The sequence below is a fragment of the Mixophyes fleayi genome, chromosome 12 (genome assembly GCF_038048845.1).
Source record: "Mixophyes fleayi isolate aMixFle1 chromosome 12, aMixFle1.hap1, whole genome shotgun sequence".
Taxonomy (NCBI): Eukaryota; Metazoa; Chordata; class Amphibia; order Anura; family Limnodynastidae; genus Mixophyes; species Mixophyes fleayi.
The window spans coordinates 23,705,557-23,849,735 of record NC_134413.1 but is presented as its reverse complement, the minus strand read 5'-3'; the positions used below and the strand labels follow the sequence as shown (position 1 = coordinate 23,849,735).

The following is a 144,179-nucleotide window of genomic DNA, read 5'->3' as shown; positions in this document are numbered from 1 at the left end:
GCATGTTGAATATAGATAAGAATTAGTTTAATCTTATTTATATTTTAAGCTACTGGCAGCACTTAAAAGGACAACTATATCCCTGAAATTGAACATTTCATATATAAAGCATGAAGGTAAAGTGAACTGTTTACGCAAATGCTGAATTTTAGCCACATGTCTATTAAAATGTAAAGAGGGATTGAGCAAGTCATTCCCTCTACATTACAGATAGCTGAAGCCACTTCCCGCACCTTGGGGGTTAGATTCATTAAAAGCTTCTAAAAAGGAAAAATTAAGGTGCTACTTCACTCTTTGATAGCAACTAATCAGATTCTAGCTATCATTTAGAACATTCTAGAACATTTAAGCTTGTATTTGATTGGTTGCTATAGGCAACACCTCCACTTCTCCTTTTTAGAATTTGATAAATATACCCCATGATCAGATATAAGACCAAAGCTCAACATAATTGCTGTTCTAGCGTTGGCTCTACGTATAAATCCATCTGCAGCCTACACAGAACAATTAGGTCACCTAAGAGACTATTTAGGCAATCATCATCACCATTATTTTATATAGCGCCCCTAATTCCGCAGCGCTGTACAGAGAACTCCCTCACAGTCCCTGCCCCATTGGAGCTTACAAACTAAATTCCCGAAACACACAGACACGTGCACAGAGACAGATAGACACACAGACTAGGGTCAATTTGTTAGCTGCCAATTAACCTACCCGTATGTTTTTGGAGTGTGGGAGGAAACCGGAGCACCCGGAGGAAATCCACGCAAACACGGGGAGAACATACAAACTCCTCACAGATAAGGTCATGGTTGGGAATTTAACTCATGACCCCAGTGCTGTGATGCAGAAGTGCTAACCACTACACCAACGTGCTGCCCCAAAGCTTAATTCAGGAGAAGGCAAATATAACCAAACTGATTTAGGTCAGTTTGACACCTCTACTGTTTGTGATGGAGGGGTAGGAGATACTACATTCCATTTGACTTTTTAACAAAATATCAGGCTAAGTCATGTTAAGATGAAAAATGCACGTTGCTATCATGTTTGAATATATAAAATTACTTTGTTGGGTTTAGATACCATTTAAAGAAAAATTAAATGTTCTTTTATTCTGTTTCCAAAGGATTTCATAAATACTAAATTTTCATATGTGGAAATCTGGTGTGCATTTCGTGACTCATGCTAAGGATTTTGCTTAACATCCTTAAAGGTCATGTCAAGGTCACACACCCAACTGAAACCCACACTCCTTTTCTTTAGTTCTTGGTTCCATGTTCGCTTTGGGAAATCATTTCAAATGCTGGGTTCTCTGTTGTTTTTTGGATAAAGTCATTAACTGCCTGGAATTTTCATTTTTCATATTCCATTTACTTTACAGAAATAGAGCAAAAAGCTGAACTCTGGCCAATTTTTGAATTAACATTAAATACAATATGAATTTGAGATAATAAGCACAATGCTGCAGTTGGGTCTCATTACATCTACAACACACCCTTCTGGTCTCCATTCGGATCACAGGAAAGCCAACCAATCTCAAACCCTCTGTACTGCTGCCAGACTCTCGACTTTGTTCTTACTTAAAAATCTAAATTGTCTCAGTTTCTGGAATTGATCAATGCTTTCCTGCAAAATTGTTTAAAAGACCAAAACGTATTTATTTTTTGTAAGAGCTATTTCATATACTGAGTGTAAAACAAATGCTAGGGGCATGGCAGATAACAGTACTCTGTGCCATCTTATGTCTCTCCCAATGCCAGGGCTGTCTAATTGATACATACTGTATATCCCAAAGTTCCTGATTAATAAATCATTGTAAATGCAGACCTGTAGAAACACGCATATACACTTTGGGGTAGAACGGTGGCTTAGTGGTTAGCACCTCTACCTCACAGCACTGGGGTCATGAGTTCATTTCTCAACCATGGTCTTATCTGTGTGGAGTTTGTATGTACCCCCCCCCCCTCTCCCGAGTTTGAATGGGTTTCCTCCAACACTCCAAAAACGAACTAGTAGGTTAATTGGCTGCTATCAAATTGAACTTAGTTTCTCTTGGTTTATGTGAGTGTATGTTAGAGAATTTATATTGTATGCTCTACTGGGGCAGGGACTGATGTGAGTGAGTTCTATATAAATAGATGATGATGATGATGATGTATCTCCCAAACTTCCTGATTATACATGTACATGTAATGCCTCACCCATATCCAAACTGAACCCATCCCCAGATACACGTCTTTTGCCCGCAGTACAAACAGAAAGTTAGGACTATTGGTGGTATAGTTGTGTAAAGTTTGCATTGGTCCCTTCATGTACAGCAAATTAATTTTGATTAGTGCACTCTTGTATAATCTTTGCTGGGTGTCAGTGAATTTGAACTCAAATGCACAAATAGCTTTTCACCAAGTTATTTACTTGGTGAATTCAGATAATAGCTTAGATTCCAGAGAAGAGGTCCCCTCTGGTCAAATATTGATAAAATAAATAGTTTTTACTAAAAAATAATGTCTCATTGTGATAGCCTTTTAACTCGTTGCAGATTTTCTCTACTTACACTGTCATCTTCACCTAGAGTACCTAGTATTTTGTTCTTCACATAAGTTAATCTTATATTTGCTGTTATTGGAACAGGTATATATTTGTTTGGTACGATAGTTTAGTAAATATCTTTTACATTTATAGGCATTATAGGGGGAAAACAGGCAAAAAAATACACTCTTCCATGACTCCATCATTTGCAAAATTACTTCAACTCACAAAACAAACCTATGTTACATTCTGTAACTTGCAATAATATGGATACATATGTGTAGATAATAAAAAGAAAGAATATAAATATAGCATGTTACTTTGAGTATATACTATTTATGTACAAGAAGTGCTTTGGATCCACCTGCTAACTTGGAAGAAGAAAAAGAGAGATTTCTCTTGAGAGCAAAAAATGGGGAAGGGGGGGGGATGTAATGGGACTTCAGAAGTACTGTATATTAAAGAAAGGAGATTCTGAGAGGTCTCAGAAATAAAAAGAATTCCATTATTGGTTCATAGAAAGGTATAGGGTATTGGATGAGTACTCCGAGTTCCTTGGCTAAGTGAGTCGGATTATTTTTGAAACATTTCTAAAATATATAGAGAAGGATCTCACTACTACTGAAATCCACTTTATGAGCCAGCAAGCATACAAGAAATCAGGTTGAAATGGTTGAGGAAATTATTGAAATTATAAAGTATGCAGTTGGTAGGATGTTGGGTTGACCAAATCTCCATCTAATGGGCGAATACAGAATTATCAGGACTATTGAGGAGTAATCAGTCATCAAGAGATCAGATGAATGGTTGGAAGCAAGTTTGGAAACAGAGAGGGGTGAATTTAGTATCCTCTACTACACTATTTAAATGTTCTGTAGATCCATATGCAATCAAGACTCCATAACAACCAGTTTTGCCACTTTAGAACCTCCCAAATCTCAATTTAATAGGAAAAAAAGCTCCATTTTTAGACAGGGACTGGACCTATTTACCCCTAGATCAGAAAACTGATCACATCAGAGGAAATATACAAATAGCACTTATATTAGCTTAAAAACTAGAGTGCACAGAAAAAGTCAAAATAAAAGATGCTCCTCCTGCTTGTGGTCCCATCAACTTTAATCTGTGTATGGATTTAAATTGCTTTGTATATAACTCAACCCTGAAGAGCATTGTTTTAAAACAGAGTAGTTATTCGTTGGAATAACATACAGTCTTCATCTATTTCAGCTACTGGCTCGAAGATCTACCTTGTACCCTTTGTAGCCAAACTATTATTATGTGGATTTTTTTCAGAACTCAAAAAGTAATGAATCACTGGCTAAGCCCTACTACACACCAAATTCAATCTAACGAAAGAGAAGATTTAAAACGACTAACAGAAAATAAAACTATTATAATTAAACATGGACAAAGGGGTGGAGTGGTTGTATTAGATGCTATGCATTATGTAGCAGAGACAAAAAAATTACTAGAAGATCAAATCATTTTTCATAAACAAATTATAGATCCTACAACTAGTTTTGCTGCCTAATTAAAAAAGTGTTCATGTGGAGAAGCTTGAAGGAGGGGGTCCTGGAGGATTTAAATATTTTATGATTAAAGATCCCCTCGTCTACCATCTCAGAGTATGTTGAAATCTTTATTAAAGCATATGCTGTAAGCCTAGAGTCTTATATAAAGGACGCTACTTATAATTTACAACATTTAAAGGATTTAAAATGGGAGAAACAGGTTCACAGTGAATATTCCCTATGGGCAGCACGGTGGCTTAGTGGTTAGCACTTCATGCTAAACCATGGCTTTATCTGTGTGGAGTTTGTATGTTCTCCCCGTGTTTGCGTGGGTTTCCTCTGGGTGCTCTGGTTTCCTCCCACACTCCAAAAACATACTGGTAGGTTAATTGGCTGCTATCAAATTGACCCGTGTGTGTGTGTGTGTGTGTGTTAGTCTGTAAGCTCCATTGGGGCAGGGACTGATGTGAGTGAGTTATCTGTGCAGCACTGCGGAATTAGTGGCGCTATATAAATAAATGGTGATGATGATGATGGTATGTGTATAAAGCTATATAAGTGTTTGGGGAGGAACTGAAGGAGAATATGAGGTTTTTAAGTCTCTAATTAATGACATTTATTGAAACCTGAAGTTCACTGATGAATGTGATGAAATAGGACATTTACATTTTTAGATCTCATTTTGGAAATATATAAATACGAAGAATTGCAAAGAGTTAATATTTAGATGAAATTTATCATAATGTAGATCCACCTTTTTTTCTAGACTGTTGGAAAAACAAAATTTCCTACTTCAAATTTGCTATGATACAATGGAACGTTAATACCAGGAAACTATTTGAGGAACAATCAATTTTCTATAGGACTAGATTTGAGGAACACATTTATTCAAAACAGCTTTTAGTGGGCAACTTAAAATGGTGAGGTATTTGGATCGCAAAATTCTTTTAATCCATAGAGACAAAGGAGGGTCCTAACTCTGGAACATCTCGAGGATGAACCCAGTTTTACATGAGTATATTCTTAATAGGCCCTGTACTGTATTGAATTGGAAAATTTCAAAAAATGATTTCTTAGAGAACAGAACGACACTAACACACTGGTTAAATAAAGTTTGTGAAAGTTATCCAACCAACCAATTAAATGTCTGCAAGTTCTGCCATAACAGGAACAAAGTTTTAAATTTGACAACACTAAAAGGTAAATCCTGAGGTATATAAACTGTCAAAGTTAATTTGTTATATATCTATTGGAATGTGGTTGCAATAAGAGGTACATTGGAAAAACTAATTGACCACTTAAACCTAGGATCCTGGAAACATTCGTAAAAACTGTATTCCTAGACATTACCAAAGCATCCCGCTTTAGATCTCCAGTGTCTTAAGTTGGGTACACACTACAGAAATTTCGTCCAACTGTTTATGCCGAGCGATTTTACATGCGATCGATGGTCCGATCGCTCGGTCCATGGACTGCATACACACTAGCCTTGTTTAGGACGATAAAGGGAAAAGCGGACGTCCCTTTAGCGACTTTTTACAGCCATGTTGTCGTGAGCAATGACTGTAATTTTGTACTCACTGTTGTGGATCGGTCGGAAGTTTATACACACTACACAACGGAAACGAGATTGGAACGAAAATATTAAACTGTACGACCAACCAAATAAGGCGACAATCGTCCATTTGGGCAGACTTTCGACCATCTTGTCACTGCACACACTGACCCGACTTTTGAATGAGCGGTCGTATGTCGGCTGTTTGAGCCGATTATTGGACGAAAACCGTGTAGTGTGTACCCAGCTTTATATTTAATTCTTTAGCACATAGATAAAAATAGAAGAGGTGGAGATAGGATGTTAAACTAGTCCCAGAGGGATACCTTTAGACAACTTAAGCATGCATCCTGCACCCTAAGCCATGTACCTAATGAAGTCCTTATTATGAAATGCATTTCAATATGGCTTGGTGTGAGATTCCAGTGTTGGACTATGAGAAAAGTGAAAGCTAAGATCCCATGTTTCAAGTCTGTTGACTTGCAGCACAAGGACTATATCACGGGTGGTAGTGGGTGGATTCTCACGGCTGATTTGGGTTGTTCCATCTCACCGAAATAGGAGCCTCCTGAATACTCCCTCCATCACTTAGGTCCATGCACAGATCACTTGCCATTTGATGTTACTTTTGTATGTGTCATATGTTACCTCTGTAAGGGACTAAGGGGTAGATTTATCAAGCTGCAGACCTGAACAAGTAGAGATACTGCTTATAGCAACCAATCAGATTCTAGCTATCATTTATTTAGTACATTCTACAAAATAACAGCTAGAATCTGATAAGTTGCTATAGGCAACATCTCCACTTTTTCAAACCCACAGCTTGATAAATTTACCCCTAAGTTGAAAAAACATTTTACAATATTTGCAACCCATCTTGGTTTCTATAGATTTCTAGGCTAGCAAACTATGGGCGTTGGATGGGCTATTGCAGAGCCTACTAGAGATTTGGGACGTTGAAGTCTTTTGGCCGTGTGATTCTGCTGAATTTCCCTTTACTGAATGACTTTGCTCCAATGGATTCCATTTATTTGGGAAAGTGCACTCTATTGGTTAGTGACTTTCTAATTTATTTTTAATTTTTGTACTTTTCACATATATTTGGGTGGAAGTTTTGGAGCGCATCATAACCGCAGTAGATTTAGTTTTTTATATTCACTGTCTGAGATTTTTCAAATGGAGTAGCAGTATCCATTGGTCTGATTGTATATAGCTTTATGTATTAAATAAAATTATATTTTACTAACTGTTCAATAATGGTATTGAAATAGTTGTGCTTAGTGCTTTTTTTGTAAGATAAAAGGTGCTGGAGCTCACATCACGTACACACACCCACACAAGTCAGTTGTGTAACGAAACACAGGGCCATCTTTTCCATTGGGCACGATGGGCAGCTGCCCGGGGGCCCCACGGGCAAGGGGGCCCCATAGGCACGGCTCTTAGTGAGAATAAATAATCCTGCAAAAGAAAAAAACCTGCAAAAAAACCTTCAAGGGTCACTGAGCAAGTAAATCTATCCATCTCTATCTCTATATCTGTATACATCTATATATCTATATCTATATCTATATCTAGGGGCCCCGATGCACTGCTTTGCCCGGGGGCCCAATATGTTGTTAAGATGGCCCTGACGAAACATAACGGTCGCCACCCGCAGTAAGCTCTCAGCGCTCGACCACACGACCAATCGCAAGCTGAGCAGCGCCACAAGCCGAGCAGTGCCATCACAACCAGTGAGGACGATGTACGCATGCATCGGACTCGACACACAAGCAGCCCGCATGCACCCGTTTAATTATTTTGCTGCCAACCTGCTACGCTGGACAGAGCGATTCAAGTCCACGTGGACCAAACTTTAAATGTTCAAAAGTTACTTTTGAAACTTGGAAAATCTGACGAAAAAAGGTCCCGGAACGCAGTCCCGGTGAGTTCTATGACAAAAAAAAAAGCACTGGTTGTGCTCATAAGTGTGCTCATAAGAATGTTTAGCATATACATAAAAAAACAGTCAGTATTTAACTTATGTGCAAAACAGAATACCAATTTGCACCCCTTGCATTGTAACATGGTTTTGTCCAGGAGACTGAAATAAGAAGTTTCTTAAGTTAAGATGCTTAATGAATCAGGCCCTATGTCATTTCTAATAATTAAGCCACCAGGTGGCACATTTAATGTATCATACTAAAAAACATATATAAACATAAATAAAAACATTCTCAATGTAGAATGACTCATGTAAATCATTTATAAAAAAAAAAACAAAAAACTTGACTTTGTGGTCACTTTCTCTAGTCTTTCTTTAGGTTTGCCTGTTTAATTTATATGTCACTAAATACCAAAAAATGATAATAGTATTCATACAACTAGCCTCCGGTATGGTTAGCATAAAAACTTGTGAACCATTCCTATTGTTCCACAGTGTATGTAGGCCTGTTGGAGTATTGTATGCTCTATTCAATGTATATTGCAACTGTAAAAAGAAAAACAGCAAGAAAGTAAAAGTAGTTTCTCATGTTCGGGAACAAACTAATTGCGGCGATGACAGTCAATGTCCAAACAAAGGTAGAAAACACATTCATCTCTTGCATCTGTTAAAGACATGTCAACAAGGGCTAGGAGTCTGCTCAGGTCAGCTGATTGCTTTGTTTTGCTAAAGTCATGATGGTTCTACCAGGCTCTGGTTCTGCAAGGTTTTATTGTATAACAGTGGGACATATTTTTCTACCCTTGGCAGAGAGTAGCTACAGCTGTCTTCTGAGTTATAGCCGGGTGAACCTTAACATTAAAATCCGGTTATTAAAGCCTCTGTGGCACTAGAAGCCATGGGAGATCTTGGGAAACTTTCACTTTAGAGTTACCTAGTGGCGTGCATTAGTATTCTCATGGACATTATTGTAAGTGAAAAAATATTCTGTAGGAGAGCAATCACCACAATTTGTAATTTTTCCTATGCTTTTTTTGTCATTAGGTAAACGTGAACTGTTTAAACACATGTTATGCCTATCATAGGTTGACTAGCCAAAGTGCTATAGAGGAAACCCATAGCAAAACAAGAAATATACTAAAATTTGAAAGTATTTTTCTAATAAAATACATTAAATAGTTTGGTTTCATTTATTTTTACACAGCGTATTTAAAAAGTATTTTGTTAACAGTTTTCATTGTTTTGAGATCATGTTTGATCACACCTGATTGAAAGGTTGACTATACAAAACTGTATTTATCACAAAGTGTGGGTTACCTGTTTTACAGTATCATTTACTAATAATTGAAATATATTATTTATGGTAAAAAAAAACTTGTATAAATAACTTTATGAAATTATTTCTGGCAATCTGAAAATGTGGGTGGCCCAATTGATTAAGGATTGTGCCAAATAGCTTGAACCCTTCCAGATGACACATTATAGTACGAATCATTATTGCTCAAGTACCTACTGCATTTTTCAACATGCATTATAATGATCCCATTCCCGATTACAGGACTTTTTTCGGGCTGCACCCACTCTATGGAATTCTCTCCCTCGCACAATAAGACTCTCCTCTAGTCTACAAGCTTTCAAGCGTTCTCTGAAAACACACCTCTTCAGACAAGCTTATAATATTCCTCAACCACCCTCTTAACCTCAGTACATTACCCTATTACCCCCTGTTATACAACTACCCCTTGATCACCATTGTTGTGTGACAGGATCATTTAGCTTATGAGTCATTTTTACCTTTGCAGTCTGGCTGGGCTGACTGCAAATGTAGACTTAACCTCATGTGTTAAACTCCCATTGTCCAATAGATTGTAAGTTTGCGAGCAGGGCCTTGTCACCTCTTTGTCCGTTTTACCCAGTTTGTTTATTAGTTTACTGTGTTTGTCCCCAATTGTAAAGCGCTGCGGAATATGTTGGCGCTATATAAATAAATTATGATGATGATGAAATTGATTTAAATCAAATTGTGATCAACCATAAGACTTGTTTTGGGACTACATATTCTTTGGTATTGGTCCAATTGCTCAATATTGCAAACTGTGTGGACAGCTTTAATTGGCTGCCAGATGTTGATTGGAACAGATACTGACAGTTAAGGAGATCTCGGCCTTCTCTGTATTGTGGAATTATAGTGTATTGTTTTGCGTGGAAGGAGAGACTTGGGACACATTATTCATACATAAAGCATACTTGCCAACTATGGCAAGATTGCCTCCAGGAGATTGGAGGTGATTTGGGCATGTGGGGGCGGAGCTAGAGGAGTCATGTCATTTGGCCCCACCTCCTAAAGTCATAACATGTTCTAGCCTGTTACAGCAGTGGGTCGGGGCACGATAATGCCCCGCCCATTCCGCTTAATTTAACAAATGACCGGGAAACGGGAGGTTGCTCTGCTATCCCGGGAGACCGGGAGGACTCCCAGATATTCGGGACTCTCCCAGACATTCCGGGAGACTAGGCAACTATGACATAAAGTAGTAGATCAAAACATCACAAGTGAACAAGATACAAAGTCTTTTGTCTCCCTTTTGTCTGCATTGCTAGTCCATACATCTAAAGGTCTAGGACAGGGGTCAGGGAACTTTTTTATCTTTTACCCCAAAATATATTTAGATACGCCGATGATACCCCCTGGATTTGAAAGGAAGGAAATCATAAATTATTAATTATTGGAATTCAAAATTTTATTGAATCTATTCAAAATTTCTTTGAAAGCTTCAACTTCAAAACTTCAGGTTTTGGAGAAATGATGTTGCTTCATTTTTGATACGAGAGCATCAATATTGGGGCATTTTGATGTCAGAGCAATTTGGATACAGTCTTCAACGGCCAATCGATTTCTCTGCTTTGTTTTTATGTTCGTTAGAGTGGAAAATCCTTGTTCGCAAAGGTAGGTTGTTGCAAAAGGCAGCAACTTTTTGACTGCCTCCTCATGTGCAATTTTGATGCCTTTGCAGCTGTTGACATCCAAAAATATGACAGATCTGCTTTGTTTTCAAATGCAATACGTGCTTCATTATTGCATCGAAGCTCAAGAAGTGCCTCTGCCAACCCTTGAGGCTCTTCTGGTGCAACAGCAATTTCACTTTTAAAGGGGTCTACAATCCAACTGACAGCATGTGAATCAGCAGCATTACCCCCAGGAATTTCATTTTTACCCCATATGGGGTAATTTACCCCTGTTCCCTGATCACTGGTGTAGGAGGCTTTCGAAATTTGGAAATAGTAGATAAAGCATCCGGTTTAATATTTTGTGCTACCTTTATCTCTACAGGAAATTGTGTGACACTGACAGAAAGTAATTCATTATTTGCTGTGCATAAAGTTTATAAAGTTTCAAAAGTATAAAATAAATTACAAAACAGTTCTTATTCCTTGTTAATACTAAAAGAGACAAATAGGTTAATACTGATAGTTTCTAGAACGCAATGAATAAAGTAGTTACATAATTCCTACAAGAATTTGAAGAAGATACAATAGATAGTCTTGGGTATTGTGTCAAAGCTAAATAATAAAATCATTCATGATAGTTCTGTTTCTCTGTTTGAACAATACACAGATTATTAATACCCGTAAACTGACAATGTTTACATGTAAACGATTTACAGAAGGCTTGGTATTCCAAAATATAATTTATCAACAGAGACTTAAGGCACAGTGTGGTTGTAGGAAAGATATTTTGAATGTAAATGTTCTTTTTTAGGAATTAACTTTTATGAATTGTACAATTAGGTGAATTTGAGATCAGATACCAATATCACACGTTTAAACTAACGATTCTTTAGTTACAGTAACAAGCTGTGTCCATGGTCTGTCCGGTGTTTGTAAAAGCTGCCATTAATATTAATCAATCATCAATATTTTCACAAGAGCTGACCTTATGTTCACCTACTGATAAATACAGTACAGCGTAGCAGCACCTGTGAGCACAACTCATTAAGTTTATTTGGTTTCCTATTATTTGCACATCTTTCTCTCACAAGTTATCAAGTAAAAACTGTTCCAAATCTTCCTTAAAGACCTTTTACATTCAAATTCACAGCCACACCCCTTATTCCAATATGGTTTTGGCTCCATTCACTGTCAATAACACCACCATTTCCTCAGTCTCCCAAGCCCGCTGCCTTGGTGTCACACTTGACTCCGCCCTCTGCTTTATTTCTCACATCCAGACTCTCTCCCAGTCCTGTCAATTCCACCTTAAAAACATTGCCAGAATACGCCCTTTTCTTACCCAACATGCTACCAAAACTCTTATCCATTCTCTTATCATCTCCCGTCTTGACTATTGCAACCTCCTGCTATCTGGCATTCCTGACACCCATATATCCACACTTAAATCCATCCTTAATGCTGCTGCAAGACTGATCCTCCTCTCTCAATGCTCCACATCTGCTGCATCACTTTGCAAACCTCTACACTGACTTCCTATGTCCTCCAGAATCAAATTGAAATTACTCACCCTTACCTACAAAGTCCTCAACAACACTACACCTGTATACATCTCAAATCTTATATCAAATATCAATATCAAAATACTCTCCCTCCCGCCCTCTTAGATCTACCTCTGATCTGCGCCTTGTCTCGTCTCTGGTGACCACCTCACTCCCGCCTACAAGACTTCTCCCGCGCTGCTCCCCACTTATGGAATTCCCTACCACCCTCAATCAGACTTTCCCGCAGCCTTCAAACCTTTAGATGCTCTTTGAAAACCCATCTCTTTTTCAGATGTGACCTTATCCTCAATAACACTATTCACACTAATGTACCCTCACAACTATCCCAGTCTCCACTCTGAAATACATTTACTCCTCTTGTTTCAGCTGTGCCCTCTTCCACTTAGAATGTAAGCTCTCTATAGAGCAGGGTCCTTCATACCCTTTGTTTTCATGTCTGCATTTATCTTGTCTACCTTTTATTATGCCCCTGTTTTATGTATGTACTGTTTTCCCTACTGTACGGCGCTGCAGAGCACTGTGGCGCCTTACAAATATATGATCATAATAATAATAATAATAATAATAATAATAATAATAATAATAATAATAATAATAACAACATTCAAAGAACTCACAAAATAGCCTCTCAGATGGTTTGTGCCAGCTGGTATGAATCATGGATGGATACAGTTGTTGGTGAAAGTTTTCATAAATATGCATATAAATATTTTTCTTTTTACAAAGTAAAATTTGCTGTAGCAAAATATGAAAAAGTGGGATGTATGAACTTTGTTTCAAATAAAGGTACATTTAATATCACAATCCTCATACATCAGTTTGACTGTAGTCTGTAACCTGTACATGCTTCGATTGGTTACATGTTAGCCTGGCCGCTAACTTGCCAACATATGGACACGAAGCAGTTATTTGCACTGAAAAGCTCCCTGCTACTTTTTGACATATAAATTTAATTCAGATTCACAGTAATTCATATGGGAAAAGCTTGTAAAGAACATATAACATACCACCCTTAACTGCTTGAATTTATAAATATAAGCTATTTTGTTTGCCTCATAAGAAAAAAGGCAAAATATCCATAGGCAGCAACAAAAATGTTCACAAATGAAAAAAAAACAAAAAAAATCTACAATTTTTTTAGTACAAACTTTAGAAAACATTTGAATTGTTCTATAACGGGAAACTCGCAATACAAAATATTTAATAGTAATTGAGATTTAATTTGTTATTTTTTTTGTAACCAGGTTGTCTGGAGGAGTAAAAATAATAGTTAAAAAATTGGGAATTTCATGTAGATGTTTTAAATGTAAAGATTTTAAAATAAATAAAAAGTTGAAAAAAAAAAATTGTGATTTTTCACTTATTAAAAGATGTTTCCACAAATGTAATGACAGTGGAGGGGAAAGTAGCCCAACAAATAGGTGGATCTTTGTAATCATTATCTAAGGACAACTGAAGTATCCTGATCTATGCAAATATCTGTGTCTGTACAGAATGATAGAGTGATAGTACATCCATCAGGCAACTTCAGAGGATCTCCACAGATCAACATCTGTGGGAACTTCCACTCCCAGCTTCTTCCTTCCTGTCCCAAAGCCGTAAACCTGCCAAGATCACTCTTTGTTCTAGGATGTGGCACTTTTTCCAGTCCACGGAGGAACAGTGACAATCTTAATGCATCATGTGAGCAGGCTTTTGTAGCTGCTGGGCCCAAATGAAAGAGATTGTGACATGTTTAAAGGGGCAGTATTAATATCACAGGGCATTATGATAAATGTACATAAGTGCAGCCGTTACCCTAAGATTATTAAAAGCTTGGGGGGGGGGGGGTGCAATTTATTTTCTTTTTTAGAATGTCATTCTTTTTATGACCATACGGGATGGGTGCTATTTTTATGGCTGTATATGTAGTTTTGCTTTGTGATGGTGGATTTCTCCATTACTGAACATGGGGTACCTGCAACACAATTCATTTAAGAAGAGTTTTTTTTTTAAAGTGTGAGAAATTCATGGGAGGACATTAACAATCCTCATCAGTTATTTATATAGCGCCACTAATTCCGCAGCGCTGTACAGAGAACTCACTCACATCAGTCCCTGCCCTTTGGAGCTTACAGTCTAAATTCCCTAACACAATACACAAAATCTACACTGGACAATACAAAACCCGCTTAGGACCCACATGTGCCTGGATTTCTGGTAAGGGTCGTTGGTTGTGCTGAATTTGTGGAGGAGTAGAAGTTTATACATATTTAATAATAGTGTACACAGGGCACATTTTTCCAGGGGTGTTCCTTGCCGTTTGGAGGGTCACATGGCCATCAGCGCACTTCGGCAGGGAAGCACATTTGTAGATGTTCTCCGATCCATGTAATAAAAAGCTTCACACACACAAAAGTACCATATTATACAAAAATAATCACAATGTCCCCTTAGGCTCATGATTCATCCAAGTTATAAATGACGCTAAATCAAGCAGTACTTTAGGAGAAAAACATTAATGAAAAGGGGTAGGAAAGTGTTAGAGCTCGGACTTTGATGTGATGTTTATAAATTTGTGCATTGCAGCTCTGGGAAATTTCAGAATTCTCCCGTCTCCTCCGAACACCTAGATTCATTTTTGGGTGTGAGAAGCATCTTGTGAAGGCAGTTTGATGCGCGCCGTGTGAAACAACCCAGTCCAAGGGTGCAAAACTGTTTACAATGCGTATTGATCGCACTTTGTAAATGATCAACCATGTGTTCAGTATATTGCCTATCATATGCACTTTAATATATTATCATCATCATCATCATCATCATTTATTTATATAGCGCCACTAATTCCGCAGCGCTGTACAGAGAACTCACTCACATCAGTCCCTGCCCCATTGGGGCTTACAGTCTAAATTCCCCCCCCACCCCACACACACATACAGACACAGACTAGGGTCTTGATAGCAGCCAATTAACCTACCAGTATTGGGTTTTTTTGGAATGTGGGAGGAAGCCGGAGCACCCGGAGAAAACCCACGCAAACACGGGGAGAACATACAAACTCCACACAGATAAGGCCATGGTCAGGAATTGAACTCATGACCCCAGTGCTGTAAGGCAGAAGTGCTAACCACTGAGCCACCGTGCTGCCCGGATCTGTATTCTCTGGTGGGAGATTTCTATGGGTCATGTTTTAATATATATTATATTGGACCCCAAACTCTCATTCTTAGGGATGTAAAATACTGACTATCAAATCACCCACCCCTCCTCCAAAAAAGTTGCCATGTTGAAAATGCATTATTATTATTATTATTATTAGCTATAAAATAATTGTATTCAAATGTAAACTAATATACAAATAAATTAAAATTTGCACCATTCAGCATTGTATAAGAAATAGTTTTATGTTAATATAAGTTACCTATTCTGAGAGTAACAAACACCAACATTTGTCAATGTAAAGAACTGCTGTTAATGCATGGTTAATAATTGGTAGAATAAGGTAGTCAGATAAGAGGTAAGCCAAGGGTGGCATTTTTTAATGATTGTAAGGATACAATATTTATCTGAAGACTTTTCTGCCGACACATAATTTAGAACATAACCACCAGCTACACATAGACTGTTCTTACAGATATCTAGGTTGAACGTCCTGCAGTGATTGGAATAATTGTATTGATGAATGGTGTAACAATGGCTTCCAGGTAATATTTACAGCACAGGGTTTAAATGTTCTGAACAGTATTTAGCCAGTGGCATAAAATACTCAGACACATCACCATCCCCTTGTACTATGAGTGTTCACAAAACATATAATGAGCACCTGTAAGAACCAACACCAACCAGACACCTGACTCCCCTCCAGTTTACTTTCAGCGAGGACAGTGTCATAAAACCTTGTTCAGTCCTGTTTTTCCATTTTTCATACAACTGACAGATCATTATTAACGTCTAGGTTTAGAACACACAGAGGGATGAAGAAGCTGCAACACCAGGAACGTCTGTCAGAAAACATCTTCTGCTTATGTGTCTTCGGGGTAACGGGCAGGGGAAAGGGTAACAATACATATCTACCTCTGCATGAACAATATGCGTAACCTCGCCAATGCCAGTCTTATACAGGATGGCAACGCCTTTGCCATCTCAATCTGTGTGGAATGCACACAATAGGTAAAATGACATGGCTAACCACATGCATCAAGAGGACCTAAGAGTACGCCCTGCTGTCCAGTGTCTTCACACGCCAGGCAGTAAAGTTACATTCAGTGAGGGTCACTGGTCTCAGCGTATCAGCTCCTGCACAGGGCTCAATATTGAACGTTGCGCATGGGGCGTGATGTTACGCCCTTCTACCTGCATCATAAACCTTGGATGAAGCCATCACTGGTTTCCAAAGTGGTGGCCGTTTACACACCACCCCTAACTTTATAACATGTGTCAATATGCTTTTACATTAGTGTAGTTGTCATGACATTCATTCTATGAAAAGAACATACTATACATACTATATTATATTATTAAAGGGGTGTACAATTTTTTTTTGTTAGGAAGAGGTCAGATAATTTATTACATTTCTCTACAGTGTCTGTCAGTACCAGTACTTGTGGGAGTGTACGCCATACTTTTATGGCGCTTACATTAAAGAACCCTTTTCATAGCTGGAGACTAAATGTATTTTATCCCAGCCGCAAGGGTTGTTTTCATGTCCTCTGTAGGGACCTTAACCCGATGAGGCTGCCACATCATTTTCGGCATGGGCCATTGATAATTTTATACACAGTGATCACATCCCCGCTTTATCTTCTCCAGTATAAGCAAATTTAACTCAGATGCTCCTACCTGAAATCCTCCTCAAGACTTATTTAGTTGCACTTCTTGGCATTCTCTCCAGTTCTAGGGCATTCCTTTTGTAAATTAGTGCCAAATATTGAATATATTCAAGACGAGGGTTCACCAGTGCATTATAAAGGGTGAACATTATACTTCTCTCAGTATTCTATGCCTCTTTTATTACATGATAATATCCTTCTGGCTCTGGAGACATCAGATTAGCATTGCATATTAGGGCTAGAGAATTATACATAGATCCTTCTCCATGATAGATTCCCCCAATAGTGTTCTACCTAAGGTGTAAGCTGAATGTATATTTTTCACCTTCTTACATGTATCCATACTGAACTTCATCTGCAGTGCTCCACAATACAAGCTTGTGAGCAGGACCTTCTCACCTCTGTCTGTTTTACCCAGTTTGTTTATTAGTTTACTGTGTTTGTCCCCAATTGTAAAGCACTGCGGAATATGTTGGCGCTATATAAATAAATGATGATGAAGGAACATCCTCACTCCACCATACTCTTCCCATCAATGAGTTCAAACCTCTCCGTAAATGCTACCCTCATGCTCTGCAAACCAACACACTATGGTGATCTAGAGGCACCCATATAAATCACCAAAATAGGAGGTCATAGGTGTTTTAGAGCCTGTGCACATGGACATTAATACCCATCCCATTCCATTTCCCATCAATTACATTTTCCCTCCATTTTAGGTGACTAGAAGAGAGATAGAATCTCACATGGAGAGCATTGATTTCTATTGAGTTCTAGTGCTGCAGCGGCCTTTCCAAATTGTATGACAGAGCATAGTTGGAGGAAAGTCATTCTATTCCCTGTTCCTGTTCTGACATCGAACAGCTGTGTGCACTGCACCAGCGTCTCCACATAGACATCAATGTCCTCCTTGTGAGATTCCGTCTCTTCCATACAGCTGTCTAAAAGGGGACGGAGGAAAGATGGAAATGACTAACAGCCTATGCCATGTATTTCTTTCATTAAGCAGAGTTGTTTATTTTCATTGCCTTGGGATACCACATAAATCTGCTGTCTGGATATAATTGAATCCAATGCAGAAAGTAGAGCATAGCTGTGTCGTATGCCAGGCCAAAAAAAAAATAATATAAACAACTCAGTCTCTGTATTCTTATGGCCATTAATGAAATTACTGGGGGTGATTTACGAGGAAGAGTGCAAGTGCACCGCTAAGAATAGTGTGACTGTGATGTGTGTCATTCAATGTATTTTTTATACCAGTTCTACATCATTCAGTGATCTCACATACACAGTATTCTAAGCTGTGCGCTCCTTTGTGCTTTCACCCCCATTAATTTCACCAGTGCCCTTAGGGATTAAGAGCGACAATAACAGCCACAACTGCTGCTCCACTCCAAAAAGTTTTTTGTTTTTCTTTAAAGCAGTTAGCTAGATACATCATTTTTTATAATTACCAAACCATTATGTAATATATAACTGCTACAAAAAAAAAAAAAAGTTTAAAGTTGACCCTTGACCTACACACAGTGACAGTCATTTTGTTGCTGAACCAATATTCATTAGTGTATATCTGTGTCTTCATTAGGAACCAGTGCCTGGTGATTAATTGTCCAGAATTGTCCCAAATGAACTGAGCTGAATTGTTCAACACAGAAAATAGCAGCCGCACTGAAAGGTGCAATTTAAACAAAATTGGCCATCTCAAAATATTAACAAAATGATGGTGATAGATGGTGCACTTTATACTGATATCATTTTTTTTTTATGTAGCTACTTCACTAGATATATTTATGCTTGTCACAGGCTAGATGTCATCTTCATGTAGCCAACTCCATCGCTTTAAACCTTTTAGCATTGTAGTAATGTTATTTGTTTATAGGTACTAATCAGGTGCATTCCCATTTCACAGATCCCCAGATCATTTTATGCTTGTTATACTTAATGGCTGGTTTTCTGTTGAAAATAATAGACTAGTATATTATATATATATATATATATATATATATAAATAAATCAGAGAATTCACATTTCATCATCATCCTCATCACCATTTATATAGCGCCACTGATTCCGCAGCGCTGTATAGAGAACCCACTCACATCAGTCCCTGCCCCATTGGGGCTTACAGTCTAAATTCCCTAACATACACACACACACACAGACAGAGAGAGAGACTAGGGTCAATTTTTGATAGCAGCCAATTAACCTACCAGTATGCTTTTGGAGTGTGGGAGGAAACCGGGGCACCCGGAGGAAACCCACGCAAACACGGTGAGAACATACAAACTCCACACAGTTAAGGCCATGATTGGGAATAGAACTCATGACCCCAGTGCTGTGAGGCAGAAATGCTATCCACTGAGCCACCGTGTTTGTTAGGGAAAATATCAGGTAGTGGGACGTTTTATAATCTTCTACAAGAGCTTATAATAAGTACCACTTGGCACCATCTATGTAATGGCTCTATAGATCAATAAAGTACTTCATCAATGTATCCCTCCTTATCTAGCACCTTCCCTCTATTATAACTAGTATATGCATAGCGTTAACTTCAAAAAATATGCTCTCTACTTTGATAAATTCATCAATCAATGGAATGTTCTCCAGGGCAGGAAAGTATCAGACCATTATTACACAAACACCCAGATCCAAAAAGGGTTTATTTAATTCAATGATATTGGAGAGGACTATATTATTTACTGAGTGGCTCACAATTGTGTCTGCTTGTTGGGGCTACCCACTACTATACAGTAGTGGGGGAAAAATGGAGAGTACGTATTGGCTGGGGCCTGTTACAATTTTGTTAAAAGAAGGGCGAGGGGGCTGACTGAGGCTGAGCAGACTATTACATAACAAGTTTGGGAATTCAGACTAGCCTCTTAACACTTTCAGGCACATGGACCCTGTCTGGCAAAAGCTAATTATATTTGGGGATCTATTTACCAAGACCCCTCAGGTAGCAAAACGTTCTATCGCTGCTTATTGCAACGATAGAAAATATTTTATCGGGCAATTTAACATAAAGATATCTCTGGGGCAGTTGAGTGATGCTCAGCTCCCGAGTGACAGTGTCTGGCAGCGGTTAGAGGAGTCTTACCACTTGGCAGGCCAGTGGAGGGTGCTTCTGCCCCACGTGTGAGTCAGCATGCCAGTTCTTGTAGCCAAAACTTGGGCTTCCAGTTCCAGATTTGAAAAGAAATAAAAAATAAAAATGAATAGTTTAGTTTTTTTTGTATTTTTAAAAAACGAAAAAAGATACATAAAAAATAAAATAACTTAAACTTAAAGAACAGAAAAAAATGCTTTATTTTTATAATTTTTTTTTTTCCTTTGGGCACCCCCTGCTAAAGCCATTTTAGAAGACGTTAGCAATCGGAGGACAATGGTGAACAACAGTGGTGCTTGTCCTGTCACTGTCCTTGGTAAGTAGGCTTTGTAGAAGGCCCTCAGCAATGGCTATCACTGGCAAATTGGTAAATAGGGAATAACCCTAATTCATAGTTATCTCCTTTTGATAAATAGGAGAGAGAAGACAGACAGTTTTTTTTGTATACATAAAGGACGTTATATTGCCACATAGCTAATGCCTTGGAAAATACAAGTTAAGTTGAGTGCTGGCTTATTTCTTTACTACTTTACTTGCAGGACAAAGACCTTATGCAAACAAGATGGGGGGGGGGTAGATTTATGAAGGTAAAAAGGAAAAGTGGAGGTGTTGCCCATAGCTCAGTTTCAGTTGGGGCAACATAGGGGGTCATTTATAACCTATTTTATATAAATACTATATTATTTATGTATGACACCAGTCAAACTGTTTTACTTCATGCGCTGATTACACTGTGAATTCACAATAAACATAGTAGTAACAGACATAATAACTGTAATGAAAACCAATTAAGAGTCGAATAATGTCTTTGCCAAATACTCTTTTTACTGCTTTAAATACAGCCAAAATGCTACTGTTCTAAACACATTTATACAATAGTAGGGACCTCACCCTAAAAATAAACTTTGAAAAGGTCCCAGTGGAGACTGAAATATCAGATTATACATAGAAGAAATCTATCCATCTATCTATCTATCTACACACATACATACATACATACATACATTTAGAATAAACAGATATCTATTTTCCCATTGACTGTATGGTCTTTGCCAGGTCAGACTTTGTGACACGTTTTACTGCATAAATTATCAAAGTTGCTTTTCAAAAATGATTTTGGCAAAGTGAACTTATTAATAAACAGACAACGTCTGCTACATTTTTATTTTAGAAACACTGAGTCATTTTGTTTAGATAAGTCACCAACATGTAATTGCGAAATTGTACTGGACAGAAAAGTTATTGTTCTGGACCAATATAATGGCTCTGTAAAAGAATGTAATCTTATTTGTGAAGAAAACAGCTTGGAGCAACTAGGCCCATGGTGTATAAGCAGGGGGGATTCACATCACTACACAACAACCAAACCCTTATTATCCTAGAAAGTTGTGTACAGAGTCGTAAAACACATTGGCAGCATGTCGTAAAAAATGCATTACCAAGCAGTTAATTATTTCTTAAGGGCCTGAAGCTTCAAGGTAATAAAATGTGGGCTTTGTGTTTTTGCCTTATATATGAATAGTGATTTTGTTACTTACACATGGCTTATTAATCATGTTCCAATGACTTACAAATCATGCGCCTTAGAGTCCTGGTAATTAATTGTCCCTGCTGAACATCTCAAAGTCACCTTTCATTATGTATAATATAATATGTACATTGCGGTGCAATGCTAGAGATGCTGAATATTTATTACAAGGGAATCAGATGTTTTATGGAAATGTTACACATAATACTTTGTCACTGCGGTATAATACTTTGCCAAATGAATCTTTTCAAATAATTATTAATTAACAATTCCTATAAATGTTTTACATTTTAGTTAGAAAGAAATAATGTTCTGGCTTTATTGTTAATTAGCAATTTGTAGCAGGAAGTAGAATTGCAAGAAAGAAAAGATAGATTTTTTTTTTTCACACAATTTCAAGAAGAATGTATGTTGACACTTTATGATTCCACTGGATCTACTGGATCCCCCAGGATTAGCATAAAGTCTCTATAAGTGTCACTAAACAGAGAAGTGCTTTGTTGGGTGTATGAAATTTGTTTCATATACAGATACAATTTGAACGTATATTTTGTTGCTGTTGATAGTACAATGTTTTCTGTTAAGGGGTAATTATCATTAATCATTTTTTCCCTTCCCATTGTCTCTACAGTTCATTATTGCTATAGAACTAACTGTGCCCTCTTTTTTACTTATCAACGCTATTCAGTGGTAAGGGTCAGTAGAAAACAGACCCTTTTTTGTATGTTAGCAAAGGAATATGTGTGTGTGAGTGAATACGACATAGAAAGGTCTCAGCTTATAGTTTAGCGATGAGTCTCATTTCAGAAAATGTTTTTTTTATATTAAGTGCCTCATTTGGACGAAGCAAACGTATAAGTCTGTATGCAGAATTGTGCATATCAGACACTTGTACTTCAAGAGCGTAGGGTAAGTAAGCTTAGTGATTAGTACTTCTGCCTCACAACACTGGGGTCATGAGTTTGATTCCCGACCATGACCTTATCTGTGTGGAGTTTGTATGTTCTCCCCGTGTTTGCGTGGGTTTCCTCCGGGTGCTCTGGTTTCCTCCCACACTCCAACAACATACTAGTAAGTTAATTGGCTGCTATCAGATTGATATTAGTCTCTATCTCTCTGTCTGTGTGTGTATGTTAGGGAATTTAGACTGCAAACTCTATTGGGGGTAAGGATTGATGTGCGTTTTCTGTACAGCGCTGCAGAATTAGTGGCGCCATATAAATAGATGATGATGAAGTACAGTAAAGGCATTTTGCGCAACTTACGTACTATGTAGTGGTTCACTGGTACGGTGGCGAGGGAACACTGTACTCGGCCTTGTCTAAAACTTAAGCTCACCCTTGTGGTTTATCCTTAACCGGGGCATCAAGTGGCCCATCATACCTCCGGGGCTAAACCAGCACACCCGTACCATACCTTGACCTGCGCACCAAGTGGCCCATCATAATGTCAGGGCTGAACCAGCACACCTGTACAAAACCACGGCCCTTGCACCATGTGGCCCAAGATACCTCCGGGCCTGTACCAGTACCTGTACATAGAGAAGCGGGCCTGCAGACCAAGTGGCCCATCCAAGACTTGAGAAGTGCCACTCTTACCACAAGGCACATCAGCAGGAAGGTGGACACCACAACCAGCTAGTGAACACCGGATCCAGGAGTCAGGAATGGTTTCCTGGAACCAAGACAGCTATATGACTCCTCTCTGCTCTTTTAAAACCTGTTCTCTTCTTCCTGTCCCCTTATGACACTTGCCTAGGCATCACCAAACCATACCTGCTTTGTTAACCCTTAGTGATCCAAATAGTTATGTATACAAACCTCAGCTTTTAATCTCCCTCAGGCTTAGGCCAGCCCTCAGTTCTAATTTCCAAGGAGGGAGGGGGGGCGTGCATTTCTTTTGTGGGCCCTATTTCCTTAGGAAATTCAGACCTGCTGAATGAGCTATAGCTGGTTGTCATTATGGCAGGGAGACCCTACAAGGAAGATTTCTCTGCTTTAGTGGCACCAATCCTGTCTGCTATAGTCAACATTTTTAGGGGACTGCACACTTTTTGTACAGCAATGTAGCAATCAGGACTGACAAGTGAATAAGGCTAAATGACTTACTCGCTAGGTTTGTGAGCTTCCATTACACTGCATGGGTTAAATTTCAACCTCATGTTTGGATTTGCATATTAGTCTCCCACTTTGAGTAGCCCAAACAAGCTTATATAACACATAGAGTTAGGAAGTTCTCTCTTTAGTCAAACAAAATCTGTCCCTCCCTGCCGTGACATGTCTGAATGAATAATGTGTTATGGTTTGTGTTCTTAACCTGGTTTTTTTCCTTATTCAGACGAGGCACGGTCGGTGGAAAAGCAGCACATTCAGCAGTTAATACCTTGTGCAGGAAGTTCATGTTGGGCCGTAGGATTTTCCAACCTTCGCTCTATGGGCCTATCAGTCATTAAAGATATCAAAGCAAAAAAAAAAAAAAAAGAGTAACTTTGCAGGTTGGCTAAACCATGTTGCATTGGATGGGGAGGTAAATTTAAAATGTGGGTACAGATTTATAGTTGGGGTAGGGCAAGTTCTAGATCAACTTATCAACTTTAAATTTCAATGTAAGCATAAAGCTATCAAGCATTTGTGTGCTACATGAAAAAGCAGCCAGTATTTTCTTACATGCAAGATAATAAACTTATTTGCACCCCTTGGTTTGTAACATGGTTTGTCCAGGATCAAATTTACTCCTCTTTTGCCTTGCTCACCTTAATGACTCAGGCCCTATGTCTCTGGAAGGGTCCCTTCTGCAAAGGCCCTTGGCATTGTTTCAGTGAACATACCATTTCGGACCAGAGGGAGTGTAGTCTCTCTGATGCCGTGATAACCGCACAGGATTCTGGGCAGGCTCACCATCCCTGCATTTGAATTTCGGTATGAGCTTTGTAGTTGAACTTCTATTGCTTTCTTGGCCACCACCAGTTAATACAATTAAAACTGTGACCTTAGTTCGCCAAAATTGAAAAATGGTGTCCGTGTCTTATTTCAGATTACAATTATGTATATTAATTTAATGTGTTTTAATTTTAATAATAACTTATCCCTGTTGCAACGACTCAGGATTCAAACACAATACCCCCGGACCATTTTATAACTGATTTTTATTTTTTTAATAGATATTTGCAATGTTATTTTATTGATTTCAACTGTTGCATGACAGCAGCACCACAATACCAATACTATAAAAAAAAATCTCCTTTATTTATTAGTGTCACTTACAATGTGGTGAGTTTGGATGTGAGACCGGGCCTCTGGTCTTTTGAGAACCTACTTGATTAAGGAATACATAGCACAAAAAGACTAAAGCAGAATGTATTGAACAATTATTTTGTAAACAATGTTTTAAATTGTTTAAACAAGTGTGTCCACGGTTTTGCTCAAACTTACAATTTTTTTGGTATTTAAATTGTTTAGTTAATAGGAAATGACCTTAATTATCTTTAGGTAAAATATCTGCTTACACTTATCAAAAATAATGTGGATTTTTGTTTTTTACTGAGCTCAACCCACAGCATTTAAAGTAAAGAGAAAATAATTATTTAATTAACTTATTGAGGGCCATCTGGGGCTATCTACCAAGTCCCCCATACAGTAGTAAATTGAACTACTGCAGTTGTTTAGCTAGATTGTTAAGTGAAGCAAAACTCTACATGCAGATGTTAAGCTGTCTCAGGAGATAAATGATCATACTTCAGCGATAGAATATCAAGCAAGTTCTCAGCTTCCCTGTACTGGTATTTTGATGTTAAGCATCAGATAAAGCTATTAATGCAAGTGTGGGAACGAGCTTCTATGCATCAATTGGAGCAAATGTCAGTGACTTCAAAACGCGGAAATATTCTGGTGATCTCTCAATTATTCTGCATGAAATGAAAGACGCATGAGAGAACAGGACTTGGACCATCTATTCGCTGTCTCTTGACTTGCATAAGGTTTAAAAAATGCTGCATAGTTTGCGGTCATTTACGATGCGCAATAAAAAGCATGTTGTAATGCTAAAGCCGCTTCTGTGCATTTGCGGTATTAGTATGTTTACATTTGTTCTTTACTGTTTCTTTATACATAGAAACCAGCTTCTGGCAGTCAGCTGATCAGGACAAACAATATATGTTACAAAGCACTCACATTTTCTGAGCCAAATACAGTGTAAAGCAATCACATATCAGACCAGCATCATCATCATCATCATCATCATTTACTTGAATGGAACCACAGATTCCATAGTGCTGGACTATCATCGTACAAATATGACATAACGAACACAATAAACATAATAACAGATATATGAATACCATTAAGTATCCTAACACAAACATATAGTCATGAGTTAACAGTTACAGCTAGCACAGATAGGAGGTACAAATTACTTGCATTTCAGTAAACAAACAAAAAAAGTCAGCATAAGACCTGACATCATTGAAAAAAGTCGACATACATGGGTCATAGGGTAGAGAGGACACTGTCTGTGAGAGCTTACATTCTACTGGGAGGGGCTAATGAGAAATGGAGCAAAAGGACACAAACGTATGTGGTGGACGGAGGAAGAAGAGGGAGTGGCCATAAGGCTCTAGTGTAGGCAGCATGAAGAGGTTTGAGGGAATGTGGGTAGGCTGAAACTCTGGTAGGATGAGGCAATGAGTTCCAATGGTGGAGTGCAGCACATGAGAAGTTTTGGAGAGACAAAAAAAGGCAACATTTATGCAACTTGTGGACATGCACACAGCTCACAACCTGGCATAGGAATGCAAATAAGATGCAACTTGTTGTGATGTATTTGCACAACTTGTGATGTATTTGCTTGTCATGAATTTTACTTATTAAATCAACCCACTGACTATTTGTAAGAAAACTTGATAGACTTTCATGATAGTTATCTGATTACTAAACGGGAATAAAAAAAATTACATTTTAATGACAAACTAGAAAAATTGGGGTTGCTTACCTTGAAAAAAAGTTTGTAATGGTGATCAAACAAGGACTAGTCCTGCCCAAAATGAGTCTGATACCTGATATTAATGTTATTGAAACCAGTTGGAATATTATCAGGCAAATTGATATACACAGTTATTGTCTGCATTAACAGGCTCCGGTGCAGTTAGAAGTGACCACTCAGCTTGAGCACCGGACAGCAGAATTACTGTGCAATTCAGTCCCAGGCATTAAACAAGACCAGGCCATTGGGCGTAGGCCAAGTGACTGGATTACTTCCAGCTTCACTGGGGCCTATATGTCCCATTGGAAGACCTCATTTACGAAAATAACCAAATGGTTTAAAAACTATACGTGCTGCCATGTAAGCCTTATATTCACAACACCTTCAGTGTTATAGGAAGCTTGTCTAATGTCTACAAGTGCCTCCAAGGTCAAAGATTTTTCTGACAGACTGTGCTGAAGACAAGAGCACATCTACTGCAACTGGAAAATAGATGCTATCACCATGAATATAGAAAGGGGTTCCCTTACCAGGGAAGATGGTGATAAGCGATTTACTAATGGATTGAAAATTATAATGGATGCTTTTCATATAAAAAATAATAGTTAGAACTAGTAAAATACAAACCCAGGGTGATGATCCAGGGAATTAATCTGGTTGCCATGAATAAGGAGAGAAAGGATGGGGGTTTTCCTATTAGGTTACATTTTTGGAAGTCCTTACTGGTTTTGTTTCCCTTTATTCTGGATGAACACAACACAGCTACAAATTAGAAAAGTTTGAAGTTCATGGACTTTTGTCCGTTTCTTTCAAACTTACTATGTAACTAGATACACCCAAGATAGCTTCCTAGATGATAACTCATTCAAGCTATCAAGTCAATGTAAAAACTATGAGAGGCTTCACAATGTTGGTGGTCTGTTTCTTGTCAGTAACGCCATCACATTGTGTGTAAATCTATGTATTTCACTTATAACCATCCATTATTTCGTCATCTCTCATTTGGTGGTGAGACAAGGTAAGGAGAGGAGGGAGGCGTTTTTTGCGGTGGGAGGGCGGCTATTTTTGCGGGGGGGGGGGGGGGAGGGGGCGGCCGCTTTTTTAAAAATGCCTAGGGCGCCGTGGACCCTAGCCTCGGCCCTGTCTGTAACCATACTGCATGTATTAGTAGGTAAATGGATATCTTACCTTGTGACACACAAATATTTTCATAAAGGCTAAGGCTAGGTACACACTGGAGAATTTTACGACCAATCTGTTATCTACAACAATTGTACCTATGACTGAAGGTCCGACCGGTCGGGCGATTCATGCACACACTAGACATGATTTATCTTCAGATCTGTGCTCTTCATCTGGTCCTATAGTCATTGAGAGAATGACAGCACAATAGTCACGCATTCATTCTTTCCTGTCACACTGATTAACCACCTTGTTATAGCTATCTACACGTCATAACGAATTTCATTAGCTTCAGTGACTCTGAAACGAAATATTCAGTCTCAGAACGAACAAATTATTCCATCCACAGCACTCTCTACATTTAGTCACCGGGATATGTTCATTGCCGGCATCGGCTGAAGAGACCATGACTCTGTAAACGCTATGGAGATTGTGATCGTGAGTGCATACACGCCACATGATCAGAAGGTGATTGGAATGAGACTAACAGTACGACCAACCAAATTAAATGACAATCAGCACTTTGGAACGATTTTCGTTCATCGTGTAAGTATACACACTAATGCGATATGTGACCGAGGGGTCGTTTTTTTAGGTGATTGGCCCGATAATTGGCTGACAAACCTCCAGTATGTACCTAGCCTAAGGCTGGGTACATACTACAGTGTATTCAGCAGATTATCAGGCCAATCAGACGATAAAGGACTGATTGGCCCGATATCTCAGTAGTGTCTACACTGCAAGGAGGAACGGTTATCGTTCCAATGCACATAATATTGTTGAATGAGATTGTTAAACTAAAAATCTCGTTCAACGATGGAACAATGTCGTTCCAATTCTGCAGTGTGTATGCACTCTGCAGAATTGAAACAATAATTTAGCTAAGCAACTGTTTAGTTGTCCTACCTCCCTCAGCAGATGGTTATGACAGATGTAGAGCACAGATGAAGGTAAATAGGTATAGTGTACATATGAATCGGCATGCTGATCGGGATTTTTTTTTTGTCTCTGTAGTTAGTAAAATCGCTAGACTTTTTCCTGTAGAGTGTACCTAGCCTAGCTCCACTTTATTTGTCTCTTGCTTGAATTTATGTTTGCCAACAGACATCTATCTAGGAGTAACAGCTTGTATGGGGAGAGCCTAACATCTACCCTGGGGGAAGGACACCTAAATAAGGAATGACCCTAGCTATATTTTACCATTAACTTGACATTTTACTTTTGTAAAATTGATTGCAGAGTTCCATTGTACAATTATAAGCATAGACCTTAAAAAAGTGAATTTCTAAACTAGGGTAATTTCTTAAGCTAGGTACACACTAAAGAAATTTCGACCAACTTTTTATGCTGATCAATTTTACATCCGACCGATTTTACATGTGATCGATGGTCCGATCGCTCGGTCCATGGACTGCATACACACTAGCCTTGTTTAGGACGATAAAGGGAAGAGCGGACGTCCCTTTAGCGACTTTTTACAGCCATGTTGTCATGAGCAATGACTGTAATTTCGTACTCACTGTTGTGGATCGGTCGGAAGCAGGGGCGAATCCAGAAGTTAATTGTACCGGGGGCGATTTAGGGGGGGCAATTTAGCCCCGCCTCCTTTTTGACACCTAAGGCTGCTGACGGCTGCACACTATGTGCAGATCCGTTCAGCAGAGAGAGTTAGGGAGAGAGTCCTGCCCGGCTGCTCTGATTGTGTCTGATCGCCCCCCCCCCTGGATCCACCACTGGTCGGAAGTTTATACACACTACACAATGGAAACGTGATTGGAATGAAAATATTAAACGGTACGACCAACCAAATGAGGCAACAATCGTCCATTTGGGCAAACTTTCGACCATCGTGTCACTGCACACACTGACCCGACTTTTGAACGAGCGGTTGTATGTCGGCTGATTTAGCCGATTATTGAACGAACACAATGTAGTGTGTACCTAGCTTTAGTAAATAATATTAGGAATGCTAGGGAATACAACCCTGGAACATGTTATAAACTCTCAACTGGCAGCCAATATGATTTAATTACTGTTGTATTGGTGTTAGGATGTTGCCAGTCTAGCCCGTATTCCTAAGGTGACCGTCTTCTAACCACAATATATGGTCAGTGAAGACTGTAATACTAGTTTGTTAAGGGTGAACTGGAAAAAAGTTTTAGGAATTTGGGACAAAATTGTCTTTTAAAATGTCACTTTTGTAAAAATGTTCTGTAAAACCATCAAAATGAACAACAAAAATAAATGTATATCCTTAAAAATATTTTTTTGCCCAAACCATTGATAAAATATTTGTTCTATTGAGTCACCGAAAATCAAACTATTGTCCCAATATTTGCAAATCTTCTCGGCAAATAAATCACAACAGTTTTGATCGTCTCTAATTGTAAATCCTTATCCTAACCTGTTAAAACCACATATTTAATATAGTAGATAAAATATCACTTCCGTTGACCTTCACATTCTCCAGATAATAACATGCTGACTTTGTCAAATATTGATTTAACACTTATTTAATTGTGGGCGTTCACTCTTTTCATGACTGTTTAGTTGTAAACCACAAAAACTTATCCACCTATGTGCAAATAAAGTCTCTATGAAGACTTTGGATATGTTTTTCTTAATCTCACAGAAAAAATAATCCTTTGAAATTATTGTGGGTGGTTTAACCCCAGCATGAAGGATTTTAGCTGGAACCATAATTAGGAAATCTTGGAATCATCTATCATGCCAATGATTAATTAGAGCTAAGTAAATGTCATTAAGAGTGTAACAGGCCTTCTAATTACTTGATAGGACTAATTTAGTAAATTACACTGAAGTTCTTTATACATCAGGTTTTTGGATATCCAAAGCATTAGTTCCATAATTTGCCGGTATGTCTATATTAAATGAGCCTAAATCAGAAGAAAACACGTTTCTACTCCCAGTATGAAAGGTATTTTGGTGGGTAATCTGGTGTTTCTGTATGAATACATATGTCAGGATAAGTGTTTTGAATACCACTGCCAACAGGAACAATAAACATGGGTCACATATTTCGGAAAGAAGTTGATTTATGGGATTTATGGGAAGCCTTAAGCAACTATTGGATGAGCAGCCGTCAATTTACTCCATTACATTAAGGAAAAGTTAAAAGCCCTTAATATAAACATAGCACCAATCTGACTATAATCACTGAATGTTGGCTAGAAGTCTATAGAGGCAACGAGAACAAGAGCTTTGAAGATAATGAAATAACTCTGTCCTAATCTTTCTCAGTAATGTATTACTAATTATAGCCATACTGTATGTTACTGTATATGCAAAACTACTTTACAAATCAGATGACTTGAAATATTTAACAGGCTTTAAACTTGCCCGCTTAGCTGTAACGCCCCCTGCGGGGAAAAGACAGGGACAGACGCACACAAAAGAATTTACCTTGTAAACGATGGTCACCTCCAGTCCGCTTCCACTTTCCCAGCTGCGATCCTATCCCAGCAGATCCGCAGCCGCAGTCACCTCCAATCACGTCCCTCTGAGATAGAGACAGAGATTACGGCCGTGCCTACCAGGTAAGGGCTGTCCGAGACTACGGCAAAGGACAAGGACACGGTCAGTCCAAGCTCCTTGCCGCCTCCTCACTTTGTTCTTGCCAAGACGCGGGGGACTACAGGCACTGAAGGCCAAGACTAATCCGAGGACTAATCCCGCCTCAAGTGCCTCACACACCTGCCGGTGAGGGCCTAACCGAAAGGAGGAATCGAGCGTGATACTCACCGGGACACTCCCACTTCCGATCCGGTTCTCCTGCACCTTCCCGACTCCTGCGGATGACAAGACACACAGCCTCCCTCTACGCTCTCCGTGAACTAAGATGGCACCCACAAACTGGACTAACTACAAACGGCGACCCGACCCTAACAACGTTCTAATGGTCGGCAACGCAACTACGTCAAACACTAAGACTAACTAAATGTGGTGCACTAACGGAGCTACTAGTTACACGCTACGGGGAACACCAGCCGGTGTTCACAGCCTAAACCGGAGGGCGGTTCCTAACCCCCTCACCCAGGTCTTACCAAGAAGCTGCCTTCTTGCTATGGAGTCACACACAGGCCCTAAGTACGGGTTCTTTAAGCCCGGCTGAGGCTCAGTAAAACAGCACACTAACCCGCGGGCCGACTGCCGCACGGAACAGCCGATCGAACTGAACCGCCCGACTGCCTGTACTCGGGTATCTCACACGTGTCCCTTCGTCCGGAACCACAGGTCCACCTGCACGGAACCGGCCTTGAGGACCCTTGATCAGAACCACGGCCGCCCCTGGAACTGCCTCAAGGTGTGCTGCACTGCCACCAACTCACTCAGCCACCCCCCTTGGGTACCAGTGTGACCCCGGGGACCTAAGGGACAGGAAAACTACATGTGTTCTCCCCTGACTATGTGTATGCTGTTACTTACACTTGTCCCCACACAGCACGGGTTAGCACAGGAAAACCACAGGAAACAAGAGCCTACCTTTAATGGGGGCCTGACGTCTTGCCCCTGGACACAGCTAGAAAGCACACCAAAATACTGTAATGTAAACTACACTCGCCACACAGACAGAATAAATACAGTCTACAGTACTTTGCCGCTACTTACCCGAACACACCGCTGCTAGCCAACCAGCAGGTTGCTACAGCACCACGGGAGCCTACGCTCGACCGTACCTCCTAACCACGTGTGCTCACCTCACACAGGACCGCGCCTACTCTCACGAGGCTCCTACGCCTCTACCTCACGCCACCAGGGCCTTATGCCCTACACACCATGGGTCTCTGCCCAGCTACACACAGAGCCTTCTGCTCTGACTAATGGGCCTCAGCCCCCTCTCTAACCCAGGGCTCTGAGCCCACTCACTAGGGCCTTATGCCCTACTACCTAGGGGGTCCTAGCCCCTGCCTGAGGCCTGTGGCCTTCCTAACTAGCTGAGGGCCTTGTGCCCTTAATAGCAGATGGGCTACCAGCCCCTAACCAGGCCCTCTGGCCTTCCTATGGCCTCTAGGCCCCTAACTACCTAAGGGCCTTGTGCCCTTGTACACCTGGGGCTCTGAGTCCCCCTCTCTAACTAACAGGGGCTTGTCCCCTTTATATCAGTATACTAATGGCCTACTGGCCCACTACCACGTTGGGGCCTAGTGCCCAGGTCCCTGGGCCTTGTGCCCCCTACTTTACAGTGTGCCACGGGCCTTGTGCCCGACTGTGCCCACAGGCCTAGTGCCCGAATTTACGTTGAGTATACTTACCTGCTCTGCGCAGGATACTCAACTTGACACGCCGTCTTCTGTTTCCTTCTGCGGGTCTTCCAGACCCTCCAGCCGGCGGCGCCTCTTCTCCGCTTCGGCGCTGGGTCTCCACTTGCAGCTGGGGCGGGGGCGCTCTCAGCCCTGACAAGGGCTCCCCGCCGACGATCTCCGCTCCGGCGGCTTGATTGAAGTCTTCGGGCGGCAGGGTAGCTCACGGCCCTTACAAGGGCCCCCTGCCGCCGCTGCTGCTGGCTCCGTTGATGGACGTCTGGAAGAGACGTCCTCTCTCTTCTCCGCCGACGGACTTCTGGCAAAATGGCGCCACCCGGCGACTTATATAGTCGCCGGCGTGACGTCATCAGCCGGCGCGAGCGCTGATTGGCTCGCGTCGGCGCCAATCTTTTGAATGGCCGGGCGCGAGCCGCGATTGGCTCGCGCATCCGGCCGCTGATTGGCCAGCGGGGAAAGATGAGTCCTGATTGGCTCATCCTTCCCCCGCGCACAGGACCTGCAAGAAAGAAGTTATACTCACCGCCGCTGGATCGATGGACGGGTGAGTACTTCTCCTCTTCTGTCTTCACCCACTTGCAGGGCTCAGCTACCGGGGGACTCTTCATCCCCTTCCCGGGCACCAGGCGCATCTTCAGCCCCTCCAGGGGCATAGCGATGGCGGGCACCTTCGCCCGCTTCTCGGGCACCATCTCCACATAGCAATAGACAGGTAGAGCTAATTAGCATGTGATTAACATTCCAGCCATTCTACTGGTCAGTTGGTCTACCATGTTATGAAAGAAGGAGGGGGTTTTTAAAATTATATTTGAATCATTGAAATGCAAATTATATAAAGTCTGTCCCAATAGTAGCAGGTCCTCTTTAATTATGGGCATCACTGTGGCACAGTGGTTAACATTGCTGACTTAAGGCACTGGGGACACAGGGACGATTCCAACCAGGTCCATTTCATCATCTTCTATTTATTTATATAGCGCCACTAATTCTGCAGCGCTGTACAGAGAACTCACTCACATCAGTCCCTGCCCCATTGGAGCTTGCAGTCTAAATTCCCTAACATACACATACACAGACCAAGAGAGACTAAGGGAAATTTAATAGAGCCAATTAACCTACCAGTATGGGGGTTTTTTTGGAGTGTGGGAGGAAATCAGAGCACCCAAAGGAAACCCACACAAACTCCACACAGATAAGGCCATAGTTGGGAATCAAACTCATTACCCCAGTGCTGTGAGGCAGAACTGCTAACCACTAAGCCACTGTGCTGCCTATATCTTCTATGTGCAGGTTTCCCGACACAGTACAAAAAAACACTAATAGTGTAATTGTCTGCAAACAAAGATGGACCCTAGTTGGGAATATAGAATGTAAGCTCCAATGGGGCAAAGACTGATGTGAATGATTGAAATATTCTCTCTACAGTGCTGAGAAATAGGGCTCTATAAAAATAAAAAAAAAATAATTAGTACAATATACATATAATATAAAATTATTTTAGAAGTACGCAAACATATATTCTGATAGCAAGGCCAACATAAACAATTGAGAAGTTTTTTTAAGCCCTATTTAATCGTTATCCTGGAAGAAATCTAGACCAAGGACGTTGATAAGAGGAGATTAAAGCTGTACCATGTATATGGGTTATAGCGATTGTGGAAACATTATACAGCCAAAATTTTCCACACCCATCAGTAATTGAAAAACCCTTTTACTGTTACGGTGCTGGTAGTTACAGGTCTGATAGTCAGAGCAGGCCTGTACACGACCAGATGCTGAGTCTACTAGGTTCAGAATAAGGAGGCAAGACACGATGTAGTTCTTCAATGAAAAACACACACACACACACACACACACACACACACACACACACACACGATGATATGCAGATGTCAATTAGCCACGGCGGAGCGTGACAAGGTGGTAAACACAATAGCAGTCTATTCACAGCACAGATGATAATATGCAGGTGTCCAATAGCCACGGCGGAGCATGACAAGGATAAACACAATAACAGTCTTGTTATATGCACATGAACAGACTTGCAGCAGGCTGTGAATCAGTAGAGGCACAATAGAGAGAAAACAAAGTCTTGGTAATATGCACAAGATGATACTTGCAGGAGGGAAATCCCAGAAGAAGTGCTCCAGCACTAGGTAGAGAACTGAAACTCATACACAGGAAGACACAGGATACACAGGAGTCCAAGGAATCAGGCTAGCAACACGTTGCACTGACAGTGAGCAGATGTCAGTGCTGAGCTTAAATAGAGCAGGTAAAGTGACCACGCCCTGAGGGTGAGTCATGTGATGCACAGAAAAACAGAGCAGACAGGGAAAGTAACAAAACCTGGTCAGGATTGTTACACTTACCCTACATATAATTGATGGTATTGTTGTGTAATTTAATTAGTATTAAATCTTTTGTTATGATGTACACGTGTTTTGTGTAGTAAATGCATTTTCCAGTCACTTGTACATTTCAACTTTATGCTAAAATATAAGCAAATGATTGTGATCACTAAAGGTGAATATGGGTTTTTCATTACAGTCTCTTGCACTTACATTACACAAGCGATTAGTTTAGATGCACAGGGACACAGAGACTAAAAAGAGCTGTTACAGCCCTGTGTTTATTAAATTAATATCTACTGCACATGCACCAAACCCATTGTAGATCCTCCCCTTGGACGAAGTCATTTTTTCTTTTAAAGACAGCCGCACGGTGGCCTGGTGGTTAGCACTTCTGTCTCACAGCAACGGGGTCATAAGTTTGATTCCTGACCATGACCTTATCTGTGTGGAGTTTGTATGTTCTCCCTGTGTTTTCGTGGGTTTCCTCCGGGTGCTCCGGTTTCCTCCCACACTCCAAAAACATACTAGTAGGTTAATTGGCTGCTATCAAAAATTGACCCTATTCTCTCCCTGTCTGTCTCCCTCTGTCTGTGTGTGTGTCTGTGTGTGAGTGTGTGTAAATATTAGGGAATTTAGACTGTAAGCTCCAATGTGGCAGGGACTGATGTGAGTTCTCTGTACAGCGCTGCGGAATTAGTGGCGCTATATAAATAAATGTTGATGATGATGGACTTCAATGGGGCAGGGACTGATGTGATTCTCTGTACAGCGCTGCGGAATTAGTGGCGCTATATAAATAGCTGATATTGAAAGGGATGTTACCATGAAGCTAATGTGGTTTGTACTTCATGCTTGTAAGTATAGATTAGTGTCTTTTAATCCATGTGCACATTGATGTTATTGTTTTCTCTTTGATCTGGAAGCACTTTATATGGAGGTCTGCAATAAGGTCTCCCTTCTTAAGCTGGGTACGCACTACAGAAAATTTTTCCCGATACGATATCTGTAATGATTTTACCAATGACTGCAAAATCCCGATCAACATGCTGAATCATGTGTACACACTTGCACAATTTTACACAATTTACCTTCTGCTGAAAAGATCATGATTCTGTAAACTCTACGTAGATCTGCCTACATTGCTGGTGGTGAGTGCATACACTACACTACAGAATTTGCCCAATATCGTTCCATCGTTTATAGAGATTTTTAGTCTGGTTATAAAAGTAAATCAAATGATATGATGTGATTTGGTACAATAACACATGATCGTGAGGCCGGACAGACTAATGCGATAATTGGGTGAAAAACCTGTAGGGTATACCCAGCTTTACTCTGTGCTACCAACTCTAGACTGAGCTATAGATAACGGCCAGTTAGTGTTACTAATGTACTTTTGTTCAGGCACAAAGTCATGTCATTAAAGTTAATGGGAAAAAGCTATAAAGGTGACAACTCTATCTCCACCACTCAGATACATTTGTTCTGATAATAAAACAATGAAACCAGGATCTTAAAGGCTATTTCCACTGAAAATTGAACATTCAGTTGTAAGTTGAACTCCATAAGTTAAACATTAGAGCAAAATTTGGGTCCATCATTTGTGAATCATTGTGAGTGGGGGGACATGAGGATTGTTTCTGTTACGTATGTCTTTTGAGAGTGAAGCTTTTTATTACACTGCTTGGATTTTGCCTAGAAATTTGCTTCTATACTGAAGTACAATGTGTCCCATCAAAAGCATAGGACGAGATTCACAGACTGCCAGCTCTGAACTGGTGCAACATTCCTACTACAGAGTAATAATGTTTGTGTACCGCTCTGTACTTCGGTTCCTGAATAATGTACCCTTTCCACCCTATTATCTCCTTTCAATAATGATGTTCCGCCAAAGGAAATCTTGTTTTTGCACTGCTCTTTTCCACTGGGCACGATGGGCAGGTGCCCGGGTGCCCCATGGGCAACAGGGCCCCATAGACAGGGCTCTTAATTAGAATAAATAATCCTGCAAATAAACACAAAACTTACCTTTGCGATCACGCGGTCAGGTCAGGTGGCGATCCGGCTCCCTCCCTGTTCCCCTACTCCGTGCTGCGCTTCTCAATGAAAATGTCAGGCGTGATGACATCATGCCCGACATTTTCATTGAGAAGCGCAGCACGGAGGAGCCACGGCGCGAGAAGAAATGGAGAAGCAAGCGACAGCGAGGATTCATAGAAGAAGAAGAACAGAGCAATTAAAAGGTAAGTGAAGGGGGGATTCGATTGTTTAGTTGCTGTACTTCAAGAGTCACTGAGCGTATATATATATATATATATATATATATATATATATATATTGTTGTTAAGATGGCCCTGCACTGGTGGAAGGAACGTTTTCTGTCTTCCAGCTCCTCTCGCCAGCCTGTGCCATCTTTCTGTGCAAACCTATGTGCTTTCACATAAATCTAGAATCTAGAAATCTAGGCGCACTGAGGCCAATTCAGTCGCAAGGCAGGACCAACGCTGACTTTGTACTGCACTTTGGAGATTTGGCACTTTGTACAGAGGCCCACTAACCGTTCCATCGTGGAACACTTTCGACAACAGTCATGTGAATTTGTGAACCATGTTGCAATGTAAGGGATGCAAATACAAACATGTTTTGAATGCAGGAACAATACTGTGTGTAATATGGTACACACATGCTGCAGCTTTTTTTCCTACTGTATTTCAGAGTTGATTGGGCTGTGCCTCTACAAGTCTACTCAGATCCTGCATTTTACACTTTACACCCTGCAGCACAAAATGTTTTTTCCAGGTGCAAATTTTGCACCCAGTAGATTTGCTCAAAACTCAAAATCAGCCCCACATTCCTAACTACAAGGGGACAGAAATCAGACAATCGGGTCAGCCGGGCTGTCCTTTGATAGCATATTGGAATCAATATATTTATGGGCTTTATATAGGGCAAATGGGTTGAAAATAAGAAAACAACTTTTTCATGATTCATCCACAAACTACTTTTAGGTGCAACCATAAATATTTTCCCCAAATGTTGACTGACTAAGGCCCCGAAGGCAAAGATATATATTTTGTTGTGGAAACTATTTTTCCTTAAATTGCAACTGTATTTACTTGCTTGGTAGCTATGTACAGTAATATTTAGTGTGTGAGTAAGTGGAAACAGGGCCAGTAGGGGGTGGTCAAAAACTAGGGTGATGGCAGTAGCAGAAATGATTTTGGATAACTTGCATTCTGCATGACATTTATGCATTTTTTCATATGTGCAAAATGCAACAATTAAAGAGAATGGGAGACATATTTTGGTCATACTTGCAAACTCTCACGGAATGTCCTCTTGGGAGAGTCTCCCGGACTCCTGGGAGAGTATGGCAATCTCCCGAATTCTGCCCACTTCCTGGTGAAGTCATCATACTGTTTGGTTGGCAGAATAATATTAAATAGCATTTATAGAGCTCAATAGAACAGGGCAGAAAATTGCCCAAGCTCTCATGAAACAAAGTACAATTCTTGCTCAATCTTATTATACAAGATCTTTTATTAAAACATGTTTCAACCACAAGAAGACTATTGTTTTATTTTATATGCAATGTTTCAATGTAATGTCCCTTTATAAAATCAACATGTAGGTTTTAATATGATGAAATTACATTTTACAAGTAATCGTGTTTGAAATGAAAGAAAGAATAAGACCATCTATGATGGGAAGAAGTGACAAAAATGTCCACAAATCAGCCCTTCATTATCTCCCCCTCCCTATTCTCTCTGATTGTAAAGCAGAACTTTTGACCTTAACGCCTAATACATCACCACTTGGCAGGAGCTTGATGCCTTCACTGGTTGAAACGTAACACACTCCTTTCCTTGCACAAGAGGTGTCTTTCATGTGTTAAGTTACTCTTTTTACAGCTCCTACAGAAAACACAATGAGGACATCCCCAGAGCGAAGGTCTGCCTCATTAAGATGACATCATTAGGATGCTGCCAGATAAAAGCATGGCTGCCTTGTTTAGATCCCACATTAGTGTATGCAAAGCTTTTCAGTTCCTGGGGAGAGGCTGGTGGAAAGAAGAAACATGGTCCCAAACGATTTTCTCATAGGGTGCATTGAAAGCCTAGCCAGTTGGAAACCAAATTCATTATCAATCCTCTTTAATGTTTTCAGATCTTTGAGCGCAGAATACAATAAAAGGTTCTCTGCGTTCAGACTCCGCTCACAGGGTGCAAAATTCGGTTTTGAATAGAATAAAGCAAAATTTAATGAATGTAATCCTTACACTTTGACATTTCTCTGAGTGCAACTGTAAGAAAAATATTCAGAAATAAAAAGAGGCCAATTAGTTTATAATGACAAATTGGTTATTAAAGGATAATTCATCATCTATCATCATTTATTTATTTATATAGCGCCACTAATTCCACAGCGATGTACAGAGAACTCATTCACATCAGTCCCTGCCCCATTGGAGCTTGCAGTCTAAATCCCCTAACATACACACACAGACAGAGAGAAACTAAGGGCAATTTAGTAGCAGCCAATTAACCAACTAGTATGTTTTTGGAGTGTGGGAGGAAACCGGAGCACCCGGAGGAAACCCACACAAACACGGGGAGAACATACACACTCCAGACAGATAAGGCCATGGTTGGGAATCAAACTGAAGACCCCAGTGTTGTGAGGCAGAAGTGCTAACCACTAAGCCATTGTGCTGCCCACTTTCAAACAAGTGGATTCCTTTAACTATATTAGGCCAAACATACATTTTGCTGCTACATAGAAGCCATGAGCTTTAGGTTACAATAGCTAGCAAAGCCTAGCCTAATGTAAAGTAATAAAGTGTATTTAGTTTAGAGTATTTATTGGTAACATACACTACTGAGCAAACTTACTCACTCTCACTTCAAACTCCCTTTTATGTTATCCTATCCATGGGACCTATTTACTAAAGGGAGAAAACCCATTTATATAGCAAAAACATCCGCTTCTCTCACTCCTCCCCGACTCTGGGAAGTTTATTTAAGAAGGATTACAGTCGTGCATGTACGGCCGTAATCCTCATATCGCGATCAGCTCAGGGTGGTGAAATGCTTTATTTATTTAAATTAGAAAAAATTCTAATACAAATTACAGTATTATTTTTTTTAGATTTAAAAAATATTTTTAAAGAGTTTATTTTTATTTTTTTATATGAAACTGGAAGCATAATTCAGGGCTTTTAGGTCCACTGCACATGTGTAAAACAGCAAAGTACAGATGTGAATGTCATCTTCATCATCATCATCATCATCATCATCATCAAGTAAACTTGCACCAGCCCTGAGGGATGCACAAAGCTACACCTCCTAAAAGACTTATCTTAAGGATCCATGTTAGTCAAAATTGGACAAATCGCAGAAGGTTAAATCAGGGGCTTACGGTTTAGGCATGATGTCCGGTTGACCTTGTTCTAAATCGGTTTCCTCCGGGTGCTCCAGTTTCCTCCCACACTCCAAATACATTCTGGTAGGTTAAGTGGCTGCTATCAAATTGACGTGTGTGTGTGTGTGTGTGTGTGTGTGTGTGTGTGTGTGTTTGTGTGTCTGTCTGTCTGTGTGTTAGGGAATTTAGACTGTAAGCCCCAATGGGGCAGGGACTGATGTGAGTGAGTTCTCTGTACAGTGATGCGGAATTAGTGGCGCTATATAAATAAATGGTAATAATAATAATAATAATAATAATAATAATAATAATAATAATAAATCGCATGCAGTTTGAGGTTTGTGTTTGAAAAACGCATCTGATTCATGCAGGGGTGGACCTACTCTTTCCCCAGCCCCCTTTTTATTTTCTAGGAGGTGTGGGCTGTTATTGCGTTTAAAACGGAGACAACGGGGACATGTATAGAGTGTGGGGCTGCCCCGATCGTTCTACCCCCCTGGATTCATGGTGGTTTTAAAACTGCATAATAAACAACATTTGATAAATCCCCCAGCAGTGCGGTTGCTGCCAACAAAATACAGAATGTTTTATACATTTGCCTCCGACAAAACCAGTATAGAAATTCCCACCAAATGCTTCCATATGGAGATAGGGATATCGAGCAGGACCCTTTAAAAAATAAACCGTACTAAAACATAAGGGAAATGCACCCTCTGGGAAACTCACTTCTCAGACATTATGGTAATTACACAAATCAACACTTAAACATATTTGTCACATGGCACAGAACCTAGCAAAGTTTCTGAAACATTCTTAAATTAAATATTTTAGACCAGCGGATATTAGTTTTACTTGGCCATCGCCAGATTCTGAAGAGAAGCTTTCTAACATATTTATTTGATCCTTAGGTATAAGCCAGGGGTCTGTTTTTTTCCCCTTACATGACCTGACTTTAATTAGAGGAGGTTGGAATGTGTTCCCATGGGATTTGCAGCAGGGAAAGTCAGTGAGAAGGTTTTCTGTATGACTGCTTGGCCATGTGGACTGGAGTTGCAATAAGGGTATGGTTTTTTTTGTAGTTCTATCACACACAGATGTGTAATTCACTCTAAAAAAAATTAGATTCTTTTAATTTTATTAACAGACTTTGATTGAAATTTTTAAAACCTCGGGGATTTCCAATATTGTAAAATAAAGAACCAACTCAACTAGATCACATTGTAAATACGCCAAAGAAATTTAATACAAAAAACAATGTCTCTGAATGCTGCATAGTTCAGTAGTAGCCAAATGAAAACATAGCGGACCTTATGTACAGAGTGCAAAACAACTGAGGCACCGCTCATAATCCTTCTTGGAGGTGCATTATGCCTCGATCTGAATATGCGTGGATCAATTTTCACCAAAGAATACAAGGCATGCTGTCTGCATTTATAGAGAAACAACTTGCACTGTCCAATGGGAGGAGTTGGGTGGAATTAGGGCAAGGGAAGGACGGAATATGCTCACCGATGCAGCTGGTGAAGTCAGATAAAGGAGTGGAAAGGGTTGTATGTCTTACCCAGTATTGTTTTATTAATGTTTGTTCCCAATTGTAAAGCGCTACGGATTTTGCTGGCACTTTATCCATCCTTCCATTGCCACAGCCTCTGGCACTGACCGCGATTGATGGTAATCGTATCAGCAACGGTTCCATCGACCGCATTACCAGTCCCTTGCAGCTGGCGGTAGGAGCGCTTCACTCTGAGAGGATAAGTTTCCTGATTCTTCCTCAGTCCATCATTCCTGTTATTCTGGGCCATCCCTGGCTTAAAGCTCACAATCCGCAATTCGATTGGTCTCGTACCCAAATCATTTCTTGAGGGTCCACCTGTAAACAACATTGTTTGACTGCTGTACATCCTCGTAAGGCTTTGATCTCCTCTCTAGCCTCTACTCCGCAGCCTGCTCTTCCTGAGGCTTATGCCGAGTTTGTAGATGTATTCAGCAAAGCTGTAGTCAAGTCCCTGCCTCCTCATCGACCCTGGGATTACCCCATTGACCTCATACCCAACAAGTGGATCCCTAGGGGCAGAGTTTTTCACCTATCTCTCCCTGAGACACAAGCCATGTCTGAATATGTCTCTGAGAATCTTTAACGTGGTTTTATCCGCAAGTCTTCTTCACCGGCGGGTGCAGGGTTCTTTTTTGTCAAAAAGAAAGATGGTACCCTTAGACCCTGTATTGACTACCGAAAGCTGAATGCTTTACGGTGAAAAAACGTTACCCGTTACCCCTCATATCAGAACTGTTTGATCGAATCCCTGGAGCACAGATTTTCACCAAACTGGATCTTAGAAGGACCTATAACCTTATCCGCATTTGCCAAGGTAACGAGTGGAAAACCGCCTTTACTATGAGAGATGGGCACTATGTGTACCTAGTGATGCCCTTATGGCTATGTAATGCTCCTGAGGTTTTTCAAGAATTATATGAACAAAATCTTCAGACATCTTTTGTATCAATCTGTAGTCATCTACCTTGATGATATCTTGGTCTTCTCCCGGAACATAACCTCTAATCGAGATCATGTCAAAGAAGTTCTGTCTCCCCTCCATACCAATCACCTATATTGCAAATTGGAGAAGTGCCCTTTTTGATCAACATCAGGTCTCCTTTATCGGGTATATAATCTCCGGCATGGGTCTTCAAATGGATCCTAAAAGGTAGAATCTATCCTTAGTTGGCTACTCAGCTTTTTATTGGATTCTGCAACTATTACCGGCAATTCATTAAAAACTTCTCTTCACTGATCTCGCCCATCACGTCTCTTACCTGTAAAGGTGGACTAGCCAAAAACTGGCCTCAGGAGGCTGTTTTGATCTTCAAAATACTTAAGGAAGCTTTTGCCACTGCTCCTGTCTTGAGACAGCCTGACCAACTAAAACAGTTCTTTCTAGAGGTTGATGCTTCCTCGGTGGGTGTGGGAGCAGTTCTCTCTCAAAAGTATTCTGTTGGCACCTTCTCTCCATGTGGCTTTCCCTCCAGGAAATTTTAACCCGATGAGGCTAAGTATAGCATCAGGGACAAGGAGCTCCTGGCCATCAAGATAACCTTAGAAGAATACCTACTTGAAGGCGCTCTCAATCCTATCACGGTATTCACAGATCATAAGAACCTCACCTATCTGGAATCCGCTCAGTGCCTTAACCCTCATCAGGCCCGCTGGTCACTTTTCTTTTTCTAGATTCAAGTTGATCCTGACTTATCGTGCTGGGTCAAAAAATTCCAGGGCCAATGCACTTTCCAGGTCTTTTGATCCTTCGGATTCTTGCCAGCCAGACATTAGACCTATCATCAGTCCTCTGAAGATTCTGGCTTTGACTAAATCCTCAGTTAAGACACCCCCTGTTGGACGCTCTTTTGTGGAGACCCATCTTCTTCCCAGACTGTTGGCTTGGGCTCATGATTCCAGATTTGCTGGTCATACTGAGGTTAAGAAGACCATTGCTCTTTTGTCCCGCAGCTATTGGTGGCCGTCAATGAGTGCTGACATTCACAAGTATGTTGCAGCTTGTGGAGTATGTGCTCATCACAAGACACCCAGGCGTCCACCAGCAGGGCTTCTTCTTCCGTTCCCGGTTCCAGACTCACCTTGGGTAAGCATCAGCATGGATTTTGTTACTGACCTCCCCAATAGTCATGGCTTTAATACTATTTGGGTGGTGGTCGATCGTTTCTCCAAATGGGCACGTTTTTTCCCTCTCAAGAAATTGTCATCTGCTGCTGATCTAGCTACTCTTTTCATTAAGAATATTTTGCAGATTCACGGTTGCCCCTTTGAGATCATCTCCGAAAGAGGTGTACAAATAATTTCAAGATTCTTAAGATCCTTTTGCAACAATCTAGGAATTAAGCTAAAATTCTCCTCGGGATACCATCCCCAGACCAATGGTTATACTGAGCGGGTAAACCAGGATTTGGAGACGTTCCTCCGTTGTTACTGCTCTGATCACCTATCCTCCTGGAGTGATTATCCACCTTGGGCAGAGTTTTCACATAATATCCATCAACATGAATCATCTGGAATATCTCCCTTCTTTACCATCTTTGGCAGACATCCCATACTTCCCACCTTTTCAGAAGTTCCCAGTGCATCAGTACCAGCAGCTCAACAGATGGTCAGTGACTTTTTGAAGATTTGGACTCAGGTATGATCTAAACTCTTACAGTCTTCGGAAAGGCATAAACACTTTGCTGATCATCACCATAGGTAGATTCCAGTTCTTCACGTTGGGGACAAGGTGTGGCTGTCCATGCGTAATTTCAGACTCAAACTACCTTCAATGAAATTCGCCCCCCGATATATTGGGCCCTTCCCCATTTCTTATATTATTAATGCAATTACCTATAAGCTCCATCTACCTCCTTCACTCCATGTGCATAATTCATTTCATATTTCCTTATTAAAACCATTGGTTCTCAATGAATTCCCCAACCTTCAGCCTCCTCCCATCAAGACGGCCTTGGGCGATGAATATGAATATGTCAAAGTTTTTGAAGAATCAGGTTTCCAATGCTTCTTCTTCTGGGGAGAGGGGTACTGCCAGGCGCTGTCTCCGCATTGACACTTGGTACAGGAGAGGGATGCCTGCACCTTCTCATCAGCAGCGTCCCATTGCCTAGCAGTGGCACGCTCCTTATTCCTTGCATGCAATGTGTGCGCTTGCTCTGTTCAGTTGCGTCCCTTTGCTAGGCAGCGGGACGCTATCTCCGCTCACCTGTCAGCGTTCGATTCCCGACCATGGCCTTATCTGTGTGGAGTTTGTATGTTCTCCCTGTGTTTGCGTGGGTTTCCTCCGGGTGCTCCGATTTCCTCCCACACTCCAAAAACATACTGGTAGGTTAATTGGCTGCTATCAAAATTGACCCTAGTCTCTGTCTGTCTATGTCTGTGTGTGAGTGTGTGTCTATATTGGGGAATTTAGACTGTAAGCTCCAATGGGGCAGGGACTGATGTGAATGAGTTCTCTGTACAGCGCTGCGGAATTAGTGGCGCTATATAAATAAATGATGATGATGATGATGATGACATGCTGTTTTTTGCCCGTCCATTTTTTCATTGTTGTTTTAATTTTACATGGTAAAAAAAAAAACACCTGCACCACTGTTTGCTAAGTTATAGACATTAACTAACATATTTATTAAACTTTGCGAACTTATTAGAAATAAATATATCTGACCGTAGCTTATGGCACTCTGTTTTTGATGAAGTTTGATCAAGTCAAAAGAAATGTGTTAGTCACATATAACTAAGACTTTTTGTTCTAATACTGTGCTGCCTAGACTACAATACAGCTCTATGCAGTTACTAGATGGATAAGAGTATTGGTTTGAGTCCCTCTATCGGACTGCACCTGGTGGTTTTTGGATTCCACAGTAAATACGTCCAACAGTACTTGTGACCATCAGCTTGTTTTGGAACCGGGCCTACCTTTGCGGTGAGAGATTTTGCTGTCACCAAAGCACCTGCACTGAGACTTGAGAAGTGGAATCAGCTAATTCACCGTAATGTATATTGGCCATATCGGTTTTCCTAGCACCAGATTTATTTAGGAGGATTTATTGGCACCAGTATAGTGTGTGGACTGTTGTCCTTAGTTATCACCACCGAACCTGGAACAGACGTTTTTTGGTCTTGTCCTTATTCTGCTAGAGCTGATTCACGGTCCTTTTATTGATCTTTTTCTGCTTAATATTAAGCAGCCTACTTTCATGTATACCAAATTATTTTATGACATATTAATTTTAGATTCATGTTGTGCTTTTTAGATAAAGAAATATTACATTGTATAATTGTTTTTTTAACTGCTCCTTAGTTATGTATCCTGCCATAGTTTAATTTTTATTTTTAGACACGCTGTTATTTTCTGCTTTATTTGTTTGTGTGTGTGGAATAGCAATCACCCAATTTACTTTACAGCTGCGATTGCAGTGGAAGCCCAGCAAATGTTCTTGTTTTTAAGTAGCTTATGGGGGAAGCTTTTTCTGTGCACACCAGACTTCTTGTTTGTAAACCTAATGAAAATATAATTGTAATGATCAACTTAAACATAAAATGAAACAAAATGGAGGATACTATTGTGCACTCAGCTACATGACGGTGGTATAAGGTATGTTATATTACATATTAGATCAACTTGTGTTTTAGGAACTTGGACAGTGAAACCGAGTATATTTTCCATTTCAACGTGCAAGACAGGTAAGTGATTAATCTGTCCAGCAACTCATTCACAGCAGCATCATACAGCGCCCAGGAGACTGAGCTCAGAAGGTCTAGCTGCAGAGCTGTTATGTCAAGATAAGAATGCGTGACTGGAAAAGTGAAGATATATACAGTATAATTCTGACGGTGTTGTCAAGAGCGAGGAGCTTGGGGTGGATATGTGGGAAGGGGAGGTGTAAACGCAACAGGGGAATATACATTGTTTAGCCTAGAGTGGAGGAATTTGACAGAGCCTGAGGCACCGTGGGATAGACATCATTGTAAATAAAAAGATGTAGTGAGAGAAATGAAGGCAGCAAAAAGGAGGAGGAACTGTAAAGATGTCATCCAGCTTTCAATTTAAATAAACGTGGCTACAATATGATAAGAAAGAGAGGGCCTGATCCATGTTCATACTAGAGATGGGCGGGCTCGGTTCCTCGAGAACCGAATCCACCCGAACTTTGCCTATCCGAGTACTGAGCCAAGTAGGCTCGGTACTCTCCCGCCCGCTCGGAATCCAAATTGAGGCCGAACGTCATCGTGACGTCGTCGGATCTCGGGGCTCGGTTCTCGCGATACTTGAAGATCATAAATACCCGCCTCCACAGCAATCCATAACCATTTGACAGAGGGAGACAGCAGGGTGTAGTCACAGGCTGATTAGAGCAGGGACAGACAATACAATTCTGATTCCAATTGTGCTAACAACAATCGATAGAGAAGAGAGGAGGAAAGAGGAGTCTTTTTTTTTTTTCAATATTTGGCACTCAAAGTGCTTTTTGGGTGTCCCACATTATTTTGCCTAAATATTTCTGGCTGTCAAAATTACTATCTGTCAGCAGATTTACAAAATAATTTTTAGCACTCCAAAGTGCTTTTTGGGGGGTCCCCCATTATTTTGCATAAACATTTCTGGCTGTCCAAAGTATTATCTGTCAGCAGATTTAAAAAATAATTTTTAGCACTCCCAAGTGCTTTTGGGGTGTCCCCCATAATTGTGCATACATATTTCTGGCTGTCCAAAGTATTATCTGTCAGCAGATTTAAAAAATAATTTTTAGCACTCCCAAGTGCTTTTGGGGTGTCCCCCATAATTGTGCATACATATTTCTGGCTGTCCAAAGTATTATCTGTCAGCAGATTTAAAAAATAATTTTTAGCACTCCCAAGTGCTTTTGGGGTGTCCCCCATAATTGTGCATTAATATTTCTGGCTGCCAAAAGTCATATTTGTCAGCAGTATCTAAAACAATTTGTAGCAGTACAAGTGCTTTGGGCTCAGAAAGGATTCAAAGCAGTCCACATATGAGCAGAATGAGCAACCAGGTTCTGTCATCAGTCCTGATGGTAGTGTTCCCAGTACGTCATCTGGGCAAGGCGATGTCAAACTACACAGTGTTTCGAAATCAGTCCAAAAAACACACACCCAAAATTTTTTTACTGTGTTGAAGCGAAAAAGAAGTGTAACTGAGGAAAAGTTAAGTGCCGATAAAAAAAAAATTGCCAACATGCTATTCTACACACGCAGTGGCAAAGAGAGAATGAGGCCTTCACCTTTCTCTATTAGTGGCAGATCCAAAAAAGTTACCGAGCCTACAATTGGTGCACAACTACTGTTACGTGTCAAAGCCGAGCTGCAAGATAACAGTAAGGCATTAGAGGATAATGTTTGCTCTGATTCACAAATTACACCAATCCCTGTGGAGAGTCCATCCAACAGTGGGATGTTTAATCGTGAGCACTCTGTTAGTGTACCCATAAAGAAGGGCCCTTTCAGCAGTTCTGCTGATGTGTGCCTTAACAGCCCGAGTGTAGCCGGTGATACACAAATTGAGGATGCCACTTTGGAATTAGAAGAGGATGAGGGGGAGATTTGTGTAGGCGACGAGGGCGCTAATGAGGATGTTGATGAGGATGAGGTTGTTTGTGTAAGTCCTGCACCAGTGGCAGCAGTTCTGGCATGTGACAAGAAAAAGGCCATTGTCATGCCTGGGCATTAAACAAAAAAAAACACTTCTTATGTGTGGACTCATTTCTACCCAAATCCAGACAACAATTGTATAGCCATTTGTAGTTTATGTCAAGCCACAGTCAGACGAGGGAGGGACCTTAACCATCTTGGAACCTAGTCTATGTTACGCCATTTAACGAGAGTTCATGGCAAAGTGTTGGGAAAAGCTGAAAGTTCTTCCAAAAAAATTACAAGCACTCCATCATCAGCTAGGACCCTCCAGTCACCGACATCCCGACGGCTACAAAATACACCCACCACACCATTCTCATCAATATCCTCAGTAGCGCTCGGAGTTAACCCGGCATCACACTTATTAAGGCTGGATGTCTCCTGCACTATTATTGATTCCTCTGAAGAAAGTGTTAGTCCCACTGCTGCTGCTGTTGCTGCTGCTGGGGGTGAATCGTCAGCCCAGAGGCAGATCAAGAAAATGAGCAGTCCTACATTTCAGCAATTAACTGTGAAACAATCATTTGCTAGGGGAAGAAAATATGACAGCAGTCACCCAGTCGCCAAGCAAATTACAGACGCCATGGCTGCAATGTTAGTGATAGATCTGCGCCCAATCTCCACAATAAACGCAGCTGGTTTTTCACAGTTAATTGAGGTTTTGTGTCCGCGTTACAGAATTCCATCGCGACACCATTTCTCCTGTAAAGCTATTCCACAACTATACCAAAAAGTGTGTAAAAATGTAGAGATTGCGCTGAAAAATGCCATTCTGCCCACTGTCCACTTAACCACAGATATGTGGACAAGTGGAAGTGGCCAAACCAAAGACTATATGACTGTGACAGCCCACTGGGTTGGTCATTCACCTTCACCGGCAGGAACAGCAGCAGCATGTACACCACTACGTAACATTTGTCACAGGCAGGCCACTCTTTGTATCACCGGCTTCACTAACAGGCATACAGCTGACAATTTGTTACGCAAACTAAGAGATGTGATTGATACATGGCTTATACCACTTGGACTCTCCCCAGGATATGTCATTTCTGTTAACGCCAACAATATAGTGCGAGCATTACAGCTGGGTGATTTCCAGCACATTCCCTGTTTTGCTCACACCATCAACTTGGTGGTGCAGAGCTTCCTACGAAATAACCGTGAGGTGCAGGAGATGCTTTCGGTGACCCGTAAAATTTCAGGCCATTTCAGGCATTCAGCCACAGCATGTAGGAGATTACAGCAGCTCCAAGAGCAGTTTAACTTGCCCTGCCACCAACTTAAGCAAGAGGTGGTAACTAGGTGGAATTCCACCCTGTACATGCTTCAGAGGATGGAGGAACAGCGCAAAGCCATCCAAGCATATTGCACAAGCCATGACATTGGGAAAGGAGGGGGGATGTATTTCACTCTTGCACAGTGGGTAATCCTTTCAGTGCTGTGCAAGGTGCTGAAACCATTTGAAGTTGTGATGTGTGAGGTGAGTGCAGACTCTGCTATTTGAGCCAAGTCATTCCTTTAATTAGACTATTGGAAAAGCAGCTTGAGAAAATGAAGGAGGAGCTGAAAGCAAGCAATTCAGCAAAGTATGTTGGCCTTGTTGATCAAGTACTTAATTCGCTTCACAATGATCCTCAAGTTATTAAGATCTTGAACTCGGATCAGTACATTTTGGCCACTGTGCTTGATCCAAGGTTTAAAACTTACATTGAGTCTTTACTTGTAAATGAACAGGATGTGAACTTTTGCAAGGAGCTATTGCTCAACAAGTTGGCCGCTGAACTGGGCCTCGGCTTGACGACAGGTCCTCCTTCACTTTCTCAAGCTGCTGCTGCTCGTAAAAAATTAAATTTCCAAAAAAGAAGCAGGGAAGACGCAGGGGGCAGACCAGAACAATTTAACATCTGGGCTGGTTTGAAGGATTTTTCAAAAAAATGTGTGACCTTGCCCATAACTCCATCCAATACAAGTATAAACATGCAAAGGATGGTGGAGGATTATATTCAAGGGGTAATTGATATGGAAATGTCAGACAGTCCCTTTCCTTACTGGGAGGAAAAGCAGGCCATTTGCAAACCCATGTACAAACTTGCTTTGCAATACCTAAGCCCAGTGTGTACTCTGAACGAGTATTCAGTACAGCCGGGAACTTAGTCAGTGATCGCCGTAGAAGGTTACTTCCAAAAAATGTGTAGAAAATGATGTTTATAAAAATGAACTACATCTTTCACGAGGAAGGCCTTCACCATCAAAGACAACCAAGCACTGACTGTTCTCTAATGGCAGGATTCAAGCGGCGATGAATTGATAGTCTGTGATGATGACGTACACACTGATGAGGGTGATGATGAAGATCCAGATGATGACGATAACATCTTTTTAAAACTTTCTATTTAAGTCTAGGGTGCAATCTACCCCCAAAGAGGAAAGGGACTTGGGGCATTTCCATATCACGTACCGTCTTGAAAGGCTGCTGTTTGGGCAATTTATCCTTAGGGGTAGGGTGTCATACACACAGTGACCCCAAAATGGCTTTATCCATTTCAATTAATATTGGACAGTCTATAACGGCTGAATTTTTTTGTATTTTCGAAAAGTGGAGGGGGGCCTAGAGAGACAGAAACCAAACTGGCTTTCTCCATTTCAATTAATATTGTACAGTCTATAACGGCTGAATTTTTTTGTATTTTCGACAAGTAGAGGGGGCCTATAGAGACAGAAACCAAACTGCCTTTGTCCATTTATTTACATATTTAACTATAAGTGTAGGGTGTAATATGCACCCAAAGACGATGGCTGCATTGCCAATATGCATAGATGGAGAGGAAGACAATCTGGTTTGTGTGTAGAATTAATGAAGGCCTACCTACCAGGAATTAAACTGTTTTTTGGATAATTTATTAGCTTTACAATTACATTACTTATCCAAGAAACAGGTGGAGCACTAAATTTGGTTATTTTATGCCCAAAACATTGATTTTTCAACAAAATAGCAAAACAAAACCAAACAAAACCAAAACCAAAATACGCAATGGCGGTTTTGCGAAACCAAAACCAAAACACGACGGTAATCCAGATCCAAAACCAAAACACGGGGGTCAGTGAGCATCTCTAATATTTGCTCTATATTCAGACTGCCATCCAATAGGGTTATTATCCGAAACGGTACTAGACAAAGATGTCCGCTGTCGTCCATGATCTTCACTCTTTAAAGGTGTGTTTATTCTGCACCATTTGTGCAGCGTGCATGTAACATGTACATTAATCCCCTTAATACTTAAAAGATCACAGGAGACCAAATTCGGCTTATTTTTTTATTCCATGTTTCTTAATTGCACTTACATTAACCTAAATGCTAAACAACTTAGTGTCATGCTTCTTAATTGCACTTAGATTAACCTTAATTCTTCTGCATTGGGACCATTACCATTTTGCACTTAGATTAACCTTAATTCTTCTGCATGGGACCATTACCATTGTCAGCGTGTCTAAACCTTGCACCTTGTCTAAACCTAACTTATTTGTTTTTACTTTTCTTCTTTTTTTTTTGCATTTTCTGAATGCTCTTTAGGGTGAGGTGACTCCGGCAGGTGGAGCAGGTCACCGTCATCATCACGTCTTATGCCTCTAAAACGTCAGACGATTACGTCTGTAACCTGTAACAATGAAAAATAACAGCTTATTAAGTTAAAGATTCACTTTTTCATGGTAGACAGAATTTGTTGAGGAAATCTTGTACAACACTGGTCTAGACTGTAATTTATACATTAGCTGGAACATATATATTTACCTCTCCTTGTGCCTTTAGTAACGGTCACATGCTTCTTCTGCCTTGTGTACCGTCTCCTCTTCCGGGAAGTCACTGCCCGAGTTTTGGGCAGGTGGCCCTTCTTTTGTTTCCTTTGATAGGCCATTGTGGTGGCCAATTTGCCTTCAGCCAGGAGCAAATGACTTGTGGGCTCCCAGCCCCCACTTTTATACCCTGAGACTACTTATGATGTCATATGGGTGGGGTTTTGGTGTGGTCTGGCCAATTTTTGTGACATTGTCAATTTGTCATGTGGGTGTGGCCAATTAACCAGTCATAAGGGTCACACTAAACATTAACATCTGCGTTCACAGCAACAATAAAACAGGTGACTGAAATATATGTTCCAGTAGAAGAAAGAAGCAAGCTTTATATTTGGTTTGTAAACACAATCACATATGTTTGGAAACGGTGTGAAAAACAGCTCAAACAGACCTTCACGTAGTGGGAGGGTTATTAAGTACAGCCAGGGTTTCCAGCTGTCAGTAAATTTATTGACAATAAATAACTGAATTTTCTACCAGTCAATAACAAAAGTAAATGTCAGGAAAAAAAACAGACCATGAGATGAAAATAAATTGATCACAATAATTTCTTACAGGTGATTATGCTTAATCATTAGTCTTCTCTTAATCCAGAAAACCATATCCATATGTATTGATAATGGAAGGACTCTTTTTGTATGTGACATAACACAAATCAAAGTAAAAACATATTATTTATTACCTGATGACAGCTGGATAAAAACATTAAAATGAGCCAAGCTTCAAATTTGCATATATTCCCCAATCAATGTGTGGATGTACACTTACCCCCGCTTGATAAAATACAGGCATGTAGAGTAAGTACTCCTCTGTGAAGTGAGGTGGTAAGATGCCAACGACTTGCCTCCATAGCCTGCGGGTTCGCTGAGTAACCATCACTGGGTATAGGATCCCCACTACCCTCGTTATTGTAGCACCCAATGCTCCATTGGACATTGAGCTGGACAACATCAAATGTCTTCTCAAAAACATTGAACAGATATGAGATAAATGGGATGAGATCATGATAGATTTACCCACCAGTCGTCACCTACCCACTCAATCCGATGCCGAAAAGCACTATAGGGTCAACGTTTTCTATGTAGCTGTAGACTCCATTCTCTCTGGTTTTCATCCTCCATTTACTTCATTGGAAGTAATTTGTGACTTGTTTAAGTTTCTTTAGGAGTTCAACAAAATGAGTATTGAAGACCTGTGCTCCGCAGCTAAAAATGTTCAGCAACAATACAAGAAAGATATTGCCCAAGATTTCAGTGACACACTCACTTTCCTGAAGTGAATTTATAGTAGAAACTTTAAGTTGGAAAGCAGCCAAAGTAACTTCTTACAGAAATCCTAGAACTTTCTGGGGTGTTTCCCAGCATCAGAGTTTATTTGCACATTTTCCTCAGTTTGTCAGCATCTGTTGCTTCTAATGAACGTTCAGTGTGCTGTAGAACGTAAAAAGCTATCATTCGCTCAACTATGGGGCAAGAGCGATTGAATGGGCTAGCCATGCTCAATATTAACTTAATATGGAGCATGGCTAGCCCATTTAATCACTCTTGCCCCATAGTTGAGTGATGATAGTTTTTTACGTTCTTCAGCACACTAAAAGTTCACCAGAAGCAACAGATGTCGGCAAACTGAGGACAATGCACAAAGAAACTCTGATTTTGGGAAACACCCCAGAAAGTCCTAGTTCTAGGATTTCTGTAAGAAGATCCTTTGGCTTGCAAAACGTCATTGTGACGTATTCGTATTTCTGAGCTCGGTTCTCGCGAGATTTGAAAAGCATAAATACCAGCCTCCACAGCAATCCATCGCCATTCGACAGAGGGAGAGAGCAGGGTTAGGTCACAGACTATATTAGCACAGAGACAGAGCAATTATTGTACACATAACTGTTTCTATCCTAATCTCTACAATTACAATATTAATACCATTTGCAATTATTAGAGGAGGATAGAGGAGGTTGTTATTGTTTTTTAAAATGTTTAATTATGTTAAATATTTTTGTATCTTTTAATATTTTTCTCTCTTTTTTTAAAAATAATAATTTATCTGGGCTTTCATTTCCATTCTGCATACTTATATCTAGAGAGACTGGCCCGGTGAGGCGTTAAGTTAAGCCTTACCTCTACTGGTCTGAATGGTCAGGGCAGCCAACTATTGAGAACTGGGGCTGCACGGTGGCTAAGTGGTTAGCACTTCTGCCTCACAGCACAATGGTCTTGAGTTCAATTCCCAACCATGGCCTTATCTGTGTGGAGTTTGTATGTTCTCCCCATGTTTGCGTGGGTTTCCTCCGGGTGCTCCGGTTTCCTCCCACATTCCAAGAACATACTAGTAGGTTAATTGGCTGCTATCAAAATTGACCCTAGTCTCTGTCTGTCTGTGTGTGTATATAAGGGAACTTAGACTGTAAGCTGCAATGGGGCAGGGACTGATATGAATGAGTTCTCTGTACAGCGCTGCGGAATCAGTGGCGCTATATAAATAAATGGTGATGATGATGATATTTGCTCAGCTAGTTTTTTAGTAAATTGCAGAGATAAGGAATTTTTTTTACCGCCATAATAAGCAGCAATAAATTATCATCCTTATCAAAGGAATAAGGGGCCTTTTGACAAAATAAGCCCTATAATCCTGTATGTCAGCTACTATAGAGATCTAGAACGAAGGTCCCATTTGTTTCTCATCCCACTGTACATAATGTATTCTATACTGCCAACTGCTGTACATTTGGTTGTTGGCTTAACAAATGTAGGATTAATTATAGATATACCAGCAAACATTTATAGAAAACAAAATAATGTGACAACATAATAAGAACAGGTTGTGGATATGGTATAATATATGCTTCCATATGCTCAAGACAGGATGTAGCCCCCAGACCTTCTGCTGCATACTTTTACTATCAGATCAGCTAGGGTTCCCAAATAATCTGTTTCATATTGAAAGGATCACATTTTCTCTGTGCAGATGGTGAAAACAGAGCTACAAGGCAAAAAAAAAAAAAAAATTACCATGGAAGATCTTTATTTCATGTCTTGAATTTACATATGTATCATGTCAGCAAGCTGTCTACTTTTTACAAGAGTGGCTTTGTTTTATTATAGAGTGTAAGGTGATAATGTATGTAGAGTTAAGGGTTTGTTAGCCTTACCTAGTGAGATGCTAGTTTCTAGCCATAGGGGTTTATATAGAAATAGATATATGCGTCTTTTTAAATAAAAATGTGCATTTCCGTACAGCACATGTGTACAAACATGTCTTACCCTTGCATCCAGATACAGATTAATTTGCATCTTAATCTTATGTCTCAGGTGTCACGGACAAGCATTTGTAGGCCAAGTACAGTAAGTGCTTTCTTACGTAAACACGATCAAGGTAGACCTGGACACAGACACAAATGTTCCTGTGAAGAGACGTGTCTCTTGCAGGTGCTCGAACCCTGGTGTAAAATACACACTGATGATGATGATGATGATGATGATGACGATCTGCAGACGCACCTGATTGGCTAATTGCATTTGGAGTGGCTTCCCACTGATAGTAAATAAATCATTAGTGTGGCTGCTATATTACATGAAGTTGAAGCAATCTATTCCCATTACTTTATTGATATTTGCATTTGGATAACAGCAAGAAAGAAGATTTCTATTTGATTTTTTAAAGGGGAAAACAGTTGATGTTTGTAATTAATTTATTTCCATTTGTACTTTTATTTTGCATTTGAGTATGTATTTAAATGTATCTTCCCTGTGCAAACCCCTGGGCCTCTCCTCGTTAAACATTGGTGAGTCCTGGACTGGGGGGGTTGGAGAGGGGAATGGAGATGAGCTGTACTTCCACAGAACCTCACCTGCCAGATTGTAGACCAAATGTCTGGAGTAGTCTTGTGAGAACAATGGATACTAATTAGCCTTCCCCCTCACAAGTATCTTGCAACCTGATCCCTACCCATAACCCCCCTGACTTCACTTTAAGGACAATGAATAACAACCTCACTGCCACATCAACAATTTACAATAACCAATATACATATGTACTATGAGCTACAATGTCCCCTTATCCACATGTAATTAGACACCGCAGTTGTAGTCTGTTGAGCTGGGCAACAAAAGCAAGGGCTATAAAAAGTACTTGCTATAATCTACATTATGTGAGAAACGAGGGACATGCTGGTTAAAGTGTTATCAAACCTGTTTTATCACAGTGATTTTAGCATTTACTACTTACACTGGCATGCCACATCTTTACTCTTTTGTTACTCCTAGTGTAAGCCAAGAGCATATGCTATAGTTTACTCCTGGCGTACACCTGGCGCATATGTTACTGAAGCAGAGATGGCGCATCTTAAGATGCGTCTGACTGTGCTAGTACACATGTTTTATGTACTAAATCACTGGTGCTAACCAGAGGATAGGAAAGTCAGTAAAAGATGTTGAACAAGCTCCTTAGGCAGAATAAAAACTGTTTATCAATTGAGCTATCTACCCTAATTTATTAGCTTGTTCATACCCTCCAGCAACTTTTACTAAAGATATTGCTTTTTCTTTCTATTTTGTTTTACACAGTAACTGTTGCTGCAGACACCCATGTGACTGCTCTTTTCCAGTAAGACATGTTGTATTTTTAAGCGTAAATCAGAAAGCAAAAACTTTCCCTTCTTGGGATGATTGTCATGGCGGCCAAGTGAATGTTCATCTGAAGGCATGTATTTCAAAAGAGACGGGGTTGTCAGGATGGCCAGAAGGGACATGTATTTGACTAAGACCACAGGGCAGATATGTGAGATTAAATGTTTCTCTGATATTCCAGGTGATCACCGTACACAGCCCCAGTTTCCACACTTCAGTTTTTCTCTTGAAGTAAGATCATTGTAAATCATTTGAAAAAGCAAAACTGTCATCTAAACCTCATGACCAAGTATCATACGAAAATTCTACCCATCTCCCACTTAAACAATAAGGGCATTATTCAATGATTCATCAAGGCACGTACCTGTCCAATTTGAGCGTATCGTACGCAAAATCACTCTGCTCATGCCCAGAGCCGGGAGATACGTCCGTGAATGCAGCCTTGTTCACTCCGTCTTCGAATATAAAGGACACTTACTACAGCCTATTTTTCACAAAGTCTTGCTGCCTCAGTTTATATGATGGCAATTTGCATATACTTCAGAATGTCATGAAGAGTGATCAGATGAACTGCAATTAATGTCAAATTCCCTCTTTGCCATGACAATTAACTTTATCCCCAAAACAACATTCATCATCATCATCATCAACATTTATATAGCGCCAGCAAATTCCGTAGCGCTTACACTCCACATTTCCACTACATTTCAGCCCTGCCACAAAAGGACCATCTGAAATCAGGTAAGTGATTCTCTCTTTAACACAGATGAGAGTGTTGACGAGGACAAGGCTGGAGATCACTCTGTCATTCTGATTGAGTTAGAATAACAGACTGGAAGCTTTAAAAGGAGGGTGGTGCTTGAAATCATTGTTATTCCTCTGTTAATCATTGCTATCTGCAAGGAAACACGTGCAGTTATTATTGCTTTGCAGAGAAAAGGCTTCACAGGCAAGGATATTGCTGCTAGTAAGATTGCACCTAAATCAACCATTTATTGGATCATCAAGAACTTCAAGGAGAAAGGTTCAATAGTTGTGAAGAAGGCTTCATGGTGCCCAAGGACATCCAGCAAGCTCCAGGACCGGCTCCTAAAGTTGATTCAGGTGCAGGATCGGGGCACCACCAGTGCAAAGCTTGCTCAGGAATGGAAGCAGGCAGGTGTGAGTGCATCTGCACGAACAGTGAGGCGAAGACTTTTGGAGGATGGTCTGGTGTCAGGAAGGCCAGCAAAGAAGCCACTTCTCTCCAGGAAAAACATCAGGGACAGACTGATATTCTGCAAAAACTACAGGGATTGGACTGCTGAGGACTGGGGTAAAGTGATTTTCTCAGATGAATCCCTTTTCAGATTGTTTGAGGCATCTAGAAAAACGCTTGCCCGGAGAAGGAAAGGTGAGCACTACCATCAGTCCTATGTCATGCCAACAGTAAAGCATCCTGAGACCATTCATGTGTGGGGTTGCTTCTCAGCCAAGGGATGGGCTCACTAACAATTTTGCCTAAGAACACAGCCATGAATAAAGAATGGTACCAAAACATCCTCCAAGAGCAACTTCTCCCAACCATCCAAGAACAGTTTGATGACCAACAAAGCCTTTTCCAGCATGATGGAGGCATCTTGCCATAAGGCAAAAGTGATAACTAAGTAGCTCAGCCTCAGGGATCAAAACATCGAAATTTTGGGTCCATGGACAGGAAACTCCCCAGACTCTAATCCCATTGAGAACTTGGGGTCAATCCTCAAGAGGCAGGTGGACAAACAAAAACCCACAAATTCTGACAAACTCCAAGCATTGATTAGGCAAGAATGTGCGGCCATCAGTCAGTATGTGGCCCAGAAGTTGATTGACAGCATGCCAGGGCGAATTGCAGAGGTCTTCAAAAAGAAGGTCAACACTACAAATATTGACTCTTTGCATAACTTAATGTAATTGTTAATAAAAGCCTTTGACACTTATGAAAAGCTTGTAATTTTACTTCAGCATACCATATCAACATCTGACAAAAAGGTCTAAAAACACTGAAGCAGCAAACTTTGTGAAAACCAATACTTGTGTCATTCTCAAAACTTTTGTCCATGACTGTACAATTTTGGGTTGTGAACGGCACTGGAAGGAGCATTGTGCCATAGTCAATTTACAGTAGAGACATGCCAAACTCAAGCGCACGCAGCTACGTCCGAATCCAGCTCTGACCATCTCAAAGTTACTTGTTTTCCTGCTACAGGGCTAGTTTAAGTCCTGACCAGTAGTGATGACAGTCTCATATGTATGCTAGAACATGTGATTGCAATCACGAACAACTATAGAAATGTATTTTATGCTCAGTAGACATTAAAGACATCCTAATAAATGTATTTCATGGGGGGGAAAAACTTTAAAAAAAAATATTTTTCCAAATCTTTTATCATTAATGCCTATATTATTAACAGGTGACATTAATTCATTATTTTTTTTTTGTGCGCTCTTTTGCGATTTTATGATTCACATAGATATTGGATGTATCCTGCAGCGTCTTGTGTAGTACAGCATAGCAGACCTGCACCCGAGTTCAACAGCACTCGTATCTTGAGACCTGTGCCTTGATGAATTTGGGAGCATGCAAAGCCTGAATATGTGCGTTTACTACTAATCACAGGTTGCGCTCAGAATGCATGCCTTTATGAATCAGGTCCTAAGTCTGCAACCATCTGTACTATGTAAATTATTGTCTGTGTATTACATCAGGTTTAGCTAATTGGGGGCCCGCTGAGGTTTATCTGTGGTCTTTGGTTTCTATGAGAACATGTAATATGCAGCATATCTTCCTGACGGCTCTAGTCTGTGAGTATACAGCTGGAACATATTTCTCCTTTGCATTGGCTTGAAAAAATGTTTATAGGAGATTTACTCAATGCTACTAATACCACTAGGAATACTGCCATATTGAACATTGACATTTTGTTTTATTCTCCAAGGCACACAGCGTTTCCAGTTGGCTGAGCAATGTTGCAAAATGTTGATAGGAGCAACCGTCACACAATCAAATTAACAATATGTATAAATAGATGTATCATATTGCTATTTGCTGCAAAAATACATACCAGGATTTATTTTTGCAAAAATTATTCATATCTATAAAAGGCAGGAATTATTTCACTTCTTTATTAAAAGCGCAATTGTAATTGTTTTGCATATTAATGAGATCCAATTATATTTATGGTAAACTTGCAGTGTCATTTACAAAAAATGAGCCACTGAGCATAGGAGCACATGAAAAAATCAAGTCTTTTTGCAGCTTAAGAGGCTCTGCAGTCACACACCAGCCCAGGAATGTCACAGTCAGGGGCGGATCCAGACTTTTGCTATACCCCGGGCGATTTTAGGGGGGGCGATTTAGGCCCCGCCCCCTTTCTAATTTCTAAGGCTGCCGGCGGCTGCACAGTATGTGCAGGTCCGCTCGGCAGTGACAGTGTGCTGCCCCGCTGCTCTGATTGTGTTTGTGATCGCTCTGATTGTGTTTTTACCTACAAGGCGTAACTATAGCCACAGCAGTCCATATCACTGCTATGGAGCCTGACAGCACAGATGACCCTGTCCCAGAGGAAAATATATGTCTTAAAGTACAAACTTAATATGGCTAAATAATGCGTTTATCCAGGTAGCTATATGATTTGGAAAATAATGAGGATATAATGGCATTATATATCATTTAGACTAGTGTGTCAGATTGCTACTAATGCAATTAATACTCAAACCTTTTGGATACTGTCGATAAGGAGCAGACATTGTGGTGGGTATGACTTTGTTAGTGGAAGAGGGCCCAGACAGGTCTAGTTATTTCTATATAGTACTATAGTGTGCTATGACGTATAGCACATAATATAGAGGTAGAGACAACCAGGCAGCAGGTTGATGTCAGATTTGTCTAGATCTATCATGTGATAAGCTAAAGGGAGGCGATAGTCATGGGGTGGGGGCACGGCTAATTCTAACATAGCAACAATAAGGACAATAGGGGGATATCTGACACCCATTGTATCACACTGAGATTGCAGCACCTGACTGGAAGTCTCTGGACGCTGTCCAATCAGGGCTCATATTCACTACGTACCTCCAATCCATGCAAGGTTTGAATCACTCGTAAAGGCCATTCTGCTCTTCTCAGGGTAGCTTTCTGTACAAGCTGTAAAACTGGTCATGGTCACGGACAGGATCCTGAACTGACATCCTATAGTGGCAAAGGAGAGGGCGGGGGGGGCATTTATTAAACAAAAAGGATTGCACAAATAAATCTGTCTGTGCATTTTTAATGTTGCTAAATTATTCTGACCAAGTTGGTAAGAACAAAAATATAGATAGTCACACTTACGTTCAGCAGTCTAGAGGATGTGCTTTGTGCACTACCTTAGTCTAAACTCTAGGTTCAACATTATGAATATGAATTTAGTGATGTATCTTCACACTAGCTGAGCACATCTCCTGGAGGCATAGATGCTTCTCATTCTTTTGCGTATAAGATTTAGAGATTACATATTTTTAGATGTTAAGGTATTAGTACATATCTTAAGGGATCAATACATAGTTCTTGTACAAGAAAAAAAGACTGGCCTAAAAAGATGTTAGCTGACAGGTATGCTTAGTTTTTTTCAAAGCAATGTTTTTGTTCAAATGTTTCCAGAACAAGAGGTCAGACTTTGAAGGGAGAGATTGGGGCAGAGGAAATGAGGCAAATAACTACAAGTCAAAATAGGTGGTTGACTTACGTCCTAGTCTTCATATCAAGGTGCATGACAGCACAAGAAAAATAAATTGGGTCTGATTTATTAATGTTGGAATAATTATTCAATGGTCACTTTATTTTCTTGTGTCCAATATTTAAAAAATTGTAGATGGTACACATGTAACAAGTTTATGAATGTTAATGATATTATTGAATGATCTGTATTGCACTGTCACACACCAGGCTCTCAGGTTCTGTCACTTACCTCTTCGCTGAATTTCCAAGTTGTCCCTGCGGTCCTCAGGCTCTGCTGGTTTTAGACCTCTTTGTAAGATGCTGTCCAGTCTGTCTCCACTCCAGAGAATCCTCCAGAATCAGAGTATGGGCGCAGCCATCTTGGATTCGGTCACATGATTCCTCTCAGCCAATCAGGTGATAACAGCCTCCATTTCAGATTCGCTCGAAAACCAGTCCATGGGAGCTGCCATCTAGGATATAGTCACCTGATCCATCTCAGCAACTCAGAGCGCTGCTTCTGCCCAGCTGATTGCAGCCTCCAATCAGGAATCAACAACAACTATAAAAGGACTTCCTAGACTCCTTACCTGTTCCCAGTGCAATGTTGTATTTCAGACGCCAACCTGGTTCCCAGCAGTTTGCAGTCTTACCAACTATCTCGCTACAGTATTGCTATTTATCCAGCACTGACAGTGCAGTCTGCATTCTGGCTCCAGTCCGATTCCAGCAATCTGGTTCCAGTCCGGTTACAAAAATCCTCTTCTAGCATTCTGGTTACAGCATTCCGGTTCCAGTCAGGTCCAGCATAGCCTGGACCGTCTGCACCAGTCCATTCACTACATGCAGAGGAACATTATCAGGCCACCCAGCTTTGTCCACGTAGTCACCAGTCCAGCTCCAGAGACACAACCCAGTCTGGGTACAGACAGATCCTCAGATGTTACACGCACAGAATTATGTAAATATAATAACATTGATTGAGCAAACACATAATAGAGATCAATTTATTCAGATTGTAGAATCTGCCCACGATATAGCAATTCTATTGTTTTCAAGTATTGGCCAATCCAAAGGATCAAACTTGTATTTAAGGTCTTTTGTGTGCCACACACTAGTGATAATTGTTGAGATGTCCTAGAGCATTCTTGTGAGAAAATATAATGGTGTGAGTAGACTCCATACAATAAGGAGATTACATGTGTGTTCACTAAGGACAGACCTAGTTTTCTGTGGACAAACAGAGGGTGTTCTGATTGTTTGTTAGGCTGGTCATGAAATATACAGACATGATTAGGTGTATTGTGGACAATGCAGAGTAAATCAAGGGTATAGCCTGGGTAATGAAAGTTAGGAAATATCTTGTCCTGACTTTTCCTCTTGGAATGTAGGATGGTATTCACAAACCCCAACCTTGTCTATAAGGAAAAAATGCCACTTTAGTAAGCATCACCCATTTAAATATAAGATCCACCTATTTAGAGATAAATCTGTTCATTCTACTTTATTCATTTATCCATCCATTTAAACAATAGCTTAAGCTGGGTACACACTTCACTGTTTTCGTCCAATAATCGGCTCAAACAGCCGACATACGACTGCTCGTTCAAAAGTCGGGTCAGTGTGTGCAGTGACACAATGGTCGAAAGTCTGCCCAAATGGACGATTATCGCCTCATTTGGTTGGTCGTACCGTTTAATATTTTCGTTCCAATCTTGTTTCCGCTGTGTAGTGTGTATAAATTTCCGACAGATCCACAACAGTGAGTACAAAATTACAGTCATAGCTCACGACAACATGGCTGTAAAAAGTCGCTAACGGGACGTCCACTCTTCCCTTTATCGTCCTAAACAAGGCTAGTGTGTATGCAGTCCATGGACCGAGAGATCGGAACATCGATCGCATGTAAAATCGCTCGGCATAAAAAGTTGGTCGAAATTTTTGTGGTGTGTACCCAGCTTTACTAGCTATATTTTCTACAGCTAATCCTGCTCTTTATGCATCTGGCCAATGACCTAGTGGTTTATTTACTAATTCTCAAGTGCAGCCACCAGAAGGTTTTAACAAAGCTATGGCAACACATGTTAGAGCGCTCCAGAACCCTTGAACTTTGTGGCATGCTTTTGGGCACTTGCATAGGCAACCTCTGACGTCATTGGTTACTACTCCTTTAGTGGACCTCAACAGCGAATCAGAGTTCATTTAAATCTGTAAACAGTGCTGGTAGTTTCACATCAATGTAACAATGGGGAAGTGAATACTGTAATATAACAGGGACATGACTTGGGTTTGTAAACAGGTCATATGTTTGCTCCATTGTATACAGCTCAAATGTGGGATACTTGTATACTGGTTGAGTGTTTCAATATTATACACTATATAAACGGCTCCAGCATTATACACTGGTCAAATGATTTTCATACAAACTTTTTAAAATTTGTTTGATTTTTATTATACACTGGTACAGTGGTCTATGCACCGTACCTGGCATGTAGGCTCAGTATAGTACACTGGTAACATTGGCTCAGCACTGTACACTGGGCTGTGGGCTGTAACCGGCATATATGCCCAGTATGGTACGCTGGTCAAATGGGGTGCTGCATTGCATACTGATCAATTTGTGCTCTGTACTGTATACTGGACAAAAGTGATTAGCATTGTATACTGTTTGTGGATTACTGTATTATATTGAAAATCATAATTATATCCTGGGCATTTAAAGCTGGGGGTCACTGGGGGCTGCTTAACAATGCTCAAAGGCCATATAACATGCTAGTATGCTCTAATGGTGTATATTAAAAAAGGGCATGCTATAATTCAAGGAGGTGGCCACAGTAGCCTTGGTGCCTGCATTGCACAGTTTTCATAATACTTAAATTGTACATTCTATTTTTTAATTTACTATGCAGCCAATAGAGCGACGGAGAGGAGAACCACTTACCCTATAAATCTGACTACAGTACAAATCTATTGTGTGAGGAACTATATTACAGAGATACATTATTATATTGCAAATAATGGTTATTATTTATTTACAACAGAAAGAAGTCTATGGACCTCATGTACACAGCACACTAGATGTATAGCACAAAACACCTTTGGTTTACACTGATGAGCCTAGATGGTACATCCAGCGCACATCAAAGTGCACACCTCATCTCCACTGTAAGGTGGCACCTCCGCAAACTATAAGCATGCCTAGGTGTGCCGAGAGGAGGAAATATCTGAAGAGGCGCACTGTACAAAAGTTTAAATGTCACCTCCAACCTCCTATCACTTCAGAGCCACTCCTTTAATTATGCTCTTAGCAAAAATCTAGACATACTTGAGGAAATCAAGGCACTAGAGAGGTTTTGCATTGTGCCACAGCTGTACTATGCTTTGTAAATAAGGCCTGCAAAGTTTCCTATGGATACAGTAATATTTTTGAGTAGAACATTCTGGTCCTGACTCATTAAGAAACCTAAATGTCGATACGTGTGGTATTGTGCATAATATTGCACTGCGTATGCCCAGAAACGGGCTACACGCCAGTGAATGCAGCAACACCTAATTTATCATCGAATGCAAAGAACTCTTGCAGCAGCCTACGAGTACAGGGCTGGAACGCGAAGGGGATTGGACGTATGACGTTCTCAATGTATAGTAAGGGCGTGCCAAGCTCGAGCGCAAGCAGCAGTATCTGATTCAATCTTTGGGCATCTCTAAGATACTCGTTTTTCTGCTGTAACACTTGCACCAGCTTCAGATCATGTGTAAGTGCCGGGTGATAGTGATGACTGTTGCGTACGTATGCTGGAACATGATTGCAATCAAAAGCAACTGTAAAAATGCATTCTATGCACAGTAGTCATTAATAACATTCTAGTATATGTGACATTTTTCTTTTATATGTTTTTTTTCACTAATTACTATATTATTAACAGGTGACAATAATTGAATACTTTTTTTTTCTGTGCGTTCTGCTGGTACTTTATATTCCACATTTGTATTGCACGTATCTAGAAGTGCTATGTTGAGGCTATGGAAAGTGTTCTACATAATTTATCAGCAAAGAACTGTAACAACATTGACTCATGTTAATGCAAATAAGAAGATTTAAAAGAAAGTCAAGTGAAGAGAGAACCTGGGGCCTGATTCATTAAGGATCTTAACTTGAGAAACTTCTTATTTCAGTCTCCTGGACAAAACCATGTTACAATGCAAGGGGTGCAAATTAGTATTCTGTTTTGCACATAAGTTAAATACTGACTGTTTTTTCATGTAGCACACAAATACTTGATAGCTTATTTGTACACTGTCATTTAAAGTTGATATTTGTGTGCTATATGAAAAAACAGTCAGTATTTAACTTATATGCAAAACAGAATACTAATTTGCACCCCTTGTAACATGGTTTTGTCCAGGAGACTGAAATAAGAGACTGAATAAGTCAGTATTTAACTTATATGCAAAACAGAATACTAATTTGCACCCCATTGTAACATGGTTTTGTCCAGGAGACTGAAATAAGAAGTTTCTCAAGTTAAGATCCTTAATGATTCAGGCCCCTACTTATTGATACTATATATATTTACTTAAAGAGACGAGTTACAGTAATAGAATCCTGAATAGTTTTAATTGTTAAAAAGTCCCGCGTCGTTAAAACTATTACAGTTAATATGTTAAAATCTAGCTGGATTTCAGCTCGCGGCTCAGGGAGCAGCGAGCTGAAATCCAGCAAGTAAATTACCGTATTAACTGTTTTCGGCGTTTCCGCCGACAATTGAATATGCCCCTTAGAGTTTCAATAAACAACTGTACAAATGCTGGATGTCATCTTACTCTATAATTAATGAAGACATGACGACACTATTCATCTATTATAGCGATGTAAACTTTGCTCATGATCACACAATTTGCACTGGTATCAGGGGCGGATCTAGACTTTATGTTTAGGGGGGGGCGATTTTGCATAATCACGCCCCTCCTTTGCTCTGATTGGCTGGCCTGCGTTAACCCCGCCTTCCGCACTTGATTGGCCCCGCCCCCTCCCGTTGTGGTCGCCGGCTGGGACCACTCTGATTGGCTGGCCCACATTTAGCCCCGCCCCCCGCTCGTGCTTAGCCCCGCCCCTCCCATTTTAATCGGCGGCTGGGACCTAGCTTTTTGCTGCTAGGGGGGGCGAATGCTCCGATGGCCCCCCCCTGAATCTGCCACTGACTGGTATTTTAGTTTATTTAACAATATATGAAACAAAAATGGCAACATTGTAACATTTTGATTGTCTACTGATTTACTGAATTACTTGTAATAGCAGGTTCTCAAAACTCCCTGGATACCTGTGCTCTGCGCCAATATAATTCTCAACCCAATCAATTCTGCAAGCTTTTATCACTGGAATGTTTTAATCCTCCACATACACAAACAAACCTACCAAAATAAAACACCTCTGAAGTCCCTGAAGTGAACGGTGAACACCTGCAGCCTCTCCCCCCATCATTATTGTGCTGTCACGAGGCTTAGAGAAGCCTAGCTTTGAGGAAAGCAGATGGGAGTCATAACTTTTTTATTACTTGTAAAGTATATATGTAAACGTATTGCTTGTACATAGCAGACAGGACTTCTATTCAAAGTTACTTTACCACATGTGCAAAACAGAACAAACTGAAAATAGATATAATATATAGGGATACTATTTTTTTTATATGTCTGAAGAGTTATGAGGTTTCCCAAGTGGTCGGACTATCAAACCGATGAGGGAACGTTCAGTCTTGTTGTGTGTAAATCAGACATTGAGTTTCTGGATATCAAAGGAAAAGTTTTTTAGTTTTACATGTTTTTTTGTCTGTGGTGCATTCAGCTACTTGTTTAGTGCTGCAAACATAGGAATAGGAACCATTGATACCTATAGGGAAGCACATATGGGGCCTCATTTAGAGTCGGATGCCAAGTCCGTTTCAGGCGCATCCTGCACATTTCCACTGACGGATATGTGCAGTAAGCAACAGTTTCCTGCAGTTCCGTATGCTTTTCAGACGCAGTGTACACTGCAACAGTTTGCGTCTCAGTACGAGGGAAAGGGCGGAACACGGAGTTATGTAGGTGTGGCCATGAATAATTTAGATACTGTGGGCGCCTACCCGCAAAACTACCTTAGTCACATCAAGACGCAGGCGGTACACACGTCAAAAAAGACAGAAAAAGTGCGGCAGGAATTAGGTGGCGCAAGTAGTTAGCTAGCTGCAGGAACTGGTCGTAGCTTGGTAAGGTATTATAAGTGGGATGCAACTGGGGTTGCATGCCAATCATAATACCCAGGCCCGGCGCTCCCATTAGGCAAGGTTAGGCACTTGCCTAGGGCGCCGGGCTCTGGAGGGCGCCACAGAATTCTGAAATACTTTAAAACTGTGCGGCGACCGCTGACCATACCTGTCACGGCCGCCGCACAGCATCAGATGCACAGGGAGGGGGGAAGAGGCTATTTTGTCACCACCACCGCCTCTCTGCTCCGTCTCCTCCCCTCCACTTACTAGTGTCAGTGAGTGGAGGGGAGGAGACGGAGCAGAGAGGCGGCAGTGGTGAAACAAGGTAAGGGGCGATCTTTGTGGGGGGGGCGGCGATTTTTGCGAGGGGGGAGCGCCGCTTTTTTAAAAATGCCTAGGGCGCCGTAAACCCTAGCACCGGCCCTGATAATACCCTACCAAGCTGCGGCACACTCCCACTCCTACTCTTTCATGTACGTCTTAGACGCACATTGCGTCCGATTCTAAATGAAGTCCATGGTGTTGACGGACGACGGACAGTGACCACGAGAAAATGTGTCAAGGAGCAGCCAGTCCTTTCAGTCTTCAATATGACAGTCATGTGCACTTTTCCACATGATGGGTGTACTGTGGTGAGTGTAGCACTGTGGCCTACAAAGCATGGAGGCTACACAGCCTAAACTGCACATATTGTTGGCAGCGTGGTTACTTAGTGGTTAGCCCTTCTGCCTCACAGTATTGGGGTCATGAGTTCGATTTCTGACCATCCCATTATCTGTGAGGAGTTTGTATGTTCTCCCCATGTTTGCGTGGGTTTCCTCCGGGCGCTCCAGTCTCCTCCCACACTCCAAGAATATACTGGTGGGTTAATTGGCTGCTATCAAGTCTGTCTGTGTCTCTGTGTGTGTGTGTTAGGGCAGGACCATCTTAACAACATTATGGGCCCCCGGGCAAAGCAGTGCACTGGGGCTCCTAGATATAGATACATAGATATATACACAGATACAGATATAGATATAGATATAGATATAGATATATAGCGATAGATAGATGCACTTGCTCAGTTACCCTTGAAGGTTTTTTTTGCAGGTTTTTTTCTTTTGCAGGATTATTCTCATTAAGAGCCGTGCCTATGGGGCCCCCTTGCCCGTGGGGCCCCCGGGCAGCTGCCCATCGTGCCCAATGGAAAAGATGGCCCTGTGTTAGGGAATTTAGACTGCAAGCTCCAATGGGGCAGGGACTGATGTGAGTGAATCCTCTGTACATAATCAGGAAATGTAATTCAGTGAAACATCCTATTATGTATTTGGAGAGTTCATTTGAGCAGTAATTCTACATAATACTAGATTAATTAGTATAAGAGTAATTAAGAGCCATGTTTAAAATGTAGCATAGCATTTGCCCCCCATCTAGGACTAGCCTAAAGCTGGATACACACTACATAAAATTACTGCAGATGCAATTTCTGTAATGATTTTAATAACGACTGAAAGTCCCGATGAGCATGCAGATTGATGCGTACACACTATACATGTTTTACCATCAGATCTGTGCTCGTCATCTCTCATAACCATCTGCTGAAATGGTCGCGCACAGTCTATAGAGATCTGCCTACACTGCTGGTCGTGAGTGCAAACACACTCATTTGTCCGATATCGTTCCATTGTTGACAATGATTTTAGTCAGTTTTTTTTAAAAAAAACAATACAATGTGCACACACAGATGCCCCACGTTTAGATAAACTGCGTCTATCACATGACAAGTTGATCAGGCCGTTTCAAGTTAAGAGAACATCCATTTGCACCACATCTAAAACAAATGTGCCTCATCTGTATACACGCACATTAAAAAATCCCCTTGTCCTTCCCAAGACTGCTGATGGCATTCCTCTCCTCACGAAGCTGTGTAGCAGTGCTCCTCACAGTGACTGTGGTAGATGAAATTTGAAGTTAATTCCTGTGTGTATGACATTAAGCCTGATATGGGTGTGACTGTCTCTGTCTTTGGGAGTACCTACTGCTCAGCAGCCCTTTCCTCAGTTTTGTGTTATTCCTTTAGTTGACGTTGTAGAAGATTCCAGTCCCAAGTGCCACGTCTAACTCTAGCCTAAATCAACAACTCTGATTCCGTCACTTGGTCTAGCTAATTGTCTTATTAACTCCACCCCTGCAAACAAAACTTATTAAAACAAACTGTACTTTGTCCAAGAACAAATAGGTACAACCATGGTTAGTTGAAGGCTCATAATTGCTTTAGGTCAAGACTATTTTTCTTTCCATAAATGATAATAATAAGCATTAAACTCTAAAGTCTTGTTCTGTAACACAGAATCAGGGTTTTTTCAGTCTGCCATTTGCAAAATTAAGAGAGTTGTTTAAAGGTGGTAGAGGCAGCCATTTTGTGTGTTGAACCACTTTTCATGAGAAACGAAGAGTAAAATAATTTATCACCGTTCATTTTTTTGACAGCTTTTAACCAAGGGTCTAAAATCAACTTTCTAAACAGAATATCAAGTAGTTCATCCATAGGGAAATATAAGATATGTAGGGGGATATTCAATTGACTACGGTAATAGTGCGCATTATTACAGATAGTATGGTAATTTCAATGCTGATTTTTGCTCGTAGCTCTGAGAGCCGCAAGCAGAAATCCACGTTAAGATTAATGGAAATAGTGCACGGGACAACTGAATATTCCCCTCGTAGAATTAATAAAAATACAATGGTGTTATTTCTACAACAAATTGTACCAAAAAGTCGAAATTCAACACTGACATTATAAACAACTAAAATTACTTTTTAAGTTACTTTTTTATGTGGAAAAACAGTGAAATGAGAAGTTAAATAATAGCTCAGCCGACAAAATGACTCTCTTTGCTGTGTGCATTTAACAGGTACACTTAAAGTTTTAACTGGGAAACAAGCTTGAAACGTGTTAGTCATTTGCCTTGGGCTCAGTAAATGTTAGTAACGAAATAAATCCATTATTCAAACAATGCATAGTAAGTATAACATCCTCTGTAATACAATATCAGGAATATTCATTTACATATACAAACAATGCATTCCAATGTGTGTTTGTTCAGTCAGGGACATCTGTTTGGGCCAGATCTTCTAGACCGTTCCCTCCCTCTTGGCATTAGCACATGTACAACAGCAGATGACACAAATTTTACCACAATTAAATCAAGGATGCAGTATTTCAAAATGGCATGAGGAAAATTATGTTACCGAGTGGATTCTGTCACAAACCCTTCTAAAGAGAGTCTGGACAAAGGGCGTCTCGTTTTATACTTGCAAACCCAAGCATTCATGACTAAACTCTTCTGCTAATTAAGGTCCTCATGCTTCACAGAGGAAAGAATGTTGTTCAAATTCCAAATATGCCACGGTCAGGAGTTGAGTTTTTCGCAGCTGTAATGTTGATGAATCCCCGTGAAATTAATGAAACCACTTGAGGTTTTGGGAGAGGTGGAGATATGTGATAGCGCTTCAGCTGCCACAAGCTCTAATTCTCTTCACTGGAGTGGAGAGATTGTATCACCTTTCCTTATTTCGCACAAGATCCATTTTTATAGGTTGGCGGCCTGTAATGCAGTGTTCAATTTAATTAAAACCGCCAAACTGAGGTAATTCTGCTAATGAGTTTCATAATCCCCTACTAATTAAGAGAGTCTTGTCACATAATGGTTAGCATTTTTATTGCTGTATTAGGAAAATTAAATTAATCTTTCATGGAAATTTGCAACAATTTGACCCTCTCCCTGCCAATTTCAGGCCATTTTGTGATTTCACATAACCAATTTTTCAATGTTTAACGAACTAGAGATGCTCACTGACCCCCATGAACTGGTTTTGGTTTTGGATCTGGATTAGCTTCATGTTTTTGGTTTTCGTTTTGGCAAAACCACCCTCGTGTGTTTTGGGGTTTTTTTTGGATTTCTTAGAAAAAATCCTAAAATATGTTAAAATCACATAATTTTGCCTTTTTTTTTTTTTGCATTATTATTAACTTCAATAACGCTAATTTCAGATAATCTGCATTCAATTTAGACCACCTCACAGGTCACAATATTATCTTCATACACTTTCGGACAAATACTGCAGCGACCTGGCTGGATGCTAAGCGACAGAGCAATGACACAAACACACGGCAGTTCCTAGCACATCTAGGACACATTGGCACACAGCAGTGGCAGAATATAAAAATGGGGGGCCGCCCTCCCTCCCACCCCTCGCTATGTTTGATCTTAAAAAGGAATTCAAAACTCCCGAGATCCGAGAGCCGACAACGTCACAATGACGTTTTGCCTCATTTTCAATTTCGAGGACAGTACTTGGATCCCCTAAGTTCGGGTGTATTCGGTTCTCCAGGAACCGAGCCTGAGCATCTCTATAATGAACACGACATATCTTCAACACAAAAGTGTAGTGTTTTTTAGACATATCCCCCACATGCTCTTTACTAAATATCGTATCTATCTATGATAAGTACTGAGCATGCTTTTCAAATCACACGCACTACCTACCATATTGTTGCCCTGACTTTCACACAAAAGCCACACCCATTAATGATGTTACCAAGTAATATGAATAAAGATACTGCAGTGAATTGAAATTTCTGCGTCGTCTGGATCTTCAGAACTTCATGCTTTTCTGGCTGCAAAAGCACAGCTGTCAAAGACTCCTCTGTCCAATTGTAAGGTCGCTGCGAAATATGCTAAATAAATACATAATACAAAATAATAATAATAATTATAATGTCACTCTAGACCATATTTGCCTACTTTTGCAAACTCATTTGATAGCGCAACTGCTCAGAGAGCACTGATAGTAGATACATATTTTGGATTTTATTCTGGTCACTAAAAAGTTAGGTTCTGTTATTTAGAAAACATCATTTGAATTTTCCTACAGAAATAAAATGCTGTTATTGTCCACTATTTGTATTACAAGTATATGGTTGTTGCACTTATAAAGAGAGACAGGTGTTGTCGTTCATATTAATTGTATTTATTTTTTCCTGCAGTGATTCTTCTAAATAACTGACCTCTCAGATTGTCTTATATATAGAGTAGAACAAATTAAATTCATTGATGTATTTACCTAGCAGGATAAAGATACGTAGGTATGGCTCTCCAGCACACAGATGTATGCCATTGCTTGTTAATCTCCCCAGTGTTTCCTCTGTGGTGGGCAAATAGTGATGACCTGAATAGGGTTACCATGATTTGTTCACTCACTGCTTCTCTGTCCGACTCGGCTTCAGGGACATTGCCAGACTCTCTAGGGAGTCCAGGAATTCACCCACTATTTCCAGAGTCTCCTAGACATTCCAGGAGAGTAGACAAGTATGGTCATTACTTATCCTTCTCCCCACTGTTTCCTTCCTGGTGGGCAAAGAGTGATGACCTGAATAGCTCTATCATGCTGTGCTCACCCATGGTTTCTATGTCCGACTCAGCTTCAGGGAGATTGCCAGACTCTCCTTGGAGTCCAAGAGATTACCCACTATTTTTGGAGTATCCCAGACAGGAGTCAGCAAGTATGGTCATTACTTCTTCTTCCCAGTGTTTCCTCCATGGAGAACGGAGAGTGGTGAGGTGAGTAACGTTATCATGCTGTGTTCTGCCCACCACATCTCTGTCCAGCCCAGCTTCAGGGAGATCACCAGACTCTCTTAGCAGTTTGAGAGATCACCCACTATTTCCAGAGTCTCCCAGACATTCCAGGAGAGTCGACAAGTATGGTCATTACTTCTTCTTCTCCGCAGTGTTTCCTCCACAGTGAGCAGAGGGTGGTAAGGTGAATAAAGTTATAATCCTTTGTTCCGCCAACCACATCCCTGTCCAGCCCAGTATCAGGGAGATTGCCAGACTCTCTTTAGGAGTCTGGAAGGTCACCCACTATTTCAGGAGTCTCCTAGACACTCCGGCAAAAGCAGCTAAGGACAAGTATGACTCACTTTACCTACAACAACTCAGATCATGTGGAAGGGCATGGCCAATAGCAGAAGAAAGTCATCTAAGCTGTGCTTATTCCTTATTAACAAGGGAAAACAATGCTTACTATAAGTGTTCTCATGTCTCTAAGATTAAGGGATCCTCAAGGCTAAATGGGGGAAATGGTACCTCCTGTGGCTCTGTAATAATTTCCTTCCATGTTATCATTTATCCATATCACTTATTGTCCATTTAGTGGATACTTTTTAGCATGGAACATAGTGCTTGGGGAAATCAGTACATTAGTAAATTCCCTAAACAGATGACTTTTGGAAAACGATCTCCATGTGACAGCCAATCTGGTTTAATGTAAACATTTAGTCTATTTGTCTTGCAATTGGTAACTATGCACATGCAACATAACCCAATCAATACTTAGAACTGTTTTCATCAAATATTCAGTATTCCTGTGACCATTCTCCACAAGCTATTGACAAGTTAAAAAGGGAATATTGAGTTTTCTGAACCGGAATTTGCTATCACTAGTATAAGAGAATGTCACCGCACAAAGGCCTATACCCATTAGTTGCACTGTTTCTTTGTGCATTTCCTGATTCATTAATATTCTGACAGCAGCCAATGCATGTGCAACAGAATACAAATTCATGCTTTGTAATGAAGAGTATTGCCCATATAAACAAATACAACCAAACATTATGACAGAGAATAAATCATTTACATTTTTAAAAATATGATAATAATGTAATTATCGAAAAGATGAAGATCTTTTTCGATAATTTGAAAATTATTTTGTTTTGCTTATTTTATAACAATTAATTTGCAGCAGATCCTGCCCTGTCATGCCTCTTTTGGAGAGTATTTGTGTTCCATGTGCACTAAAGGTAAACAAAATAAAGTGATTAAGAGCAGTGTGCTGAGGTGTGCTCCATGAAATGATGGGCTACTTATGTTACCTACCTGATGACTAGCGAAAATGACCATGGAGGAGGTGACCTATTACCCAATTAACATAAACAATGGAGGAAATATTAGAAGCACAGCAATTGTTTACTGTCCCGTTTTTCCTGGATCACTAGCCACAGGAAACAGGCTTGAAACAATTCTGGACATGAAGAGTCTATGTTTTATTTGTAACTTAATCTTAATCGTTTAGAAGTAATAATTGCATTGACAAGATAGAAACAAAAGACTTGTCTTTTGTGTACAGGTTTACACTGTAAAGCTGGGTACCCACTACACGGTTTTCGTCCAATAATCAGCTCAATCAGCCGACATACGACCGCTCGTTCAAAAGTCGGGTCAGTGTGTGTAGTGACACGATGCTCGAAAGTCTGCCCAAATGGACGATTGTCGTCTCATTTGGTTGGTCGTACCGTTTAATATTTTCGTTCCAATCTCGTTTCCGTTGTGTAGAGTGTATAAACTTCCGACCGATCCACGACAATCCTCCGATACTTCCTGTACGAAATTGCAATCATTGCTCACGACAACATGGCTGTAAAAAGTTGCTAAAGGGACGTCCGCTCTTCCCTTTATCGTCTAAAACAAGACTAGTGTGTATGCAGTCCATAGACCGAGCGATCGGACCATCGATCGCATGTAAAATCAATCGGCATTAAAAAGTTGGTGGTAAATTCTGTAGTGTGTACCCAGCTTAAGATGGCTGTGTATGCAGAGGAAAATTGCATAGGGGAGGAGTTGAGCGGAAAGAAGGCATTCCTATTGAAATATGAAATAGGCGCACTGATGCGCCTTGTTTTTCCAAGCACTTTTCATTTTATGGAGAGAGATTATTGTAATGAGATAAAGGGACGTACAATCCTTTCCATTCCTCAAAAAAAATTCAGTTTTGCACCAGTTTAGAGCTCATCTTGTCTTATACTTTTAATGGACCCGCTTTAATCCTTCATTTTGCACGTCAGCAAAGATGCACATTTCTAGGTGTAATTATGCAATTTAATAACAAATTCAACACATACAATGAAGACACTCCTGGGGGTAAATGTATCAAGCTGTGTGTTTCCAGCGGGTTTGAAAAGTGGAGATGTTGCCTATAGCAACCAATCAGATTCTAGCTGTCATTTTGTAGAATGTACTAAATAAATGATAACTACAATCTGATTGGTTGCTATAGGCAACATCTCCACTTTTCAAACCCGCTGGAAACTCACAGCTTGATACATCTACCCCCTGATGTCCACTGACCCTCATGACTAATTGAAGCCATAAATAAACCTAAACTGAACATGTATTATAGGTAACAATTAGAAAAGCTTATTTTATTGAAAGAGGTTGGAGATTGAACTTTGATGTGACATTTACAGTTCTTCACAGAACTGTCTGCCTCTCTGCACACCTTCTAGGTTGTAAAGGTGTTTGCTGTGAGCAGAGGGTAGGCGTGAAGTACGCTTAGCACACTTCAGGCGTACAGATGCAAAACCAAGACCTACTCATTGGGAACGCTTTGTAAATAATGTCCTGTAATTATTCACCAAGTTGCTGAGTTTTCATTTTTCCTTTTATTTTCACAACAGTGTGTTATTCTGCTTTGTTGGCTTTACACATGTCGGTCGCCTCTGATTTTGCATTCTCTGTAACCATCATCATCATCAGTTATTTATATAGTGCTACTAATTCCACAGCACTGTGCAGAGAACTCATTCATATCAGTCCCTGCCCCATTGGAGCTTACAGTCTAAATTCCCTAACACAGAGAGAGAGAGAGAGAGAGAGAGACTAGGGTCAATTTGATAGCAGCCAATTAACCTACGAGTATGTTTTTGGAGTGTGGGAGGAAACCGGAGCACCCGGAGGAAACCCATGCAAACACAGAGAGAACATACAAACTCCACACAGATAAGGCCATGGTCGGGAATTGAACTCATGACTCCAGTGCTGTGAGGCAGAAGTGCTAATCACTGTGCTGCCCATTTGTTCCAAATTCTGAATTTATCTTCAGTTTCACCTTTGGTAAATGGTTTGTGTGCTATTAAACAACGAAATTTGCAGAACCGTAAACATTGAGAATCATTTCTCTCAGTCATATGAAATATACTGTACATGAAAAAAATAAATTGATCAAATAACTCTATATCTGTATACTAAGCTAAACAATTAATTTAATATTAAATACAGTTTATTGTACAAAGACGCATGGTTCTATTAATTATGGAGATTAATGTGCGATGTTTTAAGCAAGAGCCCCTTTTTTGGGGGGGGCACACAATACTTAACCCCTTTTAAAAGCCAATATTAGTAGCAGCTGAAAAAATAGGTTCTATTTGAAGAGTAATTTTGCTTGTTAAATGACAAATAATTAAACTTAATTGCATGTTGACTAGTTAAGCAAATCCGTTCTAAATTGGATGCAAGATGAATGGTGTTGTCTCGAAGAGTAGATGAAACAAAATAAAACTATTGGCACCCCTGGGAACATTTCCAGTGTTCAACTTAGATCTGTGAGTTTTAGGTAGGTTTTTTTTTAATGAATAACCATTTGTTATGCTTTGGCTTTCTGTATGAGTAAATCAGTGGTATTCGTATGTCTCAGAGATACTTGTTTAATCAGTTCTCGACCATCACATGTATATTTAAGTTGACATAACTCCCAACTGTCCTGATTTAGGCATGAAAGTCCTGATTTGTGGGGACTGTCCACCAGGTCTTTTGACCCGACTTTCAGCAATGTCGGGAAGTATGTTCTGCACATTGCTAATCTGCCAGCTGGGGGCGCTATCTCTTGGAATTCTATGAATAATATTCCATTACATCTCGACCAAACAATAGGGCAGCACGGTGGCCTAGTGGTTAGCACTTCTGCCTCACAGCACTGGGGTCATGAGTTCAATTCCCGACCATGGCCTTATCTGTGAGGAGTTTGTATGTTCTCCCCATGTTTGCGTGGGTTTCCTTCGGGTGCTCCGGTTTCCTCCCACACTCCAAAAACATACTAGTAGGTTAATTGGCTGCTATCAAAATTGACCCGTGTGTGTGTGTGTGTGTGTGTGTGTGTGTGTGTTAGGGAATTTAGACTGTAAGCTCCAATGGGGCAGGGACTGATGTAAGTGAGTTCTCCGTACAGCGCTGCGGAATCAGTGGCGCTATATAAATAAATGGTGATGATGATGATATGATATGGTAGCTCCTATTAAGTATAAATGTGCATGGGCAGACTGTGGCACTTTAGCAGTTGTTGAACTATAATTCCCAGCATACTGTTCACTCCAATCAACAACAGCTGGAGAGCAACAGACTTCATAAAACAAAGGCAAAGAACCCCTGATTCATCATTATATGTCACTTTCTTTAAGAAAACATGAAGCAGAACAGTTGCTAAGAATTTGCCCCACAGAGACTATCATGGAGAGAACTCACAAGAGAGTTAGAGCTGTAACTTCGTAATTGAACCCGGCTTCTCTTGTTATTACATATGAGGTCTATCACCGAGCCAAGGTCAGGACTGACGGTGCAGCAATTTGTCCACTAAACAGCCCCATTTTATACAGAACCTCTGTGGCTTTGTAGCTGTTTACTGAATGTAAATGGCTCGTACAAGCAGACACCCAGCAGGTTTTCTACCAAGGGTTCAGTGTACAACAAGATACATTCATGATTATATTGCATGTATTGGCTAACTCTGTATATCTTCCCATTATAGCGTATTAATAAAATCATATGTGGCATGCTGCTATCAGGTTCTATCACTAGGCGAACCTAGGCCTAGGGCGGCAGGGTTTAGGGGGTGCCTAAAACACTTAGGTCTGAGTCATTAAGGAAAGTAAGGCAAAAAAAGGAGTAAATGTTCTCCGGGTCAAACCATGTTACAATGCAAGGGGTGCAAATTAGTTTATTATTTTGCACATAAGATAAATACTGGCTGTTTTTTCATCTAGCACACAAATACTTGATAGCTTTATTTATACACTGAAATTTAAAGTTGATCTAGGACATGCCCTACCCCAACTATAAATCTGTTTCCATATTTTATCTTTACCTACCCCTCCAATACAACATGGTTTTGCCCAGGTGCAAAGTTACTCCTTTGTAAGCTTTGCTCTCTTTAATGACTCAGGCCCTTAATGAGTAACATAATGGAACTCATTCAGCGTCTTTATTTTCATGACAGCACCCCCTCACTATGCAACGGCGACTGAAATGGAGGGCAGCAGCCGGCTACTGCTTATCTGTGAAGCTGCTGGCTGCTACACCTCCATGTTTGTTAAGGGATAGGAGTGCGGCATCGGGTTATGATGTCACAGCCTGGCACTCCCAAGAGGAGAACATGCTGTCCTGCTCCACACAAGGTAAGGAGTTGGATCACTGCCTATCAGGGGTTGGTGTCTGACAGTAAAGGGGCGGGGCACCACAGAGACATGTGCCAACCCTGGCTGTTGTATCTCTTAAATATCTCTATTTTGGAGTCAAAAGCAAGTATTTATTTTAATATTGCCTCTTTTATTCCAGATGTACAGATATGGTGGGATAAACAGTTTCTTTGGCTCCAAAATGTTTAATGACATCCTCAGTATATTATTCAATATATTCTTACATAGAGTGGAGTCATTCTGTGCTCTGAACCAATATTCAAAAGAAAGCAGCCTAACAACATCACCAGGAACTAGAGACATTGTTGGATATACTTTGTGATTAATAGAATTAATGAGTCTGCCTCTTGTGTGTAGGTAGCAGGTGCTTTTGTGCGTTGTTTGTAGGTTGTATAGTAAATAACCTTTCTATTCAGCTATGGCTACTTTAAGTAAAGGGGCAAAATGGACATTTGTATTGTTGCCAACAAGACAAGGGGCCAGCCATTAGACTTAATAGTAACAGAGTCTATATTGGGGAAGTTGTAAAAGAGTTTCTCTTTCAGTACCTTGGTATCCTAGGAAGACAAGAAAACACTTGTTTCCTGATTTGTTTGACCAGAGTGATATTAAGATCTCTTAGGCCAAATAAAACTACAGGAAAATAAATAGTACAACAATTGCAACCTCACCCTCAAATCTATAGCCATGTGGGCATTCATTTGATCTAAAGTAGTAAGCACACTAGGGAGTACAATTATCAAACTTTGCCCATAGCAACCAATTATATTGTAGCTATTAATTATCTAGTACAGTGATCAGGGCTGCGGGGGTACTAGCATATGGGGCCCAAGCTCACTAGGTGGACTGGGCCCACGCTGCACACCGCCAGTATTTTTTTTTTGCTTCTTTATGGCTGGTGGTCCAGTGGGAATGCTGTGCAGACAGGCTGTGCGATCTGTGCATGGGCTATCGCATCACATACTATTCACTGTGACCGCATCATTCATTCATAGAATACTGTACTACAGCTTGTAGTACAATATTCTTTAAATGGATTGTGTGGCTGCAGTGAGTAGTTTGGGATGTGACAGTCTGTGCAGCTGTCTGCATAGAATCACTGTAGGTAGTAGTTAGATCCTCTTCACCCTGTGTCATGATAGGTCCTGTGGCTGCAGCAATTACATGGTACACCATGCAGGAGCTGCTGGAAATCTTTCTGTTCCTGTGCTGTCACTGGGGAGAAAAAGGTGAAGGTGAAGAAGAAGGGGTAATGTGATGGGGAGGGGGCATGTGTATGTGTAAAGCTGCTGGGCAGAGGGGATATGTGTATGTGTATAGTTGCTGGGCAGAGGGGGCATGTGTGTGTAAAGCTGCCTAGCAGAGGGGGCATGTGTATTTGTAAAGCTGCCGGGCAGAAGGGGCATGTTTGTGTGTAAAGCTGATGGGCAGAGGAGGCGTGTGTGTGTGTGTGTGTGTGTGTGTGTGTGTGTGTGTGTGTAAAGCTGCAGGGCAGAGGGGGCATCTGTATGTGTAAAGCTGCTGGGCAGAGGGGGACATGTGTGAGTAAAGCTGCTGGGCAGAGGGGGACATGTGTGAGTAAAGCTGCTGGTCAGAGGGGGACATGTGTGAGTAAAGCTGCTGGTCAGAGGGGGACATGTGTGAGTAAAGCTGCTGGTCAGAGGGGGACATGTGTGAGTAAAGCTGCTGGGCAGAGGGGGACATGTGTGAGTAAAGCTGCTGGGCAGAGGGGGACATGTGTGAGTAAAGCTGCTGGGCAGAGGGGGACTTGTGTGAGAAAAGCTGCTGGGCAGAGGGGGACATGTGTGAGAAAAGCTGCTGGGCAGAGGGGGCATATGTGTGTGTGTGTGTGTGTGTGTGTGTGTGTGTGTGTGTGTGTGTGTGTGTGTGTGTGTGTGTGTGTGTGTAAAGCTGCCAGGCAGAGGGGGCATGTGTAAAGCTGCTGGGCAGAGGGGAACATGTGTGAGTAAAGCTGCTGGGCAGAGGGGGACATGTGTGAGAAAAGCTGCTGGGCAGAGGGGGACATGTGTGAGAAAAGCTGCTGGGCAGAGGGGGCATGTGTGTGTGTGTGTGTGTGTGTGTGTGTAAAGCTGCCAGGCAGAGGGGGCATGTGTAAAGCTGCTGGGCAGAGGGGAACATGTGTGAGTAAAGCTGCTGGGCAGAGGGGGACATGTGTGAGTAAAGCTGCTGGGCAGAGGGGAACATGTGTGAGTAAAGCTGCTGGTCAGAGGGGGACATGTGTGAGTAAAGCTGCTGGTCAGAGGGGGACATGTGTGAGTAAAGCTGCTGGTCAGAGGGGGACATGTGTGAGTAAAGCTGCTGGGCAGAAGGGACATGTGTGTGCACATCATAGCAACATGGGCTAATTTAACACATTATTTAAAGTGCAAACCAACACGGACATAACTGTTATACGGACACTTAATCTGCAATACCCACCGCATGAAATAGCCCCCCATTCCCACCCTGCCTGTTTCATTTGTACTGAGCCTCACAATTTCTGATGGCAGCCCTGACAGTGATGGGCAACTTGATACACCTTGAGGGCAGCATGGTGTGGCCCTCTGACCTTCAAATAAGCCGCACATTGCCCTTCATCACAGTAATAAGTTAAAATAATGCATTGAATGAAAGCAAGAAACACCTATCTGTAATGACATATCTGCAGGCATTTTAAATAAGTTTTACAAGCTATAACAAACAAATCTGACATAAATCATTAAGGAACTGGGGCCACAGTTGAAGGCTCAGGGGGGCCACATGCTGCCTGTTGTCCACCCCTGATCTAGTACATTCTATAAAATGATAGCTAGAATCTCATTGGTTACTATGGGCAACACCTCCACTTTTCCCTTTTGAAAGGTTGGATAAATCTACTCCTAGGAGTGTACCTAACACATACAAAAGAAAATCAGAATAAGGTTTAACTATACTTCTCTACTCTTCCAAATTACCGGTAGACTGTTAAATTGCGGGAAGTCTCCTGGACCCCTGCTGAGCGATGCAGTGGATGGCGCCACTGCACTGCAGGGGGCTGGGCTGTGGATATCCAATTTAATCACCACACCACTCAAATTCAGTAGTCTCATAGACATTCCGGGAGAGTGATGAACCCTGGGGTACACTTTATATTGTGACAAAAGTGAAGCGTTTGTTCAGTTTCTCTTTATGTTTCTAAAGTGTACCCCTCACCAGCACACAGTGGAAGCAGCCATTTTATGGACCAACTAATTTTCCGATACATGCCACCTATTAATACATTAGCGGCACTACTGAGGCACCAGGCACATCTTACTGCTCAGTGATGTCACTAGTTTCTGGTAAAACGATAGGCTAGGTATTAGTTCCACCCACATGATGGCATCCTATACTGCATGTAGGTGGCAGGAATATGTTAAGTATCTCTCTGTTGACCATCTGAAATGTTCTATACCATGGATGACTTTCTTAAGCTATCCCCCAAGGACAAACATTGCCTGCCCTTCCCTTAAGGTTACAGTTTATTGACAAAGAAAACACCCTATTCAAAGACCAGTGCTTACTACAGTCTCTACCTTTTGGCTCTATCCCTTTGGACTTGTAGCAAGTCCCGTTTTCCTTTTCTCCTTTGTCAGATGTTGTGAATACAGCCATTATCTGAGGATACAATCCCACCAGCTCTCCCAGCTGTCAGATCAACAGAAGCCTTTGATATCCTGGGATCCTGGCCTCCTGCAGAATATGAGTAAGTGCAGTTGTACTGTAAAACAGCTCAGCATTGTCTCTGTGGACTGTCACTCTCTGAGGGTTATTCATTAAAGCAGTGATAGTACCAACCAGGGCAATCTTACATAGAAATCCCAAAATACACTGATTTTCTGTGTCACACTGGCTCACACTCATTCTGATCAGGGTGGATTAAATGTGTTTTATGCTCTAAAGTTATAGCAAATATGCGTTTAATTTAATAGCGTCATGTTGTAAACATTTTTAATGACTGTCCTTCATTGATTGCATTGCTGCCACATGTACTAATAAAGATCTGGTTATAATGATGTCTGTGTGTGTCATAGTAGCTTGCTTTAAGACGTTTGCAGGCCAAGAACAAACATTACATCAAAAGGCCTCCATATGGCAAGGCAAAACTAAAACTGTGCTAAGACTCAGAATGGTTAGAGCTTGGGCAAGCCGTATGTAGGTTGGTTTAGGTCTTAAGCTGGGTACACATTACACGGTTTTCGTCCAATAATCGGCTCAATCAGCCGTCATACGACCGCTCGTTCAAAAGTTGGGTCAGTGTGTGTAGTGACACGGTGGTCGAAAGTCTGCCCAAATGGACGATTGTCGCCTCATTTGGTTGGTCGTACCGTTTAATATTTTCGTTCCAATCTCGTTTCTGTTGTGTAATGTGTATAAACTTCTGACCGATCCACAACAGTGAGTACGAAATTACAGTCATTGCTCACGACAACATGGCTGTAAAAAGTCGCTAAAGGGACGTCCGCTCTTCCCTTTATCGTCTTAAACAAGGCTAGTGTGTATGCAGTCCATGGACCGAGCGATCGGACCATCGATCGAACAGCATAAAAAGTTGGTGGAAATTTCTGTAGTGTGTACCCAGCTTAACCAAAGTGATTGTCCCAGGAACAACGAAAATTACATTTTGGGTGGAATTAGGTAACCTAAAACAAAGTGCAAAGTGTCATGTATTTGTTCACGGAGAGCGACTTTGACAACTCGGAACAAACCTCCCAATGCAGGACAGATAATCTTCTGCTTGGACTGTTACATGGATTAAGGGACCTGCTGGATCCACCGAATGCCAATCAGTAAAACTTTCTATTTGGATGAATAGTTATAACTAGAGATGTTTAATACAAACACTTCGCAGGCGATCCAGTGAGTCTGGTCTGAGGTCCATCTGATTGGTTGCTTGCACATTGACTCCTCCCGCTTACAGTACTTCATTCATTAGCACTGCTAAAATATGTCAAGTTGTGGCCATTCGATTTGAAATTCTTATTTGTCATTTACATTTTGACTACTACAGGAAAGATTCCCATTGAATTTATAAAACAGTAAACAATGCATGTGGGGTTGTTTATATTTCCTTACAACGGCCTGAGGTGTCCATTTCCTGAGATGATCAGTAGAGCCAGGTAAACCTGTTCAGATTTAGACATTACAGGGATTAAGTGACTTGACTCTTCAGGGAGATACCTGGGGGATGTGCTCAGAGGTTCAGAGTGTTGCTTCCTACATTTGTCGACATTATAAACCTATAAAAAGTCTCTTTTAAAACAACTTATTAATGCCGCCACGGTGGTGATCCTCTTTAGATGGAGATCCTCATCATCATCATTTATTCATATATATCGCCAGCACATTCCGTAGCGCCTTACAATTGGGAACAAACCTTAATAAAACAATACTGGGTAATACATACAGACAGAGAGATAAGAGAACCCTGCTCGAAAGATTACAATCTATGGGATCCCTCTCTCCCCCAATGGTGTCTGACTGGTTCTTCAAATTAGACTTTTATATGGGCAGCACGGTGGCAAAGTGGTAAGCACTTCTGCATCACAGCACTGGGGTCATGAGCTCTATTCCCGACCATGGCCTTATCTGTGAGGAGTTTGTATGTTCTCCCCGTGTTTGCGTGGGTTTCTTCTGGGTGCTCTGGTTTCCTCCCACATTACAAAAACATACTAGTAGGTTAATTGGCTGCTATAAAAATTGACCCTAGTATGTGAGTATGTGTGTGTGTTAGGGAATTTAGACTGTAAGCCCCAATGGGGCAGGGACTGATGTGAATGAGTACTATGTACAGCGCTGCGGAATTAGTGGCGCTATATAAATAGCTGATGATGATATGGAGGATGTTATGTCGGTGTCTGGGGATAACTATGAAAAATTCACTAACATTTGGTTTGTGAACTGCATAAGGCACTGTGCACCAATACCACTGACTTATCCATCCCAGTGAATGTTAGAGCTAAAATGAAATATCTAAGATTCTTGAGGGTTGTGACCAGGTAACATCTACTAGGCCTAAATTTAGGATTTTACTGATATGGGTTAATCCAAACCTTTTCCACATTAAGCTCAGATACAGGTCCCTTCATCCCATTCCCTCTACCCTCCCCCCCTACACTTTCCTTACTCAACTTCCCCTCTTCTCATCTCTCCTTCATTTCCACTTCAGTTTGTTCTTCTACCCCCTTGACTTTAGTTCCATGTTTTCCATCTTGGAACGCAGAAATGGATGCTCTGTGCATCAGTATTGCTTATGTGTTATGGTAGAGCACTTCATTTGACCCGTCTTACATTATGCTCTTATCTCATTTTTCTTGACGGCATACTGTATGTATACTGTAATGTAAGCTTGCCTTTCATGCAAAATCTTGTATTGCAGGAAAATTCAATAAAGAAAGTTTAAGCAAAAAGGTACCTAATGATGATGGTGGTACCAACAGGGGCAGGCAGGGGGGCAGGAGGGCATATGCCCTCCTGGGCCAGTCCCATTGTGGGCTACCTTGGGCTGAGTCACTGGGCCACCTGCATTTTTTTTCCTTTAATATGTCGAGTTTTGCCCCCCCCCCCCCCCCCCACCGGGCTAAAATTTGCCAGCCCTCCCCAGGTACCAGCAGCACATATCTTTACACTAGGCCAACAGTACCTGCAAACAACACACCTCCTAAGAAGCGTATATGGGTAATGCATCTTTGTCTTGTCATGTTGTATCTCTAGGGCACATGCTACTTACAGGTACACACCCTTACTGCATTTAGCCTAGGTCTAAATCTAGATACACAATTTGGTACGCCTGCACAGTATGTAAATGCATATACCTATACTCCACATGCATATATGTAATTCTAAATGAGGCAGCTTATTAGATTGTAAAATGACTCCTTAACATGTAACCAATTCTGCTCACGGTTAGTCTTACTCGTTATACTTATTAGTACTGTTAATATTATTGGTCTAATTGTAATTTTTTTGAGTATGTTTGTCTTTGTTTTATTTTTTTTGCATATTTGCTGCCTTCCGGATAGTCAGTTAATTAGGCAAAAATCTATAAAATAAAGCATTTCCTCTTGCAGGATGATTATAGACATTGTTTAATGTAGATTGCATGTTGACACTATAGTCATGAGTAGCACAAACTTCAATAGCAGCCGCATATTTAGGGCTCATTCACACAGATGCACTGGGTAAGTGGGTTAAACTCAGTACAACTAACATGCTCTCTGGTTATTACAGTTTTCAGGTACTAGTTAGTGGCTGAAAAGCGTGTTAGCATCAGATAGGTGTGAACGAGCACTTAGGCCTTTTTCTACTTAAGGAATGGGAAACAATGAATAAATTGCAACAACTGAATACCTATGCAATGTTACACAATGGTTTGAAACATTAACTGCTGAGAGATTATCATAGATCACAAACCCACAAACTAAATTATGTTATAAGATATTACGAAAAACAGCAAAAGCTTGTGGTAATGAAAATAATACATGGTGCCTATTTTCCAGGCTATCCTAAATCAGCTTAATACTCTCTATAGCTAGGTGGAAAAGTGGTTCATTTAGCATTCTGGGAAAAAGGATGATCCAAACTGAAATAATGTCAATTGCAGCTTGCTCTGTTTTTCTTGTCAGGGGGGGTTAGCAATACTCTCCGTGAATGGGTCCATTGGGCACAATGCCTCACAGTAAGACATGCTGACCTTACCAGCACCTGTCCTAAGAGCTAATCAATCAGTTTAGATTTTTTCTTGTTGGAGGCAGTATGTCAGGAGTGGGAATGTCACACAAATAACAGGTGTTCGTTTGTTAGTATAAAAACTGGAATACTTCAAATTACTCACTGCAACAAATCAACTTTTTTCTGTCTGTGAAACGTATTGTTTCTTGGTGGCGGGTTGAAACAAGTACATCTTTAAATGCAAACACAGAGGATGAGCCCAACAACTATCACTATAATCTACACTATAAGAGGCAGCGTTTGCTATTTTGTTTCAGTAGTATGTAGTCCGTAAACTCTGAGAAGCAGGGATTCCATTACTGATGCCTGGTGAGAACCGTTTCAATCTCCATACCAGTAGTATGTATTTCTGCTGGGTGTAAGTGGTCAAAGTCATCATCATCATCATCATCAACATTTATTTATAGAGCACCACTACTTCTGCAGCGCTGTGCAGAGAACTCACTCACATCAGTCCCTGCCCCACTGAAGCTTACAGTCTAAATTCCTTAACACACACACAGGCTAGGGTCAATTTCATAGCAGCCAATGAACCTACTAGTATGTTTTTGGAGTGTGGGAGGAAACTCACGCAAACACGGGGAGAACATATAAATTCCACACAGATAAGGCCATGGTCGGGAATTGAACTCATGACCCCAGTGCCGTGAGGCAGAAGTGATAACCACTAAGTCACTGTACCACACTTACCACCACTTCTAAATTTCCACTTTGGCCACTGGTCAGAAATACAGCAAAGTGAAATGGAAGTTACATATTTTGGGGTTCTGCTTAGCATTAAGAGCAAATTTAGGCAATGGGTACAAATTTGCACCTGGACAAACCAAGCTACGATGAGCCAAAAAAGGATGGCCATCGCAGCTCGTCTTTTAATTTATCAAGGGATTAAAGCAGGAGAAATCAGAGATTTTTTTAACCTGTTAAACGCAAGCCACTGCAGTCCCCATAGACTCCAAAAAACATACTGGTAGGTTAATTGGCTGCTATCAAAATTGACCCTAGTCTGTCTGTCTCTCTCTCTCTCTCTCTCTGTGTGTTGGGGAATTTAGACTGTAATCTCCAATGGGGCAGGGACTGATGTGAATGAGTTCTCTGTACAGCGCTGCGGAATCAGTGGCGCTATATAAATAAATGATGATGATGATGACTGCGATATTACACAATTTTACAAGCGTCAGCCTTAGAAAATGAATGCCTTCTCAAGATAGCGTTAGCTTACCACTTGAGTCCCATGGACGCCATCGCCACGGGAGAAACCTCTCTGTGTCCAGCGCCGGGTGACATCACTATGCGCATAAGCGACCTTAGCAGTGCAGTAGCCACGCGTGTCAGATCCTCCATTCATCGCACGGTTAGGCTGCTGGAAAAGGAGGATTTAGTTAGTTTAGGAGGGGAAGGGGTTCACCGGGGCTAATGAGAGAATGTCAGACTGCTTTTGAGTAAAGACAAAACATACCAAAGAACAATATGCACCTTACCATGTAGTGAGTAATGGATTTACAGCCCTGCTCGTTCTACTGATATGGTTATAACTAAACCAGATGTCTGCACAGAAAAAAAGTGACTCCAAGGACATACTTTCTCTCTGTCTGTGAGAGCCACGACAAAAACTTATTACCTTTCCTAAATTATTTCTAGATGATGGATTTCATTGTGATTAATAGTATCAAGTGTGGAAACATCCGACAAGAGAAAAGAAATAAGACCAATTAGAATCCGCCGTAGAGAGATCATTTACCATGCAGCTGTTCCATCAATTAGGAACCTAATGCAGGCTGTTTCTAGACCAACTTCACAGCAAGGACATGACACTGATATACTCTGTCCCAAGGACCTTTAAGGCCATTAAACCACAGGGAGAAAAAATTTCCATGGTCTGACTCCAGTGCTAACAGTTATATTGTTGTCTCCCTAATGAAACTCTTCCTAAATGCATGTAATGTAATACTGCAAACATGAGAACATGCCATATTAATCTACAGGGCTGCCGAATATATTGCTTTGTGAAATATATCAGTACAAGATATTGTGTTATCTTAAGAAATTTTACAAGTTCATGTACATTAGGTGGACAGTTGGTGGTGATAGCATCAAGTAACATTTATTACAGCTTATAATAGGCTTATAGGATGGAAACAAAACAAATGTAAAAATATCACATTTTAATTCCTTTAGGTTCTACTAAGAGAGTAAAGCTGGGTACACACTACAGAAATTTCAACCAACTTTTTATGCCGATCGCTCGGCCCATGGACTGCATACACACTAGCCTTGTTTAGGACGATAAAGGGAAAAGCGGACGTCCCTTTAACGACTTTTTACAGCCATGTTGTCGTGAGCAATGACTGTAATTTCGTACTCACTGTTGTGGATCGGTCGGAAGTTTATACACACTACACAGCGGAACCGAGATTGGAACGAAAATATTAAACGGTACGACCAACCAAATGAGGCCACAATCGTCCTTTTGGGCAGACTTTCGACCATCGTGTCACTGCACACACTGACCCAACTTTTGAACGAGCGGTCGTATGTCGGCTGATTGAGCCGACTATTGGACGAAAACCGTGCAGTGTGTACCCAGCTTAAGTTACTTGGAGTAGTGAGATGTTAATGATAATGATTTTAGGCCTATACAGAATTATCAAGGTTTTCAACCGTCATTACAATTCCTCATGTGAAAAATGAAGACAAATTTTCACCTCTCATTTCGTTTAAATTAGAAGTGCCACATATCAGTTCTTTGTTTAAAAGAAAACTCAATAAACAGTACCACTTCCAGCGCATGATTAAACATGTTAATATGTTAATATTTTTATTAAATAAATAGGACGGCCTGGCCTCTTCGTACAATAGCTATAATCAGCCCATGAGCCAGCCATATTGCTTTAGGGATTATGGTTTCACATTCAGTTATGTCCTTAAGGAAATTAGTTGGGTAATTTGCCATCCTGATATGGACACATACCCACTCCAAGTTTCTATATATATATTGATAACAATGCCCAGATTTACATTTTTTGCTCCACCCAGCTTGTGCCACCTTCTCCTCCACTGGTGGGGAGCTTCATTTCTGCTTGAACATCATCATCAGTTGTTTATATAGCGCCACTAATTCCGCAGCGCTGTACAGAGAACTCCTTCACATCAGTCCCTGCCCCATTGGAGCTTATAGTCTAAATTACCTAACATACACTCACAGACAGACTAGGGTCAATTTAGATAGCAGTCAATTAACCTACCAGTATGTTTTTGGAGTGTGGGAGGGGACCGGAGCCCTCGGAGGAAACCCACGCAAACACGGGGAGAACATACAAACTCCACACAGATGAGGCCATTTTCGGGAATTGAACTCATGGCCCCAGTGCTGTGATGCAGAAGTGCTAACCACTGAGCCACCGTGCTGCCCAAACATGTCTACAAAAGAAAAAGTTTTCTACAAGTCATTAAAATTATCATAAACCTTTCCATGATGGCAGGCATACATAAGTACAAAAGTTATAAAATGATGAAACAAGGGGTATGAAATTCTGTCGCTCTCGGCATGAGACTATGAGACAACAACTACGGGCCCAATGATATATAATAATGAATGCAAAGGTGATTCTATAAATGGGAATGTGTCTGTAGGCTATTGTGTATATCCTGTTGTAACTTGCTTATGTGTTTATAATAGGCCCCTATGCTCAATTTTCTCCTACAGCTCATGGAAAATCTATGAATGTCTACACACAAGTTCACTATAAATCAAGAATATTTTTTTTTAAATCTGTTGTTCATTGTACATTATAAACCAAATCTTTAGTTACCTAACATCACATTAATTATATATGCGCATATATAAACTACTTAAGTGAGGTAATTGCATTTGTAATATAGATGATCTCATGCACAATGATACGTTATTAAGTGAGTGTAATCGCTTCCATGGATCAAAACAAAAACACCTTAAAGATCTATTATTATAAGCTGTCAGTGAGGGTAACCTGGCAGAACGGCTGGTACTAGAGCATCATGGGAATACTTTTTTAAAGTTGTTTATTAACTTGTCACTTGTCAGCTATTCATTCCATAGAGGCAGCAATGAGAGACGTATAATAATTTTATGTCTTAAGAAGAGCTGAAGATGGTGACAGTTTGAACTTCTTCGCTCTTTCCCAAAAGGTCAACAACTGGTGTCTAATATTAGGGACACATGAACCTTCCTGTCCTCCCTGCAGATATTTGTGTAACCTATAGAATTCTCTTCTACAGCTTGGGCTCGTCAAGAGTCAACTTTGCAGAGAAGAGAACTGAACTATGAAGTGCAAAGTGAACACCCCTAGCTCCTTGCTGTACTCAGTCTGCACCTTTCTGGTCTTCCCACAAACCAGGTCTGACTCTCAGGTGTGTTTACTAGTAGACATTATAAAGTCTAGTTTGAAGTGGGATCTTATGACAAGTGAGGCCTTAAGCTGAACGCACGTAAACGCTTCTGTTTGTCACGAATCAGGCCCTTACCTTGAAGGGTTAAGTCGTGTGACATTTTACAGCCTATGGCTGCAGGGGGGGAGGGACTCGGCCGAGTCGATATATTCTTGCTTCAATGCGGGTTTTCCCTCTTTACTTCACGAATCCCCTCCCGCCCTCCAGATTACTGTAGTGTGTTAAGCATATTTTCTTCTTCCTATGACAGAGGAGGCACAGTTGGCGGGAGAGCTCTTGCAATCAGGGGCTAATTCGTACGGTGCTATCGCTGATTGGTCGCACGTCACTACCCCGTTCGAAGCACCCTGGCTCTTGGAATCTTTGTTGGAGAGACTCCTCGGCCTGCTCCGTGGGAGTACGTCATTGTGAGCCCAGAGGGGGTAGTCACAATAACGCCAGATTTAGCACCGGCCAATCGTAAAGGACGAGATCCTGGGACCAGTGCTCAGTGCCTGTGGCCATACACTGTTTGGTGTTGCTATTAGTCGTTAGCTGATTGCGTTTGCTCCCTCCGTCACCATAGTTTTGTAATTAATAAACTGTGACCTGTTTTTTGCCAACATCAAGTTGTCACTGTGTTTAATTTATAGATGCGGTTTTAGGATCTTAAGTTAACGGTTAAAGAGGTTTGGTGCAGTGAAGAGGAAATCAACAGTATGCCGTTTATTGAGTAAATAAAAGCAGCATTCAGCTGGTCCAGACATTCTCTTGTCACTGGTGCTGTATTTACCTGTTACTAGTACTACATCAAATCAGACAAATAAAACCCTACAGAAAACCAAGTTACTTCTCGTGTTCACCGTGCAGGCTCTTGTGGTACGTATCTTAAAATAGCACCACAGCCAGGCATAACAGCAGGCTTTTAACAACCAGACAGACCCAAGGTTAATTTGTACTTATTGGCAACGGGAAGATGACTTTAGCTGGGAGGCAAATTCTAGTTCCTGAAAAAGCTTCTGCTATCAGACTCTCCAGGCAACAAAACTTTTAAAAGCACACAAGCTGCGATACTACAACTGTCAATAACATAGACTGAGTAGGCGTGAGCCTTACTAGAGGTTAGACATTGACTTTTTTGTTTTGTCTTCTTTTTAATCTTATTTTTGCTTTGGTTTTTTTGTGGGGGGAGGGGCTAATTAGCATGTTAGGGGTAAATGTATCAAGCTGAGAGTTTTCTGGCGGGTTTGAAAAACCAATCAGATTCTAGCTATCATTTATTTAGTACATTCTGCAAAAGGATAGCTAGAATTTTATTGGTCGCTATAGGCAACATCTCCACTTTTCAAACCCACCGGAAAACTCTCAGCTTGATACATTTATCCCTTAGTCTAAGATGCAATTCACATGTGAGCATTTTGTTGTTCTTCGCAATTTCTTATTGTTCTTGTCCTTTATATATTTCTGTAGCACCGCACAATCAGAGAAATGTATCACTCTCTGCTCCAGTGGAGCTTACAATCTAATTTCCTACCACAGGCACACAAATACACCCCAGGGACAATTTAGTCACAAACCAATTAACCTGCCAGTATGTATTGGACGGTGGGGGAAAAATAGAAGATATTACCCTGATTTAAATAAAACCCACAGTTCCAGTGCTATGAGACAACAATACTGACCACTGTGCCCCCAAAGCGTTTAGTGAAATACCTGACTTGATCTGGTCATTGATATATGAGACCTCATGATGCTCATTGCAACCAGCATAACATGGAGTGTACATTCCACCACACCATTCACAGGCCTTCAGAGAGGCTTTCTATTACCAGACACTCATTTTAACAATGCATTTTATTGAATGCGTTGTTGTGTATAAGGGTTGGTAGAAGAATGAGGTAAATACACCTCTCACTCAGCCAGATCTATTTTAGAGATTCCCGCATCCAGCAAAATGAAAACATGGAACGCCCAGACAAGTAGATTCTACACACAAACACTTACATAAACATGCCCACGTTCAACTATCCCAGATCTAATTAGGACAATTACCTCTAGTATAACCACAAATACACCCATCTGAGTCCATGCAGAAGATTGCTTAATTTTGTGAGGGAAGGTACATAGCAATTTTACTAATATGTGGTGGCTTTAAGATTACTCTAATTGACTTGTAGCCCATTTTCCTCATAACACATATAACTTCTTCCTTACATCAACCCTTACCGGAAAAACAAAACACATTAGTCCAGAGACGTAACTAAAAAATCTAGTGCCTGGGACAAGAAAGAAATATAACACCCCCTTGCCATCAATTTTAAGCCAATGAACCTACAGTAGGACTGCTGGGTGGGATGAATTCTGTGGTTCTCAAACTTCTCATAGGCTTCTATTAGACCTTTGCATATCCTCTGACAAGGTTGTCTACCTAAATATGACCATTTATTGGCTTTTACAAATGCCTCGGAGTCTTTTACTTAATAGTAAATGACTTTATCTTTCTTGATTTTATCTTTCTTTGTGCTTTTAAGTCACGTTTTGTATCATTAAACAGAATTGCTTGTTTTCTTTGCTCTCTGATATGACACAGCTCTGCTATAGTATGCTCTTTACATCGCATAAAGACAGCTGCTTTGTATCTTTGTACCCCAGGGCAACAGAACTAAACCACTGGGCTTAATGATATAAATAAATGGCTGAAAAACACAGACGGGAACTAGTAAGATAAATGAAGGCATTAAGTACAAGTTAAAAGAGGATGTGTGCAAAAACCCATATATTGCAGAAACTTACTTGCCATAAATATCTGTAAAGTCCAATACTTTTTTATCTTAGTACTTTAACCAGGGTCAAAGTGGAAATTTAGACATGGTGGAATGAAAATTATAATGGGTATACCAGTTGATTGGAATTTGATAGGTTTACAATATAAGCAGTAGGAGAAGTGACGGTGTGACATACCCACGTATACTGGCCCACTTTCACCACTGACTTTAACTTAAAACAAGTTGGCTTCCTATTCTGTCAGCCACTGACTGGGGACTCACCACAGGTATCTGACATCCTTGTCATTAATGTATATGTTACCAACCTAGGCAACAACCAATCAGAAACTTGATATTTTGCACAGGCCAAAAATGCACCTTATAATTAATTTTGGGGCATAAATGTATTAAGCATCGGTTTCTGCAAGTCGCCGGATATGTGGAACTTGGCATAGGAAATTTAAAATGGCAATTGCTTTCAAGGCAAGTTTTGCCTTGAAATCCATTAGCGCTTTAAATTTCCACTGCAAATTTGCCGATATCCGATGACTTGCAGAAACCGATACTTAATGCATTTACCCCCTGGACTCCAAATAAAGTAAAACAGTTACAGGAACCTATTCCCACTTATGCTTTTAATTTGGGTGCATCAGAAGTCATAATTATGGGAAATTAAGACTTATGAGCCAATGATTTCAGGTGGAAACAGGACACATGGGAACCTTATAATTGTATGATGTCATCATCACACGCTCCAACAATTTACGTTTAATGACCATCATGGAATTCTAAATATGATGTAATTAGCTGGGCCCTATTAACTTCATGCATTATCAGCTGATTACAACAATATTTCTTGTAAATGGCAAAACACTTCTAAAATGTAAAGGTTTAATAAAGTTTGGCATTTGTAAGGATATCACTTACCTGCTCCGTGTCCTGTCTCACCACATGCTCCCTGGCCGAGCACCTTCCGAGTGATGTTACAGTCATGTGGTGCTGGTCGGAGGAAGTGAACCTGCTTCTATATAAACTGGCTCTGAACACTGAACTAGTGTCAGAGCAACAGGATTTCCTCTTTCCTCCTTGGCGTCTGACTCCCAGTGCTCCTACCCTAATCCCTTGTAATCTAGTAGATTCCCTGTGCATGATCCCGGTTTGTGTCCTGACTATGGCTTTTGGTGTTCCCTTGGCACCTCGCTTTCCTCTGGCATCTGAACTCGGACCGTCGACTACGATATCGGACTCCCTTTGTACCGCATTGCCTGATTGTGTACCGGATCCGGAATGCTGATTATGTTTGTGGCTCCCACTGCTACCTCCCCTTTCAAGTCAGAGCGCCGTTCTGAAGGCCGTGACCTGCAAACCTTTGCCAGCAAAGCCCATACCACCTTGCGGTGGCTCTTGGAGAAGACCAGGGAGTTTGTTAGACTTTGCGCCTCGGTATACACTATGTAATGCACTTTGTTGAATGTTTTATATTTTTGAGTTCAAATACACCTATGGAAGAGGTGACATTCCCAGGACACCTTATGATTGAAGGCTTTCCATGTGGACTGAAAGAGTAAGAGACTTTCTTATCATAGTTAAGGATCTTTTAATTGAATGGTAAATACCATATTTTATACTTTTACTTCTGGATGCACCTACGTTGGATTCGTTCAAGTCGCTTTTTGTTCTGTACTGTTTAACCCTGTATGGTCCACTGTATGCATTCTGTGTGGCACTGTGGAAATCTTGTGATGCCCTATAAATAAATGATAATAGTAATAATAATAATAAAAAAGTGACTACATTGCGGAGTGTTACACTTGGGAACAATGATGTAAAAGTACAATAATCTCACACGATACATAAATAGAGATGCTCAGGCTCGGTTTTCTGAAAACCGAGTCTACCCGAACTTAGGGGATCCGAGTAGAATCTAGTTATTTTTGCATTGTCGGATCTCGCAGGTTTTGGATTCCATTAGTACCTCCCTCCCCAGGCAGCGCCATCTTAACAACATTACGGGCCCCCGGGCAAAGCAGTGCATCGGGGCCCCTATAATAATAAATAAATATATATATATATATATATATAAATATACATTATAGGGGCCCCGATGCACTGCTTTTTTTAAATGTACTCGCTCAGTGACCCATGAAGTTTTTCTTTTGCAGGATTTTTTTTTTTGCAGGATTATTTATTCTTATTAAGAGCTTTGCCTATGGGGCCCCCTTGCCCGTGGGGCCCCCGGGCACCTGCCCATCATGCCCAATGGAAAAGATGGCCCTGCCCCCAGGAGATACAGCGCCATTGCTCACACAGAAACAGGAGGGGTAGCAGTGTTCTTGTCACTCTCCAGTCTTCAGTGACATTGCTCAGTGCCATTGCTCACACAGAAACAGGAGGGGTAGCAGTGTTCTTGTCACTCTCCAGTCTTCAGTGACATTGCTCAGTGCCATTGCTCACACAGAAACAGAGGTAGCAGTGTTCTTGTCACACTCCATTCTCCAGTACCATTGCTCATATAGAAACTGGAGGGGTAGCAGTGTTCTTGTCACTTGAAAAAAATGGATTGGAAATGAATGTTATTGAGGTTAATAATAATGTAGGGATAAAAAAGAGGCAAATGATGTGATTTTAGCAAAAAAAAAATAGGGATTTTAGAAACAAATCGGGATCCAAAACCAAAACATGCAAGGGCAGTTTTGCCAAAACCAAGACACAAAGTTAATTCAGATCCAAAACCAAAACACAGGGGTCAGTGAACATCTCTATACATAAACTCTATCATAGTTGAATGTTCAATCTCACATACCTGACAACATTATAAAAAGGAAATTTGGGACCCATGATTTGACCAAACCATGTGCCCAATTTACTCAAATATGGTCAAACCATACCCATATGAAAAGTAAAGCCCAGTTTTTGATTGGCGATGCCTCTTTTAGTATATGAGAACCACTATGATACAGGGCCTCAATTATGAAGCCCAACATGGCCTGTATTGCAAGTGCACCTAGATTTTCACCAAAGCACATGGGTTTACGGAGCAAGATAACAGCATTTGCAGAGGAGCAGAAGAGTATCCTAACTAGTGGGAGGAGTTGGGCGGTGCACCTAGTTTTGAGGAGCAAAAACAAGATTTCAATCTGCTGAAGGAGATTACTCTGATAAAACGGTGAAGCCGATGTAATTTTAAGGGCACTCCACAAATGAACTTGCAGAGGTCCAGTCTCATCCTATTCTTTTATTGAAACACATCTTGGGCCTTCCATTGGCAGAGGATCATGTTTCTAGGCATGCTTAGTTTGAAGTGGTAAGAGCAGGCTTGGCTAACCTGTGGCTCTCCAGGTGTTGTGAAACTACAAATCCCAGCATGCTTTGCCAATAGATAGCCAGCTGATTGCTGGAAGGGTATGCTGGGACTTGTAGTTTCACAACACCTGGGGAGCCACAGGTTGGCCAGGCCTGGGTAAGAGGTTGGACTTCCATTTGACGCAACTATATGTTGCACTTTGACAGAGAAAAGCATTTCAAGGTACACTCTGAGTAATGTAATAAACATCTTCACAGACACTTATAATAATGACAATCCCTCTTTCCCCTCATTGTCATCATTATTTGAACCCATAAATGAGTCTAAACCGAGTTGTAGTTCTAAATTGGTAGGAGGTTGCACTTATGTGATGTTTAGACTTTTGCACTTGCCTTAGGTCAGGGGCAGATTTCTTACAATGCAAAAAAACAGAGAACTTCAAGTAAAACAATAAGCTGAGATTTCTCCTATATTGTTACTGGCCTGATCCTTATGGACCTTACGTCCTGTATTGTAATAAAACTATGCAGTCACCTCCGAAATCCTTGAGTGTGAGCTTTGTCAGTATACTCTGTGCTGATGATTTCATAAAATGATGCTATGTGCACAGATCACATCGTGGCTGTTATTTTATAGTGCAATTTGGAAATTAAAAGCAAACTTATGATTGGTTGCTATGATTTAAATAATTATTAAATGAGCCCATTTGTGGTACAACATAATCTGAATAAATGTACAGTAACAATAGTGAGTTGCAGTGTTTTTTTTAGCCATAACACTCATATGGAAAATATTTATCCTAATGAAATATTACTCATGCCCATTACATGGGTTGTTTAGTTAGCTTGACAGATTGCTGGCTGCTGTTAATGTACTAAGGAGAAACAAATATTAACAAACTTTCCCGATAAATCGAAAATAAAGGAAAGACACAGTGTAGCTAAGAGTTACACGCGTTGGCAATTGAAGTAATGAAACAAAATATTTTTGGTGTCTGCAATTGTATTTTTAATGCATTTTAAACTCAAACTCGTTTGACCTGTGTTTGCTACAAGAATTTGTTACTAGCATTTGGAGATCACATTAGTCTTCCTCAATGAATGGAACGCAAACTGAATGCTATTGCAACACTACCATTAGTAACAATGGTAGTATATATGGTGGGCCTTATTATAGGTTTGGGTACCCTATGCCTGGGACCCCAGAGAATCAGGGGATACTAATGCACTCAGAAAATATACCCAATTAACCTGTTTGTGTGGTGTTAGTCATTGGCCCTAACAGGCTACAATGGAACAGCCAGACCTTGTCCGATTCAGCTACCCACACGTCTGGTTGAATTAAATAATAATCCTGTCACTTGTGCAGCAGGATTGACAGCTCCTATGTAGCCAGGTCTACAAAAAGTAATATCAGATTGTGCTGGTTACCAGCACATAATCAATCTCTTTGCATTTTTTTTTTTTCTATTAAATGAGTCTTACTATGCAACAGGAATGTTAGCAGAATTCAGAATACAAATCTACTTTATAAAGAAGAAATTTAAACTAAGTTACCTTTCCCATTTCTGTTTTTTTGTCAGGCATGCAGGGAGCTAGCCCAGTGATGAATATATTTTTTGCAAACACTGTAAAATCTGCCAAGAAAAATATTTTTAGTATAAAAGTGGAACCTTTATAGATTCTTCTATATTCGCCTTTTTACATGTCTGCATAAAATAGCCATCTTCCAGCCAATATAAATGTTCATGGCTATTAATGAGTGTAAACACTCTATGTACCCAAGCTCCTGATTGGCTCTGAATGATCACATGAATAACACAGAATTATCAGCCCAAACCAAGAGTTATTTAAAAAAGAAAAACACCTAGGGGTATATTTGCTAAAACTGTGGGTTTGAAAAAGTGGAGATGTTGCCTATAGAAACCAATCAGATTCTAGGGCCTGATTCATTAAGGATCTTAACGTAAGAAACTTGTTATTTAAGTCTCTTGGAGAAAACCATATTACAATGCAAGGGGTGCAAATTAGTATTCTGTTTTGCACATAAGTTAAATACTGACTGTTTTTTCATGTAGCACACAAATACTTGATAGCTTATTTGTACACTGAAATTTAAAGGTGATATTTGTGTGCTACATGAAAAAAATCAGTATTTAACTTATGTGCAAAACAGAATACTAATTTGCACCCCTTGCATTGTAACATGGTTTTGTCCAGGAGACGTAAATAAGAAGTTTCTTAAGTTAAGATCCTTAATGAATCAGGCCCCTAGTTATCATTTATTTAGTACATTCTACAAAATGACAGCTAGAATCTGATTGGTTGCCATAGACAACATCTCTACTTTTTTCAATCCCGCTGTTTAGTAAATATACCCCCTAGGGTACTACAGCTGGAATGAGAATCACAGTTTAATATTAGTTTCTTAAGAATGTCACGTGTGTTAATATTATCAAGATGTACTATTAATGTTAGATCTTTCAAAACTGCCTGACCACATTAAGTGCAAGGTAACATCTTAACTCTTAGTAATTAAGCAATATTGTTATCCCCTGTGCAAACAATAAGGTTAGTTTCTTTGTATCTACCTCATACACGTACACACGCTAAGGTGAAGCTCATGTTGACAGCCACCTCATTCCATGTCCTCTCCCTTCTACTCCACATCTGTCATACCAGGGCTTAGATGAAGGAGTTAAATGTCAACTTTCATGAGCTAGATGTTAAGCACTCTTATCAAGGGCCATTAACCTGGGAGAAAAACAAGCCTTCTTCTCGTCTTCACACATCATCAAACTACCCCCAAGTGTTTATGTTTTACATTCTTTTTCTGCTTGATGATGTGTGAAAAAATATGATTAATTGTTGCTCAGAGCCGAACATTTCTGGATTTTGATTCAGCAGAGGAATTTAGTAGGTACCTAAATGTACAGCTAGAGGCATCTTACAATCTATAAACAGGGTTACGTAAGGACTGCTGAGCATTTATTTCTGAAGGATTTATCCCAACCACAACCAAAGGGGGATATTCAATCCAGCGTGACGTCCCACTGGAGCCTCGCATGATGTGCACGGCCTGTATATCCGGGTATTACGGTACATAAAACATCGCTTATGAGGTGCGAGCAAAAATAAGGGATATTTTAGTATCCTACTATCATCATCATCATCATTTATTTATATAGCGCCACTAATTCCGCAGCGCTGTACAGAGAACTCATTCACAACATTCCCTGCCCCATTGGAGCTTACAGTCTAAATTCCCTAACATACACACACACAGACAGACAGACTTGTATCAATTTTGATAGCAGCCAATTAACCTACTAGTATGTTTTTGGAGTGTGGGAAGAAACCGGAGCACCCGGAGGAAACCCACGCAAACACGGGGAGAACATACAAACTCCACACAGATAAGGCCATGGTCGGGAATTGAACTCATGACCCCAGCGCTGTGAGGCAGAAGTGCTAACCACTATTGAATGGAGTCTCATCTTGCTGGACTTCACGCTGAATCACCCCCAATCTGTGGTACTTAGATGTATGTTTTATTTAAATGTATTCATCTAATTTATCATAATTATCATATATCCACTGTAGGCACAGCCAATTGAATTACCGTACGCTGGCCTCACAATATGGAATCCTCAACCCCATTTCACTAGATCTACAGCTACTTGGACCACAATGGTAAAAGTGCCAACCACACAAATAAAAGAATCCCCAACGTAGCTGAGATGATCTGCATTTGTCTGGCAAACTATAAACAGGACAATTTATCTACTAAATAAATAAAGCATGGGCACTTAAATTCCCAGCAATGACCAGCATATGATTCCTTAATAATGAGAAGTGTGTATTCCCTCAGTAATGACTGGCATATCATACCCAGCAATTACTAGCATCATTTACCCAGCAATGGAAAACAATAAGGGCCTGATTCATTAAGGATCTTAACTTGAGAAACTTCTTATTTCAGTCTCCTGGACAAAACCATGTCACAATGCAAGGGGTGCAAATTAGTTTTCTGTTTTGCACATAAGTTATATACTGCCTGTTTTTTTATGTAGCACACAAATACTTGATAGCTTATTTGTACACTGAAATTTAAAGTTGATATTTGTGTGCTACATGAAAAAACAGTCAGTATTTAACTTATGTGCAAAACAGAAAACTAATTTGCACCCCTTGCAATGTAACATGGTTTTTTGCCCAGGAGACTGAAATAAGAAGTTTCTCAAGTTAAGATCCTTAATGAATCAGGCCCTAAGTCATTAAGTTAATTATTCTTTTTTCTTCTTCCTCAAATTACATTTGTTTCTTTGGAAGTAATTTCGCCCACCAAATATGATCCTAAGCTGGTGCCTACTATTTGATTCAACACAGAGATTTCAGAGAACATGACAGACAGTCCAATATCACTAGATCTGATGAGTCCATACCATTGCTTGAGAAAGATTCGGACTGTCTGTATTGTTCTATTATGCTTATGATTTGTTATTGTCACAAGAACTGTGTTGCACTGAATTAATGCACTAGTCCTGTGACTGGGAAAAGATCAACAAAACCACTAGAAAAAAGCATAGGACCTATAACGTTTACGAGACATACAGGTTCACCATGGCAAGGCAGCATTTACAAACGTGGGTGGTTCTAAACTGGTAGGACGCTGGACTTTTCATGTGACGTCTTTCCACCTCACCACAAGTTTAGGCAAACAAAGGGTCTCTGAAAACCATTTTATTATGTTGCCAACTATGCTCTATCTATTTATATGTAAAAAGATTAAGGGGTATATTTACTAAACTGCGGGTTTGAACAAGTGGAGATGTTGCCTACAGCAACCAATCAGATTCTAGCTGTCATTTTGTAGAATGTACTAAGTAAATGTTAACTAGAATCTGATTGGTTGCTATAGGCAACATCTCCACTTTTTCAAACCCGCAGTTTAGTAAATATGCCCCCAAGAGGCTACACTCACAAAAATGTTTTACAAATCCTGTTGGATTTTCCATTTCAGTCATTAGATTATAATGTTATTGACCATAAACGTAATCTCATATCCCTAAAGTGACCCCTGTTTTGATGCTCCCATGTTTCTTGTTATAGCGTTCAGTGAAATGGATCTGAGCCCTGTGTATCAATGACTTCTATATTATTTTCATGTGCAATATGTTGTTCTCTCCTCTTTCTTTTGAAGGTTTCGGCGATGATTTACGATGCTTGTGTTTTTTCTTTTCTTGCTGACCACAGTAACAAAATACTCATCTTCATCAGTAAATCATTTTTAGCTTTTACAGCTGAAAAGTAAAACTGAAGACAGGCCGTGGCATGTTCTACTCTCTCTCTCTAACACAGCTTTCTGCCACGGTGCCTTCTGTCCTGATACAAGTGATCTGTGCATTCCCCCATTTCACTAAGGGTTACGTGTTCCGGTACGGTTGGGTTGAAGGGAAAGCTTTGTGGTCTATTTACATGGCGTAAATATATATCATGGAATATCTCTTCTATGTGAAGTGTGAATATAATAGTAATGCTCAGTCAATCATAAAATATCCTAAACTGTGCACAGAATTATGTCATTCCTAAACAAAGACATAGGGCTAGATTTACTAAGCTGCGGGTTTGAAAAAGTGGGGATGTTGCCTATAGCAACCAATCAGATTCTAGCTATCACTTTGTAGAAGGTACTAAATAAATGAAAGCTAGAATCTGATTGGTTGCTATAGGCAACATCCCCACTTTCTCAAACCCGCAGCTTAGTAAATCTAGCCTTCATTATACCATGACTCCTATTTGGGCAATAGGTATTCTGTAGGGACAGTTTATTTAATACACCTTCACTTTCTTAAGTCTTAATAACTTAAATCTAAGGTACCAATATGATTAAATAATGCAAATACTAACAAATGTTACTACTTCCAAAGATTCAATAATAAAGATAATTATATTATATAATTATACAGAGAAAACGGTGTTGGCTATTACCAGTTCTGTAACAATTAGTGAATGGAGTCTGCTTCTCGAGGGAAGACTGCACAGATTCATTGGGACCGTGAACAAGGTTGATCTTGCTTTTGGAAACATCCCTGAAAAGGAATATTTTTTTGTGTTCCTTTTTTGTCATATGTTAAAAAGTTTTTCATTTATTGTATGCATATAATGCAATTTTTAATTTACTTACCACCTCGTACATGACTTCTGATCACAATTGTCATATGAAAAGTCCATTACAGCTGACCTTCAATTAATTAAGTTCTTGCAGATAGGTCAACTGTTTGAAAATTCTGCTACACGCATTTTGTCAGTGATCCCTGTATCCTCACACTTCACTCCTTTTGAGTTCTTCCACTGATATGTGCGGTGCATGTGATATTGAAAACTACAGACCTATTTATTCAGTAACTAAGTGGAAGCTATTTACATATAGCAAATGAAAAAAAAATTGTTGACGGAAAGGCTTTAGAAACATCTCACAGCTTTTTATACTGTTTCAGCTTTCCCGTGTGTGCTCACCTGCAACTGAGTGTCTTCTACTTGAACCAAAGCTCCTGGACTAATGTTTTCTACCATTGTGACTGCTTCGTAATTAATTAATTCATAACACAATGGGGGAAATTCAATTCCCCCCGAATTAGCGCAGCATTAAATGTATTACCTTTATTACGATAAATTTATCCCGGCTTTCTGCTCGAAGATCAGGGAGCTGCGAGCAAAAAGCCGGGATTGAATCTACCGTAATAACAGTATATAACAGTAATAGTGTGAAGGCCGCATTACTTTTTACAGTAACACGGCCAATTGAATTCCCCCCAATGTCTAACTGCCTTGGCCAGCACTAAGTGACCAAACTCCAGCCAACAGTCACATTATAACCTCAGCCAACACTGTATAATTGTCATCCCCACCAAACTTTTTTTTTACCAGCTATGGAGCTACTGGATAGCTGGAGGCAGTAATGAGTAAATATGGGTGTACTACAATACTTGGTACCCTAGGTGAGGCTTCAGCTTGCTCCAATCACCACTCTGCCAGAGGAGACAATGTCTTGCCATGGAATGGTCAAACATCAACGAACTCCCTTCCATTTAGCCCAGAAATTCCACTAGCCCCAGTGTTCGGTGCATGATAGTGGGAGTACGATATAACTTCACAGGACAGTCCCGTAACACCAGAACAGTTGGGAAACTCCATTGAATTTTATGTTTCCCTCTATAAGACTCCCCAGAAAATTTAACCTCCCCCCTCCACCACTATGTAATTAATTTGCCTCTTTCTCTTCTAGAATTTATTGCCTCCTTACTCTCCCCAGTAATTTATTTATTCACCACCTTTCTGGTATTCACCCGTCTCCTTCACCACCCACTCTGCAAATCATTCCCTCCTACCCTCTCCCCCTTCTCCTACCATTTCTTACCTGGTAGAGCAGGCGGGCAGAGGACAGGGATCTCAGGCTCTTTGGCAATGTGATCATACAAAGTAAGATACAGCAGGGAAGAATCTTCCTCTTCTCCATTGTCAACCAATGAGGAGTGTGTGTTTAATTAAATTTAGGACGGCCGTCGCTAAATAATAATATAAATAAATAATAATAAAAATAACATTCAGTGTTTAAGGTACCCCCTAAACCTTGCATCTCTAAGCAATCCCCTAAGGTCACCCAGTGGTAGATCAGGCCCTGTGTGTATGGTATATTTTTATTATTATGTCACACAAAGTCACTGATACTCCTAGCTGGCTTTAGAGACTGATAGCTTTGTAGAGTGCATAAGAAAGTACCTCATTGGAATTTTCAATGTGTGTTCAAACCGCTCAGTGAGTACTAGTTCCCCAGCTTACTGGCAGTCTACCAGATTCTATTGATACTAGATTGGGCAACTCCTAATTATTCAACAAATGTCCTACTCGAAGGATCTAACACCAAGCTTTTCTCCACTCCGACAAGGATATTTCTCACAGACCAACACCTTTGCTAACACTACTACTTAGTATTTGCCAATAGGAAACATTCCCTGTTAATATTCGTCACCAATGCAACTCAGCCCCTCCCTCCAATCAGAGCCTGCAAAATGTTCCTTGGCAAAAAATGAACAGCCAACAGTGGATATGGTAGGCCTAGCCAGAACTGTCTATGCCCCTGTGGGTAAAGATTTCAAATCCTCTACGGGGAAACCTGCAAGAAAACACAATACTGGGATCCCTTGGGTAGCTATGTTTGAATTCTTTTTGTCCTTGTCTTGCCAAAATGAGTATCTGCTTAAACCGCATGGTGGTGTTGGCTGCATTTCTCTTATATTATCTCATAGTGGAATGTGGGTCAAGCTAGCCAAAAGAAATCTAAGGATCAGTTTAACAGATATAAACTAAAAGGTAACGTATAAATAAGTTATTTGATCTTATTTGTGTCTGGTTTTCTTAAAATTTAATATAATATCATTGCCAATATGATGTCAATGTACAAAGAAGTGTTTAATTATGGGATAATAGGACGGTTTTATTATTATACATATAACATATTATATTATACAGTAAGAGTAAATGCAAGCACAATAGTATTAGATGACTACAAACCCTGAATTACGAAAATCAGTTATATATAATAATAATAATAATAAATATTCCAATATCTTGATTTTCATATTAATCCTGTAGAATCATCTACTTATGCACTTCATACTTTCAGTGTAAACAGGTGGGTGGTTTGAAAAAAGTAAATTTCTTGGCATTAATGGAATTACACTTCATTGATTCAAAATACTAGTATGTGAAATCCAAATCTCCAAATTATACTCAATAATACACATTAGTAATCTATTACAACACTTCTTATTCTAGATTCTATCGTTATAATTTATGAATACTGATATTAAAAATGAACAATGGACTAGGCTTCAGAGATCTATGACTAGTCCAAGAATCTCACATGGTAAACTCCGGAAAGAATTATAATATCCGTATAATCTACAGTAGTTGAAATCCCATATGTTTGGGATTTCCAACGCCTGTCTCAGTTTTTACCAGTGGAAATTTAAGCATTTGGACTTCTGATAGACCTGGATTAATAAGTTTTGCTAGAACAAATGCCCATTGTCATTTGGTAATAAGAAAGATAGTATTTGGTGGCTTTTAGGAATTTAGTAAAGGACTTGTAAAGTAGAGCTAACATAGTCTATGATCTAGTAGCAGTGATTATTATTAAATAAAATGCAATGTTCATGTATAACGCTCACGTTCCAAGCAGTATTTAATGGACAGTTTCCTGGAGCGCTATAGCCAAAGCATGGCCATCTGGTGACCTTCAAATTAGATGAATGTCACATAGCCACTCTCAGGCTGTGTCTAATGACGGAGAACAAGCAAAATATACACCAGCAGTTACATTATTTAAAACATTTGGTCCCAAACAACCACCCCTTCCCAAATGATGTGAGCATCCCGTAACAGTTGGTAGTCCAGAAGGTTTTGAGTAAAAAAAAAGAAAAGTCAGACTTGTCAGTCAAAATAGGAATAGGAGATGCTATGATCAGTGCAGGTTTTCAAATTTTACACATTAGACAAGCATAATGGAAATGTAACTCTATATGATTCCGCTTCTTAAGTGCCCCAGTTGGCAGGACTCTTATCAAGGAAGGTTCGCATCAGCACAGCTGTCGCATAGGACCCTCCTCTACAGATACCATAGGGGAGAAGATAGATCAGTACATCAATCAGCTCAGGAAAGGAGGGATAACCAGAGGATTAAACTTATTTTATAAAAGCAAAATGCCACATCTGTTTAAATTTCATGCTTCTTCGGTGTGTTTTGTCATCTATGGACAAGTCATTACCTAGCTGAGAATGATGAATATATATATATATATATATATATATATATATATGTGGGCATATTCAATTAGATGCCGGATCGCGGCAACGCGCGGAGTGCGCGGTAAAGGATTGCGCTAATGCGCGGAGTGCGCATTTTCCTTAGCATCCCTATGGGGTGCGAACGAAAATCAGCCTTGATGCGGAGCAGAGGATTACCTTCGCGCCTGGTTCTGGTGCGTTACCGCGATCCAGGCGCCTAATTGAATATACTCCACAGTGTGTATTTTAATTATTTCGTATTTTTCTTTCCTTTAACTTCGTGTTTCTCAGTATAAAAGAAACGGATGGTGAATGGTTTAGATAAAAGATTAGATATTCAGGGTGGTATTAAGCAATAAATGATGATACAACATTTCTAATAATTACAGTTATACCCAGAAAAACTGAAATATAAAAATATGCATTTAATTCTCTAATCAGTGAGCGCTCAGCTTTCTTAAAGTAGGACCCCGCCTTTATTTTCCTGTCAAATTTTTTGATATTGATTGTCCACCAGGCCATGTAATACAGATCATCTGGCAGCCATTCTTGTCACCAGGAAACAATCCACAACTGATATTCTTTTTTGCCTAATCAACCAAGTATTCAACCTGTTATTCCACTGCACCTTTATCCTGATCCTATTACTAGACACATGAATTTGTTTAAATCCAATTTACCCCATTGTTTAATGGACCAACAGTCACAGAGCTGAAAGAGCCTCCGTCACAGGATTTTGAGGGAATGTCAAGTGATAGCTCAGCACTTCTTCCAGCCTCAAGCCCAACCGGGACCCAGGTTCCCATGAACAAGTGTACGGGAAGCGGAGAGGGCGATATATCTGGGCTGCAAAGAAACAGGAGTTTGTTGTTTGACTCTTGTGTCGATAAACCTGTGATTGGTATTGCCATCAGGCAATCCTGGTATTGCCATGATTATCATCATCATCATCAACATTAATTTATATAGCGACAGCAAATTCCGTAGCGCTTTACCATGATGGTACCCGCAGTGAGCTCACCGAATGTGGAGAGACTTTGCAGCATGTTTCCTGCCTGAACTTTGTTGCAGAAGAGAAAAGTAGAACTCTAGGTCATGCAGGTAGTAAAGAGACCCATATCAGACTGCTCAAGGACATCCATCCCCAAAAACAAAAGGGCCACTAATACTATGCTAGCATGAACCTTCACCTTATGGCAGGGTTTCCCAAACCCAGTCCTCAGGGCTCCCCAACAGTGCAGGTTTTCCATATCTCCTTGCTGGAGCACAGGTGTATTCATTACTGACTGACACATTGTAACAGATGTGATCCAGAAAACCTGTACTGTTGGGGAGCCCTGAAGACTGGGTTTGGGAAACCCTGCCTTATGGACATCCAATATCTTGCCTCTTAATACCTAAATGGAATTCAGTGATGCTAAAGTCTCCTGACATTCTCTGACAAATTTGAGGAGGTTACCAGTGGCAATCAGATCCCAGGATGGTCCTCTCCCATGGGTAATGTGCAATATATATATATTAGAATCATTTATATATACAAAGCAGATCTATATCTTAGGGCAAAGAAAATTAGGCTCTTTCTCTGCCCGTTTGCATGCGTTAGACCGGCTTAGCGTGCTGGTGACAGCTTCAGGACGGAAGGAGCTGGGAGATTCAGGGAATTCTGTGCTGAAGGCAGACTAGGGACAGACAACTACCCAACTCTCTGACATGCAAAATGAGATTTCATGTTGCAGGATGAGATAATTACATGAGTTTAAAGGGACAGTTTCACCATTTAGGGGAGTGTTTCTGCCTTACCAGGCGACTGCAGAACCATTTCTTCCCCCACAACATAACTTGATTTGTACACATCCCCTAAAGTGGTGAAGATCAGGTGTTGGTCTATACTTTCAATGCAACGCTTTTTGCATCACCTAGGTGGACTTTATTACAGGAGAATACACATACTACCTGCCCAGAGGGAAGGCGTGTGCTCAATGCTGCGATTTGTGGCATAATACGGTGGGGAACGAGGCCAGTATGGCGCGATTCACTGCCCCACCCATGCCCCGCTTCACTAGGGAAGTGGGCAGGATGCGCAAAGGTGCACTGCTCTCTGGGTAGACCGGGAGAACTCATAGACATTCCCGTAGAGTAGGCTCTCTCTTAACGCTCTGTCTGTCTGTATTATACAGTATTGTTTTATTACTGTGTTTGTTCCCAATTGTAAAGCGCTACGGAATTTTCAAGTGCTAAATAAATTTTGATGTTGATGATGACGATGATGATAGAGTACCATATACCAGTTTCTGCAATCCCACAAGTGGTCGCACAAAGCATTTGTGTGAGGAAACTTCAAATAATTTTATCTTACATGGCTGCAAGAAATTGATGGACCTTTCTTGTCAACCTTTGGCACATGCACTAATTTTCCTCATTGTTAGTTTGGATTTTGTAACCTATCAGTTCGATTCCAATACATTTGAAACAGGCTTCAACCGAACAGAACAGTCACGCTATGGTTCGTGCAAACTATGATATTCACCTAATTTGTCTAAAATCGACCAAACTGTTCAACATTATCTGCTCTGAAATAAAAACAAATTTATTTCTTCAGATTTTTTTTACAATGAGACACATGAAAGAAAATTTTCAAAATAGAACATCTAGGTCTTTTTGATGTTAAATGGAAATACTTAAAAAAAAAAAAGAAATAACATACACTTGAATGATAGAGACATTAATAATAACAGAAATACATGGAAACTATTAGAAGCACTTCAAAGTTAAATATGTTATAGTTTCAAAGTGATTGGTTTAGATGAACATCATATAGACTGACGAGTGATTTCATTGTTTTGCTATGAGATACAGACTGGAGAAACTGTTGTACTGGCTGAATCTTTTCATGTGTATAAAAAAAATCATCATAAACTTATCATAAAGATCGAGAGTCCTGCAAACACATGACAACGTTGACAAACGATGAGACCTTGAAGTGATCCAGGAACTCCTGCTTCTTCAATGGCTTCAATACAATAATCTGTTTATCTGTTTGCGTGAGGAAAGCTTTCGAAACCTGTGGTTTTTACATCTTTCATCCTTTTTTTTTCTCAGATCAAATGACTGAGTCCTTGCAGGGATATACATTAGTCACTGACCCATTGCTCAGAAGTGTTTCACTCAAGCATGCTGACTTATGACTTCACTGTCTAACAACGATAGATGCACTCTAATACCTTCCTTGTACTTCCATTACAGGCTAAGCAAAACAACAGCTCTGGAATGGAACAGATAGAAGTCAACTGTACGAAAAATTGGAATATTCACTGAACTTTTGTGATGGGGCTAAAGAACTGTGGTATGTCACAACAGGGGGGCGATCATTTCGTCTGGGTGCAGCCTTCAATTGAAACTTTCAAAGTTGTTGGGTATTTATAATAAAAAGGGACCACATACAGCAGATAATTATATTTAGAAATCAGTTTATTTATGAGCAGCTCATTTGTTTTCATAATTGATGCAGCAAAGTAAAACAAATACAAGTGGAGTAATTAAATATAAAAATTCTAGTAAAATATGCCCTTTTAGTGATGTCATTCTTGTAAAATGTAGTGACTAGTGATGTAATCATTTATATGTGTAGAGTAGTGATGTCACTCCTGTAAAATATACTCTTATGTTGGTGATTAGTGATTTAATTACTTATATACAGTACTATATTGCTCTAGAATGTAAGCTCTGCAGGCAGCATCCTCGCTACCTATTGATCCACGCCTGTCTGTCTGACTCCCTCGTACGTACTGTCACGTCTTTTGCTGCACTTTGTGTGAGTCTCCATAACATTACTCATACTCATCTGTGCTACTTATGTGTATTACCGCCTCTATTTGTTACTTGCTTCTGTATTCGGCGCTACGGAATATGTGGTGCCTTATAAATAAATAGATAATAATAATATACCTAGTGGTGATGTCACTCTTGTAACATAGATCCTTATATTGGTGATTAGTGATGTAATTACTTATATATGGAGCAGTGATGTTAATTGTGTGGAATGGTTCATTTCTCAGTTCTCCAATTAAACGTCAGTGTAGATAAAATACAGCAATTTAAGGGGGTCATCTTAGAGTCCCTTGACCCATGTGAAAGAAGCAATCAGCCTGCGGCCTGGTGGTTTCATATGGTCTCGGACCTCTTTAATGACATCTAACATCCTTATATTATGCAGTAGGGGTACAGTTTTACTGGGGTTAAGTTTAATGGGCTATTCAGTCTCAACAACTGTCAGCAAAAAAACAGCATCTCTGCCCTTACATGCACATAGCAGGCAGTGTACTCTTCAAATTCCTGACACTTGAACCCTGATTTGTTTGGTGAATGTTGTTGGCAGGAATTTAGGCTGCTTGCTATGTGCAGGAAAACACTGCTTAATATGGATAATTCCCTAGGGTATAAACATGGGGCACAAAGTGCCTATATACTATTAGTCTTTGTGGCCCAAACTCACTAGGCCCCTGGTGCCTGTTGGGACACCATAGCACCAACATGGGCTATCGTCAGGGCCGTAACTAGGGCTGTGCGACAGGGGCGACCGCCCAGGGTGCAACGCTGAAGGGGGGCACAATTTAGCAATATTTTAGGTTCATTTGGTTAAAATTGAGGGCTGGGGGGGCGGCATTTGTCTTTCTCGTCCCAGGCGCTAGAATTCTAAGTTACGGCTCTGGCTATCGTTACGCCACTCAACACACACTGGGGTCAGTTTGGTCAGAAACCATTTAACCTACCAGTACCAGTTTTGCTTTTGGACTGTGAGTACCCAGAAGAAACCCACGCAAGCACAGGGATTTCATACAAACGCCATACAGATTGGCTGACAGGATGAAACTCATGGCACCAGCACTGTGAAGCTGCAGTTAACCGCTGTGCCACACATCAAAATATTATTATTGTTATTATTTTTGTAATTATTGTTATTCCTATAAATTATTCATTTTATTAATTTCCTGTTTCGTTTTTTTCTAGAATAAACCCTCAAAAGTATAGGTCTACCAAAAAATTCTGAGATACAATTAGGCATTTAAAGAATAAGCCTTAACCAAAATTCTATAGAGGTAAATCCAATATTACAAAGCATCCCATAACATTTACCAATACTTATATATTTAAAAGTTATTATATTATACCTGAACAGAACTTTAGATGTTTGGCTTCCAAGTAGCTAATATGTAGTTATCATTCTATGTTATCGCCCACTGAGAGGCTTCCTGCAAGTAACAGAAAGTGTGATTTGAACAGGATCGCTGTTTTTCAAGAACAAACTGAAAGGTTAGAATTCTTTCGCTGTCAACGTAACCGTAATACAATTGCAAAGAGCTGTCAAGCATGCTGATGTTATATAAGTAAATGTTAATAAAGCACACCAATCAATGTTGCTGGATTGTGTTTTTAACATTTTTTTTTAGCATTTGTAAAAAAAAACAAATGTAAAACTATAAAAATTGTAAAGAGCTCCGGAGTGTACTAATGCTATAACAACGTTATTAAATAGATAAATTAATGTTGTTGAATTGTTTTTCTTTGTTATTTGTCATTCATAAAACAAAACAAATGTAACATAAAATAGCAAAGACAATACTCTGAGGATACATATATAACATGGTATATTAGTCCTTTCCTTCCATACATGCCAACTCTCAAAACTTCTCACCCGGGGGAGAAGTCATGTGACAGGGGGCAGGAGACCCATCCCCACTATAAAATGACAACATTCACGCCATTGCATAACAGGAGTGGGGCTTAATGACGCGATTAAGCCCCACCCCGCCATTCAATGTCGTGAATTTTGGCGAATCCGGGAGGATTGCCTACTCTTCGGTAGTCTGGGAGGACTCCCCGAAATTCGTGAGCTTCCTGAAAATTTCGGGAGAGTAGACAAGTATGACTTAAACCATTTTTGTTACTTGTATTTTAATGATAATGGTTTTAGATTCTTTGTCCAGAATTATTTCACACATCAACCATAAGTTTTGTACTAAAAGAATACAATTTGTTATTTATGTAAAAATGTAGTAATTGATCTTGAGTTGGCATACCATTTCTTTTTAGTAAAATTATAGTACATTTTATAGTACTTATACATTTTTTTCAATATGTCTACAAAAATTCTACCATTTAGAAGCTGTTTACATTGACTTGAAACTTAATCCTGCGTGTGTGCTGTGTATGTGTATGTAAATGTGGAGGAGGGGTGGGTAGTGCGTGGAGTGTCTGAGATTACAGTCTCAGACTCTTTTCAGAAGTCTGGGTAAACTCACTAACCTGAAATGATGCAATTTATACACTGAGAGTCAGTCATATCTCATAACAACGTCAACAAACCATTTACTAAGTCATCTGTGCTCCAAAACAATGTCTGACTCAGGGAAATATATAACAGTGACCTTTATTCAGCAGATACACAAACTACAATAATATAAAGGGGAACAAAAATCCTGTGTATGTGAAATTCAATGTTTAATGTTAAGAGCACACCTATCTGCAGTCAAGAAACTGCATAATGGAAATATTGTATATTTTCATCATCTCCCGCATCGACTATTGCAATTCCATCCTTACTGATCTCCCCAAAGTCAGACTTGAACCCCTACAATCTATTTTGCACGCAGCGACTAAATTGATTTTCCTTGCAAACCGTTCTTCCTCTGCTGAGCCCCTCTGTCAGTCTCTATATTGGCTGCCTGTATTTCAACGAATCCAATATAAAATTCTTCTACTAACATACAAGGCCGTCAATAAAATTGCACCGTCATACATTTCCTCACTTGTCTCAAAATATCTCCCAACTCGACACCTCCGTTCTGCACAAGATCTGATATTCTCTCTAGTAAAGACAGAGCCGTAACTAGACTTTTTCGTGCCACTGGCACCCCCTAATCCCCTAATACTGGGTAATACATACAGACAGAGAGGTAAGAGAACCCTGCTCGCAAGCTTACAATCTAATATGTAGATCATTATCACAATAGTTTATTTGTAGAGCACCAGCATCAGAGACAGAGGTGCGCCTATAATGAGGTCAACAGAAGAAGCTGCCTTGCTGTTGTTTTTTTCTGCAGAACAAACTTTTTTTTTTTTTTTTTTAATAATGTATTAGTGGTGTGTACTTGTTGGTAGCTTTATTTTCCATATTATCTATCTCTAGAAGCCTCTGATACCTCTGTGCACACCTTTAATATATACAGTATTTAAATACAAATTCATACCATGCAATATAGAGCTCATGTGAAAAATAAGTTAAAAATCAAGGGCCTGATTCATTAAGGATCTTAACTTGAGAAACTTCTTATTTCAGTCTCCTGGACAAAACCATGTTACAATGCAAGGGGTGTAAATGAGTGTTCTGTTTTGCACATAAGTTAAATACTGACTGTTTTTTCATGTAACACACAAATACTTGATAGCTTATTTGTACACTGAAATTTAAAGTTGATATTTGTGTGCTACATGAAAAAACAAACAGTCAGTATTTAACTTATGTGCAAAACAGAAAACTAGTTTGCACCCCTTGCATTGTAACATGGTTTTGTCCAGGAGACTGAAATAAGGATCCTCTTCATTTAAGATCCTTAATGAATCAGGCCCCAAAACCTTAAATCATTATTATGTGCACACATTACAGATATAAAAATACATAATGATTGTTTAATTTTACATAATTTAGTTTAACTTAGATAGTTGGTAAAATAGTTCAATAGTAACTCTATCCAAAACTAAAAAGTGAGTTTGGTGGAACCACTAAGATAGTCAAAAATACAAAGTTTCACTTCCCATTGTTCTGCTGTTATCTCTATTTAGTGTGTGTCTCTACTGGCCCACAATCTGCTCTCCTACCAAAACAGATAGTTTTAAGCCAACAGTGTTGTCTATGCCCATCCCCATGAACTCTCTCTTTACATAAATGGGAACTTCATGGGGCGGAGATATCGGTAAAATCGCTGCCTGTTTAAATCAGGCAAGCAGTAGTAAGAGGAAGGAGCACAGCATCGGACTGTTGGAGTACATACGGGATTGGGAACCAAAAGGAAGTATAACTGTATAATTTATGTTATCTTAGTGACTTCAACCCAAAACTTTTTTTTCATCATCATCATCATCATCATATTTATACAGCACCACTAATTCCGCAGCGCTGTACAGAGAACTCTCACATCAGTCCCTGCCCCATTGGAGTTTACAATCTAAATCCCCTAACATACACAGACAGAGAGAAACTAAGGGCAATTTAATAGTAGCCAATTAACCTACCAGTATGTTTTTGGAGTGTGGGAGGAAACCGGAGCACCCGGAGGAAACCCACGCAAACACGGGGAGAACATACAAACTCCTCACAGATAAGGCCATGGTCGGGAATCAAACTCATGTCCCCAGTGCTGTGAAGTAGAAGTGCTAACCACTTAGCCACCGTGCTGCACATATTTTAAAACATTCTATGAAAATAATTGTAACATTTAAAATAAAAAAGGACCATTAACTGTTCTTTGTGAATAGATCTGATGATGTCCCAAGCTTGATAGGATTATCAATTTCCAGCTCTTCTTTACAATGTATAAACTTGCTATCAGTATTGGTAGTATAATAAATAATAGTTTTAGTTGCTACGCAATGTTGTCCTCCTTGATAACATCAAAGTACAATGATGACATTGTGGGTAATGCAGTAAAACAACCAGCAATATTTTGAATGTGTATATTTTGGGAACTGTGCCCAATATTTCCAGCTGGCTCCTCCCATCGTCCCAAATCATGCTCCAGTCCATCCCTCCCACAATACATTTACACAGCGGAGCCTGGAAAGGATGCTGGAGTTGGCTGCCAGATACTGAAGTTCCACTTGGGATGTTGTATTGAGTAGGCTTGTTCATTCATGGCAGCTAATGGGTTAATGAAAATGGAATGAACAAAACAAATGTTAAAAAAAGGTTGTAATGATTAGACGGGGGCTGTGCCATGTTATAACAATCTCAAGACTATTTTAAATTAAATTTCCAGTGAAGCTAACTGCCTGAAAAACAAGGGGAAAAAAAGCAGTTTTACACTACTTGTAAACTGCTCAGTTTTAAAAGGGTTGTAATTACAGCAATACCCGCCTAAGACCATCATTATAGAGGCAATCGTATTTCTTGTCACAAAGTATTCACCGAATATTCACTTTCAACAAAGCTTTTCTTCAAGGTTACAGCTTGTCTCTGGCAAACTGAATCATGCAGTTGTGCTGGGCTGGAATTCCAGTGTGGTTGTTCTGTCTGCATCTTGAGGTCACTGAATAAGCAATGCATTCCATTGTCTGAATAAATCAGTGGACTCTTGTTTGCACTCAGGAGAAGTCAATCCTCACAGTCACTGTACTCAGTTAAGGCATTTTGTTGACTAACATGATCAGAGCAGGGGGTATTTCTGATATCACAGCAACTGGGTCACTTCATAAACAACTACAGGTGTAGGTTAGAGGCACATGATCTCTTTTGGTGCCCTTGTATTTAGACTGTGTTTTATACACTGTATCTGACTGCACTTAGTAGGCAATGTCAGTGCTGAGATATTGACCACTTGCTTTGATAAGCTCTATGAATGTTGCAGGCAGCCTTAGCAGAAGTTATCAGCCCTAGTGAGCCAGGAACATTTACACTGCCTAGTATGTGCAGTAAAATAAAATTTGTAAACACTGAGCTAAATACACAGGTACACAAATGTACATGCCTTTATCTGTAGATGTATGCTAGCTAGACCAGAGTTGATCATCCTGTGTACACCAACCAAGCCTCTTAAATTCTAAACAACTCCCATCTCTGCCTTCACTGACACATTCTCCCTCCTTGCTTCATTTTCACCTCTATTCTTCACTCATCACTCTTCTGAGGGAAACCCTCTCCATCGGAGCCTCATTGGAGTAATAACCAATCCGGGCTCACTACAGTGCACAAATTCAAAATGCCCACAGCAAGTTACGATCAGATTGTTGTGATTTCTTCTGATTGGACCAAAGGGAATCTTCTCAGATTTGCTTGGTCCAGGGTCAGAAGGAGTCATGGCTGCTGAAAGTTTGTTGTTGTCGGGCAAGTAAGCGGTCTTCTTCTTCCCATAGTTGCCTCTTTACAGCAGTACTAGGAGGGGTGATGCAGAACCCGCTGATAGTGCATATTTTCATGAAATGATAATAACATTGAAATGCTGCAGATTCGGCCTATGTTCAACTATGATCTGGAATAATTAATAGAGGCAAGAACCATAGATTGACTTTTACATTCAATTAATGATTGGTTTGTAATGACCCATATATATATATAGATATAGATATAGATATAGATATAGATATATATATATATATATATATATATATAGATATAGATATATGGCCTCTTTCACGGCAATAGCACATTTTCCAGGATTTGCAGTGAGCCCAGCTATTTTCATCGAATCAAAGACGCCCACAACATTGGGCAGATGACACTGTTAATCTGAGGGGTATATCACTATTTCATCAGATAGATGGCTGCATAATCAGCTTCAGGCTTCAGGAATCGACTCATGATGTTTTGAAATCCAAATAGAGGTATATTGTATCAGGCAAAAGATTGCAAACTCTGGTCACCAAGGTTGTCCTTTCTTTGGCTGATGGTGTTAGAGGAATTTACCAGTAGCCGTTAGTTAAATCTACCATTGTCAAATACTGATTACTAGCTAAATTTGCAACCGGTTCATCGACCCATGGCATTTGATGTGCATCAAAAAAAGACACACCTTTTAAACATCTGAAATCATCGCATACACGGATGGTCCAACACCTCAATTCTAACTCCTTTTTAAGGCTACCTGGTTTGCCTAAGTTACCCTGAATGAATTCTGATTTACTACTGACCCCAAAGTACAGTAACAATATCATGTTGAATGAGAAGGGTACAACCCATGAAAGTAGAGAACACATCATGATTCCTTTTCATGATGGCCTGAACTTACACTTTTAGTTCAAAATAGAGGCTAACTGCAATTAATGCACCATTACCAGTCGCCAGCCTTAATGCTGTGGCTGCTACCTGTCTCTCTTCTTGCCAAGGTTTAGGCGATTCACATGGTATATCTGTTTCCTTTTACTCTGGCCAAGTTGTTGCACTTTTATAATTCACAGGACCAACAGACTAAATCATGTCATATGCTTCCTACCAGTGTGTGAACAATCCCGGCGCTCCCATTAGGCAAGGTTAGGCAGTTGCCTAGGGCACCGGGCTCTGGAGGGCGCCTGGAGGGCGCCACAGATTAAAAATTTCTTTAAAACTGTGCGGCGACCCCTGACCATACCTTTCACGGCCGCCGCACAGCTTCAGATACATCCACAGGGAGGGGGGGAGGGACTATTGCTCACCCCCGCCGCCTCTCTGCTCCGTCTCCTCCCCCCCACTCACTGACTGTCGGGCGTGACATCATCATCACGGCCCGACAGTGTCCGTGAGTGGAGAGGAGCAGACGGAGCAGAGAGGAGGCAAGTTAAGGTAAGAAAAGATGCACATTTTCAAAATCGGCGCCCCCACCCTGCACACTTACACACTATTTTGTAAGTGTGCAGGGTGGGGGCGCCGATTTTGAAAATGTGCCGTGGGCGCGGGGCGCCGATTTTGAAAATGTGCCTAGAGCGCCACGGACCCTAGCACCGGCCCTGTGTGTGAAGAGTTTGTTCTCTTGAGTGGGAACTAAAACCCCAAGTTAAAATAAACTAACAATCATCTTCCTGTTACAGGAATACTGCTGCTGTGCTTCCTCTAAATGTTCTTAGACTATTAGAGCCACTTTAGGTAGCGTCTCTTGGACTTGAGGCAGGGACTGAATGAAACTCTCCTCCCAAGGTATCTTCTGTCCCCACCCTTCCTTTAATATATCTAAAATCTATTTCTGTCACTTCCCATTAAGCAACTCAAAAGGGGACTAAAACCTGTAGAATCAGGTGGGACCTCCCGAATTGCAAATAAGGCAAAAGTGTTTCCCATTCCTTCTATTCTTGTGTCACCACTTTGTTACCATATGTTTGAATGTGCAGTTAAACAGTTCTACCAGACTATCTATTTGCAGGTGACATGTTTGATGTGTGCAGTTTTTTCACGCACAACAACCGATACAAATCTTTCCTAAGTTTGGACAGAAGGTGCTCCCATATATGTTTAGATCTCCCTGAGCATCCCAAAGTATGTAAACATAAGGACTGTTTTCATGTTTGTCGCTTGTATGATCTGTATGATCATGTCAGGTTCAACGGAATCTATGGCACCATATGAATAAACCGTGACGATGATACTGATGATGTTAATGATGCCTGAGGATCAGGCTGACCATTAACAACAAAAGAAAACTGCTTAGAACACTGTGGGGTAAATTTATCAAGATGGGGGTTTGAAAAAGTGGAGATGTTGCCTATAGCAACCAATCAGATTCTAGCTGTCATTTTGTAAAATGTACTAAATAAATGATAACTAGGGGCCTGATTCATTACGGATCTTAACTTAAGAAACTTCTTATTTCAGTCTCCTGGACAAAACCATGTTACAATGCAAGGGGTGCAAATTAGTATTCTGTTTTGCACATAAGTTAAATACTGACTGTTAAATTAATAGGAAAATCAATTCAAACCTGTAAACTATGTTGTCATATTATACTCTGTAAAGAAATAATGACACTGAGAATAATTTGTTATTTTGTCATTTTAGACAGTAACCATTAATTTAACTATAACCATTCTGGGTTCCTGGAACACATGGCCTACTGGACTACTAGTATATGACAAATTGCAAAATAATGCATAAGTAGAACCACATCCAAAAGGTCATTTTAAAAAATCAGCAACATGCTGATGAGCTGTTTCTATAAAGAACCCCCCCCCCTTCCTTCTCTCTTCCATATGCAGTGGCCCACGTTTGAATAATTACTTAAACCGCTAATGAGATTGGGCCCAGACAAGCAAGCAATAATTTATTGGGGTCATATATTGATTGATTGGAGCAAATTTGCATTCAACCTCTCAGCAATAAAGTAGAGTGATGTGTATCTTTGTCCTAAAAATGATGATTGATTGATTTGACCCTGCTACTATAAAAATCCATTTTTACAAAAGCTGTTTCGTAGTTACAGAGTTTGGGAAGCTGTATATAAAACATAGATTTCAAAGACACATTTCATATCTAATAGTAGTTTTTATATACACACACAACATTTAAGTCCATCTTTTTATATGAACTTGATGCCTATAGACTGCATTTACCATAACATTTTGCATTGAACAGCATTCATAGAAATGTATAATGTAAACTCTCACAAGCCAGTCCAGGTAAGATATATAGGCTGTAAAAAGTGTCTTGCAGAGGTCATCGTGTCTGCACACACAGTGATTCTAAATTAATAAAGCAGAGAGAGGCACAATAGGGATTGTCCGATTGTATACAACCCCAAACTTGACTATGATCCATCCACACCATGTAGTAAACAGAGAGGGGTTGTCCTTTCCCAGAGCCACATTCTATGCAACCCAATTTATGTTGTGAGCGCACAGAATCCAATCATTCATCTTGAATAGCACTGAGTTTCCATACTCAGCATTATTGAAGGATTTGATGGATTCAGTCTTCTTGTATTTTTGATCTCAGGGAGATTTCAAATGTGGACTATGTTAGGGAATTCAGACTGTAAGCTCCAAAGGGGCAGGGACTGATGTGAGCGAGTTCTCTGTAAAGTGCTGCGGAATCAGTGGCGCTATATAAATCGCTGATGATAAGGATGATGGACAACCCTAAAAAAATTATTTTTCATGTTGTTACAGTGATTTAAAAGCATACAACACTTAACATTTTATTTAGTGACAGAGGTCATTAAAAACACAAAATTGCACCAATAAGCACTAAAACGTATTTATTATTGTACAAATTGTTGTGCTGAAAACTGTAATTGCCAATTTTAGCCATCAATTTGAAAACCCTGATTGGGGGGGGGGGGGTTCACATGGAACAATTTATTTTGTTGCTGAAGCCATTTGTTAATTGCCTTCTACTAATTGCTGGTTTGAAATTGTGAGGTACAACACAGAACAATTTCCCCGCCTACTGAATTTACCATGGAATTGAATTTAGTGTTCTATAAAGGTATTGGAACTGGTATCCATGGACATTATCATATAAAAGAATGTAATATAGAATTTAAGTGATCGATTATTATACAAATAAGAAAATATTTAAATGATAACACCACTTAAAACTAGAAATGTAATGCATTAAGTTAAACAGCAAAACTGAATATTATTTACCAGTGGACTTGTAAAAGCCCCTCCTCCATGGATTCCCCATTTATGCAAATAAAAAGTTCATAGAACAGAGGCATTGACAACACACTGTATGTTTGAAGAAAGGCCATTCTCAGAGGGAATTTACGTTTATTAAAAAGTCACCAAGTATAAAATGCAAGTTGTGTTATATACATCAGCTACGATTTACATTAACAGTAATGCATGCAACTTTTTGGAGAACCTATTTGTACTGAAGATATTTCAGAGAGGGTTTTCAACGTGATGGAGAAAATGTATTCCTATGCACTTAGACTTCTTGTCAGTATGATAACAAAATCCAATCCTAGTAATTATTATCAAACAATCATTTTTAAAGAAGGTATCTCTGAAATATGCAGCCACCCCCTTCTGTTTAACAAAAATAGGTCTGTGAAACACGTTATTTTAAAGTAGAATAAGACAGTGCTTTGTGCCAATCACAATGCCAACAAAAGTAAGGTTGTTACATAATATGCATTATGCATAGAATCACAAACTAAACCACATAATTACCCAGCATTAATGCTGAAGATAGCACAGGTTCATACCTGGCAATGCCACCAAAACAAGTAGACTATGCATTGGGTAAACTTATTAACAATGTACAAAAAGGCAACTGTACAGTGACCCATAGTAACCTATCATCATCAATTAACTTTCATTCACCTAATGCAGGGGTAGGCAACCTGCGTCTCTCCAGGTGTTGTGAATCTACAAGTCCCAGCATGCTTTGCCAGTAGATAACCAGCAGATAGGTGGCAAGGCATGCTGGGATTTGTAGTTTCACAACACCTGGAGAGCCGCAGGTTGCCTACCCCTGACCTAGTGCAAGATTAGGCAATGAAAGCCTAAGTCTAATTATTTCCTATTGCGGCACATTTGTATCATGTTAGTAAATAACCTCACTGTACACAAAACAAAGTAATGCTATTAGAAATTTAGAACAACATTTTAAAGCGTACCATTCTTCCTGAGTATCTGGCCGCTATTCATATGTTTCTTATTAAACCTCTAGGAAGGAAGGTCATTTATCAATTTTAGAATTTTAACAATTCATAACTGAAAGGAGTAATTTTCTACATAATTAAGATGGCCTGCTGGATCTCATGTGGTCCCAACAAACTGGAAATCCTGAGACTGAGAACTCTCTGTGTGAGCAGTAACGGTGCTGAGCTTGTTGACCTTGCTTTGGGTTCTCACAATTCAGATCAGAAAAATGATGTCTGCAATGATAAAGGGGGGAAAGGGTCTACCAGGATAGAGGGCTCCTTTGTAGACTTCCTAGCAATGGATCGTGGAAAGGAGAAGATCTAAAATAGCTTCTCCCTCAGCGTCCAGGTGTCCTAGGAAAACAAGAGACCACCAAAATAATAGTCTTATTCCATCACAAACTTTAATACAACCCATAATCCATGCTTAAATCCTAATATAAATATTGGACCATAGCTCTAAAATTGTACCCAACACAGCTGCTTTAATAACACCTGGCACACCATTATTGTCATCAGAAACTTAGGGGTAAACAATATTATATTTTTTGTCTTGTACTGCTGCTTTTTATGTTTGACAGTTCCAAGAGATCTCATGTTTTGCAAAAGGACATGGTTGCCCACTAATATGATATTTGCCCTGGGCCAACTAATGCCTTAAAGCAGCCGTGTGTGCATTAGGTGTGCACTATGAGCTTCAAACAGAGTTGGACCCAACTTCAGTCTAAAACGCAGGGGTAAATTGAGCCCGAAAAAAAGACACATTCTACATCGCATGTTGAATTGGATGCATCTGCACTGACAGTCATCATTATCAGTTTGTAACTTACACCAGGAGTAGAGCACCCCCAAAAGATACATTTCTGTCCTGTGTTTTGTGCATTGTCTTTTTTTAAACCCACCTTTCTGTACTCAAACCAGATTTACTACTCACTCATTATAAAAATAGATGCATTGGCCTACAAAAAAAATATTCAAAATAGAGGTGTTAAAATATTGTCACCATCTTGCACAAGATCTGCGTCTCTCTTTCACTCTCATCACATCCTTCCATTACAGGACTTTTTATGGCTGCACTCACTTTGTGGAATACGCTCCCTCGCACAATAAGTGGTATATTTAGTAAACTGCGGGTCTGAAAAAGTGGAGATGTTGTCTATAGCAACCAATCAGATTCTAGTCATCATTTATTTAGTACATACTACAAAATGATAGCTTGAATCTGATTGGTTGCTATAGGCAGCATCTCCACTTTTTCAAACCCGCAGTTTAGTAAATATACCCCTAAGACTTTCCTCTAGTCTTCAAACCTTCAAGTGATCTCTGAAAACCCACCTCTTTAAACAAGCTTATAATTTTCCTCTACCACCCTCTTAATCTCCCTAGGTTACCCTATTACCACCCTCTACACAGCTAACACAAGACAACACCCCTCTGACCAACATAGTTGTGTGACTGAGCATACAGCCCACTAAATACTTTTTAATCTTTGCATTCTAGCTGGACAAATATGCAATATGATGTAGCACTTAACCTTGTGTATCAAGCCATTGTCTAATAGATTGTAAGCTTGCGAGCAGGGCCCTCTTACTTCTCTGTATGTATGTATTACCCAGTATTGTTTTATTATTCTTTGTTCATAATCTTCTGGAGCTATATAAATAAATGTTGATGATGATGATGATGGCACTAGTTACAGGATTTTCCCTGCATGCCCCAATCTTCTGGATATTAAATTCTTCCCATTCATCCATAGCTTTAGACAGGCCTTTGCAGCATTCATTGTGCATCTCCACCATCATGAATGGGATTGTTGGCTCTCCTTCTCACTATTGCCGACATCTATGGTGTGGTCTGGATAGCTGAGTTGCCCCAATTAATTGCTCTTTGTAGGCGTCTCCAGAGTTTTTACAATTGAGGCCATGATAGTCCTCATGATGTATAAAAGATATTTTGTACAGGGTTCTCTTACTCCCTGTGAAAGCATGGGCTTCATCAAGCGGTTTTAATCCAGAATACGGTACATTTTATTGATTTATTTCAATTCTGTCTGCTGCCTGCCCAGTTTTAGCCCAATGCTATTGCTAAGAAAGACCACACCGGCTTACAATCCTCTGGTCCTTACCGTGGAGCTTTAGCGTCAGTGGCATGCAATGCTCTTTAACCAGTCCTATGAATTGATGACATGGGCACAAACGACACCACTGGACTATTTCTCCATTGGACTACTTCTGTTGCAGTCCAAGCAATTTGTGATGTGACTCTGAGGAGCTCATGAAATTTGTATCATTTTCATTCCTCTGTGTCATTTCTAGTTAAGGTTTTTATTACAGCAAACATTTCAGGATTTTCGGTTTGCGTCCCTTTAAAAGGGGTTCTCGCCTATAGATTTTGAAGTACTGTCTTTTGTGAAGCTTGTGTTTTTTTTAAGACATTAAAACAACACATTAGCACATATATTGCAAGAAAGCGAATGTAGATATCCCTGTTACTGAACACATTTTCCTCTGTGTGTCATGAGCTCATTATAACATATGTCTCTGGTCACTTTATGATACCAGTTGTCTGATTTAAGTAGTATATTTAATATATTAAAAATGTATTTCCAGTCTCAAGAATGCACTTAGTGGGTTCGTTTTGTCTATGTCATCTCTGAGCAGATTTTCCCAACTAAGGACCTGATTCATTAAGGATCTTAACTTGAGAAACTTCTTATTTCAGTCTCCTGGACAAAACCATGTTATAATGCAAGGGGTGCAAATTAGTATTCTGCTTTGCACATAAGTTAAATACTGACTGTTTTTTCATGTAACACACAAATACTTGATAGCTTATTTGTACACTGACATTTAAAGTTGATATTTGTGTGCTACATGAAAAAACAGTCAGTATTTAAATTATGTGCAAAACAGAATACTAATTTGCACCCCTTGCATTGTAACATGGTTTTGTCCAGGAGACTGAAATAAGAAGTTTCTCAAGTTAAGATCCTTAATGAATCAGGCCCTAAGTTGTTTTAATTGTTATACGATTTGCAGACCACCATTGTCTGTTGCAGCTTCATTAAAGGACAATAAACCATAAAACACAAATTTCAAAGAAACAAACTCTTCCTATATAGCTCAGACTGACACGTGGTATGCAGACACAGAGCTTGATTTGGATTTTTTCCCAAATGCATCCATTTACTGTCTTACCCAAAACAAAGTACATATCCTGATGTTTGGGACTGCTCTTGTAAATTGGTCTAGAAACTTGTCAAAATATAACTTTAAAGTCCTGCCTACTAACACTTTAGGACAAACCCTTCATTATTTTCAGCTTTTCCATTTACCTCCTAAAATACTGTTATATAGCCTCATTTATGGCTTATATTGATCATGATAGGGAGCGGCATCAGGGATTTCTTTATTACATGTCTAGAGGCGGTTTGGGAATTTAATGTGGCCATACACGATATTTTAAAACTGACCTCAGGTCAAAATGAGAAAGTGACGTCGGCAACGTTGTGCACACTACTGTTAGGTACACACAGTTCACCCATCACATGCAGAACAGCACAAACTCTTAGCAAAGCAGGGCAGTGACCCAAAATAGGGACTGTACAACTGGAATTGGGGCATTTACATTCCTTAAATCAGGCCCCTCATATTCCAAAAAAAACAGTAACTAGGGCCTCATCATTTCAGCCAGCTGCTTAGGCAAGGAATGCTTTAAATAAAAGGAATGCAGGTGTAGGCAGGAGGTATGATGTCATAATCCCATGCAAGTTACAAAAACTCTCAGAGCTGCAGAGTCCAATCCACGATGTCATATCGTACTCATGTCATGTGCGTCCAAAACCTGATGACTGAATTAACAACGATGATCTGGCTGTACACATGCTCAGAAATAAAATATAACCCAGTGAATGCAATTGCAAGCAATTCGAATGCAAAGGACACTTCCAACAGCCTATGATTTTAAGGGGCAAATGGGGACGGTGCGTATGCACATAGGCAATGTACAATAAGGGCGTGTCAAGGTTGAGCTCATGGACTTCAGGCCGATTCAGGCAGAAATAGAAGTGCCCAGTAATGTGCCAACCGTAACAGTAATGCCAATTATTATCACTGTAATTATTATTATTATAATAAACATTTATTTGTATGGTTCCTGCATATTATCCAGCCAATAAATAAGCTCATCAACAGTGGTATACAAGTAGTCGATGAAGTAAAGTTCATGTCAAGCAAAGTGACATGAACACTGAGCACTGCCCAGAAAACTCTCACTCCTCCATCGACCCCCAGATTCCAACATGAGAGGTATAAAATAGCCAGTGCCTTCTCCTGCTGCTCTCCAGCCCTCATGCCAAAGGTAGAGCACATATGGTCAACTTGTAACTTGATCAACAGTGCCTTAGAACATACTATTTCCCTACACACAATGTTAAAGCCATTGTGTGGGCTGAACCACTATATTACCCCAAGGACTATACACAGGACACGCGGTCACCCCCTAAGGTTAGATGAGAGGAAATTTCACAACCAGCAAAGGAACGGGTTCTTTAGAGTAAGGGCAGTGAAGATATGGAATTCATTGCCAGGGAAGGCTGTGATGGCAGATTCAATATATATGTTTAAGAAAGGGTTAGACAAAGTTTTATCGGAAAAGTATATCCAGGGATACGACCGTTAATTAAAATGAAGAATAGTAGTGGATATAGGGTAAAAATAGGACTGCAATATTGCGTCTGGGGGGGATTTTCACAATTCAAACAGATTGGCGGTTGCTTACTCTGGATAAATTTCAAATATAAGTGAAGGATCGCAGGAGATACAAAATAGGTTGAACTTGATGGCATGAGGCACTTCATTGTTTCAGCTGACAGAACGTCTGCCTCAACGGTGTTCAGGTGGAAAATACACTTTAAAGAATTGGAAAAACGGAGATGAAAATGTAATATATAACAAAAGCCATTATTAATTTTTTGAGGTATAACTCAGAAGCTACGGTAGAACGGATACTTTTTGCTGAGGTCTTTGCATTTTTGACATTTGGCGTTGCTACTCTATCCTAATCATTGTCAATTTCATTGCCCCCAGGTTGTCGTCAATCCAGATGCTATTGAACAAACGCAATCTTGTTTATGTCAATGGACTTGAGCCATGTTCCTTTTCATTTTATCCCTGTACATATGTAGACTCTTTTAGTGATTTTGTCTGACATTAAATAGCGCCGTGGAAACCCAGAGCCATAGGATAATGTGATTTTACTCTCTGCGTTTATTAGATTTAAAGTGAAAAGGGTGCTTGGGAAATGCCAATCTGCTCAGAAAACACATTGGGCTAGAGCCATCTGTCTCACTATCTCATAATGGATCTTAGGTCATCTGTCAAGTTGATGATGTTACTCCCAGTCACTTTGTCCTTAGCTACACAGGTGAGTTCACAAATTTCACTAAGGGAAGTACCTATTAAGGTCTCTGGGGGTTATTTAACAACAAAGTGCAACTAAAATGCAAATGCGCTAGAAGAAAACGCAGCAGACGGACATCTGCTTTTACTGGATCTCATCTGTGATGTACATTTAGGGCCTGAGTCATTAAGGAAAGTAAGGCAAAAAAAGGAGTAAATGTTCTCAGGGACAAACCATGTTACAAAGCAAGGGGTATAAATTAGTTTATTATTTTGCACATAACCTAAATATTGGCTGTCTTTTAATCTAACACACAAATACTTGATAGCTTTATTTTTACACTGAAATTTAGAGTTGATCTAGGACATGCCCTATCCCAACTAAAAATCTGTCCCCACATTTTAAATTTACCTCCCCCTCCAATGCAACATGGTTTTGCCCAGGTGCAAAGTTACTCCTTTATTGTGCTTTGCTCTCCTTAATGACTCAGGCTCTCAGAGCTTAATTTAGAGTTTGACGCATTTAGTGGCCCGAAGGTACGTATAAATATTATGCTACAAAAATTGCTGACTTATGTGTGTTTTTTGAGTCACACATATCTCAAGGCAGATCCAACTCAAAACATGCCATTATTTCTATATCAGGTGTACAAATGCCCAACGATAGCATGACGGTGTTGGTTATAAATGCAAAAGTCGCATTACCCTGTTCATATACATTGTAATGTAATGAAGTGTCATATACACAGGAGAGAATAGTGTCTTGACAGTGTTTTTAATACATGCAAACATTAAATGAAGCAATAATATACAAACCCAGGTGCTAATTATATAAAATAAAACCATAAACAGTGGCTATGCAGTCTGCTGCTCTCAAAAACAGGTTAATGAAACCGATATATAATAATCATCATCATCACCATTTATTTATATAGCGCCACTGATTCCGCAGCGCTGTACAGAGAACTCATTCACATCAGTCCCTGCCCCATTGGAGCTTACAGTCTAAATTCCCTAACACACACACACACACACACAGGCAGACAGAGAGAGAGAGAGAGACACAGACTAGGGTCAATTTTGATAGCAGCCACTTAACCTACTAGTATGTTTTTGGAGTGTGGGAGGAAATCGGAGCACCCAGAGGAAACCCACGTAAACACAGGGAGAACATACCACACAGATAAGGCCATGGTCGGGAATTGAACTCATGACCCCAGCGCTGTGAGGCAGAATTGCTAACCACTTAGCTACCGTGCTGCCCACAATAGCATAATGAATTACAAATGAATTAAAAAATATATAAACCATACAAGATAAGACTCTGACCCCAACTGCCACAATATATATATATATATATATATATATATATTAGGGATGTGCACCGGCGACTTTTGAGGTCTCGTGTTTTGTGTTTTGGATCCGGATTTTCGTTATTTTTGGGGTTCGGATTTGTCTCGCAAAACACTTGACGAAAGGTCTCGGTTCGGATTTAAGGTTTTGGATTCGGATTTTTTTGGAAAAAAACATAAAAAGTTTAAAAATCAAGTTTTTGGGCTTATTTTCACTCCTAGGCTATTATTAACCTCAATAACATTCAATAACAAGCATTTCCACTAATTTACAGTGTATTCTGAACACCTCACAATATAGTTATTAGTCCAAAACGTTGCAACAAGGTATCTTTCTGGACTGCGTAGAGGAGTGGGTCACCACAATATATATTAAAAACCCTGAACTTTTATGATTCGCACCAATAAATGTACCTGGACTGCGTAGAGGAGTGGGTCACCACAAGATATATTAAAAACCCTGAACTTTTATGATTCGCACCAATAAATGTACCTGGACTGCGTAGAGGAGTGGGTCACCACAATATCTATTAAAAACCCTGAACTTTTATGAATCGCACCAATAAATGTACCTGGACTGCGTATAGGAGTGGGTCACCACAAGATATATTAAAAACCCTGAACTTTTATGATTCGCACCAATAAATGTACCTGGACTGCGTAGAGGAGTGGGTCACCACAAGATATATTAAAAACCCTGAACTTTTATGAATCGCACCAATAAATGTACCTGGACTGCGTATAGGAGTGGGTCACCACAAGATATATTAAAAACCCTGAACTTTTATGATTCGCACCAATAAATGTACCTGGACTGCGTAGAGGAGTGGGTCACCACAATATATATTAAAAACCCTGAACTTTTATGAATCGCACCAATAAATGTACCTGGACTGCGTAGAGGAGTGGGTCACCACAATATATCTTAAAAACCCTGAACTTTTATGAATCGCACCAATAAATGTACCTGGACTGCGTAGAGGAGTGGGTCACCACAATATATTAAAAACCCTGAACTTTTATGAATCGCACCAATAAATGTACCTGGACTGCGTAGAGGAGTGGGTCACCACAATATATATTAAAAACCCTGAACTTTTATGATTCGCACCAATAAATGTACCTGGACTGCGTAGAGGAGTGGGTCACCACAAGATATATTAAAAACCCTGAACTTTTATGATTCGCACCAATAAATGTACCTGGACTGCGTAGAGGAGTGGGTCACCACAAGATATATTAAAAACCCTGAACTTTTATGAATCGCACCAATAAATGTACCTGGACTGCGTATAGGAGTGGGTCACCACAAGATATATTAAAAACCCTGAACTTTTATGATTCGCACCAATAAATGTACCTGGACTGCGTAGAGGAGTGGGTCACCACAAGATATATTAAAAACCCTGAACTTTTATGAATCGCACCAATAAATGTACCTGGACTGCGTAGAGGAGTGGGTCACCACAATATATCTTAAAAACCCTGAACTTTTATGAATCGCACCAATAAATGTACCTGGACTGCGTAGAGGAGTGGGTCACCACAATATATTAAAAACCCTGAACTTTTATGAATCGCACCAATAAATGTACCTGGACTGCGTAGAGGAGTGGGTCACCACAATATATATTAAAAACCCTGAACTTTTATGATTCGCACCAATAAATGTACCTGGACTGCGTAGAGGAGTGGGTCACCACAAGATATATTAAAAACCCTGAACTTTTATGATTCGCACCAATAAATGTACCTGGACTGCGTAGAGGAGTGGGTCACCACAATATCTATTAAAAACCCTGAACTTTTATGAATCGCACCAATAAATGTACCTGGACTGCGTATAGGAGTGGGTCACCACAAGATATATTAAAAACCCTGAACTTTTATGATTCGCACCAATAAATGTACCTGGACTGCCTAGAGGAGTGGGCACTGGGCACCACAATAAAATATATAAAAAACCTTCAACAGGTCTGCATTACACTACACATACGGCTGCTCCTCCATCCTCTCCATCATATACATGTTGGAGTTTTAGCGTGTGACAACCTCTTGTTTTTGATAATGTCAGTGCATTTTGAATATTTTTCAATTTGCCCCACACCACTGAATGAACTTTATCTATGATACACATCTATCTATCTTGACTGCGTAGTGTGGTGGCCCCGGTACACAATTTGGTACCGAGGCCACAATATAATTAAAAAATTGGGCATCAACAGTCAACGTTGTTTAATATCTGATACACCTCTATCTGGACTGCATAGTGGAGTGGCCCCGGTACCCAATTTGGTACCGGGGCCACAATACCTCCTCCAAACATGGTACAGACAATTCGTCATTGAGATCCCATCAAGTATGTTAAAGACAGACAGGGTCGAAGTGTTATTCGTTGACTTTGTAAACCCAAAAAACTGTCCCTGTTGCACATAGTCGTGCAATGAAGACTGACTTTTTCATTTAAAGGCACGATCTTTCAAGTGTAGTGTTTGTAAGTCTAAGTCATATTATACTTTTGGTAAAATTGGTTTATTTTGTTCCTCTTTATGGTAATTAGTCATAGAATTAAAGTATGAAATAGAATTAAAGTATGAAATAGAATTAAAGTATGAAATAGAATTAAAGTATGAAATAGAATTAAAGTATGAAATAGAATTAAAGTATGAAATAGAGTGGTATAGAGTTGTAGTGTGGTATAGATAGAGTGGTCCACACAATATAATAATAAAACCCTCAACTGGTCTGAATTCCACCAAACAAGTATCTGGACTGCGTAGTGTGGTGGCCCCGGTACACAATTTGGTACCGAGGCCACAATATAATTAAAAAACCCTCCACGTGTCAGAATTCCACCAAACAAGTATCTGGACTGCATAGTGGGGTGGCCCCGGTACCCAATTTGATACCGGGGCCACAATACCTCCTCCAAACATGGTACAGACAATTCGTCATTGAGATCCCATCAAGTATGTTAAAGACAGACAGGGTCGAAGTGTTATTCGTTGACTTTGTAAACCCAAAAAACTGTCCCTGTTGCACATAGTCGTGCAATGAAGACTGACTTTTTCATTTAAAGGCACGATCTTTCAAGTGTAGTGTTTGTAAGTCTAAGTCATATTATACTTTTGGTAAAATTGGTTTATTTTGTTCCTCTTTATGGTAATTAGTCATAGAATTAAAGTATGAAATAGAATTAAAGTATGAAATAGAATTAAAGTATTAAATAGAATTAAAGTATGAAATAGAATTAAAGTATGAAATAGAGTGGTATAGAGTTGTAGTGTGGTATAGATAGAGTGGTCCACACAATATAATAATAAAACCCTCAACTGGTCTGAATTCCACCAAACAAGTATCTGGACTGCGTAGTGTGGTGGCCCCGGTACACAATTTGGTACCGAGGCCACAATATAATTAAAAAATTGGGCATCAACTGTCACCGTTGTTTAATATCTGATACACCTAGATATGGACTGCACAGTGGAGTGGCCCCGGTAGTAAATTTGGTGCCGGGGCCACAATACCTCCTCCAACTTCCAAGTGTAGTGTTTATAAAGACAGACAGCGTCGAAGTGTTATTAGTTGACTTTCTTAACCCTAAAATTGTCCCTGTTGCAAATATTCGTGCAATGGACAGTTACTTTTTTATTGAAAGACTCAAGCTTTCAAGTGTAGTGTTTATAAAATATAAACAACAATACAGTAGTTTTAGAGCACGTCAATACCTCTTGTTTTAAATTATGACACGGCATTTTACTTTTGGTTTAATTTCTTGTATTTTTTTAAATTTGGTTTTACTTTTTGAACATGGCAAACGACTGTTGATTGGTCATATAATGCAAAAAAAAAAAGGTCCAAGATGGAATTGTCCTTGGGCCCTCACACCCACCCTTATGTTGTTTAAATAGGACATGCACACTTTAACAAACCAATCATTTCAGCGACAGGGCCTACCAAACAACTTTGGCTGAAATGATTGGTTTGTTTGGGCCCCCACACCAAAAAAGCTATTCATCTCTCCCTGTACAGACTAAACAGGCTCTACTGAGGCAAGATGTCGTCCTCATCCTCAACCTCTGATTCCTCTCCCCCTACAGTGTGTACTTCCTCCTCATCACACATTATCAATTCGTCCCCGCTGGACTCCACAACCACAGGTCCCTCTGTAGTATCTGGAGGGCAGTGCTGTACTTCATTGAGGAATTGATTATTCATTTTTATAAACATCATTTTTTCAACGTTCTGAGGAAGCAACCTCCTTCGCCGCTCACTGACCAGGTTCCCCGCTGCACTAAAAACTCTTTCCGAGTACACACTGGAGGGGGGACAACTCAGGTAAAATAGAGCCAGTTTGTACAGGGGCTTCCAAACTGCCTTTTTTTCCTGCCAGTAACAATATGGACTGTCTGACATGTCTACTTGGATGGTGTCAGCAAAGTAATCATCCACAATTTTTTCTATTGTGACAGCATCCAATGCAGCGAGAGTAGACATGTCTGCAATGGTTGGCAGGTCCTTCAGTCCGGACCAGATGTTATCAGCATCCCCGCCAGTGCCTCTTTTGGGAAAACTGAGCTTTTTCCTCGCAGCCATAGATGTGGAAGAAAATGAGGGTGGAGCTGTTGGCATGTCACGGTCCTCTTCAGAGGACAATCTCCTGACCAGCAGGTCTTTGCACCGCTGTAGACTTGTGTCCGCCGGAAACAGAGACACAACATACGCTTTAAACCGAGGATCGAGCACGGTGGCCAGAATGTATTCCTCTGACTTTAAAAGAGTGACCACCCTCGGATCCTGGCAAAGCGTACGAAGGGCTACATCCACAAGAGCTACATGCTTGGTGTAATCGCAATGGCTTACCAGCTCCTCCCTCACTTTCTCCAGCTGCTTCTGCAACAGCCTGATCAGGGGAATGACCTGACTCAAGCTGGCAGTGTCGGAACTGACTTCTCGTGTGGCAAGTTCAAATGGCTGCAGAACCTTGCACAACACGGAAATCAGTCTCCACTGCGCTTGACTGAGGCGCATCCCCACTCCTTTGCCTATGTCGTAGGTGGCTGTGTAGGCCTGAATGGCCTTTTGCTGCTCCTCCATCCTCTGCAGCATATAGAGGGTGGAGTTCCAGCGCGTCACAACCTCTTGTTTGAGGTGATGGCAGGGCAGGTTTATGCTTTTTTGATGTGCCTCTAGTCTGCGGTAGGCACTGGCTGAATGCCGAAAGTGTCCAGCAATTTTGCGCGCCACCGCAAGCATCTCCTGCACACCCCTGTCACTCTTGAGGTAATGCTGCACCACCAAATTAATGGTGTGGGCAAAACATGGGACGTGCTGGAAATTGCCCATATTTAATGCCCGCACAATGTTACTGGCATTGTCTGACACCACAAATCCCCATGAGAGTCTAAGTGGGGTAAGCCACTGGGAGATAATTTCCCTCATTTTCTCTAATATGTTGTCAGCGTTGTACCTCTTATTAAAGCCTGTAATACACAATGTTGCCTGCCTTTGCACGAGCCGCCATTTTGTAGTTGCTGCTACTGATGCAGCTGTTGCTGTTGCTGCGGAAGGGGATGCATCTACCCAGTGGGCTGTCACAGTCATATAGTCCTTCGTTTGCCCAGAACCACTTGTCCACATGTCCGTGGTTAAGTGGACAGTGGGTACAACCGCATTTTTTAGAGCACTGAGGACACTTGATCGTACTTCTCTGTACATTTTTGGTATCGCCTGCCTAGTGAAGTGGAATCTCGACGGGATTTGGTACCGGGGACACAATACCTCCATCAACCCTCTAAATCCCACTCCACTGATGGCGGACACCGGGCGCACGTCTAACACCAACATTGCAGTTACAGCCGCAGTTATACGCTTTGCAATAGGGTGACTACTATCGTATTTTGTGGTCATGGCAAACGACTGTTGGACGGTCAATTGTTTTGTGAAAGACTTAGCGGTCTTACGACTTCCCCTCTGGGAAGATGACCGACTAACAGCAGCAACAGCAGCAGTGGCAGTCGTAGGCGTACCGCTGCAGGATTCCTCGGATGAATCCCGTATTGAGGAGGACTCAGTCTGGCTGCTGACTTGGGCTGCAGGACTGAATCTGATGGAGATTGTGGAGGAAGTTGACGAGGAGGGTGTTGCTGGTGTGTATCCAACTGGACCACGGGATTTAGGTGTCCCTGTACCGATGAGGGTCCTAGCCCCAGTTCCTGAACTAACCACTGAACTATGAAGGTTATTCAGGTGACGTATAAGGGAGGATGTTCCTAGGTGGGCAAGATCCTTACCCCTGCTTATTTGAGCTTTACATAAGCTACATATGGCCATACATTGGTTGTCTGGATTTGGATAAAAATAACTCCAGACCGAAGAGGTGCATTTTTTGGTCTTCTGACCAGGCATGACGATGGGCTTTTTCATCCCATGGACATCAGCTGTTTCCCCCCCTGGTGCCTCATTTACAATAACCACATCACCATCCTCATCATCAAGTTCCTCCACAGCGCCAGCTACATCATCAATAGCCTCCTCCCGAGCCACCTCTTCCCGTACAGTGATGGGAAGGTCAGGCTTGACAACCACCAACATCCTTGGACTCGCCTTGTGGATTTGTGATAATTTCTCTTTAGAAGGCAGAGTTGTTTGCTGTTTTGTTGCTGACAGCATAACTCTCTTCAATTTTTTGTAGGGGGGGGGAGGAGGAGGAGGGCTAAGATCCGTGGGTGAAGCTGAACCACTAGTCATGAACACGGGCCAGGGCCTAAGCCGTTCCTTGCCACTCCGTGTCGTAAATGGCATATTGGCAACTTTACGTTTCTCCTCAGATGATTTTAAGTTTCTCTTTTTGCTACTTTTTCTTAACTTGGGCTTTTTGGATTTTACATGCCCGGTACTACGAGATTGGGCATCAGGCTTGGAAGACGACGTTGATGGCATTTCATCGTCTATGTCATGACTAGTGGCAGCAGCTTCAGCATTAGGAGGAAGTGGGTCTTGATCTTTCCCTACTTTATCCTCCAAATTTTTGGTCTCCATTATATGTAGCACAAGATACTGCAGAATGTGTGAACTTGGTAATATTGCAGTACCAATGGACTTATACTGCTGGATTGGTTTTGCAAATTTGGTTATAATTATTATATTTTTTTTTTTTTTTAATTTTTTATTTTTTTTTACTTTTTTTTTATTTTTTAAAACCTTGGGAATAATGGGGAAATAACTATGCCCTTAGAAGCACAGAGCACAGGACACAGCACCACTGGACTGAACAGGACACGGCACAGGACCCAGCAGCACTACGGAACTCAGCAGGACAGAGCACAGGACACAGCACCACTGGACTGATACTGCAGAATGTGTGAACTTTGTAATATTGCAGTACCAATGGACTTATACTGCTGGATTGGTTTTGCAAATTTGGTTATAATTATTATATATTTTTTTTTTTTTTTAAATTTTTTACTTTTTTTTTATTTTTTAAAAACTTGGGAATAATGGGGAAATAACTATGCCCTTAGAAGCACAGAGCACAGGACACAGCACCACTGGACTGAACAGGACACGGCACAGGACCCAGCAGCACTACGGAACTCAGCAGGACAGAGCACAGGACACAGCACCACTGGACTGATACTGCAGAATGTGTGAACTTTGTAATATTGCAGTACCAATGGACTTATACTGCTGGATTGGTTTTGCAAATTTGGTTATAATTATATATATTTTTTTTTTAATTTTTAATTGTAATTTTTTTTTTACTTTTTTTTTATTTTTAAAAAACTTGGGAATAATGGGGAAATAACTATGCCCTTAGAAGCACAGAGCACAGGACACAGCACCACTGGACTGAACAGGACACGGCACAGGACCCAGCAGCACTACGGAACTCAGCAGGACAGAGCACAGGACACAGCACCACTGGACTGATACTGCAGAATGTGTAAACTTTGTAATATTGCAGTACCACTGGACTTTTACTGCTGAATGTGTGAACTTGGTAATATTGCAGTACCAATGGGCTTATACTGCAGGATTGGTTGTGCAAATTTTGTGGTAATTAAAAAAAATTAAATTAGTTTTTGGTATTTTTTTAAATAACTTTTTTTTATTTTTTTAAACACAGGGGAATATTGGGGAAATAACTATGCCCTTAGAAGCACAGAGCACAGGACACAGCACCACTGGACTGAACAGGACACAGCACTGGACCCAGCAGCACCACTGACTTCAGAAGGACAGAGCACAGCACACAGCACCACTGGACTGATACTGCAGAACACAGCACAGCACAGCACAGCACAGCACAGCACAGCACAGCACAGCACAGCACAGCACAGCACAGCACGAGATCTACCAGGACAGAGGACCACCTAACACACCCTCCCTCTACCCTGATCAATGCCCGAGTGAAGATGGCGGCGACTAGCGGGGAATTTATAGGATCCGAGTATCGCGAGATCCGACAACGGGATTATGAGTCAGAGCCTCAGTTTCAGATTTGAATTTGGCGCCAATACCCGGATCTGTCTCGGATCCGACTCGGATCGGCAACGTTCGGGTGGGCTCGGATTTCATAAATCCGAGTGCGCTCATCCCTAATATATATATATATATATATATATATATGCAGGGCTTTTTTGTCATAGAACGTCACAACGCTGCCAGGGAGAGGAGCCGCGATCAAGCAGAGAAGCGGGAAAGGAAGCATATAGGGTAAGTACAGACTACAGAAAGCAGGGGAGGGGCACAGAAAGAGAGGGTTACAAAAAAAACGAGGGGGCAGAAAGAAAGGGCTACACAAAAATGAGTGGGCAGAAAGAGGTTAATTCTGGCATCTTTTCTCTTACAAAAAAAAGCACTGTATATATTGTAACAAAAGGAGGCATTTAGCTGGCAATATGCAGAGAAAGCAGGGAAGTAGAGTGAAACATTGGCACAGTTATGTACCTAGGTGGAGATTAAACCAGGTAAAAACATATGTGTAGTTTAAAATTGGTTTACTTACATGATTTAAAAGCTGCTTCCTCTCAGCAAACAGACAGGGTGGGTCTGATAGTCTAAACAGAGCCTGGGATGGGCGTTTCCTTTTAAAGAGTAGGTAGGTGTGTCACCTGTCCATCAAGCTAGGCCTGTGGGAGGAGTGTCAGGTATAAAACCCTGCTTGTTTCATTGTTCAGGGAGATCAACGCTGGGCTAGCTGGCTGATCTGGACAGAGAGATGGACTATGTATAGTAAGCGTTGAGGGTCTCCATAATTGCTGTGCAAGTATACGGTGTCAAAACATTATTACCATCCTGACAATAAAGAACCATAAAAAGGAAGAAGTTGTACGCGTTTGCTTCACCAGTAAAGGGCTCTTGCCACAATATATTGTGGAAAAGTCAAAAGTTTATTTTGTGTGTTGTAATCAATGACCGACTACACTGCTCTTGGACCTGATGAATAGCACAGATCAGAAGGTAAAACGTGTATAGTGTGTACACATGAATCGGCAGACTGATTGGAACTTCAGTCATTTGTAAAATCGCTAGAGATAACAAATCAATCGAAAGTTTTTACATTGTGTACCCAGCCTTGGTCCTGAGACTCCCCAGTAAATATGCCACCTTGACTAATTTTGGGAATGTCAGTTCAGGAGTAGCATTACTGCAACAAGATACTTCCACTAATAACTAGAGCAGGGGTTGGCAACCTTTTTCTATCGGAGTACCGGCTAAAATCTAGTCAAGCCCAGGTGTGTGTGTGTGTGTGTGTGTGTGTGTATATATATATATATATATATATATATATGCGGCGGCGGCACAACAATTTTTTACCATGCAAGTGGTCGTACAATTGGGGGTGTGGCAGTACATCATTGGTGGCATGTCTAGCAGGTGAAAAGCACCAGGTCACCCTCTTACAGAAAAATGCATTACTCACACATACCCCCTTGCCTAGCAGCTTTGCTCACATATGTCCCCTCTGCCCACATGCTTTAATCACACGTGCCTCCCTCTGCCCACATGCTTTAATCACACTTGCCCCCCCTCTGCCCAGCACCTTTAGTGACACAATCCCCTCTCCATCACCTTTCGTCACAAATGCCCCCTCTCCAGCACACCTTCTTCTTACCTTATTCTCCACTGCACGCAGGGCCGGATTAACCATAGGGCTAACTGGGCTACAGCCCAGGGGCCTCTGGCATCCAGGGGGCCCTTGAAAGTGCTCAACAGCATTATTGATCGGTCGAGGGCGGGGGCACCCCCGGCCCGATCAATGCTGCTGAGCACTTTCACTGCGGTCCTTCCCAGACGCGCTGTATTCTCCTTACTGAGGAGATCTCGTGAGTCTCACTCTCACGAGATCTCCTCAGTAAAGAGCGTACAGCGCGCCGGGGAAGGACCGCAATGCCAGGAGAAGGAGGTAAGTGCCCTGGGGGTGGCTCGGATCACGGGGGGGAGAGGGGAGGGCGGCTCGGATCACGGGGGGGAGGGCGGCTCGGATCACTGGGGGGGGCCCTCACGGTGGAATGGAGGCCCCCCTAGCCCAGGGGCCATTCCCTTAATCCGGCCCTGACTGCACGGCATGGGAAGATATCCAGCAGCCCGCCGAGTACCATGTGACCACTGCAGTCACATAACCTGGCGTCTGAAGGTACCTGAGCTGAAAGGGATTTAGCCACTACCGATCCCCCTGCACTCAATAAAAAAAAAAATTAAAAAGTACTTTTAAAATATATTTATTTTTTTCAAAATTAGGTCTCCAAAGGGGACTCGGGCCACCAAGCAGGCCCAGGCAAATTGTAGCCGCCCCCTCCCTTCTCGGCTATATATATATATAATTATTTCTCATTTTATGAGGCTAATATCATATTAACAGTAAGGGACCAGCAAAAAAAATGTTATGCCGCACAGTAGTGCCCCAGTTCACATAGAGCTGCCTAGAGAAATTCATGGCCCCAGTACAGCAACTCCATGGGTCCTCCCTTATAGTTAAGCATTAATTGTGCCCCCAATTCATCTTATGCCACATAGTTGTGCCCCCAATTCATACTTTGCTAGAGTTGCCCTCAGAAACACATAGTATGCCACAGTTGCCCCCAGAAACACATAGTATGCCACAGTTGCCCCCAGAAACACATAGTATGCCACAGTTGCCCCAGAAACACATAGTATGCCACAGTTGCCCCCAGAAACACATTATATGTCAGTTGCCCCCAGAAACACATAATATGCCACAGTTGCCCCCAGAAACACATAATATGCCACAGTTGCCCCCAGAAATACATAATGTGCCACAGTTGCCCCAGAAACACATAATATGCCACAGTTGCCCCCAGAAACACATAATATGCCACAGTTGCCCCAGAAACACATAATATGCCACAGTTGCCCCCAATACATTTTATGCCACAGTAATGTCCCCAATATCTTTTATGCCACAGTAATGCCCCCAATGACTCTTATGGCCTCAGAATTGCAAAAAAATATTTTTTAGGACACTAATAAATTAATAAATAATGATAGAATTTTATACTTACCTCTTCCAGGCATGAAACGGTCCGCAAAGGTGCTTGGGAGGAACTGCGTAGCGCAGTTCAGCTCTTCTTCGGCTGTCATTTTTAATAAATGACAGCCGGAGAAGTGCTGAACTGTTGCGCTTGCGCAGCAGTTCAGCGTCGGGGAAGGAATGACAGCCGGAGAAGAGCAGAAATGCAGCTGTCATTTAGAACAGTCGGACGGCGTGCCAGGACTCAGGGGGCTGCGTGCCACCGCCGGGGTTACCGACCCCTGAACTAGAGGAATGACTGATGTAGTAAATACGGTAATAAGAGTGTACTATAGTACAGACTGTGTTAGGGAAGTCAATTATTAAGGGACAGACTGGGTAATCTGTTGGAAGGACTATGTATACTGGACAGTCTCCCGGAGCCTCAGGTTCAGCATATTGTGGATTGGGTTGATAGATTGTTGGGAAAGGCTGAGGATATCCCAGCAGTCATGAAACATATTGGTACCAATGACAAAGTTAGAGGTAGATGAACAATCCTTAAAAATATTTTCAGGAAATTAGACTGCAAACCTCAACCATTTATACTTTTTTCTTTAAAAAAAAATATATATATTCGCTAATCTTACAAAATACAGCAAAATATCATTAAAATGATGTTAAATGTGATGTGTATGTGAATTAGTTTTAATTTCCCAAATGAGCACAAACTGCATCAATCTGGCTCCTACTTTGGGAACACACTAAGCCGCACCCCTTGACAATCTAATTGATTTCTGGCCAGTGAAAAACAAGCCCAAAACAAGCCCAAACAATCCTAAAAAGAGCCCAAAAAAGCCAAAAATTAATTATTTTTTATTTATGATACAAATGTCAAGATAATATTAATAGTAATGGGATCTGCAGCAGTTTCTGCAGTTATAGTAACTAAAGATGAAGACTCAGGAGTTATAGCTGCACTTTAGGGGGTTTGTTTTCCCTGTACACTACAATATATCCCTAGCTTTACACTATAATTACACACATCATGTTCTGTCTGGTCACATATATACTCTCCATATCTACTGCATACAACACAGACAGGTTCCCCCAGGAGGGGCCAACGCTGAAGTTTACCTACCAACACCTGATGTCACACCCACATAAGAGACCAGCGTCCTTACCAGGGTTGCCAACTCTGAAATGAAAAACAAGGAACCGCTTAGTGCAAAAACAAGCCCAAAACAAGCCCAAACCAATCCTGAAAAGCCCCAAAAAAAGCCCAACTTACAGGGGACCGTCCTTTTAGAAACACTAATTTCTACACTGAATCTCCATTTAGAAAACCTTTATAAGCACAAGAGGACACATTTATACACTGATATGGCAAATGAAACAGCAAATGCTGTAATTTAGGACACTGGTATGTCTATCCCACACAGCCCCATGATATAACAGTATAAGCGTTCTTCTGACATGAGCAGCTCACTGAATGGGAGGGGAGGGTGTTATATAGCAGTGTTACCTGCTATAAGTGCAGCGATCGTGTGTCTGACACCACTTATTACAGTAGGTTGCTGTAGATCCATCTTCCTGTGATTTATTCCACGTCCTCCTCTGACTCCGCCCACCCACATAGCGCCACTTCATTGGAGGAATTCGCTGCACAACCCGCCCATAAAAAAAACAAAAAACTGAATGTACCAATCACAAAATGGTACTAGAGGATAAAAAAACAAACAAAAAAACGATTATGCAGCCTGTGGACTTGGAGAACGTGTCCAAGCCCAAAAACAAGCTACCCGCGGCAGTGAAAAAAACCCCGCAACTTCACAAAAAAAGAAGCCCAATTCCACTTGTTATAAGTGTAATTGGCAACTATGGTCCTTACACTGACTAAAGCATTATTATACACAAGGCAATAAAGTTTTTAAAAAAAAAAAAAAAAAAAATGTTGTGAAGCCCAAAAACCGCAACCCGCGACCACCAGAAAAACCCCGCAACTCTAAAAAAAACCCAAGCCCAATTCCACTTGTTATAAGCGGAATTGCCAACTATGCTCCTGGCTCTCCACAGCATGCAGCAGGCCGCCCTGCACATGCTCTATGCGTAGGTGAGCCAGAGCCACCATTTTGGAAATGGGGCACAACCAAACAGCCTGATACCAAACCCCCTGTGTGGTAGAAATAAGGGGGTGGGCTTGCGACTTTTATTTAATTAGGGAGGGTACTTTTTTCTTATCAGAGGAAAAGACAAATATACCCAGATGTACAGTATTGCATTTCAAGAATTTAGCATTTTGAAAATTACAGAGTTTATGTAGGTATATGCTATGTGTGGTTGGCGGAAATGACATCACTGCCATCCACTTGCTAATCAGGAAGTGCTGGCTGACAGGAAATACCTGGCAGCCATGTTCAGTTCTCAGTATATACCACACAGTAAAGACATGTTGTCACAGTTCTCCAGCCTCTTCTTCTTGATTTGAGCTCAGACAGTTCTACAGATTAACATGATGTGTCCATTTTTATATGACAACATTTACAGTGAAAAGATTACACATTACAGACAATTAATCAATTATGTTGTTGTTTACAATGTGTTCAAGCCTCTACAAGGCAGCATCATCTTATAAGAGAAGTGTTTATTGGTAAACAAACCCCAGCTGCTCAAGCCTTCTATAGGATAGAGTGACTCTTTCAACTGGGACAATTAATGAGACACCAGGGAGAGACCCTTCACACATTCCAATAGGTTTTATTATAACCACTTTGTGTTCAGTAAATGACACAGTGAAGTTAACATGCTTGTATCCTTATTTTTGTTTACCATTACCTAACATACTGTGGGCACTGATCCAGCAATGTGGAGGGTATTATTAAGTCAGCATAGCATGCACACTGTGCTTTGACAAGGAACAGACTACT

The 144,179-nt window shown here is 40.5% G+C and overlaps 2 long non-coding RNA genes across 5 annotated transcripts; both read right to left on the bottom strand.

The window, feature by feature from the left end:
* Positions 1–52,203: 52,203 nt before the first annotated feature.
* LOC142108442 (uncharacterized) lies at positions 52,204–52,852 on the bottom strand. Its single transcript, XR_012680148.1, has 2 exons — positions 52,694–52,852; positions 52,204–52,559 (listed from the first exon to the last, which is right to left on the bottom strand). It is a non-coding gene; the product is annotated as an uncharacterized LOC142108442 (long non-coding RNA).
* A 35,751-nt stretch (positions 52,853–88,603) lies between these two features.
* On the bottom strand, positions 88,604–143,295 carry LOC142109443 (uncharacterized). 4 transcript variants are annotated; one of them, XR_012680377.1, is made up of 5 exons: positions 142,778–143,295; positions 142,394–142,450; positions 138,787–138,987; positions 112,868–112,948; positions 88,604–88,738 (listed from the first exon to the last, which is right to left on the bottom strand). It is a non-coding gene; the product is annotated as an uncharacterized LOC142109443 (long non-coding RNA). The 4 variants fall into 4 exon arrangements; XR_012680376.1 differs by lacking the exon at positions 88,604–88,738 and adding an exon at positions 110,360–110,961; XR_012680379.1 differs by lacking the exons at positions 88,604–88,738; positions 138,787–138,987 and adding an exon at positions 110,360–110,961.
* Between the last annotated feature and the right edge of the window lie 884 nt (positions 143,296–144,179).